The 144,179-nt window shown below is 34.0% G+C and overlaps 1 protein-coding gene across 1 annotated transcript; it reads left to right on the top strand.

Moving 5' to 3' along the window:
- Positions 1-77,153: 77,153 nt before the first annotated feature.
- Positions 77,154-143,618, top strand: RNF32 (ring finger protein 32). The gene is made up of 9 exons (XM_052001159.1): positions 77,154-77,245; positions 89,450-89,555; positions 90,222-90,480; positions 99,537-99,679; positions 105,114-105,146; positions 105,704-105,828; positions 106,204-106,312; positions 140,754-140,921; positions 143,317-143,618. The coding sequence occupies exons 2-9, from the start codon at positions 89,535-89,537 to the stop codon at positions 143,557-143,559; spliced, it is 1,101 nt and encodes a 366-aa protein (XP_051857119.1). The 5' UTR covers positions 77,154-77,245; positions 89,450-89,534; the 3' UTR covers positions 143,560-143,618.
- The last annotated feature ends 561 nt before the right edge of the window (positions 143,619-144,179 follow it).

The following is a 144,179-nucleotide window of genomic DNA, read 5'->3' as shown; positions in this document are numbered from 1 at the left end:
TATAGTATGATCCCTCCAACAAGGATTTGTACTTGAGCAGACAGGAATCAAATCTTTAATTGAAAAGTTAGTCTTTCAGTGTTGGAATTACAGGCTTTTTTTTTTTTTAATTAAACATTAGGGTCTTCCTAGCATTTCTGAAATAAGACTGAATTGTTGTGCTTGGGCTATCTGGCCAGTGGTTAGTCTATCTTAAAACAGAATATGTACAGGTCATTAAGGATTAGGCAATAAGCAAGGGTGTCACTAGTCAGAATGAATTGGCCATTAGTAGGAAAGGAAGGAGGAAATGGTATACTTGTGTGTTTGACTAAAAAAGAGACCAGTTATACCATTTATCTGGTCTCTACCTTCATCTGGGGAGAGCGCAGTTTCCCTTAAGGAGTAAGGAAACTCTCTCTCCTTCTCTGTAGTTGTAATCTTCAACTATGAGTGCAAGGAGAAAACTAAATTTGAATTTGCTGAGTGAAAAAATGGAATTACAGGGATATGAGCAGGCTAAGAGGAAATTTAGAGAAAAATTCTTTACCAAGCCTCTTTCTCTCAACACTAATAAATAATTGTTTTTGCACAACAATATTCAGATTGCTCAGGAGAATCCATGATGGTCCAAATTCACTACAATTTTATCTTTTCTCTACTTTGGATAAGTCATAATAATATTTATAAATAAAATCTATTTGGGTTTTTGAACCCCTTGAAGAAATCTCAGTGATGTAGAGTTTCTTCCCTGTGTAGCTGGCTATACTCAACTAATCTTGATCAAATAAAATACAGACAATAATGCAATTAACCTAATTTTATGCTGACATTTAAAGACTAGATAAACATAAATGTGAAATTTCTAAAAATTTAAATTAAAAAAAATGTTAATGTAAAATTAAAAAAAAAATAGCTTTGGAACAGATATATAGTCTTCTCAAATGAAAAAAGAAGTTTCATCCCTGGCAGTTCATGGCAACCAGGTCCTATATTCTACCCCATTATGTCAGCAGTAATAATCTCTCTTTGGTCATGTTTTAGAGAAGTAGATTACTTCTCAGCCCCTCGAAGTCCCTGGAATTAAAGACAGTTGAGACCAAAGATAGTAGTAGGATAGTCATGAGCAACAGTCTTGTTTTCACACACAATCTCAAGCATAATCTGTTTTTCCCAGTGCTGCTTTTGAGCCCTTGACCATCCCTCAACATACTTGCCCATACTTCTTACTCTTCCAGAGATTTCAGTTCTCCACCTTTTCTAAGATAAAGGGAAATAAAAACTCTTTTTAGATACTCATGATCCTGTAGTTCCAAAAGGCTTGAGTGAACAAGTATTTAGGACTTTATATCTTCTACAGACATATATTCTTAGCCTAGGAATCCAAGGTTATAATCAAGAACTCTACAGGTTAGCACAATAGACTGTCAAAATAGAAAACAGAGAAAGAGTGCTCAGCCTAGAGTCAGGAAGACCTGAGCTCAAATCTAATCTCAGATGCTTAACCTCTATTTCAGTTTTCTTATCTGTAAAATGGGAATCATAATAGCACTTCTTTGTCTTGCCATGGTTGTTGTAAGGATCAAATGAGATGACATTTGTAAAGCACTTAGCACAGTTTCTGGAATTGCATTGTTAGTATTTTATTATTATATATATATAATTATTATATATTATATATATGTAAGTACTGCATAGATGTTAGTTATTATTATTATCATTACCCTATAACCAGAAGAAGTCCATAGTAGAAGATTCCCTGACATCTTGCCGAAGGTTCTGATAACTTTTGAACTGGAACAGCTCAGGCCAACCTGCTTAGCCTAGCCCTACTTTGCCAACAATTTGAATTTAAGGAGCTCATGCTTGTTTCTGATGAGGTTTCTTCTTGATCAATATCTTCAAGCTATCACTATTCAACTGATAAGAGTCCTAAAGTACATCCTAATGCCTTAAAAACTTGGGACCTTGTCCGATCACCATTTTCTTGTTTCTGTCATCCTCCAAATACTAGTCAGGGGCCCTGGTCACAGGGATATTGGTACATGGTCACCTATATCTAATTCCCACAGGATTGTGAAATATTAACTACACTATTATATTATTATTACACAATTATTTGCCTAAGATCAGACTGATGCTTATCAACAAATAAAACTGCCTTATTCACCTGACAAAGCCTTGGTGCTAACATAATTCATTTTGTTGCAGATTTATAATCTGCTCCATTACTAGCTGAAATGGTAGAGACTCTCAGCACTTGTTCCTATAAATTTCCATCTTAGTTTCTTTGCTTTCTTATGACACAGACCACGTTGAAAGCATGAACTTTTTTTTAAATAAAAAACATCCAAGTTGACACTCAAATGCACATTATAAGTCCATACCAATTTTTTTTAAGATTTCAACTCTTAAGATGCTGTGATTCCTTTGGATTTGTAGGAATAAGGCCTGGATGGAGGACCTGTTGTTTTCCTTTCAAGACTATTCCCTTCACAAGTCTAAGAGACCCAGATCAAAGTTCCCTGTGAAGGAAAGTATCTTTTTTCTTTTTTAAATGAGTCAAGGCCCAAGTGATTAAAGCAATGTAATCACAGGAAGTGAGTACCTGATTCAGGGACAGCCAGTTTTAAGGGGCGCAGCCCACAAAACAGTACTAGAACATAAATGTTGAACAAGCTCCCTCTGTTTAGCTGTGCTGATAGTGAGATTAATTATCCCTGAGCTGAGACTCTAGAGCTGCCACAGTGATGTGTCATCAGCCACTTACCAAGCAAGGACTTATTCATCACAAGTGGCAAGCTTTGAAAAGAATTCACATTCCTGGGTAATATTTGTTCCTATGTTAATTTGGTTTTGAAAAACCAGGTTCTCACCCACCCCCATCTCTACCCTTACCCCCACCCTACCACTAGCCTCAAGAAAGCCAAAGAAGAGAAAGGGAAGAGAGGGCTTTAGCCCAAGTAAATGGAAGGAAGAATCTAATTTAATTTTTACTCATTTTACAGACCTTTTCAGATTTAATCTGCCTTCCCATTAGGGATTTAAAGAGGATCTGCTGCTTAATTTGTTTGTCCCTTTGACTTAAGACAAATCCAGCTGACAACAACAAAGCACTTTCTTTGTCTTCACCATCACTTAATTTAAAAGGGACATGTTTACTAACAGCTTAATCTATTTAGTACAAATACGTTTTTAACATTCTTTTGCTCTCTCAAAAAAATAAAAATAAAAACCCTTAATCATGGCTGAAACCTTCCAAAGTCCAAGGTGGGCTTTGAATCATCTGGATATATTAATGTATATCTTCAGTGTATAAACAGACCACACTGAGTCCCTTAAATGTTCTGCTTTTGTATAGGCTAAAATGGTAGGGACAGAATCTGGCTTGTCTGAAGGGCTTGTCTTAATTTTTACAACTCTGCATTGCACAAACAATAAAAGCTCACTTTGATCCAAAGAAATTCCTTCCTCTGGGATTCAGCTGAAAGAAAAACAACTTTTACATTTAATCCCTTCCTCCCCAATAGTAAAACCAGTTCATAGAAAATGGACAATGAACCTTAAGTAATTAGACTTGATGAACTTAATAAGCAAGCAATTGCTTATAACACCACTGATGGCATCTGACAAGCTAGTTTCTCTTTAGTTGTTAAGTAGTTCTTATAGCAGGAAACATTTGCCCTTATACCAAAGTAATCAGTTATATGTATGATTAGACATCAGATCTGTAAGAAAAGAGAAGTATAATTCCTGTTAAATATAGTATTTGGAGATAGGTCCACTCTAAATTCAGAGGAATGTTTTAAGTTGAATTTTACTGTGAAACTTGCCTATAAAATCAAAACGCAACTCCAATAAAATCAAGTCAACCCTTAATTGTAATAATAAAAATTACATTAAAGTAATGGTGTATCAGAGTTAATAGCATCATAAAATAGCAGCTAAAAACTCAGTCTCTGTTGGTTGAGTGACTATTTCTTCAATATTACTATAATTAAAAGATGGAGTACTGATAAGGATGCATCTCATTGTTCCTTGATTTGACAGGCCTCTTGTTAAGAATGAATTCTGCTCTATTCCACTAGCCAATAATAACAGGGATATCATAAAGCCAAGAGGGAAGTCCCCTGCATTGTGGCAGAGGAAGATATGTCTCAATATTTTAACTTTAGGCAAGAATAGAATTGCATCCTTACCCCATGGAACTCATAAAATGAAGTATCCTTGTTGTCACTTGGCTTTATCAGCCAAGAAGGAGATCAATGTTTCCCTTTCCATCAATTGTAGTCTCTTCTCTTTATTACAGAACTGTTCACTACTCTGTGGACTAAGGGATTTATAAGCACTGCTCTTAATGGATAATAGAGGAAGCTCCTGATGAGGTGCTACTTTTAAAAAGCATTCTGCCTCTGAAGAAAGCCTCTATCTTAAGTTAAATCTGAAAGGTAATGGCCTTAGGACACTCCAGTAGCTCTTCTAGTCTCTAGTATCTCCATTTGCACCCAATTACATACTAGCTTGTTTTATTCTAGAATTACTTCACGAGTGTTAGTGTTGTTTCTTGACCAAGAAGTGTAAGGTCCTTGAGGACAAAGATCATGTCTCATAATTTTGTATTTACCACAATTCTTCATACAGTGGAAAGCACAGTATTCATGCTTAATAAACACAAGTGGATTGCTGTTTCAACTCAAGTCTACTGAGATAATTGTATATTATAATAGTCTATTAATTTCTTCAATAAATAGAATTATCCTTAAAGCAATGATCTCTAAATTTTTTTGATCACATACTCTAGAAGTAAAAATATTTGAGTATGCAACACCCCCCCTCTCTATATATATATAATATGCATATCTATATATGAATTACATATATAAAAATCTTTGCAATAAATTTCTCTGATAAAAGTTCTGATATCCAAATGTTTAGAGAATTCACTCCAATATGTAAGGGCAAGAGCTATTGCCCAAAAGATAAATGATAAGCGGATACAAACAAGTAGTTCTCAAAGAAAGAAATTCAAGCTATCAATAACCACATGAAAATAATCCTCTAAAAAAAAAAAAAGAAAATAATCCTCTAACTATTAATAATAAAGGAAATGTCAATTTAAAACAATTCTCAAGTTCTAACTCAAACCCATAAAATTGAAAAAGATGACAAAAAAGAAAAAAGACACTTGTTGAAGAGATTGTGGGAGGAAGAGCATGTGAATTTGTTCGATGATTCTGGAAAGCAATTTGAAACTTTACCCCAAAAGCCACCAAACTGTGAATATAGCTCTTGATCCAGCAATATTACTATTTGTCATGTGCCAAAAAAGAAAGAAGTTAAAGAGAGAAGGAAATCACTTATATATTTTAAAAAATATTTATACTAACACTTATTGCTTATTGATTGGGGAATGAATAAATTATGGCATATGAATGTAACAGAATGCTATTGTGCTTTACAAAATGCTTTACAAGAAAGATGGATTCAGAAAAACCTGAAAAGATTTACATGCACTTATGCAGAATGAAGTGAGCAGGATCAGAACTATTTATACAATGATTTACAACATTATTTAAAAAAAAAAAAACAATTTTTAAAGACTTAAGAACTCTGATCTATGGCCAATCACCACTGAAAAAGAATATTGATAAAGTATGTTTTTTACCTCTTGATGGAAAGATGAAGGACTGCAGATACAGAATGATACAAGTCTTTTCAGACATTATAAATAGGACAAATTTGGTTTTGTTTGACTATATTACTCATTACAAAGGAGGGATTTTATTTGAGATGGGAGAATTGTGGGAGGAAAGAAGGAAGGTAAAGGTAGTAATGCAAAAGTCAAAACGATAGAAAAGAATGTCAATGAAATATTTTACATAGAAGAAAAGAGAAAGAAATTCAGAGAACTTAGCAAACAGGACAAAATTGGTACTTCCATCTTAAATTGAATGCATATACACATATATGTGTACTTAATAAGTTATATTAATTGATTCAAGATTTAACATACAATTCTATTTTACTGGACTTATTTGCATAAGAAAATGATAGTTTTGTGGTAGATATGTCAGGAAACTGAAAATTGAATGCTTGCCCATCAGTTGGGGAATGGCTGAATGGGTTATGGTATATGAATGTGATGCGATATTATTGTTCTATAAGAATTGATGAGCATGCTTACTTCATAAGAGCCTGGAAAGACTTACATGACCTGATGGTGAATGAAGTAAGCAGAACCAAAAGAACATTGTGCATAGTAACAATAACCTTATGTTATAATCAACTGTGATGGACTTGGCTCTTGTCAATGATGCAGTGATACAAGGCAATTCTAATGAACTTGGAATGGAAAGTGCCATCCACATTCCAAGAGATAACTATAGAGACTGAATGAAGATCACAGCATTGTATTTTCTTTTTTGTTATTGTTTGTTTTTTTTATTTCTTGTGTTTTTTTACCTTTTGATCTAATTTTTCTTATACAATATGACAAATACAGAAATATGTTTAAAAGAATTCATACATTTAACCTATATAGAATTTTTTGCTGTCTTGGGAGGCACAGACATGGAGGAGGGAAAGAAAAAAATTTGGAAGATAAAGTTTTACAAAGGTGAATATTGAAAACTATCTTACATGTATTTGGGGAAAAATACTACTGAAAATGATAAATTTGTTCATTTTTTAGTTCATAATAAAAATTTTTAATAAAAATGTCATATGTGTGTATTCCTATACTATTATATACATTATAAAATAGACATTAATAATAGACACTTAAAATTAGATAAAATGAAAAAGCTGGATTTCAAAAAAAGATCTATTTTATTAAGAATACAAAAACATTCTTGCTCTTCTAAAAATATTATTAATAATAAGTTGGGTGATGGCAATATTATTGAATATGTTTTAATCATAATTTGAATGTCTTCATTAAATTTAATCATACTGTGATACAATGATTTGACAATCTGATTCTAAATTCAGTTTATTTCAATACTTGATTTTAATGACTGCCTTAGATGAAAAAATTATCTCCCCAAAATATGTACTATTTATCATGGTATTTATTTTTCAATTCTATTCACCAATTTTACAAAGGTTTTTGTTGAAAATTATCAATCAGTTGTTCTTATAAACTGATAAGGAAGTGTTATATTTTACCATTTTTAATAGATAGATGCAAAAACTAATGAAACTCCTTTTAGAAAAAACGTTAATACTTTAAAAAAATCTTTTTCCAAGTTTTTTTTAATTGCTTTAAGAGGTTTTATATATAGCAAGGTTATATTAGTTTTTGCAACAAAACCTTAATTTTTCAGTATTCATGATGGTTTCATATTCTCATTAGCACAACAGATACAAAAGTTTAGTTTCATCATTAAGGATCATTGACATAAATCCATTCTTATATCCAATAAACTTGATAATTTCCAAATGTTTTGTCCAAATTTTTGCCTAATGATTAGATCATCATTTTTTTTTACCTCATGATGTAGTTGATGATGAACTTATGCTAGCAGTAGGATAAATTAGTAGTTCTGACAAGACTTCATGGAGGACATGTTATCAGAGATAAGCTGAAAAGGAAGAGAAAGCTTCCAACTGAGATATGTAATGGGAGTCCTTTCTAAATATATGAAAAGACAGAAGATGGTGAGACAAGATCAAGAAATGGATAGAGATAGATAGAAGTTTGGGAATCATATGTACATATGTGATCATTTAACCATGGAAATGAATGAAATCAGCTAGGGAGAGAGTATAGAAGGAGAAGTGGACTACAAAGAAGCCATGAGGGATGGCCCTACTTTGAGGGACCAAAAGGAGAAACCAGTAAAGAAGACCAAAAGTGAATTATTCAAGAAAGAGAAGCTTCACAGAAGTCAATACAAGAGTAACTATCAAAATATAGCTAATAGCTAATAGTCTCAAAAACTACAAAGAGGTCAAAATATATGAACACTTATAAAAGGCCACAGCATTCATTGGTAATAGAAGTATAAAATTTCCAAGGCAAGGGTCACCGAAAAATTTAGAAATTAGACCTTGTCCAAGGTCACCTGTAATTACATTGCACTGAAAGAGTGGAGAGGAAAGGAGAAGAGAGAAAGAGGGAGGGGGAGAGAGAGGGAGAGGAGGAGCGACGGGAGGGAGGAAGAAAAGGAAGGAGGGGGAGAGGGAGAGTGGGAGGGAATGAATGAAGCTTGATATCTCTTAAGCACGTTTATACCCTTGAGGGTTTTCCCCCTACTTTGCTACAGTAGCAACTGCTGATAAAAGTAATTGCATTTACATCCTTTCTTTGGTCCCTAAAACAAAACCTCTTCACACCACTCATACCCAGTTAAATGAATATTTCAAGTTGTATTTTTTATGGCCAAAAATAGAAATGACATCACACTTGGACTATTTTATTTCACATTTCTGAGAGATTAAAAACTAAGTTCAGTAACATCATTATTTTTAATCAGCAAGTCACTTCGGATTCCCTGTTTACATCCAAATGCCCCAAAGGTAGAAATTTTCGTAGAGAGGGGGAGGAGATTGCTAGAGTCAACAACCTCTCCTCTATCCTCCACCTCAAGCAAAAGTTCATAAATTTGATTGCAGTTGGCAAATTCTGAAAAGCAACAATGAGTCATGAATGCAGGAGCATTTCCCACCTCACTTTATCTAGTGCCAGATGTTTGATTTTGTATTTGCCGACAAGCCAGGGGCTTGGTATTGGATTGATGTTTTGTTATGTTGGTCTTGAGGTTTGTTTTGTTTGTTTTGTTTTTAAATTAGGCACAAGTGAGGAAAAAGCCAAGCGTTAAGCAAAGGTGCAGATGGCTTTAAAGAAACTTCAGTACAACATATAAGTTATTTTAACTAGCTTCAATAAAATGTACTCCTCTGAAATTGCTTTAAACATCTTTTAAGTCATAAGAAAAGATAGTTATATGAAATTATGCAGATATCTGCAATTCTGGAAATTTAATTTTGCAAAGTATAAAAAAATTGACTTCTCCAAGAAAATAGGGAAGGAGATGGAAGCCACTCTAAAACATTAATATATTCCCCCAAAGGGCCTAATTTTACTTTAACAGAATAATTTAGGCCCTAAGAAGAGAGCCTCTCAAAATTGTTTATAACCAATTCATAAATAAAACAATCAGAAGAAAATTAAGTATTTTGTAGATGTTCATCCTAATACAAATATTCCAATTTCCTCAGCATCGAAATGTAATGTCATGAAAGCCAATGGCTTCCTTAATTGTGCTCTGCGTGTGTGTATATGCATATACATACATACATACATACATATATATATATATATACATACACATATATATCTTCTTTGAGAAAACTCAATAGCTACTTTGGGCAAAAGACTTGAAGTTACTGCCATATGTTTATGTCTAAAAGTACTTCACAAAACTTCCATCTAAAGCAGAATATTAGTTCTTGGCAAGAACAGTAGGATTGTCGAGTGTATGTTTAATAGTGAATATACACAGCTTTAACAAGTTTAGGGCTTTTTTAGATTTTTAAAATTTTTTTTTTTTTTAGCACTCACTGCATTTGATGAACTGGCCCATTTCCCTACTGCTATGATCCAAAGACATTCATTTAATGGAATGAAAAAGTTTTTATGGTAGTCCTCATTCAATAATGATCATATAAACCAAGGCTGAGCATGCGGGCTAAATTTTGCTATTGATGTTAAATCAAGATTCATTGTGCTAAATTTTGCTATTGATGTTAAATCAAGATTCATTGTCCCAAGGTTAAAAAAAAAAAAAAAAAAAAAAAAAACAAACCTGAAACCTAGCCCTTGACTTGCAAGTACACTTAAAGATCAGCCTTATGAAGACCAGAACAGGCAGCTATCTATGTGGTACAATTAGAGAAGCAATAAACAAAATGATCCTGTCCACTTTGAATATATGAGGGAATAATAATATATCAATATTTAAATATGTCCTTGAATTCTTGTTTATAATTTTGGTAGAATTATAGACCGAGGTTTCAAATCTCAGAAAAGAGAGGATTTAATTTCAAACTATAATAGGATTGCCACTCTCCAGACCCTGACCTTGACACAGCTTCTTCCCCTGAAGCAACTTGATTAGTCCTATCATCACTGATGCAATTTCCTAGTCTGGCAGGAGAAAAAGTCCAGCTTTCTGTAGACTTGGTGGGTATCTGAGACCGTGGGCATCTTCTTATTCTGAGGACTGGCTGACCAAGGGCTCTGTTTTTATCACTTAGTTCTGAGGAGTTAAGTGCCATTTTATCCTTATTGCACAGCCTTGCTATTAGGACAAAATGAACTTTATTTGTTCAATATTCAGTGATCTGTAAGTACCTTGTTCCAATATCAAAACTGAACTTAGAGGGTGCTGGGTTTAGAGTCCTGCCTGCCCCAGTATAGCCATTTATCAATGATCCTAAGAGTCAGCATCTTGTAAGCTACAAGGATGCTTGGGAAATGATTTTCACTGAGCTAATACTAGAACCCAGATATCTTGATTCTGGGCCCTTGACTCTGTCTTCTTCTCATATCCTGTTTTTTTTTTTTTTTTCAGTCATCTCATCAACAAGTCTATAAATTTTAAAGTACTTTTGTAAGCATCACAGTAGTTTATAGAATCACAGGCACATAGGGCTTTAATAAATTCTCATTAATTTTATTTAACTGAGTTAGTCATTAGTTAAATAACTGTCAAATGCAAATATTCTTACTTAGCAACTTCCAAAGGCACAAAAGCTAGAAACACATACAAGCAAGAAGATATTAAGATGTATAGAGTTTCTGCCTAATGAATTATTTTTTAATTCATGCTTTTATTTCCATGTAAGGAAGAATACTCTGTCTAGTACAAATCTTCCCAGAGTTAGGCTTTCAGAATCTCCATCATAAAGTCCTTTACTCACAGGATCTCTCCAACTGTTAAATATGTAATAGTACATATTTACAAATATGCAAAATGCCTTTGCCCTAGGGCCACCTTTATTTATAAGTAGGATACAAGTAGAGAGAGAATGATACAGTGGAAAGAGAGGTGAATTTGGAAGTAAGAGGATGACCTGTGTTCAAATCCTGTTTCTATAATTTATTACCTAGGTGACCCTAAACAAGTCATTTAATCTCTAGCATTCATTTGTACTATTTTATAGTCCAACCATGAGATATTCATTTATATGTGTGTGTGTGTATATATATACCCAATATAATATACCTGAGAAATTAATCTGTACTACATATACTATGTTATTTGTAGTATATTGTGATTAAGCATTGGACAATATGATTTTTAAGATCTCTTTTATCCTCTCCTACACAATTGCCTATAAGCTGTGATTTGAAAATCAAATTTCCCCCACTCATCAGTAATGCCTGAAATTCTATCACAAATATTACATACTTTTGGATTATACAATGTTCCCTGTTTAAAGAGAAACAAACCTGGAAATTTCATTATTCATTAATACTTTGGTGTGAATTAGCTCTCTTGCAATTGACAGCTAATTCCAAGCTTGGTTTGATTGCAATAGAAATAAGAGTTTCAGAGTAAAAGGCAGTTAGTGTGAGGGAGAGGGAGAAGGAAGAATGGTACAAGAGTGAGGGAAAAGCCTTGGGCATTTTGAGATGCCTGGAGGTGGAGAAAGTTCCATGAGTAAGGACAGGAGACACTGAAACTGAAGGTAGAATAGTACTCAAGACAAACTTCACCTACTTCACAATTTTGCCTAGAGTCGGATATGCCTTCCTTTATTGAATCTTTTATGCCCTGGATAAATAAAAAGAAAGCTATAGACACACAGATACCCACTTAATAGAACAAATTGCTAATGCAATAAGCCCACTCCTAGGGTTGACCTCCTGAAGTTGGAGAAATCTTTTCATGTTAAATAATGCAAGATTAGATAAAATAAAAGGGTTCCATCCATTTTCTCTTCTGCTTTTGATTACTGAAGTCTGGTGTTACTGTTTTTACAAACAGCACCAAAGACATACTATAACTGTAGTCTACTCAGATAAAATGAAATAAACCAAAGCTTTGCTATAACATGACCCACTATAGCACAGAATTCATCATAAGGTGGATCTGTTTTGGACCTTGAACAAAGGGGGTTTATTGCTAAAAATACCAAGATACTGATTCTCTAATAACACAATCCGGCAGCACGGACCCCCTGAGGGTAGTGCTATAGTAAGAGTCTAGTGTAATTGACTTAATAGATTATAAGCTCCTATAACCAAGGATTGTGTCTGTCTTGCTTTGTACAGAATCCATCACAAGATTGTGCACCTGTGGATACTTAACAAATGATTTGTGATCTTAGTGATGACATGTTAATGAAAAATGGCTCTATCATTGCTCAGTTTGATCATGGAAGTCCGAAGTGGGTCCAGGCTTGTTTGGAGAATTGTTCTTCATTAGATTTAAAAATGACTTGCTCATTTTAAAAACAACTTTATAAAAAATTCCAAGATTTGCTTTTCCCCGTCTTTCTTCCCCTTCACCATACTTTCTCTCCTTCCTCTCTCCCTCCTTCCCTTCCTCCCTCCTTCTTTCTCTTCCTCTCCCTTTCCTCCTCTCCCCTTCTCCTCCTCTCCTCTTCTCCCCCTTTCTCCTTCTCCCCTTTCTCCCAAAGAAGACAAGACAAATAGTCCTATTTTAATTTTTAGGTAGACAGCAAAGTTTATCTCTAGCCATGAAGTACAACTATTAATGAAATACAATGTAATGCAATGTAATATACAATAAATGCAGGAAAGCAAAATAGGGAAGAGTAAGAAAAAGGAAGTATGTATGTAGTACCAAGTACTATTCTAAGTACCTTAAATATTAAAATATTAAGTACTTTAAAACAATAAAAAATATTACATTTGATCCTCACAACAACCTTAGGAGGTAAATGCTGTTATTATCCCCATTTTACAAATGAGGAAACTGAGACGGAAGTTAAGTAATTTGCCCAGGATCACACAACTAATAAGAAACTAAAGATAGATTTTCATTTCAGTCTTCTGGATTCCAGGTCTAGCACTCTATCCACTGTACCACCTAGCTGCCCCTAAATGAATACAAGAGTAGAAGGGCAATGCCTTTACTTGTTTCCTTTACTTAGATTTTATTCTGGTCTATACTGATTTGCATGCCAAGATAGAAAGGATCCTAGGACTTTCTTACTCTAAAGTTAGAAAGTTGTCTGGGATAATAAACTCTCTCACTCTCTAATAGAAAGAGTGATAAGAAAAGACTTTATGTCCTGGGAGCACTCTGCTGGCTTTTGTTTGGTAGCGTTTTTCTAAGTACCTAAGCTCATAGGCTCTACACATGATTAGACTGCCCTTTATCAAAAAGAGATTATCATGTATTAGACTACTTACCATCTAGGAAAGGGGATGAGGAAGGGGGGAGAAATTGGAACACAAGGTTTTGCAAGGGTTAATGTTGAAGAATTGTCCGAGCATATGTTTTGAAAAATAATAAAGAAAATTTCAAGAATTAATAAGAAAAAAAGTTTTTTAAAGAAGAGGTTATTTAGTCACTGTACTCTAGCAGCGAGGGATCTGAGATGGCCAACAGGAAACTTGAAAGCAATAAAGCCCAGAAGCAACACCCTATAATAACTGAAAGAGCAGTGAAGGAAACATACAACAGAAAGCAGAGGTACAATAGTAAACAATAGAAAATTGCAATATGATGCTATTAATCAGAGCACAGTAGCAGCCCAATAGCACTGAAGGCATGAGTTGCCATAGCTATATGTGCTTCTTGACCAAACATGGATCCAATGTAAGTATCCTAAATAAATGTGCCATAACCACATGTATTCCCCAAGTTGTGCAATCTCTTGGTACACATAATCCCTATCAATGTGGCTTCCAATCATGTTGACTGGTAGCAATTAAACTCTATGTAACTGGCCTTCCCAATGATGGTGTCAATGACCTCCAGGATAGAGTATCCTATTATGCACTTTATTTTCTGTATTTTTTAATTAAATGTCTTTTGTTTGAACTAAAGTGTTTTTCAACTGCTTGTAGAAGTAAAAGCATCAACAACAGATTATGAGCCATAGTTTTGAGTGGCTATTGAATCACAAAGCACCTCAAATCTTAGGTGGCTATTTTAGAATTCCATACACTAAAAATGGTGTCTCAATAACTACATTTTTATTATTCTTTCTTTTTCCACATCCTCATTTAAATTCCTTTTTGGATTTTACATCATGGCTTAGAGTGACCAGGGTTCTCTATGGCCATATCTGCCATATTGGAAAGTTTTCAAAGTGTAAACTAGTTGATGAACAACATGGATGCTTGTCTAAAGATAAGCCTAGCACCAAGTTCAGAAAGACTCACTAGGCTGATCAAAGGAAGACAAAAGTTTTTAGCCACCATAATTCTCTAAGATTTCTAGTTTAATAAAATGTTTTTCTCTGGGAACAGAGACTGGAGAAATGGAAGTTAAAATGTGACTAAGATAATTTTGGAGCATGAAATATTGGCCAGGGAAGACAAGACTGAGATGGATTACCAACCTTAAGACCTTTAAACTGTCACCATGAGGACAGTGAACAGAGGGTATTAGGTAAAAAGAGGAGGATCAGTGTAGTACAATGGGGGAAAAACAATGGGGAAGGTACCAGAAAACCCAGGTTCTCATATTTCAGTTGTTACTAACTTGCTGTGTGACCTCCAGTAAGTAGATGAAGCTTTGGGCCCCTTTTAATTTATATGTGAAATAACTGGGTTGGAGAATCTCTTAGGATCCTTTTTTACATATAGTTCTTTTGACTAAGAAGGGAAGTGAGATTACATGAAAAATAAACTTTATATACTTAATGGTTATGCTTAAGTCCAGGAAATAGAAGAGGAAAGGAAAGAGAAAGGACAAACAGAGACTTATTTTAATTGGTTCTTCATCATTCCTAACTCTTTATCATGACAATGTTTATCAGAATGCATTCAAAGGACCTGACTCTATGTTTCAAGATTAAGAAAAAAAAAAAAGCAGCAGCAAGATACAACTATGAGCTATTGATGCTACCTTCAGATAATTGTGTCTAGGGACTCCTCATCATCATTATATGAACCCCCAAGTCATTTCCTCATTTGTATCTGCTTAAGACTTCCTTTGATTAAATATAGAATTTGACATATATGGCTCCCAAGTCATCACTGATAACTATAATGTTTGATTTAGAAACTGCAGTGGAGGAAGTGTTCATTGGTTAATTTCAAATTATCTTATTTGCTTCTGACCCAATCAAAGGTGATTTTCATGTTGAACCATTTTCTTTATCAATAGCAATGATATCACTAGATTTGGATTCTCATGGCTCGCAAATAAGAAAATGGACTGATAGTTTTAGGATTGGATGGAACCTTAGAGACAATCCAACCCAATGCTTTCTTTTTACAGATGCAGAAACTGAAGTCCATAGAGATTATGTGACTTGGCCAAGGTTCAACAAATAGCTATTGATGGAGGTGGGATTTGAACCCAACTCTTATCCAAAAATAATAGTTTTCCCATTGTAACACAGAAATGGTACTAAAGAAAATAAATATAGAAATAACTGCTAGATCAGCCTTAATATTACACAGAGCAGAACTGTAATGGAGATAACACAATATTGAGAACATTGAGGAATTAATACTCAAGATATCTGAAAGGAGGAAAGATCAAAAAGCTTTGAAATTTTTTTTTACCCTATTGTTACCTTACCCTCTAAAGAAAACAGATGAAGAGAATGTCAATTAATAACTATGAATCTGCTTTCCTATCTCTACAAAAATATTTATAAGAATAATCCATATACATATTGAGAGCATCTTTAATGAAGTTATTAGAAAAGAACAGGCTAGGGTTTTTTTTACAATAATCATTGCATAGCAGATAATTTATTGAAAAATGTAGAGTATAACATTTTATAATGCTTATTGTCTACTGACCATAAAAAGCATTAGACCAAATAATAAAAATACCATCTCAAAAACCCTCTCCTGACAAGGTAACTCCACAAATATGTCAAGATTGTATGTTTTTCACGAAAGATGTAATAAAAACAGAAACAACTTTGATAATTTTTTAATTGTTGATTTAATTGTTGATAAGGTACTAAAGAGGAAGGCATACATTTATCAAAAATATTTGACATTGGCATATAAAATCTCCAGCACAAAGAAGAAAGAGTAAAGGAATTCCCTACACTTGGTAAAGTCCTCCAGATGTTCATTTTTGTGGATGACATTGTGTTGTCTATATAAAGCCCCAGATTATTGTAGAGTCTCCTACATGAAATCCATCATTCAAAAGATGTTAGAATAGCAAAATAGATAAAAGCAAACCGAGTAGATGAAGGAAGTATATTGTCCAGACAATGACATACAGTTTTAGGATAGACCATAAAGTTGATCCATTAGACATTAGATGAAAACAAAGAGTTGGGTCCAGAATTAAAAAGAAGATAAGCAAGTTGGATTACTGTGATTTGGAAAATTGCATTATCCTTCGAATTTTCCACAAATTCATCCTGAAACAAAAATCCATCTATTTCCATCAGTATTTTTACAAGGATGCTTGTGACCATCATTCATAGTATTTCATATTCAAATATTCATTATCCAAAGAATTAAAGTTGAAGGTTATCAAAAGGACAATACAGAGGAATGAGGTAGGCATAAGAAGGCTACAACAGATTACTGATAAAGAATTGTGCAAAAGAAGCTACATAGATGATATTATTAGAAAGAGGGATATAATCAGAAAAAAAAAAAAGGCTAAAGGTCATATGATAAGGAACAAGACATGCTAATGGACTACCTGCGGTTGTGTCCACAGACAAGAGATCTAGAGAAAGATCCCTATTATACTGGATGGACCTTTTGGAGAATTTATGGGAAGATATATATGAGGATCATATGGGATGAGAAGACATGCATAGCTTACAGTTTAAACTGTCAGAAGAAGTGCCAACACTGATGAGATGACAGATTTGTAAAAAATCATATTTTTTCATCTATAAATATATATCCTTCTGGTAAAATGCAAGCTCTATGAGGACAAGGGAAAGGTTCATTTTTATCACGATATCCCCAGAATCAACACAATGCTTTGCATATAGTAGTCACTTTTTTAAAAAGGTTTTGTTGAATTACTCAAACAGTATATTGAAAAAGCTGTGAATTGAAGAGCCTGTGAATTTATCTTGGCTATAGAAATCTGCATTTAAAAAGCCAAGGGATATGGGATGCTGCCAAAGCAGTACTTAAGAGAAAATTTGTATTTCTAAAAGCTTACATCAATAAAATAGAGAAAGAGCAGATTAATGAATTGGACTTGTAACTAAAATAACTAGAAAAAAGAACAAATTTAAATTTCCAATTAAATACCAAATTAGAAATCCTGAAAATCAAAGCAGGGGCTAATAAAATTGAAATTAAGAAAAACAGTGAATTAATGAATAAAACTAGGGGCTAGTTTTATTAAAAAACAATAATAACAATAACAGCAATAAAATAAACCATAGGTTAATTTCATTTTTAAATGGAAAGATGACCAAATTACCAATACCAAAAAAATGAACAGTGTGAATTTACCACCATTGAAGAGGAAATTAAAGCAATTATTGGGAACTATTTTGCCCAATTATGTGCCAACAAATCTGACAATCTAAGCAAAATGGATGAATGTTTACAAAATTATAAATTGCCCAGATTAACAAAAGAGAAAATAGAATACTTAAATAACTCCATCTTAGAAAAAGAAATTGAAAAAGCCATCAATGAACTCCCTAAGAAAAAATCCCCAGGATCAGATAGATTCACAAGCTAATTCTACCAAATATTTTAAGAACAATTTATCCCTATATAAACTTTTTGAGGAAATAGGCCAAGAAGGAGTTTTAGTAAATTCTTCATAACACACAAATACAGTGCTGATACCTAAATCTGGAAGAACAAAAACAGAGAAATAAAATTATGTACTAATTTAATTAATAAATATTGGTATAAAATTTTAAAACAAAATCTAGAAAAGAGATTATGGCAACAATGAAAGAATTATACATTATAGACAGCTGGAGTTTATACCAGGAATTCAGGGCTTGTTCAATATTAGGAAAACTATCAATATTATTGATCATATCCATATCAAAACTAACAGAAATCATATAATTATCTCAACAGATACAAAAAAGGCCTTTGACAAAATACAACACCCATTCCTATTAAAAACACTATAGACCATTGGAATAAATGGTGCTTTCCTTAAAATGTTTCCCATTATCTGTATAAAACCATCAGCAAGAATTATCTGTAATGGGAATAAGCTAGAAGCATTCCCAATAAGATCTGGGGTGAAGCAAGGATACCCATTATCACCATTATTATTCTACTTATATTAGAAAAGTTAACTATAGCAATAAGAGAAGAAATAGAAATTGAAAGAATTAGAATAGACAATGAAGAAACACAACTATCACTCTTTGCAGATAACAAGATGGTAAACTCAGACAATCTTAGAAAAAAAAACTTCTTGAAACAATTAACAACTTAGCAAAGTTGCAGTCTATAAAATAAATCCACTTAAATCATCAGAATATCTGTATATATTACCAGAAAAATCCAGCAACAAAAAATAGAAAGAGAAGTTCCACCCAAAATAAAGACTTCACTTTTTTTTTAAATATTTTTTTTTCCTTCTGTGTCATGGTTTTCCCATTTTGATTTTTCTCTCCCAACATGATTCATAAAGAAATATTTTAGGGACTTCTGGCCAAGATGGCGGAGAGGACACAAACATCTATTTAAGCTCTGTCTTACTCTCAGAATACTTTATTTCATGACAAGGCCTCAGAATTAGTGCTTGACTGAAAAAACCCAGAAATAATTACCAACAGAAGATATCCTCGAAATTCACTAGAAAAGGTCTGTTTTTGCTCATAGGGGGGGATGGTTAGATCAGGCGCAGACTGAAGGCAGGCAGAGAGAGCAGGGCAGGTAGTGAGAGTACGGAAGACAGCTCATACTGAGCAGACCTGAGAGGGGTGGGGTGTGATCACAGACATTTCTGCAAGGAGAACTTTACCACAGTGTGGCTACTTTTGCCCTGACAGCAAGCCAGTAGTAGATCAGCAGAGAAGCTATAAATACAAGAGATAAAAACGATAACCCCGAAAAGCCAGAGCCTCTCAGGACCTGGCCATACCCACCCAGAGTGACTCAGCACGCTCTCAGAGTCAGACACAGCACAGCCATTGCTGTCTTGCTAATGCCTCACTGATGCCCTCTGCAGTCTGTAGAGGAAGCTCAGTAATACCATCCAGCGCCCCCCCCCCCCAAAAAAAAAAAACCAGACTGCCTTTGGTTTTTTGGTAAGTTTATTTTCTTTGATTCTTTTTGGACAAAATGAGCAAAAATTTAAAATAGAGCAAAAAAGCTCTAACTATTGATAGCTTCTATATGGATAGAGAGCAGCCTTTAAACCCTGAGGAGATTAAAAACATAGTGTCTCCAGATGAATCCCCAAAGTGGGATATGATCTGGTCCTCAATACACAAGATCTCATAGAAGAAATTAAAAAGGCTCTCACAAGAGAGCTAGAAGAAAAATGGGAAAAGGAAAAGGAAGCTTGACAAGAGAGTCTGGATAAGTCATCCCACTCATTTAAAGAAATCAAATCCTTGAAAAACAGAATTAGTGAAGTGGAAAAGGGAACTCCAAGGAAAACAGAATTAGAAAATTGGAAAAAGAAAATAACTCTCTAAAAAATAAAATTGGTGAAATAGAAAAAAATTCCATAGAACAAAACAACTCACTTAAAAACTCAATTGGACAATTAGAAAAGGATATTTAAAAGTGAGTGAAGAAAATAATTCATTAAAAATCAGAATTGAACAAATGGAATTGAATGACTCGAGGAGACACCAAGAATCAGTCAAGCAAAACCAAAAAAATGAAACAATAGAAAAAAGTGTCAAATACCTTCTTGGGAAAACAACAGACCTGGAAAATAGATGTAAGAGAGATAATCTGAGAATTATTGGACTTCCTGAAAATTATGATGAAAAAAAGAGCCTGGATACAATTTTCCAGGAAATTATCAAAGAGAACTGCCCAGATGTTATAGAAACAGAAGGTAAAATAGATATTGAAAGAATTCATTGATCACCTACTAAAAGGGACCCTAAAATCAAAACTCCAAGAAATACTATGGCTTGCAACTAAAAACTCTTAGTTTGGGGCTTGCAACTAAAAATGCTAGAAAAGGAACAAATTAAAAATCCCCAAACACTAAACTTGAAATTCTAAAAATAAAAGGAGAGATTAATAAAATTGAACATAAAAAATCTATTGAATTAATTAATAAAACTAAGAGTTGATTCTATGAAAAAAAACAATAAAATAGATAAACCTTTAGTAAATCTGATCAAAAAAGGAAAAGAGGAAAATCAAATTGTTAGTCTTAAAAATGAAAAGGGAGAACTAGCCACTAATGAAGAGAAAATTACAGCAATAATTAGGAGATACTTTGCCCAACTTTATGCCAATAAATACAATAACTTAAATGAAATGGAAGAATACCTTTAAAAATATAGTTTGCCCAGATTAACAGAGGAAGAAATAAATTGGTTAAACAGTCCCATCTTAGAAAAAGAAATAGAACAATCTATTAATCAACTCCCTAAGAAAAAATTCCCAGGACCAGATGGATTTACATGCGAATTCTACCAAACATTTAAAGAACAATTAACTCCAATGGTATAATATAATATAACATAAACTATTTGAAAAAATAGGGATTGAAGGAGTCCTACCAAATTTCTTTTATGACACAGACATGGTACTGACCCCTAAACCAAGTAGGTTGAAAACAGACAAAGAAAATTATAGATCAAACTCCCTAATGAATATTGATGCTAAAATCTTAAATAAAATATTAGCAAAAAGACTACAGAAAATCATTCCCAGGATAATACACTATGACCAAGTAGGATTTATACCAGGAATGCAGGGGTGGTTCAATGTTAGAAAAAAATAGAAAAGGTTCTATTAGCATAACTGACTATATCAATAATCAAACTAACAAAAATCATATGATCATCTCAATAGATGCAGAAAAAGCATTTGATAAAATCCAACATCCATTCCTAATAAAAACACTTGAGAGTATAGGAATAAATGGACTTTTCCTTAAAATAGTCAGGAGCATATATTTAAAACCATCAGTATCATATGTAATGGGGATAAACTGGAACCATTCCCAGTAAGATCAGGAGTGAAACAAAGTTGCCCACTATCACCATTATTATTCCATATTGTATTAGAAATGCTAGCCTCAGCAATAAGAGACAAGAAAGAAATTAAAGGAATTAGAGTAGGTAATGAGGAAACCAAATTATCACTCTTTGCAGATGATATGATGGTATACTTAAGAAAACCCCATAGATTCTACTAAAAAGCTGTTAGAAATAATTCACAACTTTAGCAAAGTTGCAGGATACAAAATAAATTCACACAAATCCTCAGCATTTTATACATCACCAACAAAATCCAACAGCAAGAGATACAAAGAGAAATTCCATTCAAAGTAATTGTTGATAGAATAAAATATTTGGGAATCTACCAAAGGAATGCCAGGAATTATATGAGAAAATTACGTACACTTTCCACACAAATAAAGTCAGATTTAAATAATTTGAAAAATATTAAGTGCTCTTGGATAGGCTGAGTGAATATAATAAAGATGACAATACTCTCTAATCTATTTAGTGCTATACCAATCAAACTCCCAAGAAACTGTTTTAATGATCTAAAATAAAAATTTCATATGAAATAGCAAAAGATCAAGAATTTCAAAGGAATTAATGGAAAAAAAAATCAAATAAATGTGGCCTAGCTGTACCTGATCTAAAACTATATTATAAAGCAGTGGTCACCAAAACCATTTGGTATTGGCTAAGAAATAGATTAGTTGATCAGTGGAATAGGTTAGGTTCACAAGACAAAAATAGTCTATAATTATAGCAATTTAGTGTTTGACAAACTCAAAGATCCCAACTTTGGGGATAAGAATTCACTATTTAACCAAAACTGCTGGGAAAACTGGAAATTAGTATGACAGAAATTAGGCATGGACCCCCACGCCATACACCAAGAGAAGGTCAAAATGGGTCCATGATTTAGGCATAAAGAACGAGATTATAAATAAATTAGAGGAACATAGGATAGTTTATCTCTCAGACTTGTGGAGGAGGAAGCAATTTGTGACCAAAGATGAATTAAGATAATTATTGATCACAAAATAGAAAATTTTGATTATATCAAATTTAAAAGCTTTTGTACAAACAAAACTAATGCGAACAAGATTAGAAGGGAAGCAATAAACTGGGAAAACATTTTTACAGTTAAAGGTTCTGATAAAGGCCTCATTTCCAAAATATATAGAGAATTGACTCTAATTTATAAGAAATCAAGCCATTCTTCAATTGATAAATGGTCAAAGGATATGAATAGACAATTTTCAGATGATGAAATTGAAACTATTTCCACTCATATGAAAGAATGTTCCACATCACTATTGATCAGAGAAATGCAAATTAAGACAACTCTGAGATATTATTACAACTCTATCAGATTGGCTAAGATGACAGGAAAAAATAATGATGAATGTTGGAGGAGATGCCGGAAAACTGGGATGCATTTGTTGGTGGAGTTGTGAACGAATCCAACAATTCTGGAGAGCAATCTGGAATTATGTCCAAAAAGTTATCAAACTGTGCATACCCTTTGATCCAGCAGTGTTTCTACTGGGCTTATATCCCAAAGAGATACTAAAGAAGGGATGTATGCCAAAATGTTTGTGGCAGCCCTGTTTGTAAGTGGCTAGAAACTGGAAAATGAATGGATGCCCATCAATTGGAGAATGGTTGGGTAAATTGTGGTATATGAATGTTATGGAATATTATTGTTCTGTAAGAAATGACCAGCAGGATGAAGACAAAGAGGCTTGGAAAGACTTACATGAACTGATGCTGAGTGAAATGAGCAGAACTAGGAGATCATTATATACCTTAACAATAATACTGTATGAGGATGTATTCTGATGGAAGTGGATATCTTCAACAAAGAGAAGATCTAATCCAGTTCCAATTGATCAATGGTGGACAGAATCAGCTACACCCAGAGGAACACTGGGAAATGAGTGTGAACTGTTTGCATTTTTGTTTTTCTTCCCAGCTTATTTTTACCTTCTGAATCCAATTCTTCTTGTGTGACAAGAGACCTGTACGGTTCTGCACACATATATTATATCTAGGATATACAATAACATATTTAACATGTAGAAGCCTGCCTGCCATCTAGGGGAGGAGATGGAGGGAGGGAAGGGAAAAGTCAGAACAGAAATAAGTGCAAGGGATAATGTTGTAAAAAAAAAAATTACCCATGCTATGTTCTGTCAATAAAAAGTTATAATAAAAAAGAAATATTTTAAAAGTTAATATACATAGAAAAGAAAACACCAAAATAAAGACAATATAAAATATTTGGCAGTTTACTTGCCAAGAAAACCCAGGAACTACATGAACACAATTACAAAACACTTCTAACACAAATAAAGTCAGATATAAGCAACTGGAAAAACACTAATTGCTCATGGGTAGACTGAGCCAATATACTAAAAATGACAAATTTTACCTAAATCAATCTATTTATTAATGCTATACCAATAAAATTTCCAAAAATTATTTTATGCAGGATATAAAAAGAATTTTTAAAATTCACCTGAAAAAAACAAAAAATCAAGAATATCAAGGGAATTATTTTTTTTTTTTACAATACGTGAAGGAAGGTAGCTTAGCTGTACCAAATTTCAAAATGTATTATAATGTGGTAATCAATAAAACAATCTGGTGCTGGCTAAAAAATAGAGCTGAGGATCAATAGAATAGATTAGATAACACAATACATATTAGTAAATGATCAGAGTAATTTAGTGTTTGATAAACCCAAAGAACCAGGATTTTGGAACAAAAACTCATTATTTGACAAAACCTGCTGAAAAAATTGGATAAGAGTATGACAGAAACTGGATACAGACCAACATTTCACATATTCCAAGGGAAGATTAAAATGATTATATGATTTAGACATACTAAGTGATATGATAAACAAGTTAGAGAAATTAGAAATTAGAGGAACATGAAAGAATTTACCTGGCAGACCTATGAATAAGGGAAGAATTTAGGACTAAATAAAATATCTAAAATATTACAAAATATAAAATGGATAATTTTGTTTATCTTAACTTTAAAGTCTTTCTACTAACAAAAACAATACAGCCAAAATTAGAAAGAAAGCAGAAAACTAGAGGAAAGTTTTTACAAGAAAGATCTCTCATTAAAGGCCTCATTTCTCAAATATATAGAGAACCAAATCAAAATTAAAGCAATACAAGTCATTCTCCAATTGATACAAACAAGCAGTTTTCAGACAAAGAAATCAAAGTTATGTCTAATCATATAAAAATGCCTTAAATTACTATTGATTAGAGAAAATAAAATAAAACAACTCTAGGATACCACCTCACACCTATAAGATTGCCTAATAGGAAAGGGGGGAAATGGTAAATATTGGAATAAATATGAAAAAATTATGATATTGGTGAAGTTGTGAACTGACCTAATCATTATGGGAAGCATTTTGGAACTATGTCCAATGAACTGTACAACTGAATACCCTTTGATTCAGCAATACAAATACTAAGTCTGTATTTCAAAGAGATCCAAAAACAGGGGGAAAGAAAGGACTTATTTGTACAAAAATATTTATAGCAGTTCTTTTTGTGATAACTAATAATTAGAAACTGAGGGAATGCCCATCCAATAGGGAATGGCTCAATAAATTGAGGTAAATGATTGTAATGGAATATTATTGTGCTATAAGAAATAACAAGCAGGATGATTTCAGAAAAATCTGGAAAAACTTAAATGAACTGATGCAGAGTAGAATAAGCAGAATCAGGAGAAATTGTACACAGTAACAACAATTTTGTACAATAAAGATTGTGAATAGCTTAAGTTTCTACAATGATCCAAGATGACCCCAAAGAACTCATGATGAAAAATATTGTCTCCAAAGATTGAACTTATAGAGTCTGAATTTTGACTGAAGCATACTATTTCTTCTTCTTCTTCTTCTTCTTCTTCTTCTTCTTCTTCTTCTTCTTCTTCTTCTTCTTCTTCTTCTTTCTTCTTCTTTTTCTTCTTTCTTTTTCTCCTTTCTTCTTTTTCTCCTTCTTTCTTCTTTTTTTTCTTTTTCTTCTTTCTTCTTCCATGGTTTTTTTTTATATATTTGTGAATATTACATAAGTATTTCATTGCAACCAAATCAATATTAGACCAGTTCTGCACTGCCCATATTTGAAAAAGAATGATAGAAAAATTGGAAGACAGATGGAATGAGAAGCAATTGTTGAAAAGCCATCTATCACTATCTCTCATTTCTCCTAAATTAACAATTTCTTCCACTAGACTCCTTTTCTAATATAATACAATGATCTTTTCATCTTAATGAGTAAAATGATTGTTTAGTAATTGGACCAGCAAAATGAAACATCAGATCTTATATCAACATACCAACATTAGTAATTCTATAGAATTCTATAGAAAGCACAATTTCATTAATAAAAAGTTATTAATGGAAAATTAATGGGCTAGTTTAATAGAATGAAAGTCAGGACTAATAAATCCTATTCTCAGTTCTACAACTGATACTCATATTATCTACTGCAAAAAGGGAATATTGAAGCATAAACTTAAATAGAATTTCTAAAGTGCTTGGAGGTTTAAATGAAAGCTACATTTGCTACAAATGCAAAGTTACATTATCAATAGCAGTTGTAAAATGTATTTTAATTAAAATGAGGTTAGAATTGTATGGAGCTACTTTTACTCAATTAATCTGATCTTACTGCCTTGCAACATGTTTACAAATGTTGCAACATGCAACAAATCCTATTCAAAATTACCTGAGCAAAATTCCTGAATCTAAAAAGCTTACATCTGAAACACAAAATATGGCATACATATAATACACATATCAATATCTAATTGATTGAGTAGTTATAAAAATGAGTGTTAAAAGTCTTAAATCAGAACAATCAGATTCAAACTGAAAACATGCTTTAATAAATTCCTTCCTTTCTTAAGACTATCCTGATTGAGTTTCATGAGAATCCGTGTTTGTAGAGGAACCAAAACAATTAGACAATATTTTTAAGTACTGTCATGTGCAAGACACACATTAGAAGACACATAAAAGATAAGATGGTTGCCCTTTCCTCAGAGAACTCACCATCTAATTGGAAAAAGAGTTTGCCTACATTTAAAAGGTGGTTCACAATTCAAGGCCATTTGTGAACATTTTATCATGTGTGCAATATGTTCAAGGTATTCTATAGTGAGTAATAAAGATAGCTCATGTTTCTACTATATTTTATGTTTTATAAATTGCTTTCCTTCCCAAAATCTTTAAGTTAAGTAGTGCAAATAGTATTATCCATACTTTATAGGTAAGGAAACAGGTCTCAAAGAAGAAAAGTGATTTACCCTCATTCACATATCTGAACCCTGTCATGGCCAAGACTTAAATCAACCCTGATTGTCTGATTACAAGGCTAGCTTTGTTTCCATTACAACACACTAATTCTCTGAGATAGAACAAACAATAAAAACTATGAGAATTCTAAGGAGGAAAATCTTCCTGTGTGCTGGTAAAGAAAAGCTCCACAAATTAGGTGGGAGTTCCAAAGATTTAGATAAGTTTAGAGAAGGTAGTTTGGTGAAGGTATTCCAGGAGGCATAAAGCAGGGAGACAGTCTATGTTTGGAAGACAATGGCTGGAATGTTGGAAAGCAGGACAAGATAAGGTTAGAAAGATAGGTCAGGACCAAATGGTAAAGAACCTTGAATATTCAAGAGGTCTAAGGAATTTGTAGGGTAGCCTACAGATAATTAAGAGTCATTTAAATTTTTTAATCAGAGATTACAAGATAAAAATGGTGTCTTGGGAAGTTTCATCTGGCTGTGAGGTGCACAATGGCCATTAGGGGAAAAGACTGAAGACAAAGTTACTTGATGACCATAATAATCCCGTTGTGGGGTAGTAAGGGCTGAACTAGGAAAGAAAAGAAAAGAAACATCTGAGAAAGACTTTCAAATGTATTTGTTGCTGTCTGATATTTGTCTAAGTGAGAGATAGAAACTAGAACCAATAAGAGATGAGAGAAGGGGGAAAGAGCATCAATAGTAAAATGAGAATAAATTCTATGGGTCAGTTCTTAGAAATCTGATGATTTTTGAAAACTATCCTTGAGAGTGAATCCATTCTGATTTATTTGCTATCTTTGAGACTTTTCATTCAGTGATCTAGCAGTTTTTCCTTAGCTCTCCTTTATTCCACTCTCCCTGACATTTCTTCACCTGTTTCAACTCAGATACCAATGTAAAAGTTTGAACACAGTTAGTTCATCCCCCCAGAATCATTCCAAATCTATCAACCAATTCATAGATTTTACATCTCACTTGATTGGTACATGGCATCTTTAATATTATAAAATCTATGCCCTTTTTAATTATTATGAAAATCCAAAAAAAAAGTAGACATCAACATTAAAGACAGACCACAAAAATCTATTTAATCCATAAAATCCATACATATTGCAAGAGACAGATTATACTACCTGAAATTGTTTGTTATATTATCTTTCACTATACTATTATTTAACTCCTAAGTGACTGAAATTGTTGAAAAGTTAAACACAATAGACTTAGCATATAGTACAGAAGATTCATATAGTTGGTAAAGGATTGACCTTAGATAACTTGTAAACTTTATTCCAACTCTGGAATTTTGTGAATCTGTGATTCTATGTATGTCTTATTTCCCCAACTAGATTATAAATTCTGAAGGCAATGACTCTGTACTATATTTCTTAGTATTCTCAGCAGCGCCTAGGACAGTATAAAATGCATATAAGACATTTAATAAAAATTAACTGAATCAATGAATCCACACATGTTGATTGCCCTAATGGATTCAGAGTAATAATCTCATTCCTTGGAAAGTATGGATTTAAGTCATTTTTTTCAGTCATATCTAACTCTTCATGACCCCATTTGGGGTTTTTTCTGTGGCAGAAATACTAGAATGGTTTGTCATTTTCTTACCCAGTTCATTTTACAAATGAAAAACTAAGGCAAACAGGTCTAAGTGACTTGCCCAGGTTCACAAAATGAGTACGTGCCAGGCCAAATTAGAATTCAGGAAGTTGAATCTTTCTTATTCCAGGTTTAACACTCTATCTACTGTGCCACTTAGCTGCCAAAGTTTGGGAGAGAATCAAATCAACCCAACATATGAACATCAACAGGTGGAAACAAGTTAGGATAAATGTAAAAACAACCATAAAGAACGGGGGAGAGAGGAAAACAATGGTTAGCTAGACAAGAAGCTAGTAAAGGTTTAACTATGTGCTAAGTACTATTCCTAAGCAGTATATATATAAAAGCAAAAATAATCCCTGACTTCAAGAAGTTTACATTCTAATGGAGAAGGGATTCCTAAGGGGGTACAGTGGAGAGAGTGGGTAAAATGCTGAGCCTGAAGTCAAAAAGGCTCCTCTTCCTGAGTTCAGATCAGACACTTACTAGTCCTGTGATTACAACAATTCATTTAACCTAAATTACCTAGGTTTTCTCTTCTGTAAAATGAGGTAGAGAGAGAAATGGCAAACCACTCCAGTATCTTTGCCAAGAAAATCCCAAATGGGGTCATGAAGAGTTGAACACAAGTGAAAAAAAATGACTGAACAGCATGTAAATAATTTGGTACATACAAGATGGATACATAGAGAGATAAACAGAAAGAGATAGATGTCGGGGCCCTGGACCTGAACCTCCTGAAGTGAGTTGAGGACTCCTTTGTGCCAGGACTCACCCTAACCCAGGATTCCTTGATTACCGTGCTGAAGTGGTGGAACCTGGCCCGTGGCAGGGGAGGCACAGAAAGGATGGGCTCCTCCTTCGGGAAGGGATTGGGGAGGAGTCCCTGCCCCTCTAGATGAATTACAGGTGGAGGGAAAAGGACTATAAAAGAAATGGACTCGGGATGGCTTGCGGGAGACACCGCTGACTTGTAACACCAATAAACATCACTGCGTCTATCCACCTCGGCTCCTCTGTCTGGTATTTCCCTCCTCCCGTCTCCGCGAGGAGGGCCGGAGACGTCCGAAGCCCTGTCCGGCTCGGGGAAGCTGGAAGAGGCAGTCTCTGTTAAGGTTCCCAGTGACTAGGTCTCGGCCCCTGACAGATAGAGATATGTACAATAGAAGGAAGATAATCTCAGAGGGAAGGCACAAGAGCTAGGGGATGGTAGAGTACAGGAAGTAGAGGGACCAGGAAAGGCCTCCTGCATAAGATAGTTTTTGATGATTCTTAAAAGAAGCCAGAGAAACAAAGAGGTAAAGATAGTAAGGAAACTATTTCAGGTATAGGGAACAATCAATATAAAGACACAGAGACCAAAGATAGAATGTCATAAAGTACGCAGAAGAATAATGTGCTAGAAGACAGGATAGAGAAAGGTGATAATTGCTTTAAATGCAAACCAGCAGATTTTATACTTGATCCTGGAATGATAAGATGCTTCTAGAGCTTATTAAAGGGAGAGATTTGCAGATATTCTCTTCAGGAAAATCACTTTGGTAGTTGAGTAGAGGATGGATTGGAATTCAGACTCCAGTCAAAGAAGAATTAGGAAATTATTTCAATTGAGTCTGAACAAGGATTGTGGCATTACAAATGGAGGGAAGGGTATATAGTCACACATACAAATATATGCACACATATACACACAAGAGATGTGAAAGTAGAAACAAAAATTGGTAATGAATTAGATACATAAAGTGAGTCATAGTGGGGAGTGGAAGATAACCCTATGGTTGCAAAATGGTGTGTCTGGGAAATGGTGGTATCCTTAAAAGGAATAAGAAAGTGTTGTTATTTTTTAAAGAGGAGAGAATTTTAAGGAAAAGAACAAATTCTCTTTTTTCATTGGAGTCTTTCTATTTTTTCAACTAAACTCCTTGAGAAAGGAAGGGATTAAGCATTTAGGTAGCACCTACTATGTTCTACACACTGTGCTAAGCATTTTTTAAAAACATTTTATTATGGGAAACATAAAGGTGCTTTTTGTTTATTTGTTTTGATTTTGCACTCTTTGTAAAGGCATTTAAACAATAAAATGAAAAGGCATTTTAAACAATTTTCAGAATTGCAGATAGAATTTGCAGAGTTTCAGACAAGCCACTGTAAACTGTCACTGAAAGATAGATGCTTGAATAAAGAAAGACACAAGACAAATATTTGTGTAAAAAATTAAAGAAAACACAAGCAAAAGATTTACATAATTCTTAATTCATATATTTAGGTAAATTCTGATGTACCTTACTAAGGTAAAACATGGAATTATTTGTTAAACTATTTGTGCTAAATGCTTTTTACAAATATTATTTTATGTAATCTTTACAACAACACTGAAAAGTAGATGCTTATTAATATCTCCATTTTGCAGTTGAGAAAACTAAGGCAAACAGAGATTAAGTGATTTGCCCAAGGATCATATAGAGAGTCAATGCCTGAGGCTATATTTAAACTCCAATAGATATGCTCTCTTCATAGCTCTGTCCAGTGTTCTATCCCTTGCACCATCAACTGCCTTCTGTTTGAAAGCTATTTCTAATCAGTTCTTCCACTCCTTTTCTCTTATTTTGCTTATCTCTCTGCTATCTGACTTCCAATTTCATCATGAAACTGAAATTGTTCTCTCAAAAGTTGCCAATGATCTCTTAATTGACAAATGTAAGGGCCTTATTTTTTTCTCCAGCTTCTGACTCTGTCAATCAACTTCTTGATTGTCTCTACTTTCTAGTTTATCCTGGTTCTTCTTCTGCTTGTCTAGACCCTTGTTCTCTGTCTCCTTTACTGAGCTTCATCCAGGTCATTCTTGCTAATGCCAGATATCCCTCAGGAATCTGTCCTGGGTTCTCTTCTCTTCTCCATCTATCTTTTGGATATCTCATCAGCTACCATAGATTCAATTATCTCAATGCCAGTGATTTTCAGATATATTTATCCAACCATAATCTCTTGCTTGACTTTCGGTCTCAAATCTCCAAGTGCCTTTTGGACATCTCAAAATGGATATGCAATAAATAGATCTCTTTGTCAAAGAAATCCACTTCCATCAAAATATGTCCTCATACAATATCGTTGTTGAAGTGTATAATGATCTCCTGGTTCTGCTCATTTCACTTAGCATCAATTCATGTAAGTCTCTCCAAGCCTCTCTGTGTTCATCCTGCTGGTCATTTCTTACAGAACAATAATATTCCATAACATTCATATACCACAATTTATTCAACCATTCTCCAATTGATGGACATCCTTTCATTTTCCAGCTTCTAGCCACTACAAACAGGGCTGCCACAAACATTTTGGCACATACAGGTCCCTTTCCTTTCTTTAGTATCTCTTTGGGGTATAAGCCCAGTAGAAACACTGCTGGATCAAAGGGTATGCACAGTTTGATAACTTTTTGAGCATAGTTCCAAATTGCTCTCCAGAATGGCTGGATGTGTTCACAATTCCACCAACAATGTATCAGTGTCCCTGTTTTCCCACATCCCCTCCAACATTCCCCATTATCTTTCCCTGTCATTCTAGCCAATCTGACAGGTGTGTAAGTCACTATATTTTTCTAGTCACCCAAATATCATCACAATCTAGGTGCCATCCTAGACTTCTCACTTCTTCACAAACCCCTTATTCAATCTGTATGTGACCTATATGTCACTTTTTTGATTAATTGAAAATCTTAATAAAGCCATGGATTCTCTGAGGAACAGAATGCCCTTGATTAATAACCAAGATACAATAAAACAAGTATCAAAAAAAGAAAAAGAAAAAACTGGAAAAAAGGCTTAAGACCTTTAAAAATCAAAGCAATATATCTGGAAATCAGAATTTAGCAAACTAGTCTGAGAATTATTGGTCTCCTAGATAAATAAGGAAAAACAAGTCTGACCACTGTATTTCAGAAAGAAAGAAAAGATAATTACCCAGAAGTATTTAAAATGAAGGGCAAATTGCCAAGAGATAGAATCCATAGGACAATAACAATAATAAACTTTGAAATTTGATAAGACTCTCACTAGACAACAGGAAGAAGTAAAATGTATATCCAAAAGCAAACCTTTGATTCATGCAGGATTACTCAAAGAAGTTGAGAAATGAAGAATCTAAAATGCAAAATACTGCAAAGCAAGGGAACATCTCTTTATTCTCATATTTGCTGTTGTGGGAAAAAAAATGATTATATGCCTTTACAAGAAACTTCTTCAAAAAAAAATCAGAGACTTCTATTCCTTCCTTTAGGAAAAGCCAAAACTGGCAAGGCTTTTAATATACAAATCAAACACTGAGCAGAACTTTCAAAAGGAAATAACAAAGAAACAAAGACATGATGTTATAAGAAGAAAAGACATTATATTTTCAAGAACCCACATTATAGAAACAAAGGCTAGGAACTGAAAGTTCCATCAAAGAGTAAGATATGGAAGGAGGCACTATGAAAGAGGGATAGGGTGATATGGTAGTAAAAGTGAATTATTATATCTTAAATTTGGTCAACATAGTTAAGGATAATTTTAATGAAGGAAGGTATTTTAGGGAATAGAAAGTAAGGAATTTTTAAAGTACATATATATATATATATATGTACTTTAAAAATTCCTTATAAATATATATATATTTTAAGATTAGGCCTATAATTTTACTGATAAAAGGAACTCCTAGTGAGAAAACTTTCTTGGAATCAAGAAGTCAAAGAAGACTACTATTTACTCCATATCATATAATATCATTATAGTTGCTTTGGACACTGAGGAATTAAGTAACTGGTGAATAGTCACACAACTAGTATATGACAGAGGTAGGACTTCTTGACTCTAACACTAGTTCTCTATGCACTACTCCATACTATCTTTCTTTTTAAAAATTATATTAGTAAGAGTAGAATCCTGAGATCAATATAAAGTATAGACAGAGAAAGGTTGTATATATACATATATATATATATATATATAATGCGTGTATGTGTGTATATAAAAAGACAAACTGATACAAATGAAAGAAGCTATCCACAACTTTGTGCTGACAAAAAAAAAGTGATATATAAAATTGTCATAATTGTATTTCAGTTGTGTTTGACTCTTTGTGAATTTTGAATTTTCTTAGAAAAAATACTGGAATGGTTTGCCATTTGTCTCCAGATCATTTTACAGTCAAGGAAATTGAAACTGACAGGGTTAAGTAATTTGCACAGGGTCATATAGTTAGTATTTTAGTTTGAATTTAAACTCAGATCATTCTGACTCCACCTAACATATAGAAAATATGATGGACTTAAAAAATAAACATGATTATAACCTTAAATGAATTGAACTCAACTACAAAAAAATTGCAAAATTGATTAGGAAACACAATCCAACACTGTATCAGCAAATACACTAAATACATAGCAACCTAGGAGCACATGTATATTTAAAGTAAGGGGTTAGAGAAAAATTATCATTCTTTAGTCCTACCCAAAAAGCATCAACTGCAATCATGTTTCAGGTATCAACAAAAAAATATACACTGTCAAAATACAAGTGGTAAAACTATAGTATCCTTAAAAGCAACATAGGCAATGAAACAACACCAATACTAAATATGTGTACCTGTAGAAGACTGCTCTGCTTTAAATAATCTTCTTTTAAAACTTATTTGCATGAAATCTGAAACAGGAAAGTACAAATGGTCCAAGTCCACCACAGATAACCTCTCTTCTATAATTTCCAGCTCAGATTTCACCACTCCACACACCTTTACTCCCACTCCTTGTCCAGGAAGATATTGTACAGCTACTGAAGCTAGTCTAATCAAAATGACCCTTAGATAATAAACCTTTAAGTTCATGCCTTGTGTCACTAACTTTCTGTGTTTTACGACTAGATGCCTCAATCTAAAGGTCCACATTGTGGAAGACAATCCAAAGTCCCCTTGAAGAACAACTGAACACTCTTCCACATAATATTGTTTTGGGTAGAGGTTTGGTCTCATTTTTTTGTTTGTTTGTTTGTTTGTTTTGTTGGGGGGAGGGGAGGTAAGAGTGTTTTTTATTATTTTCTAATGTATATAATGCTCTTTGGTTTTTCAAGGGATGGAAGCAGGCATATGCTGGAACTAGCTCAATTTTGGAAATTAGCAAATGCTACAGATCAAAGCTTGATTTGTTGTCACTGATTGCCTAGACTTATGAAAGTAATAGAGAAGTTAATAAAGTAGATTAAACTTAAAAATGTGTCATGTATATTTTTTTTGGAGAGCCAATTGTTAAAACATTTACTAGGACCTTACTGACTCTGCACCTATAATATCAATAATAACTACTGATACAAAAATATGAATGTTAGTGAAGAAAATATGAAAATTTATCAAAAATAACAAAGTTAAATATCTGGAGTTTAAATATAAATAATAAAATAAATTAATAACAAAAAGTACAAAAACTATGATAATTTCAACAGATTCCAGAAAAGTATTTAATAACATATAGCATTCATTTATTTTTTTAAATATACTAAAAAGTATAGAAATGAAAGGACCATTCCTTAATGTGATCTATAACATTTATTCTTTTAAAAAAATGAAAAAAAAAAACCACTGTGATTTTTCTCAGTTAAGATCAGGGGTGAACCATAGGTTTTTACTGTTATTTGACTACTATTATTTGACATAGTAATAAGAGTGTTAATTGTATCAACATGACAAAGAAAATTAAGAGAATAAGTATTTGCAAAGAAACAAAAATTTTCTTACAATATGATGACTTAATTTGAAAATTTGGGAAATTATAAAAAGTTCAGATGGTGGTAAATGGATTCGGCAAAGAAATAGGATGAAGATGTAAAATAAATTCACAAAAATAATCACCATATATAAATACTAAAAATGAAAGCAAGAAAGAAAAAGAAAGAGTATTTGGAGAACAACAAAATTTTTAAGTATCTGGAAATTAATTGCCAAGATACACATTGTAATATAACTATAAAACAATTTTAATGGAAATAAAATATAAACAGGGTATGGGATATGGTCTCTACCTCTCTCTCTAAACCAGCATGCTCACTCCAATTTATCTTCACATTGACAAGTTTGGGGTTCTCATAAATGGACTACCACCATAGAGTTATAGCTCAAATGTTTTTAGGGTCCTGGGACTATTCTTTTGTGGAGGAAAACATTACAACTACTTGCCATTTTAGTTCCTGAACTTTCACTGATGTACTTCCAATCACCATGACACAACCAACTTTTAAACATAAAGATATTTACTTAATGATAAGACAAAAAAGAAAAAATAATCATATTTTGTGTTATCATTATTATAAATAATATCACAGTTACTCAATAATCACATTGGTGCTATAAAATATTACATCATTTCTCTATATAGTCATTTATGATTATATGTAACTAATGGTAAAAAAATTATAATATAAAATATTACATTATTATTATGATCAGTAATAATCACAATATCACAGTATACACAGAAATCTGAGTATCATTGTTCCACAAATTTGCATAGTATGTGGGAGAATAGTGGGTATACATTTAAAGAAACCTAGCAGAGAAACACAATTGAGAAAATAAGCTTGAGTCATTTTTTAATTATAGATTGTAATGATTTTGGTCTCTTCACCATACAAAACTACTTGTCTCCTAGCTGATCCCTTTTTGTTCTTTGACATTTTCCTATTAATTCCACATCCAGTTCAGTTCTGCTCTGGAACTCATGAAGCAATGGCAAGTTTTCTTATATACCTTATAAAGGGAGGATAAGGTGAGTATTATATTTTAGGGGGGCAATTTCCCTTGTGATTATAGATCATAGGAACCATAGATTTATAAATAGATAGGACCTTGAGTTCAACATTTCCACACTTTTACAAAAGAGGTTTATTACAGTAAGGAGAGGCTGAGTTGTCCAGTCACCTAGGGTCTGGAAGGCAAGAATGGAACGCATATCTCTCTGCTTCCAAGTCCAGTACTCAATCCACTATGCTACCTGATTTCTCTAAAAGTCAGAGTATTGCAAAGCTCCTTCCTCCAATTGACTTTCTGGGCAATATGCAAGATGGATCAGACCAGCCAGCTCTTCACTCCATGGAAGGCTACGTTGTCTACTCTGTTTTCAGCTAGCCAAGCCTATTGTCACAGCAAAACAGATGTAAAAATATCTTTTTTCTCTTTTTTTCCCCCTCTCAAACAAAAAGCAGCAATAGAAAATAACGAGGTACCTCTGAAAGATTTTTTTTCTCTGAAACTACAAATGGTGCTAAGAGACAATAGCTCAAACAGCAGCAGTGTTCAAATCTCTTCCAATCAACTTCCAGGGTAATCAGCAAAAGCTCCCTTCTGGTTTATTAACTGCCTTAATGATACAGATCAGAGCCTCCTAGTGGTCACTAACTAATCTTTCCCTTCTAAAGTAAAACACACCAACTTTCTGAGAGTTTTGAAACCAGTGTCCTTATTAAATATTCTCTTTGTCTCCAAACAATAGATTTATCATCTTGTGAATTTTAGTTTCTCAAATTTTAAAAAAATATCACATAGTAATGACCTAAGGAAACATCCAATGCCCTGCGGCCGGAATCATCTCTTTGCTCTCAAAAGGATTCTCTTAATCTATTCATCTGAAATAATTCTTTATCTAATCCTCCTAACAATCTGGTCTCTCTTCATATTTGAAGAGGTAAATTGTTTCATCATATATGGATTATCAATTTTTCCTGCATAGTTTCTTTTTTTGGCCTGAAATGGGCAAAAAATCCCAAAAGAAAGGGGAAGTCCATTGCATCCTTCACTAATTAATTTTATTCTTTTTCCTTAGACAAAAGTTCTTTTAATGGCCTTCCAGAAATGAGCCAAACTGCTCATTAAAAAAAGGGCAGTACCTTACAAAACTGTGATCTTCCCCAATCAGAGGAGTATTCAGTGTTCAAAAATAAGCTACGCAAATATATAAATAACACTATTACTCAAGTTAGTCTACAGATTTAATACTATACCCATCAAAATATTAAAAGAATACTTTTTGGAATAATATGAAAATTCCTCTTATTTTGTCATAGACTTTGATTTCACCAGTGAGTGTAGCAGATTTTAATGTGTAATCTCCTTCCATTAATGCAAATTAGCAGCTTGTATGGAAATCATAGTCTTAGTCACCTAAAGGATACAAATAGCAATTTATGTCTTGGCTGTTCAGTCATTCACTCTTGTCCAACTCTTCATGACTCCATGAAGTAGTCTTGGAAAAGATACTGAAGCAGTATGCCATTTCTTTCTCTAGTAGATTAAGGTATACAGTAGATGTTAAATGACTTCCCCAAAGTCACACAGACAGAAAGAGTCTGAGGTCAGATTTGAACTCAGGTGTTCTGGACTCCAGGCCTAGCATTCTATTCATTAAACCACTTAGTTTCCTCATTATACAGCTAATATATGTCAAAGGCAGGTCCAGAACTCAGGTCTTCTTGACTACCACACTGCCCAAAGTTTTACTCTTCTTGTAGAACTTGATTTCCAGACTTCTCTTTTACTCTTTTCACATTCTACTTTGTGACACACTTGTATAATTCTTAGCCATCTGAAACTCTCAAAATCATTATTTCTAAAATATTTGTCAAAAATATTTATTAAAATAATTAAGATGAATTAATATTTTGTCTTTAAAAATACAGGGTTATCCCCTCACAATAAATTTTCTCTCCCCTAAGGTATTTCTCCCATATAGAGCTTTCTGTTTTTGAGAGACAGATTATCAGGCAAAATAAATAAATAAAAATAGATATCTAATGAGATCAAATAAAATCATATTTAGTAAAAACCCTTTATCCTAGCATATATCCATAGCAAGGCAGTTTTTATGCTATCAAATATCCTAAATGACATCCATCAAATATATAGTCAGAAGGTAGGAAGAAATGTAGAAAACTGCATATCAAAAAAAAAAAAAAAGGAAGTTTAATAAAATATTTATTACTGACAATAATTTAATGTTTTGTTGTGGTCACCATTCTCATCATTACAAGTAGATATATTAGGATTATTTATTTAGACCTTGAAGTTGTCCTGAAGATTATCTAGTCCAATCTTTTCATTTTCAGTAAAAGAAACCCAGATCCTAGAAAGATGAAGTACCTTAGTCAAAACTATATAAGTAATAAGTAGGAGAGACAGGAAGCCAGCATAAGGCAAAACCAGTGCAGGGCCTCTGGATCCAAAGCCACTGTTCTTTCCTACCATTACTAACTTACAGTCTTCAGAGATACCATTATTTAAAAATATGATGGTTTCTCTAAAGGAACAAAAGAAATAAAAGTATCTCTAGAGACATTTCCAAACCGATAATAGTCAACCTTTTGGAAAGATAGAAAATACCACTTACAATTAGCCCAGAAACTGTCAAGAAAATGAATGAATATCTGTGAATCATATGAAACTTCATATAACTAAAAATTCTTGCTGTTTGTCAATGCTATAAATAAATTGACCAATCGGCACTAAACAGCCAATATCCTTGCTACCAAAAAGATCTACACACACACACACACACACACACACACACACACAGTAATTTTAAATGTCAGAATAAAGCTAAATTACTGACTTTTATGAATCAGTGGGTATACCAACAAATGTAATTGACAAATCAAGGCTACTACATCAGACAAATGTTCATTACTGTATAATGAAAACCACACTTGCAGAATGACTAGAGTATAATTTTGTAGCATAAAATGCTTTTATACTAGTTTCAGCTTTGGGGAAGTGTCTTTTTTAAAAATTTGAAAACTTCCATATTTTGTGACTGAACAAAACACATAAATCATGAAGCATAGCAGTTTATGTGTAACAATGTACTAAAGGAAAATCACAAAGAGTTTAATAGAAGGAAAAAATTCCTGACAATTATGATCCAAAATGGGAAGACTTACCATGTAAGGTAGCAAATTTCCTATCGCTGGAAGTCTTCAAGTAGAAACTTGACAATTGCTAACCAGGAAGGAATTACTGCTTCAGATAGAGTTGGACTAGGTGAGCTATGAGGTCTTTTCTTTTTTCTTTTTTTAATAACTTTTTATTGATAGAACCCATGCCAGGGTAATTTTTTACAGCATTATCCCTTGCATTCACTTCTGTTCTGATTTTTCCCCTCCCTCCCTTCACCCCCTCCCCCAGATGGCAAGCAGTCCTTTACATGTTGAATAGGTTACAGTATATCCTAAATAAAATATATGTGTGCAGAACTGAACAGTTTTCTTGTTGCACAGGGAGAATTGAATTCAGAAGGTATAAATAACCTGGGAAGAAAAACAAAAATGCAAGCAGTTTATATTCATTTCCCAGTGTTCTTTCTTTGGGTGTAGCTGCTTCTGTCCATCTTTGATCAATTGAAACTGAGTTAGATCTTCTCTTTATCGAAGAGATCCACTTCCATCAGAATACATCCTCAAACAGTATCATTGTTGAGGTATATAATGATCTCCTGGTTCTGCTCATTTCACTTAGCATCAGTTCATGTAAGTCTCGCCAGTCCTCTCTGTATTCATCCTGCTGGTCATTCCTTACAGAACAATAATATTCCATAACGTTCATATACCACAATTTACCCAGCCATTCTCCAATTGATGGGCATCCATTCATTTTCAGCTTCTAGCCACTACAAACAGGGCTGCCACAAACATTTTGGCACATACAGGTCCCTTCCCTTCTTTAGTATCTCCTTGGGGTATAAGCCCAGTAGAAACACTGCTGGATCAAAGAGTATGCACAGTTTGATAACTTTTTGAGCATAGTTCCAAATTGCTCTCCAGAATGGCTGGATGTGTTCACAATTCCACCAACAATGTATCAGTGTCCCTATTTTCCTACATCCCCTCCAACATTCCACATTATCTTTCCCTGTCACTCTAGCCAATCTGACAGGTGTGTAGTGGTATCTCAGAGTTGTCTTAATTTGCATTTCTCTGATTAATAATGATTTGGAGCATATTTTCATATGTCTATAAATAGTTTCAATTTCTTCATCTGAGAATTGTCTGTTCATGTCCTATGACCATTTATCAATTGGAGGATGGTTTGATTTCTTATAAATTAGAGTCAATTCTCTATATATTTTGGAAATGAGGCCTTTATCAGAACCTTTGATTGTAAAAATGTTTTCCCACTTTATTGTTTCCCTTCTAATCTTGTCTGCATTTGTTTTGTTTGTACAAAAACTTTTCAATTTGATATAATCAAAATTTTCTATTTTGTGGTCAATAGTGATCTCTAGTTCTTCTTTGGTCATAAATTCCTCCCTATGAGGTCTTTTCTAATCCTTTGATCCTAAAATCAATATTCTGAGTATTCCAGGTCCATGCCTATTAAATTTATAGTTAGCAGCATTTGAGTATCATCTAATTTTCCCATAATCAAGTGTCCTCCACTTAAAATTGCCCTGCCCAATACCATTTTGCATAAAGTTCTTAAACATTATCCAAGTTCCAAGACAGTTCCAATAGATTTGGATAGAAAATACCATCCACATCTAGAGAGAAAACTATGGAGAGTGAATGTGGATTGAAGTATAGTATTTTTACCTGTTTTTGTTTGTTTTTCTTGTGATTTTTTCCCCATTTGGTATGATTTTTCTTGCCCAACATGACAAATTGGAAATATATTTAAATAAATTGTGTGTGTGTGTGTGTGTGTGTGTGTGTGTGTGTGTGTGTAAAACACCTATATCAGATTGTTTGCTATCCTGAGGATAGAGGAAAGGAGAGCAAATCCCACCAAACCCCACTGTATAGTAATAAAACCCTGATATATAACATCATTACATTTTTACTATTTTTAACATTGCCTCAAAGATCAAATACAAACTCTTCCTACTGGCTTTTAAAGCTATTCAAAACCTGGCTCTAACCTATTTTTCCAGGCTTATTATAAATTAACTTACCCAATTGGTCCCTTAGCCAAGATTCTAATTCCTCCTTCCAGGCTTTTGCACTGGTTTTCCCCATGCCTGGAATGCTCTCTCTTCACCTATGCCTCTTTAAAGTCCTTTTTGGTGTTGTTCAGTCACTTTTCAGCGATTTCCAACTTAGTGACCATGTTTGGGATTTTCTTGAAAAAGACACTAGAGTGGTTTGCCATTTCCTTTTCCAGATCATTTTACAGGTGAGGAAACTGAAGAAACATGGTTAAGTGACTTGCCCAGGGTCACTTGGCTAGCCAATGTTAGAGGCTGCATTTGAATTCATGAAGATGAATGTTGCCTCGTGCTCCACTCACTGTATTACCCAGCTGCCTCTAGCTTCTTTCAAAGTTCAACTCTAGCCTTTCCTGATCAATTTAGCTGTTATCTATTCTTCCATTCTTAAATTTACTTTACATACATTTTGTATCTTCTCATAGGAATATGTTACACACATATACATACAGCCTCTTCACTGAAAGTAAACTGAGACTGGGATTACTTGGATTTTGATGAATCTCCAGGGACTAGCACAGTGTCCAGTACACAGTAGATACTTACTAATATCTTCTTCATTGATTGAATATTGCTTAGATGAAACTAATTGTACACTATAACCATGACTTGCATAATAAAATTCAGTAGAGAATACTTAAATAATTTTGTCTCCTCTACAGCTAGTCCCTTGAAGATATCCTTGGTATTATTAGCTCAGTTGCTCACACAGAATCCAAGATTATCTAGTCCACCTTATGCTTGGTCAAGAACTCCTCTACAATAACCCTGACAAGTAGTTATCTAGTCTCTACCTAGTCGTACCTCTATCTATCTTCACAAGGATGAAGCATTATCCCACTCTTGTGGCAATTTGATCTACTTTTAGATAACCCTAATTACTAGGAAGCTTTTTCTCATGTCCAAATTATATCACTATACAACTTCCACTTATTATTATTCTTAGTTTTAAACTCAAAAACAAATTTAAAAACAAATTTAATCTCATTTTCATACTAGAGCCTTTTAAAAATACTGGAATGCAACCATGATGATCCTAAATCTTCTCTTTTCCTGACTAAATATTCTCACTTTTTCAAAACATCTCATTTGGTTTTCTTCCATGCTTGTCCTTCTCTGAACATGCTCCAGCTTATCAATGTTCCTCCTAAAATGTGACATCCAGCCTTTTTTGTCTGCCATATTATACTGTTGGCTTGTATCAAACTTGCAGGACATAAAAAGGTATTTTCATATGAACTGTTGTCTAGCTATATCTCCCCAGCTGTGTCCTTGTACATTATTTTTGGATCCAAGAATAGGAATTTATATTTGTCCTTGTAAAGACAATTTTGTCTTACTTGATCTGGCTGATTATTTTAGCCTTTGAGAGTCTTTTTTAATCATAATAGAGTCTAACCTATTAGCTCTTTCTACTAATTTTGTGCTATCTGCAAATTTGATGAATACATTGTAATGTATACCTTCACATCATTAGTATAAATGTTAAACAAAAACAAAGGCAATGTAATAATTTCTTTTAGGTGAGGTTATTCAGGCAATTCCAAATCTACCCATCTATGCTACTATCTAGCTAATATCAAGGGGTAGTTCAGTGACACAAGGGATAGAGTTCTGCGCCTGGAAGCTGCAAGATCTCAGTTCAATTCTGGCCTCAAATAGTAGCTGGGTGATGCTGACAAGTCACTTGACCTTCGTTTGCATTAAGAATAATAGCACCTATCTCTCAGTGTTATTGTGAAATGAAATGAGATAATTATTGAAAAGTAATTAGCACAGTGTCTAGCACATAGTGTTATATAAATGTTAGCTATTGTTTAATTTTATCAATGTTTCTATTACCCCGACCTTCCATACACTTGAGTAGAATTCCAAGTGAGCATATTCCAAATGGGGAGAGGGAAATGGAAGAGGGACAGGGGTGAAGGTCAATGAAATTGGAAAGTAGCAAACTTATCGACCTGTCCCCTCCCAAGATGTACACATACAATTTCATTTAGAAATTCATTTAAGAGAGGGAAAGACATCAGGATTCTTTATCACTCATCTGACAAAAGCATTATTCACTCTAGTTTGGTAATTGAGTCCCTAATTTGTAAGGCTTTTCTAACATTCTCAATAGGACCATTGCCACTATTTAAGGCCAAATTCTGCACCAAAAGAACTTAAACACTAATCCTGTGTTGCTATGTCAGCATGACTCAAAATATGTGTGTCTCTGTGCATGTGTGTGTGTTTCTTTTTTAGCTACTAATACTAGAAAAACAAATAGATTATGTTTGGCAAATGTTGCTTTTGGTTAAGTCCTAAGTAAACAGAGATTTATGAAATAAACTTTCCTTGGCATAGATACTACATTTAGAATCCAAAGATTTTTACTATTAGATATGACATAAAAGTGGACCCAAATCAACCCATTTGTATCACATTACAATATTAAGAAATGTACAAAAAGAAATTTTAAAGCTTCAATTTTCCCAATGGTATCATTGCTCAAAAATAAAGTGATTTGGGCTAATTTTGAAGATATCTTTAATTTTTAAATAGGCATCTTGTTTATTTTTTAGAATTTATAAAGTACTTTACATATAACAGCATCAAAATGAAAGGAAGCAATGTGGTTAATAACATTAAAGGCATATATCTATGACATGCATCAAAAAGATATTGAACATAATCTCCAATTAAAAGAGAAAATAATGTTTTATAAATTTTCTCATTACCTCAAATGATAAAATATAGGTAGCTAAATTATATTACTCAACCCCTAATGTGGTATTTGAATTGAAGGACAAAAAAGAAACAAACCTACTACCAGATCTTTTGGTAATTTACAAATCATAACTAAATCCTTAAGATTCTACATCAATCTTTTCAAGTCTAAAAGCTCCACTATTCAGTTGTAGGAAGTATTTTGCATCTGTTTTATCCAGTATTCTATTGTAGGAAGAGCACCATGCATACAACAGATTGAACCTAAGGTCTTTTGAAGTTTCTAAGGACTATATTGTTTGTTCTTTTTCTGAAAGGTCTTCAGGTATCCTTCAGTTTTCAAATTCAGAAAGATGTGTGTGCATCACAAAAGTATAATTCTTGATTCCAGTAATGAATAGGAAATAAGATAAGGATAGGACTTTTCCCCCCCTTTTCCTTTTCTTTGATTGGCTAACAAGTGAAAGGCCTGGAAAAAAAATCATTTAAGTTAATGTAGCGAGGAAACAAATTGGGTACTATTCCTTCATCGAGAAAGCTGTTTTTATTTTAAACTTATCTGAGTAGGGCAAGCTAGAGAATGGATTTTAATCTTCCTCATTTTAACCCTGTTTCATTTCTTTTGTTCTTTTCTTTCTACTTACTCTCATACTTCCGTTTCCCTCTTGACAACCTCTAAGTATGTCATGCTAAAACATCAAATCTGGGCCTTCACCACCAGGAGAGTCATTTGCTTTATCCAGATAATAAGTTAATGGAACAAAATCTTGGATCAAACACTGCTTTCTGATGAATTGATAAAGTGAATTCCGTGGCACTTCTGAATTAAAGAGGTCTAATCTAGAGGCTCAGAGACTGTGCTCCTGGCAATTTGCCAGGTACACAAGCATAGACAACTTCCCGACTTTTTCTGTAGGGAAATAAGGCTAATGCCAGAACAGGTGAGTAAGAAATTAGAACACCTGACAACTAAACAGACCGCAGGGCCTGAGGTACTCACTCTTACACAGTCTCCACTGACAACCCAGGGCATGGGAAGCCAAAATTGAACAATAAAGGAGTCTCCAAATAGTAAGGGGTATCATCATCTGGCATCTATCTCCCTGAAGAGTCTGGAATCTATGATCATCCCTCCAGATGGGAATTTGGAATATTAACTAGGAAGAGAAATAGGAGTGTAGACTTCTGTATTCCCAGAGGTTTCAGGATATCTAGATCTATAGGCCATGATGCCATGACCTCAACTATTAGTTCAAAGATGAAGATGACCCTCCTTAAAGAATAAATGTTTGGGGCTATCTACACATTACAAAGGAAAAATATAAAGACATATTTTTGACATTATTTTTCATATTATTTGATGAGCATTCTTCAAGACTTTATAGTAGTTCCCAAAAAGAAAGGATGACAAACTTGAAAGTAGTCACACCAGGTAACTACTGCCTGTTTCCATTTCAACTACTGTGCTCTGAATAAGTCAGAAATCTTACTCATATATTCGTTCATTTAGCAATAAGACATTTTATGTGTACATGACAAGATCTTTCAAGGTCAGCCAAGTTGAAAGTTCTCCAAAAAGTTCCCCAAATTATCTTCAATGAGCACTCATAGATCTCCAAAAGCCTGTGAATTGTAACTATGAGTAAACAGTCCATCTATCATAATTAAGTCAGTGAAAATTCCCTCAACTTAACTTACTACTGGGAAATTAGACAACCAGACTTTCCTTTCTCATTGTGTAACCTTTCCTTCCTCATCATGCAAGTAGAGCTAAAGCTTCAAAGAATAGAATGCTGTGTTAGTTACTATAGAAAGAAACATTTGAGAATTATGTATGTGTAACCTATTTAACATGTATAGGACTACTTGCCATCTGGGGGAGGAGGTGGAGGGAGGAAGGAGAAAAATTGGAACAGAAGTGAGTGCAAGGGATAATGTTGTAAAAAATTACCCTGGCATGGGTTCTGTCAATAAAAAGTTATTTATTTCTAGAATTTTCTAGAAGTTTAATTATTAGAAAAATCCATTAGAAATAGAGGTATAAAGTTAGGAAAAAAACTGACTGAAGAAGGTAGTACTTTCTGAAAAACTAGTAAAAAATGTTCATAAGTGCCTTAAACATAATTTACCTAGGTATGGGGAAAGAGGAATTTGAGATATTTTCTCAAAGGTAAATACCAATAGTTCATGGGACCCACTTCTTTATTGAATATCTTTAGTATCAAAGACTTGAAAAGTCCTTATAGACATGAGTGAAGAGGTGGTGAGTAGTGGAGTGCTACAAGGTCAAATACACAGAACAATTTAGCTGATTTTAAGTGTAACTTAAATTGAGATACAAGAAATGAGGTGGAATGAGAGGCATAGACAGAAACAGAGAGAGCAAAGACAAAAGAGAGAAGGAGAGAGAAATATGACAAGGGGAAAGCATCACTTATTTGAAATATTCATCCTAAAAGGAAAGAGGAATAAGACTCCTGTGATTTTAATTTTTTTCTTCAGTAATTTCAAACTACTTGAAAATATTTTAACTGTCTCCATTTTAGAGATGCTAAATTTGAAAAAAAACTATAGTAGTTTATATCATAAAAGAGCAATACAGGATACTTAGTATCCTGAGACAAAATATTATCAGCTCTCTTAAGCTATGTGGACAAATCACAAAATCCTATATCATTCAACCAAACATTTTATGTATGTACAGTTCTCCTAGAAATCCTAACTACTGCAAGGCTTTTTTCCCCACCTCAATTTCAACATGAATTGCCAATTGAATAAGTATTGCTATAACTCCATATTTTGCAATCGAAATTTACCTACATTCTTAGTTCTTGGATCTGATTGTTTAAATTCTTGAATTAACTTAAGAACATTAATCTCTTCTTTACATCTTATATAACACACTTAGAAGTTGAAAAATCATCCAATAATAGCTAGTGTATAAAATGTCAATGTTTAGTTCTAACAAATTATCATTTGTGGGTATACGGTAGCAAGTATAAAACTAGTTAGGAGAAATTAGAACCAAGAGCCTAACAAGGAAGGACTGGTTTGAGTATTACCACAGGTCAAACAATGTCCAGAAGTGAAAGTGAAAACAGTATTGGTCATGAAGATACTACAGGTGAAAGTCTACAGGCAGAATCCACTTAGGAAGTTAAATAAAATAATGGGCAACAGCTGTTTGCTCTCTCTCCCATTTTATACTACTTGTTGGATGAGACTGACACATGTATTGTAACTTAGAGAAGGCAAGAGAACTACAAATCAAATATGTGCCCAAATGGAATAGAACAGAAATATATATCCCCAGGAGGTCCCTCTCAAACTATAGCAGATATTTGATAAACAGGACATTAATGATAAAAAAAAAATTAAAGAGATCTATAATAAGAACATATAACTTGGACTTCATGCTACTCCTAATATTCTTTTGACTATTATATAAACTTTCACATTCCTAAATCATTTGTTCAAAAGGACATTACTAATCCAGCCTATACTTTTAGTATCTCAACAGCAATGATAAACAGCTATCATCCCCATTGCATTAAGTAGCAATTGTATTTTTTTTTTTGCAGAAGACAGCATTCTACCCCTTCTGTGTTGTTACTGAGTCATTTCAGACATGTCCAATTCTTCATAACCCCATTTGGGGTTTTCTTGGCAAAGATACTGGAGGATTTGCCATTTCCTTCTCCAGCTCATTTTACAGATGAGGAAACTGAGACAAACAGGGTTAAATGACTTACCCAGAGTCACACAGCTAATAATTGTCTGAGACCAAATTTGAATTCAGATCTATCTGGCCTTAGGCCTATTTTTCTATCCACTGTACTACTTAGTGGCACAAACCTTCTATGTATCATCTATAAATATATGACTGGAAATATTCATTAATAAAGAAAAAACAGAAGATTATTTGAGAATGAAAATTATAAATATTTCAAGAAACCCATACCAAGCATTTGCTACATACTAGAAATACAACTATAAAAATTTTTTAAAAGCATCTATAAAATGTTTATACTTCAGCTGACTCCAAAAAGTCAGGAATGGGAATGATGATTTTGCATAAGTTTACAGTGAAAAGTAATACAATCAAGAAAAAGAACTACAATATAATTATGATTAACTTATTCCTTAATTGAGGACAATTCTTCATTAATATGTATATACAAATACATAAAGGATTTGTAATTTCTTCCATGTAAAGTATTCCCCAAGTCAACCTCTCTATAATTTTGATAGGTTCTAGAGAATTCCTTGAGGCATATTGAGTTGTCCACAGTGACTTGTCTAGGAATACCTCAAAGAAATGTGAATTCTATATATATTTCTATAATTATCATGCTGCACAAAAAAAATCAGATCAAAAAGGGAAAAAAAGTGAAGAACAAAATGTAAGCAAATGACAACAAAAAGAGTGAGAATGTTATGTTGTGACCCACACTCAGTTCCCACAGTCCTCTCTCTGGGTGTAGATGGCTTTCTTCATCACAAGAACATTGGAACTGCTCTGAATCATTTCATTGTTGAAAACAGCCAGGTTCATCAGAATTAATCATCATATAATTTTGTTATTGTTGTGTATAATGATCTCCTGGTTCTCTCACTTCAATTAGCATCACCTCATGTAAGTCTTTCCAGGTCTCTCTGAAATCATCTTGCTGATCGCTTCTTACAGAACAATAATATTCCATAACATTCAGATACCATATTTTATTCAGCCATTCTCCAACTGATGGGCATCCACTCAGTTTCCAGTTTCTTGCCACTACAAAACGGGCTGCCACAAACATTTTTGCACATGTGGGTCCCTTTCCCTTCTTTATGATCTCTTTGGGACATAAGCCCAATAGAAACACTGCTGGATCAAAGGATATGTACAGTTTGATAGCCTTTTGAGCAGAGTTCCAAATTTCTCTCCAGAAGGGTTGGATCAGTTCACAACTCCACCAACAGTGTATTATTGGACCAGTTTTTCCATATTCCATGGTTGGAGGTCATATCACTTCCAACAATCATCATTATCTTTTCCTGTCATCTTAGCCAATTTGAGGAGTGTGCAGTGGTATCTCAGAGTTGAAAGATTTAGCTTATAAAGTTACTTTAATATGTATATTTTAGATTTTGACAAATCTAAAATAAACAAGAAGGAAACTACAGTTCTGAAGAGTATGTTAAATAATTATTTACAACCTAGCCCCTATAAATTTTTCTTTCCTTATTATGCATTAATTCCTTTCCTACAATCAATGATCTAGACAAACTGGATTTCTCTCTATTTCTCAAATAACAAAACTCCATCTCCCATTTTTGTATCTTTGCATTAACCTTCTCCCATTACTGAAATAAATTTTCTCCTCATTTCTAACACATTAACTTTTCTTCTTTCAAGATGAATCTAAAGCTGTACCACCTCTGGCTAATCCTTTCCCATTTCAATGTTTTTGCCTTCTCAAAGAATTTCCAAAGCTCAACTCCACACTGCTTCTCTGATATATAAGCCATAAAGTCTGTCCAATTCTTTCTCTTTTTTTAAATTTTATTAAAGCTTTTTATTTACAAAACATGTGCATGGGTAATTTTTAAGCATTGACCCTTGCAATTTATCCCCTCTCCCCTAGATGGCAGTTAGTCCAATACATGTTAAATCCAATATATGTATACATATTTATACAGTTATCTTGCTGCACAAGAAAAATCAGATCAAGAAGGAAAAAAAAAACCTGAGAAAGAAAACAAAATGCAAGCAAACAACACAACAGAAAGAGTGATAACACTATGTTGTGATCCACACTCAGTTCCCACAGTCCTTTCTCTGGATGTAGATGGCTCTCTTCATCACTGAACAAATGGAACTGGTTTGAATCATCTCAATGTTGAGGAGAGCCACATCCATCAGACTTGATCATCATATAGTCTTGTTGCCCTGTATAATGATCTCCTGGTTCTGCTTATTTCACTTAGCACCAGTTCATGTAAGTCTCTTCAGGCCTCTCTGAAATCATCCTGCTGGTCATTTCTTACAGAACAATAATATTCCATATCATTCATATACCTTAATTTATTCAGCCATTCTCCAATTGATGGGCATCCATTCAGTTTCCAATTTCTTGCCAGAAGAAAGGGCTGCCACAAACATTTTTTGCATATGTGAATTCCTTTCCCTCCTTTAAGATCTTTTTGGGATATAAGCCCAGTAGAAACACTCCTGGGTCAAAAGGTATGCACAGTTTCATAACTTTTTGAGAATAGTTCCAAATTGTTCTCCAGAATGGCTGGATCATTTCACAATTCCACCAACAATGTATCAGTGTCCCAGTTTTCCCACATTCCCTCCAACATTCATCATTGTCTTTTCCTATCATCTTAGCTACTCTCAAAGGTGTGTAGTGGCCTCTCAGAGTTGTCTTAATTTAGTATTTCTCTGATCAATAGTGATTTAGAACACCTTTTCATGTGGCTAGAAATAGTTTTAATTTCTTCATCTGAAAATTGTCTGTTCCTATCTTTTGGCCATTCATCAATTGGAGAATGGCTTGAATTCTTATAAATTTGAGTTAATTCTCTATAGATTTTATTATTATTTTTGCTTATTTTTTAAATAACTTTTTATTGACAGAACCCATGCCAGGGTAATTTTTTTACAACATTATCCCTTGCACTCACTTCTGTTCCGATTTTTCCCCTCCCTCCCTCCACCCCCTCCCCCAGATGGCAAGCAGTCCTATACATGTTAAATAGGCTACAGTATATCCCAGATACAATATAGTGTGCAGAACCGAACAGTTCTCTTGTTGCACAGGGAGAATTGGATTCAGAAGGTATAAATAACCCAGGAAGGAAAACAAAAATGCAAGCAATTTATATTCATTTCCCAGTGGTCTTTCTTTGGGTGTAGCTGCTTCTGTCCATCCTTGATCAATTGAAACTGAGTTAGATCTCTTTGTCGAAGAAATCCACTTCCATCAGAACACATCCTCATACAGTATCATTGTTAAGGTATATAATGATCTCCTGGTTCTGCTCATTCCACTTAGTATCAGTTCATGTAAGTCTCGCCAGTCCTCTCTGTATTCATCCTGCTAGTCATTTCTTACAGAATAATAATATTCTATAACGTTCATATATCACAATTTACTCAACCATTCTCCAATTGATGGGCATCCATTCATTTTCCAGCTTCTAACCATTACAAACAGGACTGCCACAAACATTTTGGCACATACAGGTCCCTTTCCCTTCTTTAGTATCTCTTTGGGGTATAAGCCCAATAGAAACACTGGTGGATAAAAGGGTATGCACAGTTTGATAACGTTTTAAGCATAGTTCCAAATTGCTCTCCAGAATGGCTGGATGTGTTCACAATTCCACCAACAATGTATCAGTGTCCCAGTTTTCCCGCATCCCCCCCAACATTCATCATTATCTTTCCCTGTCATTCTAGCCAATCTGACAGGTGTGTAGTGGCATCTCAGAGTTGTCTTAATTTGCATTTCTCTGATTGATAATGATTTGAGCATATTTTCATATGACTATAAATAGTTTTAATTTCTTCGTCTGAGAATTGTCTGTTCATATCCTTTGACCATTTATCAATTGGAGAATGGCTTGATTTCTAATAAATTAGAGTCAATTCTCTATATATTTTGGAAATGAGGCCTTTATCAGAACCTTTGATAGTAAAAATGTTTTGCCAGCTTATTGTTTCCCTTCTAATCTTGTCTGCATTAGTTTTGTTTGTACAAAAACTTTTCAATTTGATATAATCAAAATTTTCTATTTTGTGGTCAATAGTGATCTCTAGTTCTTCTTTGGTCATAAATTCCTTCCTCTTCCACAGGTCTGAGAGGTAAACTATCCTATGCTCTTCCAATTTATTCATAATCTCATTCTTTATGCCTAGGTCATGAACCCATTTTGACCTTATCTTGGTGTACGGTGTTAAGTGTGGGTCAATGCCTAGTTTCTGCCATACTAATTTCCAATTTTCCCAGCAATTTTTGTCAAATAATGCATTCTTATCCCCAAAATTGAGGTCTTTGGGTTTGTCAAACACTAGATTATTATTGGCTGTTTTGTCCTTTGAACCTACCCTATTCCATTGATCAATTAGTCTATTTCTTAGCCAAAATACCAGATAGTTTTAGTAACCACTGCTTTATAATATAATTTTAGATCTGGTACAGCTAGGCCACCTTCATTTGATTTTTTTTTCATTAATTCCCTTGAAATTCTTGACCTTTTGTTTTTCCATATGAACTTTGTTGTTGTTTTTTCTAGGTCATCAAAATAGTTTTTTGGGAGTCTGATTGGTATAGCACTAAATAAATAGATTAGTTTAGGTGGTATTGTCATCTTTATTATATTTGTTCACCCAATCCAAGAGCATTTAATATTTTTCCAGTTGGTTAGATCAGACTTAATTTGTATGGAAAGTGTTTTGTAGTTTTGCTCATAAAGTTTCTGATTTTCCCTTGGCAGATAGATTCCTAAATATTTTATACAATCAGTAGTTATTTTAAATGGAATTTCTCTTTGTAACTCTAACTGTTGGGTTTTGTTAGTGATATATAAGAATGCTGATGACTTATGTGGGTTTATTTTGTATCCAGCAACCTTGCTAAAGGTGTGGATTGTTTCTAATAACTTTTTAGTAGAATCTCTGGGGTTCTCTAAGTATACCATCATATCATCAGCAAAGAGTGATAATTTGGTTTTCTCATTGCCTATTCTTATTCCTTTAATGTTTTTCTCAACTCATTGCTAAAGCTAGCTTTTCTAATACAATATTAAATAGTAATGGTGATAGTGTGCAACCTTGTTTCACTCCTGATCTTATTGGGAATGGTTGCAGTTTGTCCCCGTTACATATGATACTTACTGCTGGTTTTAAATAGATGCTACTGTCTCTATAGATTTTAGAAATTGTCCAACTATTTTCACAATTCCCAACATGTTATCTAAGTAGCATCATCTGATTTTATTGAATCATTCAAAGAATTTCATTTCTCCAATTTTTAAGGTTCAAGCCAAACTTACACTTTTAATTGCCTAGTTGTATAACCCAATCAAAGAGTGATTCTGACATCATAAAGGCATCTGAGGATAAGAGCATATATTACATTTGGGGGCACTATAGGAAATGGGATACGACATACTTCTTGTACAAAAAAAAAAAATCAAGAGAATAAACAATGCAAAGAGGAGCCAAAATTATTTCTATTTACAAACAAAATTATGATCTATTTAAAGCCATGTAGAGAATCAACAACAAAAATAATTGAAATAATAAGTAGCTTATTATCTTGCCACTTCTGGTAAACAATTTTGAATTATGCAAGGAAAGTTACTAACTGGTTTAACATTTTTACCCAAAGGTCTCACTACTGGAATTACACCCTGAATAGGATAATGACATGGAAAAAGAGCCATATTCACCTGGGTCATTGAATTATCTATCACCTGCCTCCATTCTCTTTCTTTTCATTCCATTCATAATAATACCAAATTAACTAGTTTTCCTAATACAGAGATCTTATCCCATATTGTTCTGCTCAAAAACTTCTCATGGAAGTTTTTCAAATCAGTTCCATCCCTAACTCTTCTGCTTATCTCATACTTATCCCCTCACCTCTTACAGTCAAATTAGGCTACTATACTACCATTTCTCAAACACATCCTACATTTTCCAGTCACTACATCCTGGCCCTTACTGTTTCCAAATGTCTAAATTTTTTTATTGCAAAATATTGGTTTGAGTATAGGTCATATTCCCAACCCCTCTACTCCTACCCCACCAAATCTGACTTACAGTTTACAATCAGTATTATTTTTCAGTATATTCTAATATACAGATATCTTTTTTCTAAACAGGAATGTAGAAGAGGGACTGTCTATATTTGAACAAATGGGCAGTTGATTTTGTTTTGTTTTAATATTCCCTGCTAAATTTTAAATACTCTAAAAGCAGAGCTCATGTTTTTTATTCATTATATCTTCTTCCTTTTTAGTGTTTTGTTTTGTGTAAATCATGTGTTTTTAAAACTTAATGAATTTAAATCTGAAATAAAGTCCATTAAGAAAAAACACTTTGAGCAATACAATTCCATTGTTGTGATTACATACTGGACCTTTGGCTTAAATGATATAACTAGCAAGATTTCTAGATAACTTCTAAAGTCAAGCTGAATTTAAGTGATTATAAAGAACATAGAAAATTATACAATGAATGTCACTTTTAGCAATGTGGCATAATTGCAAAATAATAATAAACATAAATAGATCTCCTTATACCACAATCTAAAAAATTTTTATCACTGTTTTCCTCCTAAAACCCCATACAAAGAGCCATAAATGTGAGTTCAAATCTACCCTTACACAATTGTTAATTATAAATGGTAAGCAAGTCATTTCACTTCTCTGAGATTTGGGTTTTTTTATTTTGTGCAATAGGGATAATAATAGCACCTGACTTATAGGGTTGTGAGGATAAAATGAAGTAACATATGGTAAGTGTTTTCTAAACCCTAAAATGGTACGTAAATCTTAATTATCATTATATGCATTTTGAAAACACTCCTGGTTACAGGCCTGTATATTAGACATATTAGGCAGTTAGGTAATATTAGACTTAAAGTCAAGAATATACTAGCTATGAGAATATGGGCAAGTCATTTAATTTTTCTGCCTCAGTTTCCTCATGTATAAAAGGGGTTAATAACAGTAGCTCCCTCCCACCTATTGTTGGGATAATTAAATGAAATTAGATAAGACCCTTTACAAATCTTAAAGTATTATATAAAAACTGGCTATCATTATACACTTGCTTTTCATTTTATCAGCATTCATAAACAAAAATAGTTGGCATCATTTCAAAATAAGTTTTTCACATTGTTTCCATTTACAAATTTTGTTTTTCTAAATTTAATATTTCCTATAGGAGAAATGATAATATCCCTTCCATTGATACATCACAGAAAATAAAGGGGAAAATAGCAATTGGTAACGAGTGGTTCGTGTGCTTTTGTTGTTGAGTCACTGGAGTTGAGTTCCACTCTTTATGACCCCTTTTAGGGTTTTCTTGGCAAAAACACTGGAGTAATTTGCCTTTTCCTCCTCCAGATCATTTTACAGATAAGGAAACTGAGACAGAAAACATACAGTGACTTACCCAGGCTACAAGCACTGAAAGCCAGATTTGAATTCAGGAAGATGTTTGACTTTCTGACTCCAGATCCAGCCTTACTTGTCCCACGAGGGTCCTAAAGAAGCACAAATATTTGTTAGCCCTTTCCAAAATAGGAAAGCATTCTCTCTCTAATTGAATTAGAAGGGGAGTCTAGCCATTGTGAAAGATTGCCTATGCTTTGGGGGCCCCTAAAAATGACCCCTACTATCAAATAGAAAGTTTGAGGCCTTTGTTCAACTCTTGGAACTGCTCCCTGCTGGATATAGTGTTTCCAACTGAGAGAAAAATTCTGTTTCATATTTATTATATTATGAAATATAATTACTTTTAGAATAAATTCACTTCATACCAAAGTCTCAGATCTCAAAATTCAATACAATAGTAAAATTGCAATTTTTAATAGAGTAGATTTATATGGATATAAATATATGGATATATTCATCACCCATTAAGAAAGTGATTAGTAATTTCTAAGTATCTACTACCAGTGTTTCCCTACCTCTTTTTTTAAAGATGCTAATCAACTTAAAAAAAAAAATTTACTGTTACATATAACTCTTTACACATTTTTAAAATATACAATTGATTTTTATTGAAAAGATTTCTTTTAATGAAAATCATTTGAACTGTACTAAGGAAAAGAAATCTCCTCTCAGAGATACAATAAAAAGGATTCCTGTCTCTAGATAGATTTTTGACTAAATGATACTAATAATATTCTTTCCCCAACCTGAGTTCTTGATTCTGAGAAAAACATGAAATTCTAACAACACATAAAAAAGAGAATGGAATTGACAATTAATTCTATTTGTCTTACCTCCACAGTCTATAAAGAATCAACCTCCAATCCTATCATACAGACCAATAAGACAAGGATTTAAAAGCAAGAGATTTTCCATCACATCTCATAAAAAGTTGTACTACTATGTCAAGATTAGCCTCTATATTTTTAACATATGTGGACATAGAACATTAAAATCAGTGAAAATCTTATAAATATTTTACTATATGTCCTTCAGAAAGCATGGCTGCTGGGCTTCAAGCAAACCCTACAACACTTTCAAAGATATATATATATAGATATATAGATATATAGATATATACTTGTGAATATGCTTTTTTTAAATTTTAGCTTATGTTGTACTAGCAGTAGTAGCATACTCCCTTAATAGTTACTGAGTGCACACAATAAGTATTGCACTGTATTATGCACAATGGTTAGAGAATAGTGCTAATAAGGCCAAGGGTATGAGTTCAATTAGGCTTTGCTCTAATCTATAGCCACATATCCAGTACTTAACCATAGCTAACCATATCACAAATATGCACCATGCTCAAAAAAAGAGAACCAGGAAAGAAACTTTGAACAAAATCAGAACAAATCCATCATCTTCACCTATTTTATTTTAAATTTCAAAACAGGCTGACTCATGATGAGATAATGAATCTACCTTTATCTAAATACTTTGGGAGCAAACACGCAGATCACAACTTTTGAAAGGTACAAATAACTGGAAAGAAGAGAAACAATCATTAAAAATTTCATTTTCTGGATAGGAAAACTAGATCATAACATAATCAGGAGTACATAATAGATATGCTAGAACTTAAAAAAAACAACTCACATTTCCCAGTAATGCCTCTTATATACATAGTACACTGAACATTCCTTTCTTAATCAGTCTAAAAAAGTGAGTTCACATATTTTATAGAACAGATCCTAATCCATTGTAAGACAACACATATTTATTAAGTATTTATTATGTTTCAAATACTGGGCCAATCCCTGGGAATAACAAAGAAAGGCAAAAATAAGAATTTGTTTTCAAGGAGCTCCCATTCTATTGAGAGAAGGCAAAATGTATATGTACCTACAAGATATAGTTAACTGAACATGACCTCTGAGTTGAAGGCACCAGCAGCTGGTGGACTAAAAAAGGCACTCAGAATATTCAATTTGATCTGAATCTTGAACAAAGTCAGGGAAACTAAAAGGCAAGGGTAAGGAGGAGCCTTACAGGCGCTGGGAGCAGCTAGTACAAAGGCAAGAATGGGAAATGGGAGTGTTGGTTGCAAAGAATACATTGACCATGGCAAGTAGGCCAGTCTAACTAAATTAGAGTGCTTAAAAGGGAACATAAGGAAAGACTATAAAATGGAAGAAATAAAATGGAAGGGGGTCAGGTGAAGAAGAGCTTTAAATTCCTTTCAAGGCCCAACTTAACATTTCCCCTTTGAAGCTTTCTCTGAACTTCTTCTGATAAAAGAGATAGCTATCTTCCTTGTCAGAGTTCTCATAGCACTTTGCTTGAATATTTCCTTTATATTTACTTTATTCTTTTAATTGTGAACATCTTTTTGTATTACATTGAAACTTCCTTGGGAATAGGCTCTGTCAAATCTATTCTATTTTTATTATAGGAGGTACAGAAGAGTCTAACAGGGACTTACAGTGGATAGAGTACTAAGCCTAAAGATTCCTGGATTCAAATTTGGTCTCAGATACTTATTGGCTATGTGATCCCTGGCAAATTGCTCCATCCTTTATGGCAAACCAGTCCAATATTTCTGCCAAAGAGTTGCACATGACTGAAAAAATAACTCAACAACAAAATAATAGAAACACTTCAGTTCTCAGGAAAGAATCACCATGTCCTTCCTTGGTGTGTGCCCCTATAAACAGTTATGGCACTCTCCTAAGCACCAAACATGTTATGGGTAATTTTAAATCACCTTCTACATCCCAAAAAGACCATAAAAGAGGGAAAAGGACCCACGCGTCCAAAAATGATAAAGGCAGCTCTTTTTGTAGTGACAAGGAAATGGAAATTGAGTTGATACCCATCAGTTGGGGAATGGCTGAATAAGTTATATGAATGTAATCGGGCAGCTAGTTGGTGCAGTGGATAAGCTGCCCGATTATCAGCCCTTAATTAGCACTTACAGTGCTCTTACTTACATGAACTGATTCTAAGAGGAGTAAGCAGAACCAGAAGAACATTGTACACAATAATAGCAAAATTATATCGTAATCTGTAATGGCCCTTGGTTCTTTTCAACAATGAGGTGATCCAAGATAATTCCAATAAACTTGGGATGGAAAGAACCACTCTCATCCAGAGAGAGAACTATAGAGACTGAATGTGGATCGAAGCATAGTATTTTCACCTTTGTTTGCTTTTTCTTTCTCATGATTTATTTCCCCTTTTGGTCTGATTTTTCTTGATCAAAACGACAAACATGGAAATATGTTTAAAAGGATTGCACATGTTTAACTCATATCAGATTGTTTGTTATCTTGGGGAGGAGGGAGAAGTAAAGAAGGAAGGGAGAAAAATATTGGAACATAGTCTTACAAAAACGAATATTGAAAACTATCCTGACATGTATTTGGAAAAATAAAATCCTATTGACAAAAAAAAATTTTAGATTATCTCAAATGGATGGAAAGAAATATAGTTAGCTGTAAGACTGATTTAACAATTAGTTGCATATCCATAGGAATTACTGCCATTTCTCTGGTGATGCTTGCCTTTCCCCAACCCACCCCCACCAAGTTGTTAATACATTTGAGCAGCAGCAAGATTTAACAATGGTGACTTCTTGAATACACTCTTCTCAGTATAGTGTTGTTTATATATTTTCATTTTGTTTTCTTCAGTCTTATTTACAGAGTGTATTCAATCCATGACAGGACAGAACTTTATCTCTTACCCAGTTTCTTTAATAATTACAACTGGGAGTAATTTATTGAGGACTTTTTTTTAAAGGGCAAATAAATTATAAACACCAGTAATTCATTAAGGTAAGCCAGAATTTTGTTTAAAGTTTCTATTAGAGAAAGGTTTATCCTTAGTCATACTACACAGAATCATAAGCTAAAAAGAAATTCCGTAGTCCATCCCCCTTAACTCTAGGCAAGCCCACATTTGAATTATCACAAACAGATGAGAATTTATCCTATTTTTAATAGTTCTCAGGAAAAGAATTGCCATGTCCTTCATTAGTGTGTGCCTCTATAAACAGTTATGGCAGCATGTTATAATATGCATTCCTAAGGCCCCAATTATCCTAATGCTATACAGCTTTAATTTTACTAGATTCAATTAATTTCTAATCATTTAACTTTAAACTAATAAATATTTACTGAGGGCCTATTATGTGGGTTAACATTGTGCTAAGTAGACCCATAAGAGGTTTCCAAAGTCATATAAGGTAGAGTCTTTGCCCTCTAGGAACTTATAATGTTGTTGAGAAATTTACAATGCATCTGAGGAGTAATTTGTAGAGAGAGCAGAAATTTAGTTGCTGATACAAGGATTGGTAGATCTCACAACTTTTACTCTACTTTTTCCTTAACAATTAAATCACTACAATCACTATATATTTATAAAGGATTTTATTCCTGTCATAGAAAATCAGAGTTACGGCATGTTTTGAATTACCTAGCTTAATCCTACTTAAAACATGACTGGTTTAAACATCCTTAAATTGCTATATTTCCCATGGCTGCCCTTTTGAGGGAGTTCCACTGTGAAATTTCTCCTTTTATTGATCTGAAATCTGTCCTTCTATAATTTCAAATCAATCAGTCAACCAACAAGCATGTATTAAATGCTTACCATGTTCCAAGTAGTATCATAAATGCTGAAGTATAAAGAAAAAAATAAAACAAGAACAGTCTGTGCTTTCAAAGAGCTAATATTCTAATAGGAGAAACAATATATATCGAAGGATACATAAGCCATATATCATTCAATAATCAAATATATATTAAGTACCAAGTGACAGGCCTTGCTAAGTACAAGAGATATAAAAAGAGGGGAAAAAAGCAGTCCTGGCTCTCAAGGAGCTCACAATCTAATTAGATGAAAGATAAACTATGGGGGAAAGCAATAGAAGCTTAGGGGCTGGGATAAGTCTCCTATAGAAGAAAAGATGTAAACTAAGTCTTGAAGGAAGCCAGGAATTCTAAGAGAAAGAGGTGAGGAGCCAGAGAATGCAGGCATAGGGGATAGCTTGTTCAGAGGCACAGAAAGGAGAAGTGGAACCCAGTATTGTAGGATCATCAGTTAAGCCAATACAGCTGAATTGTAGCATACACAGAAGGAAGTAGTGTCTAAGATTCAAAAGATAGGAAAGGGGGTGAAATATGAATAGCTCCAAATGCCAAACTGGAGTTTTTACCTGATCCTAGGAAGATTAAAAAGAATTATAGACGGCTAAACTTAAGAAAGACCTGGAGTTAGATCCCATCTCTGATACTAGGCTAAAGCACCTGGTTTCAAATTCTGATGCTTTCTCTTCTTTAAGAGTCAGTCATAAGAATATTTATAGAACACAGAACATATAGAACATAGAACAGCTTTTTGAGCTTTGTCATATTTTACTAAATTTCAAAGGGCTTAACTTTTGGTGCAATGTTCAATAATCCTTTCAAAATAGCTTTGAATTCTTGGCTAAAAGAATAGCTTTCTGATTTATAGGGATGCTAAAACAAATAAATTAAGGAGTTTATAGCCACTTTGCACATATTGAAGCAACTTTAGAATGCTATAATTTGAGTTAATATTTCCATTAACATTGAAATCTGGAGAATTTTTTTTACCTTAAAACTTCAGGACTCACAGTAGTCAGAACTGAATTTCTAGAGATAAAACTCTTCTATGGATAATCTTAGTTGTGTGACATAGATAACATTTGTTCATATTTGTTACCTAAGCTAATAAAAAATAATCTCAATTTATTGTATAGGGGACATTTACAATTGTCTTTTATTCTGACACTAGATTTGCAAAGCATATAGTGTAGTGAAACAAGTACATGCATGAGACTTGGGTTCAAATTTGCTATACTCTATATTTGTGTGACCTTGAACATGTTCATGCAGTAATATTAAGTTTCCTCATTGGTAAAATGATGGGTCAAAATAGTATTCATCTCAAAATATTCTTTTTAAGCTCTAAGTATATTATCTTATTAATAATGAACAAGAATGATTTCTTTTGAGACAAAGTGATTTTGTGTGGATTTTAAATAATGGCAAAAATTCTCTACAAATTTGATACATAATTTTTTAAGAAGGCATTTCTTCATTTTAGGGAATTTTTTAAAAGTTCTAGTCAACTTAAGAAAAACTTTTAAATGTATCTCTTTAGAAGCATAATTGAGAAAAATTAAACAATCGCTAGACATATAACAGTACTTTATTATTATGCCTGATTTCTGTTAAAGCCCACAGGAAGTAATCAATCAAAAAAGTGATCTTTCCTTCCAAAGGAACACAGAAAGAATAAAGTTCTTATAATCTCCCAAATTTGACTCTTTCAATATTTGGATAATCACACATTTTCTTATAACCTCTTTTGATGTTCTCTGTTTTAATGCAGTTAGCTAGAACATGATATTAAAGCGGCCAAAATTATGTGTTCAATCTTGTATGAACTAGTTAGCTTAACCTAAACTATGATGTTGCAAATGCATGTCATTGTTCACAAGGAAAGCCAAGCAAAAAAAAAAAAGGATGGATAAGTGCAAATTCATTACCATTATGGAGAAAACAGCTATAATTGTACCATGGTTTTCATACATGAAGAATAGAATAATAATTTTAATTTTTAAGTGAGATTTTAATCCACAAAGCATATTATTAATATATTAAATATTTAACTAAGTCATAAGTTTGTTTTCTTTAAAATATATGTGTATATCTGTCTTTAATAGAGCAAGACAATAGATTGGAAAGAAATGCTTTTATGAATGTCACATGTCACTTTTGCTTCTTTTTCAATTATTTTATATTTCTACCTTAATCCAAAATCCTTAGTTTCTAAGATGAAGTAAATAGATTATTCAGCTTTCCTTCAGTGCTCATAATTTCTTAGTTATAAAATTTTTGTAGTAAAGCCTTTTTCTTATGTTATACTTTCTATTAATATTAAATCCTATAATAATTACTATCACTGTCTCGCTGATCTTAAAATGAACCACAAAGAGTTGAAGTAGATTTAAACAATAATTCATGACAAATGTGTGCATTTTGTAAGCTATTATCAGGCTTTGTGTATATTATGGATTGAATGCTGTCAACTGCCCCAAGTAATAGCATCCTATTGTAAATGTCCTCACATGCTTTTTTTAGTCTTTAAAGTGTTTCTTTAAATAAAAGAAAAATATTGCAACAAAACAAATATAGTTAAGTTGATGATCCTATTATAGTTGAAAATGCAGTAGGAGATAGTAGAAATATAATTTGAAAAGTTATATAGTGCTCATTCATTATTTGGAATAGGTCATTATAAACACTCCCCCATTAAATTTTTACTCACCTTTAATTCAATTTCAATTTATTTCAAAAAGCATTTACCAAGTGCCTACTACATATAGAAACTTCTGCTGGGCATTGAAAAACATATAAAATTTAAATCAAACATGATTTTTTGTATGCTTATTATGAATCTATATGTTTAATATACATTTTGTTTCATATATAGTTATATCTGTATCATAATTCCTTAAGGGCAAGGATCATACCTAATACAAACTTTGTATTTCTCTCAATATCTAACACAATACTCTGCACTTAACAAATTTGTCGAATTGATATATAGAATAGTCTATTTGTTTTAAAAATTAAGTAACAACTGATTAAATCAGCATGACAATTTAAGAGAATGAAACCAATATCTTTGCATTTATGGTTGACAAGATTTCAAAGTCAGGATGGAAAATGTCATTCAGAACATAAAACTTGCAGAATTTTCCCATGGAGATATACTCCTTATTTATTGGTCTGATATTCTTCAAGTGAAATAAGGAAGATTTTTTACTTTAAATATGAAACCATCCTAAAGTAAAAAACTGACAATAACTAAATATTACTACCACAGTGATTTGCATATTGAACTAAATTCCCTTATTAAACTAAAAGTGTAAATAAAAAACATACAACCTGGAAGAAATTAATGTTCCTGCTACAAACTTCAGCTATAAAGTAACATGACTTTTTAATTGTCACTGCTTATTAAAAGTGGCACCTTGTAGTAAAAGCTTACACAGGAAATACAATAGGTAGCTACAGCTAGTTTGAACAGATTAGCAAAATTAACATGTACCTTGTTTTAAATGGAAGCTAAGTGGATACCTGATTTTTATTCTGTGGTGTGAGGAGAATTTTCTCTTTAATTTTCAGTGTTAAATTGTAAGTTATAAAATTGCTATATACAAGAATCAATCTAGAATAGAAAAGTTTTAATTTAGTTTTTAGAGTGACTGATCAAAATCATATTATAATTAATCACAAATTAAATACTCAAGGATTATAAATATTGTCATTAATAACTGGTCAAACATTTTACAAGAAGTTGATTAAGAATAGAATTAGCAATGTGAATTTTCTCTTATCTCTTATATGCCATCGGTGTTTAGCAAAAACAATCCCCTTCCTTATAGTAGGTCTTTTTATGAGGTTCTGAAATTGACAGGAAAATTTGAGTTGCTTTTAATTGAAATTAAAATCTCTGCATTTTTCAAAGACAAATTTTAATGATAGTATCTGTTATGGTTTTGTGGTTTTTTTATTAACTTTGTGAAATAATGTATTTTAATCTAAAATAAGTAAATGCTCAGTAAACAAAAGGGCCAAATAAAAATGTGAGTCAGTATAATTAGCCAGACCTATCACTTTTGTTATTTCAAAATTAATACACTTAATTTTCATTGTCTGTTAAGCACAGCAGCAGATGTTTATTTTGGTTGACCCTAGCAACTTTTTTAGATTTAAATTTTATTGTTTCCAGAACCAAGCAAAAAAAATGCATTTCAATTCACATATTTTAAAAATAGCATGCAATAAATATCTCAAGATGGTGTAAAAGTAACTGACTTTGGGTTCTCTAAGGCCATACAAGCAGAGTGCAAGCTTTGGCAGGTTCTTGCCAAGTTGGAAAGGCTTAGAGTATGGGTTCTGTGACAGACTGTATGTCTGTTGTCTGACTAAAATAGCTATTTATGTCTGAGTAGCTTAGCTAAGTTCAGAGAGGTTCATCACCAGAAGGATAGCCACCAGATGATGAATGTTTTCCACTCCCTCTAAATAACAAAGATCATCTACTGATACAAAAAGCAGTTGTAATCTATTGCTAGGTGAAAGAAGCCCCCAAACCAGATGAAATCATGCATCTCTGAAATACTAAAATAAATAAAAATTGTATCACTCATTTTCTATCTGACCATGAATTTGTGAAGTGAACACTGGTTGTTTGGAAAATCACTAGTTCTGTCTCAGTTACAACAATGATTATTTTCAACTGATATATAAAGATAGGTTTTATGATAGGTCATTTTTTTAAAGCTTCCAAATTATTTTAGACAAGGGCAAAAGGAAACAACAGTTCTAGGGCCAATAAAATCCTTAATATCTTTAATGCACCAGTTTTATTTATTCCTTTTCCTTGTAATTGAAAGCAACTCATTCTTTAAGAATGAAGTAAAGTTCTATCAGTTCAGACCTCAGAATTAAGCATTGAAAACATGGGATTCCTTACCTGGGTTGATGAAAGTAATTTTTTGTTTGCTGTGTCAAACAAAGCATGCTATTTGTCACATTGTGGTTTGTGTATCTTTTTAGAAGCTTTCAACTTTGATCTGAGTGAGGGTATACTCAGTAGCATAGATGACAGAAGTAAAAAAAAAAAAAAAAACTAGTGATGCACATTGTCACTCACAGAAACTCTTTAAGTCAACAAATACAGAGACTTAGAGAAGAAAATCATATTACTTTTGAGGAGGCTTGTACATTCTTGTGAGAAAACATAGACCTTTGCCTTTCTTAGTTCAGACAAAGGTGTGGAACAATTTATTAGTTAAAGATTGAGTTCAATGTATGCAATCAAAAGGTGCCTCTTCAAGTCCAGATTCTGGCCCTTGCTTGTATTTTTAGGTACACAATCGCATTTAAAAGACATTGCAGAGCTGGGCTCAATAACACATAAAAGCCGCTTTCTTTAAACTGTCATCAGAGTGGATTTCAGAACGTGCTTTTAATACTTCCAGGGTTGATGTTTGTCTTTAAAAAAAAAAAAAAAAAAGAATGCTATTTGAAATGGCTGGGGTTTTTTTAAATTTAACTTTCACCTTTGCATGCCTTTCACCTGATTTGTGGTAGTTTTAAGAAAACTTACCTTGTTATGAGACCAGACAAAGGTTTAGAAAAATGTTTCACAATATGACCTTTTAAAAGTCAAGGCTTTAATAAAATCCTTGTTTAAACTCAATAAAATCTGAATGTAAAACAAAGACATACAATCTTAACTTGAACATTTGGTTTCAGATTCTTTTTATTGCTTCTTGGTTGATTATGTTGTGAGATAAATTAATTGTTTGCTTGGATTGCTTTTGTTCCTTTATGTCCCGATTTCTGGTTTTAAAAACAATGGCTCAGATCAGTTAAAAAGTTAGAGTTAAGAGGTTTGGAATCTAACATCTTTGTGTGTTAATGGGTAGACTTCTCTAGATTTAGTGGCATAGAGAGACATGACTTTAAAATTCACTGGTATTAGAAATGTCAGGTTAGTCTTTTAGTATCACAGCCTAGACTGGGGAATAAACAATGGGAAAGCAGTCCTTATGTTTATGGAGAAGGAAGCAGTACAGCATTGGAAGAAGAGGAAAAAGCCCCAGATTCCTCTACTTTCCACACCTCTAAAATAAAGTTAATAATCTCTGCCCCTCCCTACTTCACATTTGTTATAGAAAACAGAGAAGTATTAAGAAAATTTTTCGTTTAAAAAAAGTTTCTTTTAAGTGACATGGTGTCTATATGTGAATATCCTATTATTATGTCATACTGAGCATGACTTATGAAGTGATAGGAAGAATGTCACTGATAGGGACCATTCTTATGAAAAAAGTTTAACAGAAATCATATCTCTTTCTTGGATTCTAGAGTTAAAAGGCAGCCTTATGATCTTTTACAAATTTCCAAATACATAAAAATATTTGATTTTCTACAAATTGGTTAAATTAATATGTGTCCAGATTTTTACACTAGATTCTTTTATTTTTGACAGCAATATGTTTATTTTATTGATGTCATTTATCATCAGTTATGTAGGTACATAAATAATTATACTTTAAAGGAAAGGAAGTAACAAATTTGAGCATAATTACAGCAGCTAACAATCCCTGCTATGATGTAAAGACACATCAAACATCTGAGAAAAGAGGTAAATTATAATCTGATTCACTTAGACTTGTCTCTAAAATAGAATTTATGTGACTCTCAAGTGAGGGATTCTTTTATTGCACACTGGGCCACTTTCTCTGCAATTTTTTGTTTTAGGGAATAGTAGGTAGCATCCTATAGTAGATAGAAATAGAGCATTAGAAATAGAAATACAGCATTAAACTATACATAAAGATTTCTGTGGACTCATATTGACTTAGAAAAACCACATACTAACATTACTTATGTTCTATTATATTTTTATTTATTTTCTAAATATTTCTCAATTACATTTTAATCTGGTCCCTGATGAATTAGGAGGTATTACCAGTCCCAAAACAGCCAAGTTTTAATGTCTTTGAACTAGAGTAGGTAGAAGTTAAGTGATTTGCCCAGCATCACAGAGCCATTATGTATAAGGCAGAACTTCAACCCAGGTCCTCCTGGTTTCAAGGCCAAAAGAGAGGAACGACAAAGCACTTCCAACAAACTTGTGATGAAAAGAGCCATCTGTATTCAGAGAGAGAATTATGGAGAGTGAATGTGGATCAAAGTATAGTATTTTTCACTTGTGTTGTTGTTTGCTTGCTTGTTTTTTTTCTTTCTCTTTTTTTTCCCCTTTTGATCTGATTTTTCTTGTATAGCATGATAATATGGAAATATGTTTAGAGTAATTACACATGTTTAACTTATATTGGATTGCTTGATGTCTGGATTGGGGGAGAGGAGAAAAATTTGGAACACAAGGTTTTGCAAAGATGAATGTTGAAAACTATCTTCACATGTATCTGGAAAAATAAAAAAGCTTTTATATTAAAAAATGAAAAAACAAGAAACAAAAAAGGGGAATCAAATTAAAATTAAGGGTTCTTCTAAAAAGTCAAGTATGATTCAAAACTCCCTTTTTGTCTGTGATTTCCCCTGTCACTACTCAACTAATTGCAGGAGAATTGTTATGTTATATTTAAAAAATAAAAAGCAAAATATGATTCATATAGGCACAATTAAATATAAAGATGAACAAATATGGAATTTATTCCCACTAAGAAACTTTTTTAGTCCATAAAATAGGTCCTGGTACTATTACTTGTACAGGTTTGGATTTCACAACTTCAAGGTCTCTTCCAGCTCTAAAATGTTGATCATCTCAGAGATACCATATAATTGGCATCAGAATTGGTTGAGTAGGGAAGTAACATGATTAGATCTATACTTTAGGAAAATCATTTTGGCAGCTAAGTGGAAGATGGATTAGAGTGGAAAAAAGCTTCATTTAGGGAGCTAAATTAGCAGTCTATCACCGATGAAGGCCTGAAACAGAATAGTATTTGTACACTCAGAGAAAAGAGGACACATACAAAAGATACTACAAAAAGAAAAGAAAAAATTTGAAAATGGATTGTACATGTGTGGGGTGTGGTAGGGGAAACTGGGGTGGGAAATGAGGAGTCTTATCTGAGTAAGGAAATTGAGGCTTAGAGTTTAAATGATTTGTCCATGTTCAAAAGTAATACGTGGCATTGGCAAGATTTGAACCCAGGTCCTCCAACTATAAACGAAGCCTATTTTCCACCATTCCTCTGTAATCTTAAAGTCAGAGACCCACCAACTACCAAAATGGAGATCCATAATTGATCTTAAGCTTTTATCTAGTAACTCTCTAAGTTGATTGGCATTGACATAACCCTCACACTTTTTTCTCACCAAATTCTACCCTTATCTATGCCTACATAAATGCAAAATATTGTTATTCCTGCCTCAGATCTATATCTTACCACTGGCCCAGATGACTCTGGAGCGGGGAGTGAGGCAGTGATCCAGCACAGCGCTTCAATCCAGTTCACTTGCATGTCATGGCACAAGAAGATCATTCTGGGGAAATAAAAAGCAGTTCATGTTTACAAAGAGTTTAGGGACCCCTGAAAATGAGGAGTCAAGATGGCCACTGTTCTTAAACAGAATTTTCTGCTAATCAAATTGACTCAGACTGCTCTTTAGACATGCTACCTTTTTTTCAACTCTGCATCTTTAGTTACACTATTCTCCATTCTTCTCTGCCTATCAAATGCTACCTAATCTTCAAATAATAATCCAAATGAATTATATCAAAAATATATCTAAGAATTCACATAAACACATAATTGAGTATTGGAAGGGACCTTAGTGACCATCTGATCAATCAATATACAAAAGGAATCGTCATTATAACATGCCTAAGAACTGATCATCCAGCCTCTGTTTAAAGACCTTCAAAGAGAAGGAAATTTGCACCCAAGGCAGGCTATTCCATATATAGAAAGTGTTCATTGTTAGGAAGTTTTTTCTTACAGGAAGCCAAAATTTTACTCTTTATGACTTATACTCAGTGCTGCTAATTCAGCTCTTTGAGGCAAAACATAAAATCTAATCTCTTCTCTATGTGACAGTCCTTTCAAATACTCCTCTCTCCATTTGTAGAAGCTATGCCCCTTTAATGCAAACCAAGATTGCAGTAGTTTTTCTGGCTAACACATCACACTGCTGATTCACATAGAGGTTGAAGACCACAAAACTCTGAGATCTTTTTTTTTTTTTTTTTTTTGCCTGAGGCAATTGGGGTTAAGTAACTTGCCCAGGGTCACATAGCTAGGAAGTGTTAAGTGTCTAAAGTCACATTTGAACTCAGGTCCTCCTGACTTTAGGGGTGGTGCTCTATTCACTGTACTACCCACCTGCCCTTTTCTCAGATCATTTTCATAATAACTGCTTTATAACTATGTCTCCCCATTTTATACTAGTGAATTAATTTTTGGGGCCCAAGTGCAAGAATTTCCATCTATCTCTGACACATTTGTCAAATGAAAATACATATCTTAATTGCTCATTAAATATGAACAAGGCTTGTATATCTCCCTTTTTGGAATAAGAAATCTGTTTGGATTGACTAAGGGATTTAAACCTGCCATCTAGGGCTTATATAAAATCATCAAGCTAGACAGAATTAGAGACAGACTAATTAAGAACCAGGGGCTACTGGGTGCTATAGAATAATAGGCCTAAAGTCAGGAAGACTCATCTTCCTGACTTCAAAGCTGTCCTCAGCCACTTATCAGCTAGCTGTATGACCCTCAAGTCAATTAAGCCTGTTTGCCTCAGTTCCTCATCTGTCAAATGAGCTGGAGAAGGAAATGGCCATCCAATTCAGTATCTTTGCCAAGAAAATCCTAAATGAGCTCATGAAGAGTTGGACACAACTGAAAAGCAAGTGAACAACAAACAAGCAGCAATGGTCAAATCCCTGAAAAGGAGTTGGTATGTAGAACATCTTGGCCTCAGCCTTAATTCTCGTTTCCTACCCTTTGACTAATGAAGAATCTGACAAGTATTTAAGGACATAAGAATTTAGACTTTCCCATCTATCCCTGAACAATTGATGAATTGTCTGGGGTCATTTCTGAAGACAAGCTGGATACCCACAAGAAAAGCAGCTCCAAAATTCTGTAAATATCCCAGGAGAAACGCTATAAACACCTAAGGGACCCTCTTGAGGAGTCCAGGCAAAGAACTGCTAAGAGCTGCGAGTTTTCCTTTGTTATATATATGTTCTAAGCTTGAAACAAGTTTCCCCTATACTTTGTATACTGACAGAAAGTATGCCATAAACCTTGGGGATGATATTTCATACCAATTATATCACTGGAGTAAACAACCATTTCTAAAAACTAATTAATTCTATTGGCTAAACGACATCAACTCAATCACTGGGGAAGCACTTCAGTGTTAACTTATGAGCTATAGCAGTGTGGGAAAAACATTCAGAAATACCCATAGAGTACAGAGAGGATATGTTAGTAAGCATACTCTTGGGAACTGTCAATGAATGTAAAAGTCAAATAATAACTCCAGAATATTATTAGAGCTATTTCTCTTTCTTTGTATCACTAGCACTTGATGCAGTGACTGGAACATAGGAAATGATTAATAGATGATTTTGGATTGATGGCTCGACTTTAAAAAAAAAAAACTGGGACATTTGTCTTGTATTAACTCTCCTGTTTTCCATGATCTTTCAAATATTGCTGACAACACAATGACCAACCACAATTCAAGAAGAGTCATGTTGAAACATGCTATCCACCTCCAGATAGAAAGGTGAGGACTCAATGCAGATTGAAGGATATTGTTTTTTGGACCAGATGAATGTGGTTTTACTTGACTACACATATTTGTAATGGATTTTGTTTTTCTTGCTTTCTCACTGAGGGAAGGAGGAGGGAGAGAAAAAGAACTAGTAACTGAAAATTAAATTAAATTAAAACAAATATTATCAATAGGGCATCATCAATCAGAGTCCTTTCTAAATTTGAAGAGATAGTCTTCAAGGCCAGATGATTTAAATTCATCAAGGGCAAGTAGGTGCTCCTTTATCTTGAATGTTAAGCTTTTATTATCTTTTTTTATTCTAGGGAATAAGTTGTTCTTCTTTTTGTAAAGAAAACAGAAAAAAAATGAGAATTGAGCAGCTTTGTCTTCTCTTGTTGCCATCTTCTCATCCACCTCAAAGTTGTTCTTTGATCTTCTTCCCCCCATATAGCTTTAAAAAATTTTTCTTTTTGCCCTTAACTTCCCTTGCCAACTTCAGATCATTCTAATTTTGAGAATTCCTGATACTATTTTAACTGCACTATGTCATGCTATTATATTCATCTTCTAAGCCTAGCCTGACTTCCATTGTCTGTACTTTTTTTTTTTTAGTCTAAGTTGGTTGGTGAGTTTTCTTTGCAGCCACATTGTTCTCTTTAGACAAATATAAATTTCCTCCTCAATGGAATTGTTTCTCATTGTGTTTTCAGAATTTCATTCTTGCAAATATAAGCTCCTTTAGGGCTAGAACTATATCTCATTTTTCTTTGTGCTGCCTTTCTTGGTTATTATAGTATCTTGCATATGGTGGGTACTCAATACATATTTATTCATTTACAATAACTTCTAATAATTAACAAAGATTAGGGAGAAGGGAAAAGGGGGGAATCAATTTATGCACTTTTAATCAATTAAATATCTGGCAGCAAATTATATTAGGAGATGAACAGAACCTAGAGGTGTGAAAACTGAAAGAGAAAATTGGAAGTGATCCTGAAGAGAAATTAACCAAAGTCTGATTAGTAGGAAAAAAGGAAAAGGAGGTATTTTGAGTTTGGAAGAGAAAGAAAGGAAAAAAACAACAAAGAAAAAAATTAATCACTATCCTTGAAGCACATAGGGAACTGTTGGAAAATCAAAAGCCAATCTCTGTACCCTTACTAATGGTATCAGAACAACATGAGCCAACTTTCAGAGGAATTCAGCTGCAACTGTATAATAAGTATAGACAGGTCTGAATTTGCCAGGTCATTTGGGGCATGTCATGGTAATCTGGCACTTGTAATTCTTTTACATAGCTGCCAAAACTCTGGATTGCAGCGGTCATAAATATCTCAATAAGGTTCATGTTACCTAAATTAAACTCATTGGATTCAAAGAATATACATATAATCAGTTTTGGCAACATTTTAGAAGTGATAGGAGACTTGGTGATCTGAAATGTGAATGCAGTCAAGTTTAATGTAGAATCGTTCTGGCACACAGAATATAATATATATCATGAACAGTATGCCAAAGTCAATTTTACTACATAGCATCTTGAACTGAAGTAACAAAAGGTGTATTCTTTTTTTTTTTCTTCAGAAAGTACTTTAAAAGTACCTCTTGTCTTCATATTCAAGATTTTAAAACAAGTAACAGAAAGTTTGCTGAGATTGTTCTTCCTCCTCCTACAGGAGCAGCTTCTATGGTGATACTCTACTTCTATTCCATAAGCAAGAGGAAACAATTTACTGATAACTATTTCTATCAGAAAAAAAGTATTATGGCAAAGGGCTAGAAACTATGCCGAGCCATCATTTACCAAGTCATCTCCTTAAAAAACAGCTACAAGAGAACTGTGAGAAAGAAAACAGTTTAAGAAGCTCCCACTGGAGTACCTACCCCAGACTTTTAAAGAAACTGCTGCTGCTAGAGCCCTGGAGAGACTGGCAAGTTTCCAAGCAGCTGCTGGGCCCCACAGCTGTGACCAAATACAGGTAGGGACATTGAACTCTTTGAAATACAAGGACTTTACTAAGAGTAGGATTAGGGGTGGAGATGAGTATGAGTCTGTATATACTAAGATAGAGAAGGTTAGGGTAACAGAAAATTGTGGGGAAAGTTATAGTGAATACTAAAATTGAGAGTTAAGTAACAGGGATAGATTTATCCTCAGCATCCATGTTGGAGATAAGAGGAAGGAAAGGAATGTGCATAGACAAGATTGGGATATTTTATGGATCAGAAAAACATTTGAGAAATACGTTAAATGAGTTGAAGGCAATAACATTTTTGTAATTATGTTCCATTGAATTAGGGCTTTAATCATCTATTTTTAGATTTTTAAATTTTAAAAAATATGAATGATGAATTTTTTTTTCTGTATACACTGTGGATGAGATTCATGTAGGTATATTTTTATTTTCAAAGACCATATAAACAAATGTTAGCCTCAAAAGAAGACCTACATTTAACAAATTCATGTAGCTAACTTACTGCCACTTTAAACTTTATACTATTAAAAAGTGAGGGTGTAGATGTTTTTTGAAACATTATTCCATACAGTTTGATAGTAGAGTTCTTGTATTGTCCATTCAACTTGATTGTATAGTTCTTGTATTGTTTATGCTATTTATTGTAAGAAATTATTTCTGAAAACTTTATAGCTAGAAGTCTCATAAAATCAAAATATCTCAGAACAAATAAGGATCATCACACGAGTTGAATTTAGTCATTCTAGCTAAAGGAACATGTCACAAGGTAGATTTTTTTCTTTTTCTTTTTTTTTTTTTTTAGTTTGGTAGAAAAATGTTTTAAGATTTCAAATATATTTTAAAAATAAATATTTAATATATATTTTAAAATATTTAAATATTATTTTTATAATATTTTTATTTTTCATTGTTTTATAAGATGACTGAATGGCAAACAGTGAGATTCTAGAAGGATTTATAATTTAATTTTCTTACTCTGTAAATTAGACTTTCTTACTCCTTTATGCCGCCATGATTTGCCAAAATCATTTACTACTGTTTGACATTTATTTTTATATGCAAAGTATTAAATTACAGAAAATTTAGGTATAAGAGCTATGTATTTTAAAAGCTGATATTCTAGATGATAATACAACACAATACTAGGGGAATGGGAAGTGGAAATGAATGACAAGAACAGTGATACCATTGGTGTGACAAATTCCCAGTATAGAAACTTCCTTCCCTGTACTGATACTGATCAGCAACTCTTGGGCAATTATAGTCTTAGAAACTTGCCTTGGGGCACTGAGAATCATAAATTCTCAGCCAATCATATTCATAAAATTTATATTTATGAAAACTTGGGTGACAGGTGGTTATCAAATATAAACACATCTACCCCACCTTTTAATAAAGCTAGTCTTTATAAAGTGCTTTTAAGTTTATAAAGCACTTTCAAAATATTATCTCATTTTATCCTCACAATAACCCTGTTAAGTAGCTACTATTATTATCTCCACTTTACAGATGACAAAATTGAGACAAATAGAAGTTAAGTAATGCAAACAGAGTTAACAGAGCAATTAAGTCTGAGGCTTCACTGGAATTATCCTTGACTCTATGCCCAACGCTGTGTATTCATTCTATTCGCTATGTCATCTATGTTTATACATATATTATTAACCAAAGTATAACCACTGTTCAATACCAACCAGATTCTACAATCCTTGTAGGCAGACAGAAAGAAGACCTCTAAAGGGGTATAGCAAGGATATTCTAGGGATAATGGGTTGTAAAGGGAATCTCTCTGTACATAATTTTGCCACAAAATACTGCAATATCAAATACAGATCACTAAGTATAGATCACTTGTATTTTCATTGTAAAACTTTGATTTTGAGACTTTAAATAGGTTATCAAGAAGAAAAGAATCTACTAAACAAAAGCTTAACTGTTTTTAGGGATACTGATTAGAGTTACATTTCATTTCTCCAGCAATAGAATATAAACCATCAATTCTGTTAAAAAAATAATCCTATTATACAATCACTTTATACTTTATAATTTCTCCCTCCTTAACATGCTTGTGGGTAAAATCAGGAAAAACCTATCATCTGCTTAGCTCACAGGGATATAATGATATGAAAGTAGGAAATTGGAGTATTTTGATTAATAAATTGATCCTATCCATAAGGTCTTTGGTCATTCAAAGGGTTTGTAACTCACAAAAACATAGATATGCCATATTCAAGGAAGATTGGATGAGACCTTGTCTATGTATCTAGATATTTACATGTCTATCCCTCATTAGAATATAAATTCTTGAAGACATGGTCTATTTTTTTTTTTTTGGCCTTTCAATAAATACTTGTTGTTGATGAACTTCAAGGTAGCAAGTGTCAATTAACAAATAAGAAAACTCAGGTCCAGAGAGGTCACGTGTCTTGTTAGTGCTCACACAGCTAATACCAAATTTCTTTACAGCTAAGTGCTCTCACCTGCACTAGACCTGTTCTTATCCCTTTAGTCATTTGCCTCCAGTACTTTGTATTTATTTTGTATACAAGTTATATTTACCTTTTTGTGTATATGTTGAGTTTTCTTCCCCCATGGGATGTAAGCGTTGTGAGGCAAGTATTCTCACCAGATTCTTTTCCTTCATGAACGTGAAGTGGGGTTAGCACTATCCATGTCTCTCACAAATGGAATCCAGAAGCTACTCAAAAAGATATGAAGCAGGTTCAAAAACTTGAACCGCCTCTCCTCCCCTAGCCGACTCCTTTCTTGTTCTCATGCAAACATGGCAATAGTGATTTACCAATAAGGAGAGGGTCCCATGCCAATAGTCTTTGCGACTGAAGTTACACATTTAGATACATACAAAATAAATGGAAGGTGATCTGAGAAAGGAAACATTAATAATTGAGAACACCAAAAATGCCCATTGGAGAAGATAGGGTTTGAGCTGAGTCTTGAAGGAAAGTACAAAAATTAAGAGAAAGAAGGAAGGCAGAAGTGCATTCCAGAAATGTAGGAGAACAAAGGTATGAAGATGATAAATAAATCTTATTCAGGTAAATAGAGTAGAGTAACTCAAATATAGAATTTGTGGAAGGCAGAAAGGTTACAAGAGTAGTAAGGGACTGGGTTATGAAGAGCTTTAATTGTTAGAAGAGTTTAATAGTTGATCCTGAAGATAATGGAGCCACAGGACCTCATTGAAGCATTACCGTACAGAAGAGGGAAAGTGACAGATCTGTGCTTTAGAAAAATCACCTTAACAGCAGAGTTGAGAATGGACTGGAGAGGAGAGACTTGAGACAGGTAAGTTTTGTTTGTTCTTTGAAGTTGAGGGTAGACTTTTTAAAAAGCTATTGCAGTAGTCCAGCTAAAGAACCTCTGTGAACCCAGAAAGGAGAAGCAGATGAGAAAAACTCTCAAGGTAGGAATACAAGATTTGGTGATTGGCTGCATGTATGGAATAAGAATAAGGAGAAGAGGATAAAAACTCAAAGTCAGGAAGTTCTCCTTTCTGATGATATGATCCCAGTAAGTAACTTAACTTCTCAATTCTCAAGGAACCATCTAAGATTATAACGTACAAACCACATGCTGACCTTGGGAGGTACAGGGAGTTTCCTTAGTGGCTAGTTCCCTATATCAATAGAATTATGGGAGGGAGGACGGAGGAAGGGAGGGAAAACTGGGAGGAAGGAAGGGAGGAAGAAAGGGAGGGAAGGAGGGGAGGAGGAAAAGAGGGATGGAAAGGAAGGGAGGGAGGGAGAGGAAGGAAGGAAGGGAGGGAGGGGAAGAAAAAGAAGGAGGGAGGGGAAGGAAGGAAGAAAAAGGAGGGGAAAAAGGGAAGGAGGGAAGGAAGGAAGGAAGGAAGGGAAAGAGGAAGGAAGGTGAGGGAAGGAGGGAGGGAATATAAGGGAAGGAAGGGAGGGAAGGTGTGGGAAAGAAGGGAAGAAAGGAAGGGAAGGGAGGAAAAAAAGGAAGGGAAGGGAGAGAGGAAAGATGAGGGAAGGAAGGGAGGGAAGGAAGGTAGAGAAAGGAGGTGAGGGAGGGGAAGGAGGGAAGGGAAGGAAGGGAAGGGAGGAAAAAAAGGAAGGGAAGGGAGAGAGGAAAGGTGAGGGAAGGAAGGGAGGGAAGGAAGGTAGAGAAAGGAGGTGAGGGAGGGGAAGGAGGGAAGGGAAGGAAGGAAGGGAGGAAAAAAAGGAAGGGAAGGAGAGAGGAAAGGTGAGGGAAGGAAGGGAGGGAAGGAAGGTAGAGAAAGGAGGTGAGGGAGGGGAAGGAGGGAAGGGAAGGAAGGGAAGGAGGGAGAGAGAAGCCTGCATTGCGCCCCATAAGGTTGTGGCGCTCTAATGCGCGTAAGCTTCGAAGCGCTTTGAGAACCTTAACAACGCTACATATAAAAGCGTCAATGACTCTCACTTATTGACAAGAGTTCAGCTGTTTCTCCCAGATCCGTCACGCCTTTCCCCAACACTTCCCCTACCCCATTCCTACAAAGCTTCAGTTCAGCGTTACTGGCGGGAGGCTCTTAACTCTGAAAGCAACCGGGAGACTTCATCTCCTCTCCCAAGTCTTGTCAGCCAGAGTTGGGAGGAGATACCACGTGCCCACGCGCATGCGTGCATGAGCGCCCTGCGGCACTTCCCGCCAGCCTGAAGTAGAATCCCGTCTGCGCGCGCACGCCCGTTGCAAAAAGCTGCGAGTGGCAGGAATGCGCGTGCGTGATGGGCGGGGAGCCTTTTGGGAGGGTTGCCACAGCAACGTCGAAGCTGTTCTAAGACGCGTTGCTAGCGGGGATTGGGAGCCGGAGATTGGTATGAAAGCCGAAGTCTGAGGGATCCCTCTGCTTCTGGCCCACATTCTCAGGGTTTCTGAGGAGGGGACTATTGGCTGGGTCTTGGATAAACACAAGGGAAAGGAAAGGCGGCGGAGAGAGGAAGAGGAGGAGATGAGTGTCGGGACGGGGATGTTGGGGGAGGGGGAGAAGAGAGAAGTTTCAATGGGAAGAGGTAAAAGGAGATCCAGGATTTGGTGTAAAGAGGCCTGGAGTGGGGGAGGGGAACATTTGATATCTTGCTGGAGTTGTGCAGGTGTCCCAAGTCTTATAACTATACTAATGCCCTCTCACGGTGTGTTGCTATTATTATCCCCTCTTAACAAATGAAGAAAGCGAGGTTTAGAGAGGGTGAGTGAAATAGCCAGAGTCGGTACTGTAGCTAACAGTGAGTATATGAATCAGGATTTAAATGCAAGTCTTCTGGACCAGAGTTGGAAAAGTCCATCATTTTCTCTGTTTTGCCAAGGTGCCTCTCAGATATCCTTTTCAAATGGTTAAGTTGATGAAAAAGGTCGTGTCCAACAAATTTTAGTAAATAGTTATAGTTATAGAATGATTGAATCAAGTCCCTTTCCTGCTGAGCCTTGATTTCCTTGAATGAGCAATTTGGAATCAAATTTGGATTTTATTATTTTTAAAAGACTTATTTATTCTCTGCTAAGAATTTTTTTTTCTAAAGAAGAATGCAAAATTTCTATCAAATTACAAATTATCAAAAAATATCAAAATTTCTTTTGGAAAGGTCAAATTCCTTTACTACAAACAATCTGTATGACAAAGATTTCCTAGTCTCTGGCTTCTTCTAGCAAGTAATGTTTTGATACAGTAAGAATGATTTATTTAATCTTGGGGGAAAGAGAAAGCCAAGATGTTGTATCCTGCCCACTGTTACCCAACTTGTTCTTCAGTAACTCTTATTTGAGGAAATATAGCATGCCTTTCCAATGATGATATCAATACTTAAATATTAATATTCTTCACCTCATTGATTTCAAGTTTGTTCAACTTGGAGTCTTAACTGTACAGATTAATTTTTAATTTGTTTCATTTCTGAAACATTTGTAGGTCTTGGAGAAACATTTGAATCTTTGTTCTGAATTTTTCACAAAAGTCCCCCACTAATGCATCTCTCTGTATAGTGATAACCCTGAATTTTCAAGTTATGGTTGTAGAGTTTAAATAATGCTAAACTAAAAAGGTTTTGTTTTGTTTGTAAAGTTCTGAGGGTAGTCTCTCTAGAGTCTGAAAATCAATCTTGCTTCTTACAATAAATCTTGTCAATAGCAAGTAAATTCTTCAACCATAGAAATTCACAATCTTATCTTTCTCTGGAAACAGTAATCAAAGCAATACTACCATTGCTACTGGATAGGGCACAATATTCAAATGTGCTATGATTCCATTCATTAATCCCTATGATTCCCCAAATCAAAATTATCTTATCTTACCTACAATGGTAGGTATATATGTTGTAGCCAGGAAATAGGATATAAGCTTCTTGAGGGCAGAGAACTATGTCACTACTCTATTTGTATCCCTAAATACCTAAAATAGGTATTTAAATATTTTTCATTTATTCACTAAATAATAGACATAATAGACATTTCTCAGACCAAGTATAAATGCATTCTTTGTCTAGTGACTAATGAGTTTATGAACTAGAAAATTTAAACCACATTAATATTGACATTTACTATAAATGAAACCAGAAAAACTGAGTTATGCTTTATGCATTGAAATTGATTTAAATGCAAATGGTTGCTATATGGATATTTTTGTTGTACATTTGTTTCAGTCATGTCCAACTCTTCAAAATTCCATTTGAAGTTTTCTTGACAAAGATTTTGGAATGTTTGCCATTTCTTTCTCCATCTCATTTATAGATGAAGAAACTGAGGCAGAGAGAGTAAAGTGATTTGCCAAGGGTCACACATCTAATAAGTGTCTAATAAGTCCTAATAAGTGACTGGATTTGCTCTATCTGTTGTGCCACCTAAACAAATTTAGTCATATATATTAGTTTTTAGTGTTTGTAATAAAACATTAAAATAAAACCCAAAGACATGAAGAAGTAGCAGCTAATTAGAAGGAAGGCTCAAAATTCTCAACAGATTGAAGTTGATCAATAATTATCAAGTCAACTAAATGAGGATTTAAGTATCGACAGTGTAACATAAAGGAAATAAAAATGTAATTTCTTAGTTGAGCATAAGCAAAAAAGATGGATATAGTTATAGCTTATGAACAAAGCATCTGTTTAGAGGGAAAAAGAAAAGAAAAACTATACACAGTACAAGGAAAAAACAGTAGATTAAAAGTCAGAAGACCCGAGTTCAAATCCTACCACCATTTTCTGCATGGCAGGCCATTTAACCTGACATGTTCCATCATTTGTAAAATGAATTTAGTCTAGATGGACAGTTAAGGTCAATTCCAGCTCTAAATATTTGATTTGATGAAGTTGAGTAAAAGACTTATCGATAAAGAAGAAGTTTTTGGAAAATAAGTTCAAATTCAAGAAATGGAAGAAGTCAAGGTTTTGACAATTCCAAAGTCTCCTGAGTATACCTGAGAACTAGAAGGCACTAGATGAACAGTTGCTCTCCTTGCCCATGGAGAGGCTTGACAGTGATGATTAATGTTCATATTGATTTCCTAAACAGTAAAGAAGACAGATTTAGAAGCTGTACATTTCACAAAATGCTGGAAAGTTGTAAAGGGTGAAAGAAAAAGGCTTTCTATCGAAGTTTGCAATGAAACTAAACTTTAGCCTGAGCATGCCAAATAATGTTTATAGATGCGGATCATCCAAGCTCTTGAGTCAGGGAAAGTGATAGAGAATTCCAATCTGTAAATAGAAAAATTGCAGATAATTTGAATTTTAGGTAGGCCCTATGTGGTTTCAAACAGGAGAGTAAGATTTAGATAATAAAAGCAAAATTGCACCCCCCCAAAAAAAATGCTGTTTTTGCTATAACAATCTATTCTCATCATGTGTTATGAGCCAGAACTTGAAACAAGGTGATAACTCAATGGAACTGATGGAAGCAATGCTTGTGTGCTTGGGTTTGCACCTTTGAAAGTTCACAGATTAGCTCACACACATTAATTCACAAGTTTGGAAGATTCACAAGTGTTCACAAGTATGGGAGATACACAAAGTTAGCTTTGTAACTTTGTGAATTCACACCTCCCATAATTCCACTCTCGGAGGAGGAGTCAACCTTTGAGAGAGCACAAAAAGGAGCTGAGTCAGTGAAGTCAGTTCATTTCGGAAGATTGGCAAAAGTTGGAGTTGAGCTAGAAGCAGAAGCTGCTAGAGGCAAAAGATTAGCAACAAGAGCTCTCGGAACCAGAGAAAGCTCACGTGAGTTCAGTTAAGGAGATTGACAAGCTAGAGACTGCAGTCGAAGCTGCAAGAGCTCTTGGAACCAAGGAGGGAGAGAGGCCTCTAAGAAAGCTAAGCGAGCCCTAGAAAAGAGATAAGACTTGGAAGGAGAAAATAAACGTTTGGATTTTATCAGCTGGCTACATTTGAAGTGATTATTACTTGGAACTGAAACTAAAGCTGCCTCCAGAAAACCTCCCCAAGAAACCTGCCCCCAAAGAGAACCATTATATTTTAAAGAAGAGAACATCACAATCATGCTACTTGTCCTTCATACTCTTAAGACCAAAATGACATCACTATGTTAGAGTCAAGTTACAGTATGTCCGACTGTGGCTGATCAGACCATTATGAGCTCATAATGTTCTGCCACAGGTCAGATACAAGTAATCCCTATGAATATTTGGGGTGACTTCTCTATTTTTGTATATCTCATGTTTCCTTTGGTTTTCTGTTTTGCTCATAGAGCACACACAGCTTTTTCTGATGAGGGCATGCCATGCTGGGTAGTCCTGTGCCAGCATCTCCCATGTCATACAACCGATTCTAAAGGGCTATAAGATTTTGAGAGTGTCCCTGTATTGCTTTTTCTGAGCTTATGAGCACTTGCCCTGTGTGAGTGCTCCATAAAATAATTTTGTTGACAATCATATATTTCGTATTCAAACAATGTGGCCAGCTTAATAGAGTTGTGCTGTCTGCAATAAGAATTGCAGAATAAGAATCTTCCTAAGACAAAAATGCCATTGAAATGCTTATAATTCTGGGTGACTTTGATGAGATTTAGATTTGGGGTACCCAAATGAAATTAGGGTTTCTGGTGGTCAGGGAGTTAAATGAGGGTCTAGTGGCAGGTTCAGGGTTCAGGGAGTCAAATGAAGCTCCCTTGCAACCCCTGTGGATTTGGTACAAGGGTAGGGAGTTTTGGGGAACTCCCTTCTGGCAACACAAGAAGTTCCCTGTAAAGGAATTTACAGACCTGAAAACCTAGATTGATAAAAGAGGCTTATTATGGGAATTGGGAGTAAGGTTAAAGTCTGATTAAGGAAATAGATGAGGGTAAAGAGAATATAGCACTGGAAACAGTATCCCATGCACAGAGACCCTTGGCATGCTAAGCATAAGGCTGGAATGTTTGGAACCTCTGAGAAGAGAAGACTTCAGTTTGGCTCTTTTTATAAGGAGAGATTTAGCTAAAGGGGGCCCGTGGGTGGAGTTCCCAGTTGCTTATATCTGATGGGGGTTGTGAGAGCCCAAGTTGGCTCAGCTCAGTGGGGGCTGGTACAAGCCCGGATCTCCTGTTGGAATTCAAAGGGGTGCTTTTGACCAGGATTTGTGAATCAAAGATCCTAGCTTCTTGAATTGATAATGTATCAGCCAGAAGGGGTTGGGAATCAGAAAGGAATAGTTTCTTAAAGGGACCACAACCTGCTTCAACTTTAATGCTAGACTAGGCTTAGATATGGCAGGGAGTCCTTGGGAGGATTGGAGTTGGAAACAGTAACAGCAATTGTCATTTATTACTGAAGACTTGTGTATCTCATGACCTTATCACCAATACTGTATTCTGTTTACCTAAATGCAATAAAACTTCGTGGATGCACCCTTGCAGCAAACATTGACAAAAATAGTCTATGTGATTGTAAGAAGATATAGAAACAGGCAGGATGTGAGAGTGACCAAGGCACTGTGTGGTGCTGGATTGAAGATACTTCCTCTCCAAACTGAATATTCATATTCAACAAAAGTGCCAATCCCAAGGCAAAAAAAAGAGTACTAGAAGAATTAATGTCAACAGATTAGAATGCTTCTCTGAGAGGAAACAGGTTTTTTGCCAACTTGGCAAGTAAATTGAGCCAACACACAGTTGACAACAATGGAGCAAAAAAAGGATTCTCCTCAACAGCAATACTGGAGCCACCAAATTTGAAATTCATGCTTAAATGTTTAAATGTGCTATATGAGGAATTTGGTACCTAAAAGGTAACTAAAAACTTGAAGTTGGAAAATTTAGGTGAACTAAACCTGCAGAAGAAATATGCAACAAGAAATAATTTTGAGCGTCTCATGAATTGATGTTTATTTTTCAATTCAGGAAGATACAAAAAGGGGGTTGGGGATTGTGGACATAAGAATACTACATATATAACACACAAACACATATGTGTGTATAAGCATATATTTACAAGAATTTAATAAATGATTAAAGGATATGAGCAAGTAGGTTTTTTCTGGGAGTTTTTATTTAATATTTTTCCTCAGTTACATTCAAACAAAAATTTTTTTATATTTGTTTTTAAATTTTTTGAATTCTAGATTCTCTCCCTTATCCCCATGCACAATTAAGAAACCACTTGTGAAGTTATCCAAAACATTTCCATAAAAGTCAACTTGTAAAAAAAAAAAAAAAAAAAGGTATCCCACCCTAATAAAAATAAAAACCCTCAAGAAAAATTGAGAGACAAGAGAAGAGAAAGGGAGGAAAGAGAAGAGAAGGAGAGAGAGACAGACAAAGACAGAGATGGGGGTGGAGGGAGAGAAAGAGAATCAATCTGTATACAGATACAATCAATTCTTTATCTGGATATGGATAGGATTTTTCATTCTAAGTCTTTCAGAGTAGTCATGAATGATTATATTACTGATAGCAAAGTAATTCACATCTAGTCCTCCCAGAACATTGTTATTACTTTGTACACTGTACATTTCACTTTGCTTGAGTTTATGGAGGACTTTCCAAGTTTTTTTCCATAAGAGCATCCTGCTGCTCATTTCCCATAGAACAAAAAGTATTCCATTATAAATACACACCACAGTTTATTGAGTCACTTTCCAATTGATGAGCATCCCCTCAATTTCCTTTTTTTTTGTTATTCTGAGAAGAGTTGCCATGAACATTTTTTTCTCTGTATAGGTCATTTTTCCCTTTTTTTCCCCCAAATCTCTTGATATTCATGCCAAGTAGTGGTAGTATTAGGTCAAAGGATATGCACAAATTTATAGCCCTTTGGGCACAGGTCATATCTTTTGATCATTTATCATTTGGGGCATGGCTCTTATTTTTTATAAATTTGACTCAGTTCCCTCTGTTTGAGAAATGAGGCCTTGTCAGAGAAACTTGCTTTGAACTTCTTTATATAATTACTATTGCTATTTCCTACCATTTGTTCTCTCTCTCCTTTTACTCTGTATCTCCTTAAAAAGTGTTTGCTGTCCATTCCCTCCCCCAATATGCTCTCTTATTTTATTACCTCCCCCCCCCACTTCCCATATCTCATTTCCCTCCTATTTCCCTGCCAGGTTAAGATAGATTTCTATACCCTTATTGAGTATGTATGTTATTTTCTATTTGAGCCAGTTCTGATGAGAGTAAGATTCATTCACTCACCCTCTCCTCCCCCCTTTTACCCTCCATTGTAAAAGTTTTTCTTGTCTCTTTTTTTATGGCAGATAATTTTTACCATTCCACTTCTCCCTTTCTCCCAATATATTCCTTTCTCATCCCTTAATTTCATCATTTAAAAAAAAAAGATATCTATGCTTCATATTCAACCCATACATCTATGCTCTCTGTCTATATATATTACTCCTACTATAATAATGAGAAAGTTCTAATGAGTTACAAGTATCATCCTCCCATGTAGGAATGTAAACAGATAAACTTTATTATGATATCACTTTCCAGATTACCTCCTTATGCTTCTTTTATTACTTTCCTGATTACCTCCTTATGCTTTTTCTCCAGAGTCTTGTATTTTAAAAATCAAAATTTCCATTCAGCTCTGGTCTTTTCATCACAAATGTTTGAAAATCCTCTGTTTCATTGAATGATTACCTTCAGAGGATTGAAGGATTAATCTCAGTTTTTATGGGTAGGTGATTCTTGGTTGTAATTTCCATTGCTCATCAAAATATCATATTTCAAGCTCTCTGGTCCTTTAATGTAGAAGCTGCTAAATTTTGTGTTACCCTGACTGTGACTCCTATTTATATACTTGATTTTTTTTCTTTTTTATACTTGAATTTTTTTCTTTTTGGATGCTTGTAATATTTTCTCCTTGAATATAATATTCCTGGGAGTTTTCACTTGCAAATCTCTTTCAGGAGGTGATCAGTAGATTCTTTCAATTTCTATTTTTTTCCTTGATAATTTTTTGAAAGATGATGTCCAGGCTCTTTTTTTTATTATTATATTTTTTCAGAATATCCAATAAATTTTAAATTTTCTCTCCTGGATCTATTTTCCAGGTCAATGTGTGTTTTGATCTCTAGCTGAGAGGTTTGGAAGCCACCAGTACTGGAACAGGCAATTTTCAAACAAAGAAACCAAAGCTAAAATCATATGAAAAACCCTCTGGGGCAGCTAAGTTGCACAATGGTTAAAACATTAGCCTGGACTCAGGAGAACCTGAGTTCAAATATGACCTCAGACACATGACACTTTCCTAACTATGTGACTGACCCTGGGCAAGTCACTTCACCCCAATTGCCTCATGGAAGGAAGGAAGGAAAGGAAAAGGAAGGAGGAGAGAAGGAACAGAGGAAAATGCATTAAATCACAATTGATTAGAGAAATGCAAATTAAAACAACTCTGAAATGCCACCTCACATCCATCAAATTACATAGTATGATTTTAAAAAAAAAACTAAATGTTGGAGGAGATATGAGAAAACCAGGACACTAATGCACCCTTGATGAGTTGTGAACTGATTCAACTATTCTGGAGAGCAATTTGGAACTATGCCTAAAGGGCTATAAAACCGTGCATACTCTTTGATCCAGCAGTGCTACTACTGGGCTTATACCCCAAAGAGATACTAAAGAAAGGAAAGGGACCTGTATGTGCAAAAATGTTTGTGGCAGCCCTTTTTGTAATGGCAAGAAACTAGAAATTGAGTAGATGCCCATCAGTTGGAGAATGGCTGAATAAGTTATGGTATATGAATGTTATGGAATATTTTATTCTGTAAGAAATGATAAGCAGGCTGATTTTAGAAAAGCCTGAAAAGACTTATATGAATTGATGCTGAGTGAAGTGAGAAGAACCAAGAGAACAATTATATACATCATCAAGATTATATGATGTTCAACTATGATGGATATGGCTTTTTTCAACAATGTGGTGATTCAAGCCAATTCCAATAGACTTGTGATGGAAAAAACTCTCCACATCCAAAAAAGAATACCATGGAAACTGATTGTGGATCAAAGCATAAGATTTTCTCTTTTTGTTGTTTGTTTGTTATTTGCTTGCTTGCTTTTTTTTTTCTTTCTCATGGTTTTTTCCCCTTTTGTTCTGCTTTTTCTTGCATAGCATGACAAATCTGGAAATATGTTTAGAAGAATTGCCCATGTTTAACCTAATATTGGATTGCTTGCGGTCTAGGAGAGGAGAGAGAGAGGGTGAGGGAGTAAAATTTGGAACCCAAGATCTTGCAAAGTGAATGTTGAAAACTGTCTAAGCATGTAGATGGAAAAATAATAAACTATTGTTAAAAAAAGAAATCAAAACACAATGGCAACTATTACCTACAGTGATTATTGGGAATAACTAGCTGGGTATAGAAATGGATAATTGTATTTTCACATTCAGATTTGGTATATTTAAGTAAAATTTGTCCTAGTAAGGCGAAACAATGAATATTTATTAAATACTCACTATATACCAGGTACTGGGCTAAGCACTGAAGATACAAAAACAAATACAAACAAAAGCAGAAAGAAAGCAAGCCCCTGCTTTGTTTTTGAGGTTATCTGGAAAAATAGCACCCAGAAAGAAGATGAAAAAGGGGTGGGGAGGGAATGGAAAGGTAGCCATGTAAGGCATGGTGTTAAAGTTCAGAAAGCTAGACTGGGCCCCTCCCCCAAAAGAAAGAATTCACTAATTGGAGAAATGGGTCAGCATAGCAAAGAGATGTTCCAGGGTGAGAAGGCCCCAAGCATGGAAAAGGATAAAAAAACAGCTGAGCCCCAGTAGAAAAGCAGGGCCAAGAAGGGAATAAAGGTTGACAAATTAAATTTGTCTGAAAAAGGATCATAAAATTGACATGGATTTTAGTGTGGGTTTCTTCATGTGATACATATACTTTGTGTGAATTTAACTTTTGGGAATTTATAGTAATAGAGAGTGCAAACCTAACTATAGTCATTGTCAAGATATTTCCTTTTTCTAATACTTCAGTTCTTGAATGAAAATGTGACTTCACTTATGTGGGTACCTTCCATCACTTCCATTTCACAATCTTTCTACACTTTATAGTTAGTGATTCATGACTGTGTTCCCCAAAAGTAATCAAACCTTTCTCTAGTCTGATACAAATTTTAGCATTATCTCCTTGTTACTCCTCCTCTTGCTCCTTTATGTACCAGTACACCTTTTTTTAACCAATTACACATTGCCTTGATAGTCTTTTATGGTCAATTTCATTTTTTATTATTATTTGATCCTTATTATTTTTAGTGTCTTTTGACACTTGTTGAAGTATTGATGATGTTCAGTAGGGCTTCTGAATAATCTAGAAAGCTTCAACCTCTTTCATTTATTTATGCAAAAACATATTACAATGTATTTTTCTTTTTCTTCCCTTTACTCATCAACATATTGAAATTACTTAGCTATATAAAGTTCTTAATTTGTTCTGCCTCTTCATCTTCTGCAACACGTTTTCATCCATAATAATAAATCAAATTATACTAATAGTAATCTATTTGCTTATATTCATTGTGTGAATTTCCAGGTGAAATAATCAAATGCCTTGTGAAAAAAGACAATGTAAAATAGTGGACAAAGAGATGGCCTTGGAGTCAGAAAGACCTAGTTCATATCCCATCTCTAATATGTATTGGTGTTGTGGCTCTGGTCAAATCATTTAATTTCTCTGGGCCTCAATTTCCTCATCTGTAAAATTAAGGCAATTAGAATTGATGGTCTCCAAGATCCTTTCCAATTCCAGATTAATGTTCTTATAATATTTCAGATTACATTTAGGTCCATGATATAACCAACTACACTAACGCCTTAATTTTCTGTCTGAGAAAAAATGTCTTCACATTTAGTAGCAACTACTTTATGTCTTCTTATTTGATATATGGTGAAAATGTTAATATAAATGAACTACAATTCTTTTAGCAGCTTATCAATCCATTGATTGTTGGATAAAACTCAAAATAGAAGTACCAATCATTAAATTTATGTAGATGGTCTAAGAATTATGTGATTCTCAGTAGTCCCCTGCCATCTGAAAGTAGACTCATTCTTATTCCTAGAATTGTACTTGAACCTTTCTGGTACTGTAGAATGTATTCTCCTTTGGTATCATTTTAAAGAACCATGGGAAACCTTTGTGCCATAATGAAACACTGAAGTAGTAATTTTGTGGAAGTTACTATACTCTGTGCTAATTTTGACCTAACAATTAACAATAAGAAAATAAAAGTTCTTTACCAGCCAACACCTCATTATCCAGACATGGAACCATTGGTTTCAGCAGGTGGAGAAATTTTGAATGCTGTGCATAAGTTCCTTTTCCTTGGTAATCTACTTTCCAGTGATATACACATAGATGATGCATGAATTTCCAGAGCTAGCCCCATGTGTGGGAAGCTCCAGAGAAAAGTATGAGAGGAGATATTAGGCTGCCTATCAAACTGAAGGTCTACAGAGCCATTGTGCTGACCTCTGAAACCTAGACATTATACAGGGTCATGCTAAGAACCTGCATACTTCTTTTTGAACTGTCTTAGGAAAATTCTAAGGTTAACTGGCAAGTCCTTTTTTGAGCTGAACTGCCTGGCATTCAAACTCTACAGCAGAGAGCAGCTCCAATGGACTGGGCATGTTGTTCAAAGGCCAAAAGTGTATTTGCCCAAAAGACTTCTCAGAGAACTCACACAAGGCCAGCTTCATGTGAAAGTCAGAAGAAGCAATGCAAGGATGTTTTCAAGGTCTCTCTGAAGAACTTTAGAATCAATGATGAGAAATGGGAGCCACAGGGCAGGACAATCCAGCATGGTGTGCCCACATCAAAGCAGTTCCTGTGCTCTATAAGCAAAGGAGAGCTGCAGTGGCTCAAAAGAAACAGGAGATGCACAAATTTAGAGACATTTCCACTATAAATGTTCATATGGACTATTTGTGCCCAACCTATTAGAGCCTTTGGAACGATTAGCCAGAGTCAAGATAGAGTACCTTGACCCCAACATAGTGATGTCATTTTGATTCACTTCAACAGCAAAGCACCATTCTTCAGTTTCCCATACCCTAAGAGACCTAGTATTGAACTTTGATTCTAATATTTCTATTACCTCCATATCTATCCTTTCCCTAAGCCCTATGAAGTTATTTATTTATTTGACAGTAAATCACTGTGTGTGTGTATGCGTGAGGAAGCTCCTGCCCTCAGTGCAAGCTGGCACCTTCGCAATAGCTTAGGATCTTAGAGAGTTACTTAGAGCTCTGAATGGTTGTTTCAGTTTTAAGCCCATGTCCTCCATGAAGTTTTCTTTGAACTCTTCAGTTTTGGAACTCTCTGATTTCTTCCTTTTATGTAACCTTCTATACCTAAAGTCAGATTGTAAGCTACTTAAGAGCAAAATCCATAATTTTTTTTTTATATTTTAAGAGTATTTAGTAAAGCATTCAACAAGTTATTTGTTGATTCATTTGAAACATCTATTTAAAACTAAATGCAGCTATCTTTAGAAATGCAAACTTAGAATCAAATTTCTGTTCTCTATAAGACTTTATTTTGATCAGTTTGATGTAAATAATATAATTATGTTTTTCTATATAGGAATTTAAGGAATATAAAGTGATGACTATTGTTATAAAAAAGCAACATTGTATTTTAGAAATGAGAAGATAACTTCTGATTCAACATGATAAGAAATTATTCTAAGGTACAGCCTTTATTTTAAAAAAGCCTATAGTAAGATTGCTTGTAATTTTGTGTTTTAATTTATATAGGCAGGAAAAAAAGGAAAAATTTGGTCCACCAGATACCAGCTAGGAGATGTTAGCAGGATGGAAAGTAGTTAAGCAGTCCATGGGTGTGGCATGGGTGCTGGGGGCAACCACTACTCCAGCATTTGCTTCAGGTGCCTCTTAGCTAGATGGTAGTTTTAATCTTTGTAGGAAACCTATTTAATTTACCAAAAATTAATAGTACATATTTAACATGTACATTTCTTTTTGGTGTACTAGAAGGCAAGATTGGCCCAAGGGTTAATTTAATTATAGTGCAGCAACATATGTTTAGGCATGTAAAAGTTTTATAATTCATAATGAGTTTATTGCATATTATAATTATGGCTTTAGCAATTAAGTGAAAAATTACTACTATTGAGTTGATATAAATTCTGAAGCCAAGTAATGACTTTAAAAGTTAAGGTAACAACAGGTCAAACATTCTTCAATTTAGTACATTTATTTTTAATTTTAACTAATGACATAAAACTTACCAAGTACTGTCAAAAGTGACAGGCAAAATCTTAATTTTCTGTTAACTGATCATTTATGTATAGTATGTATATGAATTTTTCTTCATGTTTTTCCAATTTCTTTAGGACCGTCCTAAAAATTTAGCTATTACTGCAGTTGCTTTACAAGATCACATTTTACATAATCTTCAAATCCAACCTCTTTCAGTGATAGATCTTTATAACATAAAGAAACAGAATAAGGATAGTGGATACAAATATCCAAACAAAAATAAAAAAGCAATAGTGGATACTGGACTGAAAAAGAGAACTATACAAATCCCTAGAGGAGAAGAGCCAGAGAAAGAATATGTTCTTGATCCACATCCTCCCCCACTCACTCTAGGTAAGATGGGCTGATGTGGGCTTCTTTGTGCCAATTAATCTAATTCTTTGTATAATATAACATGCAATTAGAAATATGTATACATCAAAGTTAATAAATTATTTCAACAGAATTCCCTACCATCCATGGATCCATTAGTATAAGTTGTCTTTGCTCACACCTCAGTTAGAAGCCTAGAATACTTTTATATGACGCTTGCTCTATACTGTTATTGATCATATTCTATTTATAAATTGTAGGAAGCATTTAGGTTAGAAGGAAAAAATCAAATTTTAAGAATTACATAAGTAATAAGAAGAAAGGGTTCAGCTGATACAATTCACCATATGGAAGAAACTTTGGAGCCTGCTTCCAGGAGAGTCTTGGTGACATATATCCCAACAGTTCTGAGAAAGCATATTTGGGAATTCAAGTTATGTCTCTCCCTCAGAGTTCTGCCAGCTCAAGCTCCTACTCGTTGTATTCCCCATTGTTGGATTCCAGTGACTAGCTCCATTTATAGTTTTATTTATTTACATAGTTCCATTTATAAAGGGACTTCTACTTTAAAGATAGAACAAGAACAAAAGTACTAAGATCTCAGGAGCATTATAAATAAATATACCACTACAATCTCTGGGAAGAATAGGTTGAAACTGAACACAGTTTCTACAAAGCATTAGTCCCTACAGCTTCATATTCCAAATGGAAAGATCCCAAGGTCATTCCTTATTCTTAAGGCATTGATGCTGGACTGGATACAAAACTTAACTTGTATTCCTGGATTCCCAGAGTTCCAGAAGCCTGGTTGTTTGTACGTCAAGTGGCTCTCTCTCTTCTGACCTTTTGAAATTCAGAAAGTCATAACTTCCTACTATTTTCACCTAAAATTTTAACAAGCAAACCCACTAAGGCAGGCAAAGAACTGAGATTCATAATCATGGGCCAGATGCTAGTCTCAACTTATAGTATTGTCCCTCAATAAGCACCATTAGCAAAGGAGTCAAACCAAAAACAAAGTACTAACTTGTTTCCCCGATAAGAAGACACTGTCTTATTATTTTTTTGGACAGAAAAACACCAGAGGGCTTATTTTCAGGGAAGGGCTTATTTTAATGAACATTGACAGCAATTTTAATAAACAGGTAAATGTGAACAAAAAAAAGCACCTTTTTTCAATAATGTTTTAACCCCATCATGCTCCCTGAGTGCTCCTTCTATCCTCCATGATGCCCCCTGAGTTCTTCTTTTATCCTCCATCATGCCCCCTGAGTTCTTTTATCCTCCATCATGCCCCTTTTATCCTCCATCATGCCCCCTCACTCCCGCTTACATTCCGGGTTTTTATGTTGTCCTGCCTCAGCTCTCCTCCACGGCACTGCTCTCAATGGCGCCAGCAAGCAAATCACTGGGGAAGAACAGGATGACGCGCTCACTGCTGCAGCTCTGATTGGATGTAGCTCGGAGCGCAGCATGTGTTTCACCCGGGAGAGGGGGGAGGGGAGAGGACAGTGCATACAGAGGGTACTGTAATGCAGTGTGTAGCGCAGGGGATCACCTTCACTACAGTAGCAATCTCAATAGGGCGTATTTTCGAGGGAGGGCTTATTTTAGAGGAATCTTACACAGTAAGGGGAGGGCTTATTTTTGGGATAGGTCTTATTATTGGGGAAACATGGTACCAAGAAAATAGCCAGAGACTGATAATAAAGGCCTTTGGAAGGTGCCTCCAGGTCTTCTACAGATTCAATCAGAGGCTGCCCTGTGTTGGTCACACATCTAACAGACTGGGACCAGCTACAAAACATCTCTGTGTGCTCCCGAACCTCTTCACTACACTGTAGTTATGGACCACCCCAATTCTCCTGATAGTCAGCTCCCCAGTCCTTCCACACAGGGAATTGCAGCAGTGGAGCATATCAGCATACTCTGCCCATGTGCTAATCCTTTGTGATACAAAGTGTGGGAACAGGCTACAAAGTAAGAGACATTTTTCTGGGATGTCTTAAACTTGATAGCTGCCATTATAAGGCTAATATGTATAATTCTACAGGGAAGGCACTAGAGATGGCTTCTGCAGATCCCAACCAATCTTGATAATTCTTTTTAAAAAATGTTTAGTTTTTAGCAGAAAATACATTTCAAAGTCACTTAAATACAACAGTGTAATATTTGGCATATATGAAAAATAAAGAAGTCTGGCTGTGAGTTGTGTGATAATGATGTTAAATAGCCCTGAAAGATTATAAAGAAAATTCAGTTTAGTACAGTGAAAATAACAATGGATTATGTAATTTTTCTTTAGTTTTTTTTATCAAAAGATAGCTCATACCTTAGGCATAAAAAGATCTGTACTTCAATAACATTTATACATACTTAGACTTAAAAGGTTTGTTCTCAAGTTGATCCTGGGGCAAAAGCCATAAAAAATTAACACCTGTACTTGGACAACTAATTGAACAGAAGAAAGAAACATACAACAATAACATAAAAGAAAGAGATGTGGAAACATAGAAAGATATTTCTTGCAAGAACATTCTGAGAAAATGTACTCTTATTAAAAATAATAGTATTTGTAGTAGTAACATTGAACTTGCGATTACAGTGGCTTTTCTTGAATTTTCTTTGGGGAAAGAAGAAAATCTCCTGATCCGCAGACCAGAGATAAATTTATAGGTAAATTTTAAGTTAAATCCTTTTAAAAGTTTTTTACTTATCTGCAAGAAAGATCCATCTTTGTTTTTACTAATAATATAAAACATATCCTTATTTCAATTCAACTCCAAAGTCTTTGACACCGACTACAGGTGACTCTGCATATCCAGGGAAATACTAGCTTGAATTCAGACCTATTGATCAGTGACTTATGTGTCTTTCAAGATATGAACCATACAGGCTACAGAGAGTTCAGAAAGGCTCATGATCAAAAGGTTGGCAAAGAAGTGATAAATTTTGTTGATTGTATTATAAGTCATTGAGGCATGGAAATGTGGTCTGTGAACAGGAAGGAAAATATATTCTGAAAAAGTCACTGATTTTTTTCAAATTTTGCTATACTCAGCTGAATTATATAAAAGTAGTCTTTTGTAATGCATCAAATCACAGTGGCAGGGTTAGCATGGTATAGCATAAAAAAAATTTAACTTTGGAATCAGAGGATCTAAGTTAAAATCCTATGACCATCACTTGTTCATTTACCAGTATGACCTTGGAGAAGGCACTTAACCTCTCTCAGGTTCAATTTTCTTGGCTATAAATTTAGAAGGTTGATCTGTTCTCTAAATCTATGATCCAATTTATGGTCATATTTTTATTAGAGTCTTTTTTAGAAGAAACTAGTTCTACTTAAAACTACCCCACAATAAAATTATAGTTAAAATGAATTCAGAGATACTTGGCACTCCAGTATCTTTGCCAAAAAAAACTCCAAATAGAGTCACAAAAAAAATAAATAAATAAATAAACAAAAGTTACTTTAAGTAATTAGGAAAGGCCTCATAGAAGATTTTGAAAGTAAACTGGGCCTTGAAGGCAAAATGAACTTTGGAGAAAAGTACAAGGTAGAGGAAAAATCCAAGGGAAAAAAAGATACAGGTTGCCTAGATGTTATATTATTTACGAAATGATTTCAAAAGACATCTGATAGATAAGTCTTTCAATGAAAGATTCTTGTTACAAAGTAGTAAGAATGAGGTTATAAGAGTCAATTCAACAGGCCCAAATTAAGCAGTTTTTCTAAGCCAACTAGTGTTAGATAATTGAAATACAAAGACAGAATTGAAAAACAGTTCTTCAGGAAATTTTTATTTTATCCAGAGCCACAATATGTAAACAAGTAAATACAATATGTAAGAAAGGGAGAACATTAACAACTAGGAAGATTGGACAATATTTCCCACAGGAGATTATGGCCCGTGAGGTCTTGAAAGGAATTAGAGGAATTTAAGAGGCAAAGATGAGGAAAGAGAATATTATAGGCATGTGAAATAACCTATTATTCAACCAAGTTAGAAGAGCAATGAGGAAGTCAGATACCTGGGATGCAGGATGTATTTACTTAGGTTGTAATATGAAATAAGGCTAGAGCCATGAACAATGATGAAAACACTGAGAACAGCTCAACATCCAGAGATTACAATGTCATCAGTTGATTCACTAGATTGAAGGAAAAGAACAATCTCATTGGCTGGCAATAGCTGTAAAAACTCAATTGCACAAAGGCGAAAATGTAGAAGTGAAAAGCAAAGATTGTAAAAGAAAAGGGGAAGTAGAAAGCCTCACACAAAATGTAGATAAGAACCAGGCAATAATTAGATGATGATATAATGACAATAAACTTTAGATTGCAATCTTAGGGAATAAATAGACATTTTAACCAGGGGTCTTTTTGTGCAGAAATGTATAGAATATTTGATAACTATCATGCCATTGAAACCTATTTTATTTTATGAATATTTGCATGATAAAACTTTGGAATCTATTTCCTTTAATATTGAATAGAGTATTCAGTAGTTCATTCATGTCCAACTTTTATATGACCCCATAAGGGGAAAAAATAGCAAGTACAGTGACCAAAAAAAAAAAAAAAAGTTTAGAAGCCTTCATTGGAATTAAAAATCCTTTGTTATGTTAGTGCCACATTACAGGCATAGGATAGCTCCCCAGTTATGTAGGAACCATTCAGATTTCAGAAGCCCATCCAATGCTCATTGTACCCAGCTAAAGATACATAAGCTATAAAAGAGTTTTCCAGGATATTGTGTGTGTGTGTTTAGAAGATGGAAGAAGGCAGTAGTACACATTGTACTAGAATGGAGAGTCAAGCTGAGTTCTTGATCTCAATCTGCAGGTCAATGGGCCTTTTAACAGAGATTTGATAACAAATTATAAATAAATGAGACTTGCATTCAGGTCTCAAAATATTCAAGTTCAAAAGTGCCCTAGAGATGACATAGAAAAGTCAGTATTTGGAATCAAGAAACAAAATTTGAATTTGAATCTGAATTTGGTTCTTCTAATTATACCAATATTATGAAAGGAAAAGTTACATTCTACTCCTTTCAGTAAAGGCTGAGCCCATCACTTTATACTAGCAAGTTAAACCATAGCACTCTAGTCTAGATGGTACTGTATGCACAAGCAACAGGATGGAAGCTGGGCAAAAGTCAAACTGTATTTTAATTTTTTAACTAACATTAATTGAAAAGGCAAAAGATTCCAATAAGCAAATATAGTTGAATGAGCCCTGTTTATTTCTGATGCAGGTGACTGTTAACATTTCAAAATGAGATAAAATTGATTAAAAAAATTAAAAGAAAACAAGACTAGCGAGCATCATGCTATAAAACATTTTTGTAGAGATATTATGTAGTACTAAATCAACTTTATGAGTTTAAAGATGCAATTGTTAATGTTATTTATATAGAGACTGTAATTAAAAGTCAGACAGAAAAAAATGTAGCCTAAGGTGTCATCATCTTAGTCTGGTGATGAAAAATGCATGATCCACCCAAAATACTATAGCACAATTCTCAAAATGGTAAGGACTATTCCATCATATCCTTAAAACAAACATAAGTAAAGAATGCCTCCCCTATAAAAGTAGTTGAATAAATATTCACTTATTGAATAAAAAGATTAATTAAAGGTTGACTCATGGTCTGCTATATTATTTAGAATGAGATATTTTAAATGTTGTTGATAAGTCAAAGGAAACTGATGTCAATCATGAAGATTTTCTCAGAGATAAAAAAAAATTATGTACAAGATGGAACTATTGGTCTTTGATTCAATAGGATTCAAGAAACTAGTCTTATCATAGAGTATGTCCCAAAAGTCTTGGTTCCGTTCTAACCCATTAAATCTTAGAGTTGCACTAGGGTTTTGGGGACAACCTTTATATTAACCTAGAGGTCATACAACTATTTATCATTCACTCCCACCTTTATGAGAAAAATTCAAACCAGTGACTTTTTCAAGAAATCAAGTTTCTAGGATCATTCCCTATTTAGTCCTATGTACCTGAATATACAGCATAAAATAATAATTAATTTTCATAATGATGATCAAGACTCATCAAGAAAGTAGGAAAAGTAGCAAATTGATTTGAATATGACTTTTCCTCCCACCTCTTCCTGCCCCAAATCTGTTTTTATAAAACTCAAATGCAGCCTATAATTATGCTTAGTATAGATCTCTTCCGCTTGTAAAGTCTGAGCACAAGCGTCTATGTATTTTCAAGATAGAGATCTCACTATAAAGCTTCATCAACTTTCTCCTCCTTCCTCAAACATCCTCAAGCTGGAGGAGATGCTAGGAGAGGCTGGTAGGAAGTGAGCCATGGAAAAGAAGCTCTCCAAGGAGTTTGTATTTTATCCCTTCGGCCCTTTTCCTCCACACCCAAGCTGATTGTAGATGCAAAGGTCAGTGGAGCTCAAAGGCACCGTAGAAAAATATGGGGGAGCCAGGAACAGTGGTGTTCCATTCTTTGCAATTTAGGGAAGAGTGAAGTGAGAGGGATGAGGAATGGGGGAGGAACAACCATGTAAGAAGTAATCCATTAGTCTTCTCAAAAACTTCAATATTTATCTGGTTTTCTAAATTTTCCTTTTAAGTTACCAACTTGCCTAACATTTTTGTGTGGCAAAAACTTAGTTTATTTCTATTTTGAAATACATCAGTGTTGTTTTTGGTAGAATATTTTGTTATTATTTTTCAGTGCATATGAATTCATTGTTTCCTTTCATTTTAGGCTAACTAGTCTCCATTTGGATCAGTATGGTAATCTTATTAAAGAGATGTCCATTAAGATATAATGAGTTAAACATAAATCTTAATTTTTGTTGTTGTTGTTAGATTGATTTCATTATGTCATTCAAACTAGAAACACAAGGTCTACTCTAGAACTTTATCATTAATATTGATAAGAATAGGTTGAACTCACTCCCCTTTTTTTACCTGGATTGGTTCACCCCTTCTTTGGAAGTCTTGTGTTTTTCATTCAAGGGGACTCAACAATATTGGTTCCAGACTTAATATGAGCATCCAATCGGCTTTAGCTTTACTGCATTTTAGTTTTTCCCCTACTCAAACGATTCACGAACATCAGTATCTATAGGTATGCATTACTATGCTCAGCTTTAAATCTTCATTTCTAGGACATTTTAAAAGACTGGATAGAACTCTCAGAAAATGTTGTCTTTAAAAGCTACATTTTCCAGACAATCAGGAGTTCATGTATAAGATTTTTTAAATTTTGAATAGAAACTTTATTATACATCGTCTTAACTTCTTAAGCATAATATTCTAAAGATATTAACTTTTTTAGCATATTTACTATAAACATCCATTACTCTGTTATATGAAAGGTACAATTATGTCCTCAAAGGCAGCTGAAGTAATAACCAAGACTAATATGATTTTTAAATTCATGTTTTCTTTTTACAATTTTTCTATCTCCATCTTTGCTGCAATTAGTTACTTCCTATGGCTATCAGACATAAGTATGTGCCACACTGTATGTGTATTGCTAGTCAATCCCTATAGTGATTTTTTTTTAAAAGACCATCCTTCTAGAATTGTATGCCAACTAAGAATAAATAATCTTTGAATAAAGGCCGGAGTCTTTTTTGTGCTTCAAATGCTTAGAATTTATAATTCTATTTTAGTATTGAAGCCTTTTTTTGGCTTCCTTGTCTTTGCTTATATAACTGAAGTGGCTGAATAAAGAGTTCAACTTCAAGTAGATAGTCTTCATAAAACTTTTCCTATGCAAAACTCTTTACCAACGAGCAAATTCATCTATGTCTCTAAATGTTAACCTAGCTAGAAACAGGAACAAGAATTAATAAATTGATAAGATTATTCTTAAATCCAATTCACAAACCAGAGAATTTTAATTTTTGTTAATATTTTAGTGAATATATTTATAGAGGCATAATTCTACTTCAAGCTAACTGGATCTATGAGAATTCAGATTTTTTTATTTTAGAAAGAGACTCTTTAAAAAAAAGGAATCTACAAGGGATTGGATCACTGCAGGAATGCTTTCAGTAGCAAGCTTTTTAAAAATATTAACCATATTTTGATATTTCAAAGACCTATGATTTCATCATTATAATTATTTCCTCAGGAGATGGTCTTCATGAGTTACTAGAGCCAAAACAATTCATAACATAATGACTAATTTTCTGAGTATAAAACTGTGTAGAAATCTATATTACAGTTAAGGAGAGAAAGGAAAAAAAAAAAAAAAAAAACAGCATCTCTCCTCTCACATAGGCTGATCTTTGAAAGACAGATGCAATGTGTTACTGCTCCACTGGGAGTAGTCTTGAGATTTCAGGTTAACCTCTAAGCCATGAGGAAACCTTAGAATATGGCTTTAATAGAGGATATTTATGTATTAATGAATTTGCAAATTTTATTTTGCATAATTTTTAATCATCATGAGAAAAAGAGCCATAATAAAATAATGTAACTGTTTCTTTTTTGGCAAAGGATGTCAAAGTAGTTCTTAATGTGCCATAATTAGGGTACAACGATGGCATAAAAATAATATGTTTACATATCCAAAGATCTAGAGATCAGTTTAGGTTAATTTTATTGGAAATTTCATGCCATGAATGATTTTTTTCACATTGGTACCTATTTTTATTTTTTTTGTTTCCCACTCCTAAGTCTTAACAGTGAAAAGATGAAGTGTTTTCTAATGTTTTCGTCTTTAAATCTTAGCTTTCCAGATAGTCCCCTGATGGTAGCAGCTGTCTTATTTATACTTATTTCCTTTCTTCACTGATGCCTCCTCTAGTACTAGGCAAATAGTATGAACTCATTAAATTAGTTGGTTAATTGACTATCATATAATAAAAATATAAGAATTAATATTCTTCTTTCCATGATATTACTTTCTCATTCCTTAGAGGAAAAGGCAAGTAGTATAAAATGTGAAATAAGAACATAGAAGTAATTATAAGATAAATATGACTGTTTTAGAGAAATAACAATTATTATATGTAAGTTCAATGTTCTAAAACATAATTTAAATTGAGATTTTGTTTGTTTTTTTTTAACTTTAGCACAGAAGCTGGGTTTGATTGAACCTCCTCCATCCCCTCTCTCAGCTGAAGAATGGGCAAAAGTAAAGGAAAGGTCCATAAAACAAGGGGATTCTATGCATCCATGTCCAATATGTAGAGAAGAATTTGAGCTTCAGTCTCAAGTAATATAAAGTGCATTTGAATTTAGATATCTATCAAAATTAACATAGACTGCTTTTCATCTTTAAGTTATTTAATTCATATACTCATGGTTCTTCACTACATTTATATGTCATTGTTAGGAGATAAGGGAGAAGATAGCCAAGAAACATGAAAAAGTTAATGGTTGTCCAAGTCACACGGGTTCTTAGAGTTCACTTCTCTTCCTCATCAATATTCCCTTCTACCTAATTTCCTTTGGCATAGCTTCATAATTATGGACAGGTGTCATGTCTTCTCTTAAACATCCCCAGTCCTTCATAATATTTGATATTAACTTGTTTCTAGTTCCCTGGCCATAGATTTTATCTTTGGGGAATTGTTCCTCAATTCTCTGTAATATGCTTAAGATCATGCAGATCTATTTCAACCTGACTGTTAAATTAGCTAGTTAGTTAAATTAGTTCCTGTTCTTTCCTTCCTACAATTAACTAACAAATAGAATTCTTCCATTTGGGGGCCCCAAAGCTACCTTTCTCTGGATTGTGGCCTTTGGTGTTGATTTGGTCTTTTAAAGTCTCTGGTCCTTGAAGCAGCTTCATCTCTTGTTTGGCCCCATTTCTTTCCTGGCTAGCCCAAAGTAAATTCTACCAAGCCATATCACTTGAGTCTTTCATAGTAGTCACCTCTTCTACAGCAGGTACTGGATCTTTATATCCTTATTCATGATTCTTTCACCTAGAACAATTTTCTGTTGAATTTTGAACTCTGGTTCCCAAATAGGTCTGTCCTTACTTCAGTTATTGGCCAAACTAAGCTGAAAGACATTTTGCAAGGTGAGAGAGATTTGTTGAATGTTCACTTTCCTAACTCAGAAGGATGAGTCCCTGACTTCCCTAGGGTTTATCCCTCTGAAGAGATCTTGAAGTTTCTGTGGGGCTTCAACAATTAAAGTAACCAAATGTATTTACAGACATAGAATGTTAAACAATGTATTGTAGAGCCAGAGCTGAAATGGATTCAACAAACAGTTAATTGACTTCCTACTTCCTCTGTAAGGCACTTTAGGAGATTCATAGATGAATGAGACAGATGCCCCCAAGAAGCCTATAATCTAATGGATTTTACTCATAAGGCATCCTATTTTTTAATATTTTATTTTTCCAAATACATGCAAAGATAGTTTTTAATATTCACCTCTGCAAAACCTTGTGTTCCTGATTTTTCTCCTCTTTCCCTCCCTCTCCCCTCTCCAAGACAGCAAGCAGTATAGGCTAAACATGTACATTCTTGTAAATATTTTTCCTTATCATGCTGCACAAGAAAAATCTAAACCAGAAGTAGAAAAATCACAAAGAAAAAAAACAGGCAAATAACTACAAAAAGATGAATATACTATACTTGGATCCACATTCAGTCTACATAGTTCTCTCTCTGGATGTGGATGGCAGTTTCTATCCCAAATCTAATGGAATTGTCTTGGATCACCTCATTGTTGAAATGAAGCAAGGCCATTACAGTTGATCATTCCATAATCTTGTTACTATGTACATTGTTCTCTTCTGCTCAATTTAATTAACATCAGTACATGTAAATCTTTCTAGCCTTTTCTGAAATCAGATCATCATTTCTTATAGAACAATGATATTCCATAACATTCATATACCATAACTTATTTAGCTATTCCCCAATTGATATTTTCCTCATAATTATGAACAGATGCATGCCTTCTCTTAAATATCCCCAGTCCTTCTTAATATTTGATATTAACTCAGTTCTAGTTCCCTTGCTATAGATTTTATCTCAATTTCCAGTTCCTTGCCACTACAAAAAAGAGCTACTACAAGCATTTTTGCACATTTTTAAATGATCTCTGGGATACAAAGACACTGCTGGATCAAAGAGTATGTGTGCACAGTGGGTATAGTTCCAAATTATTCTCTGGAATAGTTGGGTAGTTCACAACTATACCAACACTGCATTAGTGTCCCAGTTTTAAGGGATTCAATTTTTAAAGAAAATAATAACTTGATGAATCATGGTCATACAAGAAGAAAATATATTTAATGATCTCTCTGAATTTTGAATAGAAACTGTTTCCATCACTGTAGTATAAGATATGTGATAGATACACTAATGTGATTATAGATATTATGTACTTCCTTGTAGCGTACTTTTTACATATTTTATTTCTTACCCAATTAAATTATAAACTCCTGAGAAATAGGGCTCTATTTTAGGCTTCTCTGAATTCTCCCATAAACACTATAACCTTAGGCTCCATGCTTATTTAGTGAATGAATGTTGGTGATACAAGTACAAAGAATGAAACAATCGCTATTTAGAAGGAGTTTTAAGAGGGAGACAAGAACATATAAAAATACATACAGTAAAAACATAAAGTTAATAAATACAAACAAACACAAAAACTAAATACAAATACTTTGGGAAGGAGAGTAATAGTAATAGGGTATCAAGAAAGGCTTCAAGAAGAAGAAAGTATTTGAGCTTCATTTTGAAGGGAGAGAGACTGTGACACAAAACTAAGGAGGAAGAACATTCCCAGCATGTTGGATAGACCAAGACAGGCACTAAGATGAGATTTAGAGGGCGCTGTGTAAGGAACAAAGAAAAGGCCAATTTAGCTGCCTTCAGAATGCAGAAGGGAAAGTCTTTATAATGAAAAGCTAGGTTAGGGACAGCTTGTAAAGGGTTTTAAAAGCTGAATTGAAAAGTTTATATGGTATTCTAGAGTCAATAGGAAGCCACTGGAGTTGGTTGAGAAAGGGATTCACATGATCAGATTTGTGCTTAAGGAAAATAACTCCAGTGGCAGTGTGAGATGGACAAAAGTGGGGAAAGACTTGAGACAGGGAGTCCCAATTAGGAGGATGCTATTGCAGTGATCTAGTTGAGAGGTGATAAAGGCCTGAATTAAAGTAGTAGCTGTGTGAACAGCATAAAGGGATAAGATGAGAGAGGCATTATAAAAGGAGAAACAATAAGACTCACCAACTGATTGGATATGTCTGATGTAGGAGAGTGAAAAAATTCAAGGTGATGCTGAGATCACAAATGTAGGAGACTGGAAAAATATTAGTATCTTCTCCTGAAATGGGTAAGTTTGAAAGGAGAAAGGATTTAGATGAAAGAATAAAAAAGTCAATTTTAGACGTTGAGGCTGAGGTGTCTCCAAGTCATCCAGTTGGAAATCTCCAATGGGCAACTGGTAATATAGGAATGAAACTTGGGAGACACTCCAGCTGGCTCTGAAATTCGGGAGTCATCTGTATAAAGGTGAAAAGGATGGGAGTTTGTGAGATTATTAATAAAAAGTGTGTAAAAGGAGAAAAGAGCGCTTGGGAGAGAATCTTAGGGAAAACCCATAATTAAGGGGCATGATGTGGTTGATGAACAGCAGAAGATACTGAGGAGTGTTTATATAGGTGGGAAAACAGACCACCATCATGAAAATCCTGAGGAGAGGGTGAAGGTATGCGGTGAAGTGTCTGATATACAGTAAGTGAATTGAGAAAGCATATGTGTGTGTGTGTGTATATATGTATATACACACACACATATATATATGTTTATATATATGTTTATATATGTCTATGTGTACATTTATATATAAATATACACATATATATAAGTATATGTATATATATATATCATATATATATACACATGTTTATTTCATTAAATGCTATCATTGTATGTGGTTCATTTATCTAGCATATCTAGTTTCTTTTTCAATTTTGGACACACCCACATGACAAAAGTATTAAATGAACCCCCATACATGTGTATGAGATGGAGAAATGTTAGTCCCATTTTACAGATGAGGAAACAGTTCAAGTAATGCACTTGAGGCCACCCAAGAAGTTATGGCACAGGCAGATTAGAATTTACTTCTCATTAGCATCCGTGTTGCTACAACTTTTTTTTTGTGTGTGTGGCACATTACCTGCCACTTACTGATTTATTGTAGTTATCTGAGAGAACATTTGCCCTGTAGCAGGTATTAATAAAGGTCTCACAATGTTTTATCATGTTCTTAGATATATATATATATATTGAATTCTAAGTGTATTAAAATATTTCTTCAAGCTTCTGTTGATGAAATACTTTAAAAGATTCTTTTAATAAAGGATGAGTGAGTAATTGCCTACATGTACAATGATTATTAGATTAAATGGTAATTATCTAGAAAGGAATGAATTAATTCATTTCAAACTTTTGGCGGGGTGCATAGAGGAAGAAATTATTTCAATGGACCTTACTTAGAACATTCTGAGCTATATTTTTCCCCATCTTTTTCTTTTTTAAGGAAAAGTATAAATTGCACAAAGGCAGGTAGGGTAATTCTTGTGAAAACAGGACAGCTCCTAAATTTAGGCTGTCTGGCTATGCTGAGGTTTAAGCCTTAACCAGGGAGTGTTAAAGAATGTGCTCATTAAAGGTTACTTCAGATTCCACACACACACACACACACACACACACACACACACACACACACAAAAAGGGAAATGCCTTTGGCTTTTTTTTTTTTTTTTTTTTTTTGTCCCACATGTTTCCTTAACTTTCTTCCCTGAAGGGGGTAAAAAAGCCACTGAATCTGAAAGCTTTCCCTTCAGCTGGCTGTTAGCCACTAATCCTTTTGTGTTTGCCAGCTCAATAGTGCATACTCGTTGTTCTAGTTTCACCCCTTTGCCAGTTCTTCCACTAATAACCAACTGCCTTTTTTTTTCTTTTTCTTTTTCTTGTTTTTTTTTTTTTTTTTTTTTGGTCTAATGCTCTATTATTTGTCATGGCACAGATAGCCACCATTTGGTGGGAATTTAGGTCAGAGAAAGGTGAAGTTTTCGTGTAGCTTGTGAGCATACTTTCTCTGCATTTTTTTCTGAAAAAAATAGTCATTCATATGTCTTCATGATATATTGCTTCTTAAATTTGACTGTCATTTGGTGGAACAAAGCATCCCCAAAAAAGTATTTACTTAACATTTCTTTGCTTCCTTTCCTTACCATCCCCCACATCCCTATTCCTATTCCTACCACTACCCTTTACACACAATATAATCACTCTTATTATCTGTCTGGGAAATATACTTACTCCTTAATTGCTTTACTTTCAGATAAAAACATTCTGAATAAGTCAGATTAAAACTAGTGAGTGATAGCAAATTTAGTTTATTCATCCTGATTTCATATGTACACATTCAATTTTGAGGTACTAAATTGTCACAGATTATTTCTTTTCCTTTCTTGTTCTATATATTTTTAGCATTATAGTTCTTACACTTATGAAGCAGAGATTAGCTTTTCCCCAAAAGAAGCAACAACATTGTTAACCTTTGTGCATTCAGAATCTTTCTTTTAATTAATATGTTTGTGGTGCATCTCTTTTAAACTAATTTAAACTTCAAACAATTTTTTGTTTTCCTGTGAACAACAGGTGCTGCTTTCATGTTCCCATGTATTTCACAAAGTAAGTAAATCCTGTTTTAACTCTTACAATAGTATGCAATACATCATTCTTGTAACTCAAAGAATCTAGCCTAGCCTTACTCAATTTAAAGTCTTCCAAAAAAAAAGCCATTTATTTTATCCTTAATCACCATTTATAGTTGGAAACATGACTTAAGGCTACAATACAATTCATCCTGTTTTTAAAATGTTGAATTTTATGTGACAAAAGAACCACAAATGTTTGTATAACAGATTGTTATTAATAACGTACATCAAAGTGAATGATAGCTTAATTCACATGATTTAACTTCATGTTAGTCTTACACACAACAATATACCTTTACAGCAGTTGATTTTCAGAAGTTTTTGATGTCTTCATGTTTATTCCTGTAAAATACGATTTTTGGAACAGGATTTATGAAGAAGGTGTTAATATCTGATGAAACTTTTTCACATCATAATCTAAATTAGACATTCTCATAATTATGGGAGAAAAGAACACTGTAATTACATTAGAAGTAAATGTGTTGTTTATAAGTAATTACTCACAAAATCTTAAATGAACTTTTTCCTCAGGCATGTCTCCAGGCTTTCGAACAGTTCACAGGTAAAAAAACTTGCCCTCTGTGCAGAAAGAAGCAATATCAGACGAGAGTGATACATGATGGAGCTCGGCTTTTTAAAATAAAATGTGCAACAAGGTAGAAACTATTTCGGATTAATCATAACACGAATCATTCCAATAGCCAATTAAAAATAAATCTGTCATAAATCCAAATATGAAACATCGAATCTTTGTAATTAGAAATAATTTTAAAACATGTGCATAGTCTGAACAATCTGGAAAGGCTTTGGAACACGATGAGGTGAAAAAGCGATTATATGTTTCAGAGAAAGCCTCAATCCTGGGCCACAGGGAGATGAATTTTTCTTCTATATCTACTCAGAAAGCCCATATAACATGAGAAGGGTTTCTATTCGGTATTACCCTGCACTGGTTCATGACTTAGGTATATGCTGTAATAGGACCTTTTTGATCATCATAAATTTCTTTAATCAAAGATCTATGTTCTTAGGATACAGGCCTATTGGAGAGGATATATTGTTCGAAAGTGGTACAGAAAATTGAGGCAAACCATACCTCCCAAAGATGCCAAATTAAGAAGGAAATTCTTTGAAGAAAAGGTAGATATGAATTTTCTAAATATAGTTTCTACATGCTCTTAGGGATTTATCCTTAGAATTATTAACTGTACCATACTGGATTGCCATTAGAGTCTTTTAATCTATATAAAACACTCAGACTATTAGTCATATCTCATTCCAGGTTTAATTTTTTTTTTAATTCTGTTCAATTTAGGCAAGTTTTCCAGTTATTTTCTCTTCAGAAAAACAAACTAATGTGGAAGAACCTATTGGGTTTCTTCATTAAGCTTTTATTAGAGTCAAAATTAAAGGTATTTCCTATTGACTTGTTTCCATTTCTGCTACATACCATTGAGTCTTAAAAGCCTACCACATTTTCTGTATAATATTTTCCAATTCATTTCACATTAAAATAATAATTGTTCAAGTTTTTGGATTGAAATACTTGATATTTACTTCACTTTACCTCCTTGCCCCACCAAAAGATGCTGTATGATTATTAAGCAAATGAAGTTGAATTAAAATTAATTTTTTTTACATTTTCATAACAGTCCTTCAGAAGACATTTCATTAAAAAATTTTCTTAACACTTAAAATAAGATTATATCTAGGACAATTTTAATAAATTACAGTTGATTCAGTAAATTGAAATGAGTCATTTGAATTGATTGATCAATTTCATCTAAACTAGTTAAATCAATAATCCTGTATTGAAAGAACCTAAGTTTATTCTATTCTTCCAAAATTCTGCAGCAGTTGATATTATGGGCCATTGTTCCTCTCTTCCCTTGGCTGCTTCTGATCCTCCATTTATATTTCTAACTAACCATGGCTTCTCTCTCTCCTTTACTTATGTCTCTTCTTACTCCAGTGCCTACATCAAGACATTGTACATTTTCTGTACTTCCTTTCTCTCAAGGCAGTCTCAACCCTCAGTGCACACAGCATGGTTATCATGTCCTGTTTTGTGCTGTAGTTACCACTGTGCATTTCTTATCTTCTTTATGAAATCATAGGTTACTTGAGACAAGAACTATGTCTCATTTAGCTTTGTGTATCAACAAATGATTTGAGGGAGACATATAGGTTAGCTTACCTATCCCTAGAACACTATTTTGTATAAATGACTTTTGGATTGAATTTTCCCTTAAAATTTCCAGCTCTATCACAATGATTTCTTTAGGCAACCAATATTCTTTTAGGGAAAAATAAGTGATCTGGATTTTGTATGTCATATGGTAAAAATGGAAATAGAAAGCAGAGAATCATCATCATGAACAGTAAATACTGAGGGCAGAAAATGTATAGGATATAGTATTAGTAGCTCTTGGTCTCATTAATATGCAATTGATTCAACAGTAATACATTAAGAAAAGAAAGAATAATCACTTATTTTTTTCTATTTTAATATTTCATGCTTCCAAATTACATGTAAAAACAATGTTAATGTGCTTTTTAAAAATTTTGAATTCCAAATTCTCTCTCTGCCTTCCCCCTCCCATTGAGAAGCCAAGCAAATTAATATTAAAATTATACATGTATAACAAAACAAAACACATTTCCATGTAAGACATGCTGGGAAAGAAAACACAAAAAAATAAGCCCAATAAAAATGAATTAAAGAAAAATTATCTTCCATCTGATATGCATTAAGTGTCTACTATATGCCAGGCATTATGCTGATTACTTTAGAAGTATCTCATCTGATCCTCACTGTTTAGCCAGTGAGCTGGATATTACTATTATCTCCATTTTACAAATGAGAAAACTGAGGCAAACTTAAGTTGTGTTATAGCCATTGCCCAGATCACACAGTTAATAAATATCTGAGGTCAAATTTGAACTCAAGTCTTCATGACTTTTGGCCAGCTGTCTCTGCACTGTGCCCTCTAGTTTTCTCAAGTAAATAATTTTCATTCTCACCCTTTTAAAAAAATTAGTTCTTGTTCTCTATCTTGAATTATTATTATATTTAGACTAGTTTAATCTAATAATATATTAAATGTCTCCTACTTTTTCTGTAATAATTAATATATTATTTGAGTATATAATGTTCATTCTGCAGTATTTGGTCAGATTCATGATTTACTTAGCCCAATATTAGGTCTCTTACAATAAATAGCGTGAAGGAATTGAATAACTGCCCTCCATGATACCAATTTCAAAAATTTGGGGTGATATCCCTCATTTATTTATCTATCTAAACTTTTTTGAATCTACTCAGTTTTTCAGCTTTTAAAACTTTTTAGAATAAATTGTTCCATAAATTTATTTCCCATTATATAAAATAATTTATTTTATTTGTCTTAAATTTAATCTCTTAGGCATCATAAGATGAAATTAATTCTACAATTTGATGAACAAGTCCATGTTCATCTTAATCATATCCTTAATAATTTTATAGGCTTGACTTTAGCTTTCATTACTTAAATAATCTTTATAGTTTATCCTGATATAATAGTTTTTCTTTAGCCTTGGTAATTGATTCTTTTTTTTGAAATAAATTTTATTGATGTCTTTTGTTTCAATCTGCACCTCTTTCAACACCATCTCAGAAAATTATCCCATATAAAAAAGGATTTTTTTAAAGAGTAAGAAGAGAAAAAAATTCATGAAATCAATAAATATAACGAGAAAATTTGACAATATATTCCACATTCCACACCCCTAGCCCATCCTCTCACCTCTGGATAGGAGTAAGGGAAGGCATCTTTTTATAACTTTTCTTTGGGGCCAAGCTTTTGTAATTTTGCAGCTTTTGTTTTCAACAGTTTTGTGATTGTTAGTTGTTATAGTTAAATGTGCACAGTTTTCTTGGCTCTACCTACTTCATTCTACCTCAGTTAATACAAGTCCATGCTTTTCTCTCTATTCATCTTTTTTTTTTCTTATAGCATAGTAATAATCCTTTATATTCACGTACTACAATCTGTTTAACCATTTATTTGTTTATATTTCTTTGCTGTGGCAAATGGCCCTAAGTATTTTGGTTTTTTATCAATGACCTGCTTGGAACATATTCTCAATAGGAGTATATCAAAATCAAAGAGAATGGATTGTTGTTATTGTTTGTCCTTTGTTTTTCGAGAGGACCATGACATAAGTTGGTGCTGTCATGACTTGCAATTGAGTTGGATTTCAGTGAGGAAAGGCTCTGCAAAGAGTCACTAGTCTCTCTCTCAAAAAGCCATCGGGGTCCAGTGGTAAGATACACATCAGGATGAGTGGAGATGGCCCCATGTTTAGTGGGAGATCTTGGCCTTTTTAAAAACTAAGGTTTTCCCCAGATTTCAGTTTTCCTGAGGCAATGCTCCTTCAGTGATTTTTACATGCTTTATTTCCATAATTCCATTCTAGAATGATTGTATAATAATTTTGTTTTCTGCACTTTCTCTGTTATTTGTTTCCTGAGATATGTCATACACAACCAGACATTTAATTCAAGGTAGGCAAACATGAACTATGATTTGTACAAGATACATGAAATTTTAAATATTAATATTTTACAGAAGAACAATATTACCTGCACAAAGAAAATCCAATGTCAGATTTAAATGATTTTAAGGTGAATTCAGTTCAACACACATTTGTGTAAAACATTGAGCCTACACTGCCTACATTGAGGTGGATATTTAATTACATGTTCTCTGCCCTCAAGAAACTTACCATCTAGAAAACATAAAATGTGTATACAGATAACCAAAATGCATGATAAATTTTCACATTTTCTTTTGCCTCTAATGCTTATCTTGATCATGTAATCAGTAATCTTTCCAAGTATCATAAGTATTTATTAGGTACAGAACATAATCAAAATCCTAGTCTATCTACTATGATCATATTACAGTTCAATTATAATCAAGAATCTACATCCTCAAAATGCTTAATAGTGAAATTAGCATATAGGGAAGTGATAAAAATACTTTGGAATCCCTGAGGCAAATAAATTGGTTTGGGTCTAATTTAGAGCCAAGTGGGCTTTAGAGGCACACTTAACCCAAGTAATGACCGATAGTTTGAATTCTGTACTACTGAGATATAGATATGAGGATGTGAGTAAAAAAGCTAAGAATAATGGGTCAAACCCGCCAAACGGGGAGGTAGGGAAAGGCATGGGGAAGGCAAAGACACAGAATGAGGTCAAGTGATGAGACTTGCAACATCACTGATGAGCCCTTTGCTCTCCCTGTAACAACATCAGACTGTAAGAACCACTGGAAGAGACACATTGAGGTATAATATTCTGATCTTCAGCCCCTTAATTCAGCTGACACAATTTACTTCACTGCAAGCAGCTCTATGGTTCTACAGGTAAAAAAGCTTTACAGGTTGAATGATATAAGGAAATCACTGTCCTGCATGTTGGCCCTAAGGAGCTTTGTCTTGTGTGTTCCCAGAATAATGAAGATCCTTTTATTGGCTTTTTGCCAGTCCATGCGTAGCAGGAACAAAGTGGGAAACTGGTCCCAATTGGTCTTGCCATAAGGAATAGTACCTCTAATAACAATAGTCTCTAGATTATGATAAGAGTTCCTGTCAAAGAGTAAATTCTACGGTTTTAGGCCATAACTAGCTATTAAGATCTCAGGAGCCCCTAAAGGCTTCGCTTTAGGCATCCCAAAAGGCAGGGATAGCTTATCTCCTCACACCAGGAACATAAAACTGGTTTTTAGTAGCCTCTAAAAGTGTCATTGCGACTGCTTAACAGGCAAATCAGTCCCAGGAAAGCTCCATGACTCTGGGAAAGGAGAAGGAAATTAGCAAAAGGGAAGCAATGGTGCAAGAGACCTTAGATTTAGAGCTGGCAGTTCATTGAAGCTTTACAAGGAGGTCCCAAGAAGTCAAATGCCTTGCCTGAGGCCTCCCAGCAGCACAGTAGAATTTGAACCCAGTTCCTTCTCCCAGGATTATCTGTGTTACTGCTAAATGTCTGTGACTCTTTGAACAAGTTTTCTTCCTAAAACAGTTTCCTAGTTTGTGAGATGAGAGAGTTAAACTAAGTCATGAGCTCATAAGCCTTAGAGCCAGAAAGTGTTGGTCATTTAGTCAAAAGCCCATCTTTTCATATTTGAGGAAATGAGACTTACAAGGTTGAATGTCTTTCCCAAGATGATACAAGTAGTGAAGGGATGTGCTGAAAGTCACATATTCAAGCAATAATCAGCTCACCTAATGTTGCTTAATGTATGCCATGCATTATATTAATTGTTGTGGTGCAAAAACAGTTCCTGCCCTCAAAGAGTTCACATTTCTATTAGGGAGACAATATATAAAAAGATGTACCTACAAAATGCATAAAGAGTACATGGAAAGTGAGCCTAAACATTTTTATATATACATTAATTTTTTAATACACATTTCCTTATGAATCATGTTAGGAAAGAAAAATCAGAACAAAAGGGAAAGACCCATAAGAGAAAAAAAAAAAAGAAGAAGAAAAAAAAAAGTGAACACAGCATATGTTGATTTATATTCAGTCTCCATAGTTCTGTCTTTGGATGCAAATGCCATTTTCTATCCAAAGTTTAGTGGGATTGCCTTGGATCACTGAACTGCTAAGAAACACCAAGTCTTTCTTAGTTGATCATTGCACATACTTGGTATTATTGTGTATCATGTTATTACTGGTTCTACTTGTTTCACTCAGCATCAGTTCATGTAGACCTCTCCAAATCTTTCTAAAATCAATCTCTTCATTATTTTTATAGAAAAATAACATTCCATTACCTTCATATATCATAACTTATTTAGCCATTCCCCAACTGATGGGCAGCCACTCCTTTTCCAATTCTGTTACCATAAAAAGAGCAGCTACAAACATTTTTGCACACGTGGGTCCTTTTCCATTCTTTATGATTTCTTTGGAACACAGACCCAGTTATGGCACTGATGGGTCAAAGGGTATGCACAGTTTTATAGTCCTTTATAGCCCTAATTTCAAATTGCTCTCCAGAATTGTAGAATCAGTTCACAACTCCACCAAAATGCAGTTGTGTCCAGTTTTCACACATCTGCTCCAACATTTATCATCTTTTCTTGTCATCTTAGCCAATCTGAAAGTTGTTTTAATTTGCATTTCTCTAATCAATAGTGATTTAGACTATTTTTTCATATGACACTAAATGACTTTAATTTCATCATCTGAAAATTGTACATAGTCTTTGACTATTTCTCAGTTGGGGAATGATTTGTATTCTTATAAATTTAACACAGTTCTTTATACATTTTAGAAATAAGGCCTTTATCAGAAACACTGGCTGTAAAAACTTTTTTTCCCAGCTTTTAATTTTTGTTTTGGTTTTGTTTGTGCAAAAACTTTTTTAATGTAATATAATCAAAGTTATCCATTCTGCATTTTGTAAGGTTCTCTAGAGTTCTTCTTTAGTCATAAATTCCTCTCTTTGGATTCTGATCTGATAGGTAAACTATCCCTTGTTCTCCTAATCTGCTTTATAGTATCACCCTTTACACCTAAATCATGTACCCATTTTGACCTTATTTTGGGGTGTGAGATGTAGATCTCTGCTGAATTTCTGACATTTTCTACGTTTCCCAACAATTTTTGTGAAATAGTGAGTTTTTATCCCAGAAGCTGGAGTTTGAAGGTTTATCAAATATTAGATTATTAGTCATTGATTATTGTATTATGTGTATCTAATTTATTTCACTAATCCACTACTCTACTTCTTAGTACCAAATGGTTTTAATGACTGCTGCTTTATAATATAGTTTTAGGTTTGCTACTGCTAGGCCACCATCTTTGTAATTTTTTTTATTAATTCCCTTCATATAGCTTTTGTTTTTCCAGATGAATTTTGTTATGATTTTTTCTACCTTTATAAAATAATTTTTGGCAATTTGCTTGAATATGGCACTGAAAAAACAGACCAATTTAGGTAAATTGTTATTTTTATTATATTAACTTGGCTTATCCATGAGCAATTGATAGTTTTCCAATTGTTTAGATCTGATTATTTGTGTGATAAGTGTTTTGTAATTGTGTTCATATAATTCCTGGGTTTGTTTTGGCAAGTAGACACCCAAATATTTTAGTTTGTCTACAACTATTTTAAATGGAATTTCTCTTTTTATCTCTTGCTGCTGGGCTTTGTCAGTAATATATAGAAATGATGATTTGTGTCAGTTTATTTTTTATACTGCAACTTTGCTAAAGCTGTTGTTTCAAGTAAGTTTTTGGATGATTTTCTAGGATTCTCTAAGTTTAACATATAATCTGCAAACAGTGATAGTTTTATCTCCTCATTGTCTATTCTAATTCCTTTTAATTTTTTTTCTTTAATTGTTGCTGAAGCCAACATTTCTTAGTACAATATTGAAAAAGAGTGGTAATAATGGGCAAGCAAGCTTGTTCTATCCCTAATCTTATTAGGAATGCATCCAGCTTCTCTCCATTATAAATCATGCTTGCTGATGGTTTTAAATAGATGCTACTTATCATTTTAAGGAAAACTCCCTCTATTCCTATACTTTCTAGTGTTTCCAATAGGAATGGGTGCCATATTTTTGTCAGAAGCTTTTTCTGCATCTATTGAGATTATCATATGGTTTCTGTTAATTTTGTTATTGATATGATTAATTATGAGCCTAAACTTCTTATCTATGTCCATCCCTAGTTCCATATCCAGAATTAGGGATTCATATTTTGAAAATGGCCTATATCTAGAAGTAGTTCATTCCTAATCAGTTTTCAAATATACACATTAATATCCCTAGACAAAAAACAACTGGGTGTTTTTCTCATTTCCTCTAAGATTTGTAAGTCTTCCCTGATTGAAAAGAAAGTAACATACTATATCTCAAATGCTATTTTTAGTTCTCAAATCTTTTCAGTTTATTTTTCTGATAAAAAGAAATTTTTATGGAGCACCTACCAAAGACAACAGCTTCAGCCTGACCCATACTCACTCTATAGCTGTACACTCCCTCCTCCAGACATCCATAATTCTCTTGGCTAATTTGTCACTTTCTTAACAATATCTTTTACTTTTCCCTAGAAGTAGTTAATCTCTATCCATGTTAGTTTATTCTGTTTTCAAGAAATGACTGTCCACTAAAGAGATTAGAGTTTTTCATACTTCTATGTTTAAATTCTCTTGTGTTATTCACTCTTGTCCCTTGAACCACCCTCAGAAAGTTCTAATTATGCTGACTCTCACATTGGAAATATGTTTCCTTCATTATTCTTGCTTTTAAATATATTTATTACTTTTTTCAAAATAGTTTTATTTTCTGCAAATCCACATTATATCTACACTACATTTAGTAATGAGCATTAAGTTATCTAATAGCAATTTCTAAAAATAAGATACTTAGGTTAAAACTTACATATAATGCTATTTGCATATGAAAACTAAGAATCATAGAGTATGACTTCTAGTCTTGGCTCTACTACTAACTCTGTGATTTCAAAGCATAAATTGGCTGAGTGATTTGCTCAGTTTTCTTATTTAAAAATGGAAATAAGAATATGTTATCTCTATTTAATCGGGTTATTTTGAGAATCAAATAATATATATATTTTAAAAACACTATCATTGTATAAAATGTTTACTCTGCAATAGCCATTATGAATTGAAAAGCTTAAGAATTGTGATTAACTCTTTGTAGACTTAATTTTTTTAAATCAGTATAGATTTAATTTTTTATAAAGTTTCAAAACTGTTGCATTCTATATTTTATTTGGAATTTTTAAAATTATTTTTAGATTATCTTTGTTGGAGGAGCCCCTTCCCAACTGCTGTTGGGCTTCTGGCTAATGTTTTTGTAGTTCTAAAATGGAAGATGTAAGTTTCTGTCATTTCTCATTGTATTTTTTTGATCATGATTTGTTCCGATGCAAACTTCATAAAAAGTATGAAGTATTTCTGTGGACGATACAAACTAATTTCTGCTCATGTGGCTATTTTAACAGGATCCTTCGGGCCTTTGTATAAACTTTCCTTCTAACCTGGACTTCAGTGCCTTCTCATCTACATATCTTGTAATCCCTAATTTCCTTCAAGGGGAGAAAAAAGGAGAGTACCTTTTTAAAGCTCCACTAGGAGCCAGTTTGGGTACTAAGTGTGGGAATACAGATATAAGCAAATGAAACATTCCTAGCCCTCACAGGTGCTTACATTCAATAGGAAAAGATACAAAGGAGAAGCTGGAAAGAAGGAGGGGGGAAAGAGGAACATAAGCCCTGTATATGATTGTTCCTGATTTTTACAGCTTTTAGTGCCTTTTCCTCAAAAAATTTCCATTGTATTTATTTATTTTGTAAATATGTACATATTTTCATGAATGTGTTATCTTTCCCAGCTTCTTGGGATCAAAAAAGACAGTATTTTCTTGATGGTAAAATAATATCCCAAATGGAAGTATATTTAATGACTTAAGAGAACACGTTATTTCTGACACCTCTGAATAAATAACTTCTATGTATTTGCTTAAGTACGTTCTTAAATGCCTCTTCTAAGCCAGAGCTTCTTAAACTTTTCCTATTGGTAATTTTTCACCCAAGAAATTTTTACATGAATTCAGGTACTACAGATATGTAAAATAGGAATACAAATCAAACATTTACTGACAATAAATCATAATTTTGCAACTCACATATTCAGTTATGAGACCCCATATAGAGTCACAACCCACAATTTAAGTTTTGTACTAAGCAACACTTTGTGTTAGCCTCATTTGATTTGCTATATTTGAAAATAATCAACTGCATTTTTAAATATTTCCTGTCATTTACATTGGGTTTTCTGCAGTCAATTTAAGTCTATTAAGTTTTATTATATTTATTTACATGTGATATAAATAAAATATTTCTAATTGCCTTGGTTTTCCACATAGGTTCATTAGAATTTCCAAGTTAAAAGAGCCTTTAGAATTTATGTGGTTCCTGTATTTCAGGAACTATCAGCTGTCTTAGTGCCCATGTCCACTGCCTAAAGCTTTTCTGATATGTAGCTTGCTACTCTGCTTCCCCCTTACTTTTCCTATCTACCTCATGCATACATAATTTATAATATTTATAATTATATAGTGTGTATATGCATATATAGACACATATATATTTGTATATACCAGCTTAAAACAAATTCAAATAAGATACATATTTATTATATTTTACAAGTAGGAATAGGGAACAATACTTACACTGATATATCCAGTTGTAATTATACATTTTAATAGGATTTCAAAGCCTTGTACCTGATGGCTTTCTTTTGCAAAGGCTTTTAATGTAATTGTCATTATACCGCTCTATATATATATATATATATGGACCAACATGATGTAGTTGATGCAGGTACCAAAACTTGGGTTTCAGTCATGTGAAGAATTCACAATGGCCATTCTCTTTGGCAAAAAGTAGATTTATTTAGGGGAGAGGTTAAACAAAATGAAAGGGATATATTAGATAGCAGGAATGGTAAATATGAAATAGAGTTGGGAGAGCATAGAAAGGAGTTTTCCTAAAAGCATAGCACCCTAAAAGAGTTAGTTGTAAGGAAGAGAAATGGAGTTGGGAAGCATAGTGGGGTCAGAGGAAATACTAAGTGAAATGGTGGGTGGTAAGGAGAAAGACACATGGGGCATAGTGCCATGATGGACTGACCCAAAGGAGGATAACGGTCATGGGATGGCCCATCAGTAGATTTTCTAGGAAAAATTTAACCTCAGAGACATGGGTTGGATTTCTGATGGGGAATAGCAAGATAAGACTGCTCAAGACCTCTACAAAGTATGGCTTCAGGGGTTTGACATAACTTAGATTTCAGACTGAACACCTTCCCAGAGAGTAGGGTCTTGGACCTAAACTGATCTCTTTCAGTGCCTTCTCCCTGCTTACCTCAGGAATTATTTAGTTTCTCTCTGTCCAAAACACCATTCAGGACCTCATCAGTTTTATGAAATCTTAATTTTTCAATATAATAAAACTCATGTGCCGAATATGATAAGTTCATACATAACAATATGATTTTCAATTGTGGCATTTATATGCATATCCAGTCTTGACTGCAATCCACAGTACAGTCATAGTGTGCTTCTTGAAATGGTCTAAAATTTTACAAATATATCACATTCTATAAATAAATATAAAGAAAAAATTAGTAATTAAAAGAAATCTTCCCTTAGCTAGTTTCAGCTTTTTTACAATTTCATTTTATATCCATATACTTCTTCATATACTGCACATGTCAACTGACTTCTAAGAGACTCCAAGAAACCAGTAAACATTGGTATACCTATAGCAACTGATTGATCAGTTTATATTCAGACATAATTCACCCCAAATCTCTTGGTGGTTATAAAAAAAGCACTAATGTTAAAATAAAGGAATTCAAATACATTAAATGTCACAACCAAGTATTTTTATATTTATTTTATTTTCTCTCTACTTTTCCCCATACCATACCATGGGAAAATATAAAATATATATATATAAATTAGGGGGTTTTTTTCCTCTCTATTTTCCCTCATAACATTTCACAATATCAGTGTCATGAACAATTTGAAGTTGAGTGGCCAACCAGCCCACCCAAACCATTTGTTTTGCAGTGTAAAACAAACTTTAAGTATATTTTAGAATGTTTTTCATTTTACAATTCCTTTTGAGAGAAGAGGCATAATTAGACTTTTTAAGCTGGAGTCACAGAAAGAGGCCTGCCCTGAAGTCTGAACCTCTGTTAAAGAAGAACTTTATGTCAAAACTTCCCAACACCCCAAGAAGAGCAGATATCATCTTGCATCTGGAGAAAGTTTCTGTGGAATCCCAGTTCTAATCTTTGATCAAAAATCTGACTCAATAACAGAAGCTGCAAATGGAAACAGAAATAGAGGGAGATGAGTGACAGAATGTAAAGAAACTCTATTTTACAGATGAAGAAACTGAGGCAGGCAGAGATGAAAACCTTGCCCAAGGTCCCACAGTACTCCTTTCACTGAGCCGCTCAGCTCTAGCTGCCTCTGAGTTAATTAATATCTCCAGCCCTCACATTTTCCTTATCTATAAAGGAAGGGGCTAAGCTACATAACCTCTGAGTTGCAGTATTATGACCCATAGTGAGACTGTATACTTCAGCATGGATTCAAAAAAAAAAAAAAAAGATTAGTTGTGAAAGCACAATTTGAATTTAAGGTAACCCTTGCCTTTTTTTTTTTCCTTCAGTGAAAAGGGGACATACAAATGTTTTTTCTTAATACATTTATTTATATCCAATACAGGCGATATAGTAAAAGTAATCCAAAGCCCTCAGATAGCTATAAACTTATTTTTTTTCTAATGAGATTTACTGTCCTGTGTGATTTTTCAAAGTTAATAAACATTGAATCATAGATTTAGAACTGGAAGGGATCTCATTACAGGTGACAAAACTCAGGTCTGGAGAGGTTAAGTGATCTGCCCAAGATGAAGTCGCCTTAGTGACCATATGTACCATTAAGAAGACATATCATTAGAAAACCTGGTAGGTGGTAGAAAGGTAATGTACATTAATGGGTCTTCCTTAAAACCACATTTCTCTGAAAGGCCATTCTGAAGTTTATATTATTACATAATGACAGAGGATTTAAAGGTTTTTTTTTGACAAATAATATATGCTAAGACATAATTCTTTGAGTCTTATAATTTCTTTAAGACCAAAAATCCCAACTTGCTCCTCTGGCTAAAAATAAAATGCAAGACCCTTGAAGCCCAGTAGGTGTCAATAGAGCCATTATTTAAGCACAGATTGTGCCTGTGTTTATGGAATAAATGGAAGAAACAGATCCTTCCTCATGATAATCATGATACCTGGCACAGCATTTAGAAATTCCTTATCAAACTATCACCTTAAATCCAATATGGCAAAAATGAAACTCAAATGATGGTGGGCATTTCCCATCTCACTGAACTTCCCAGCAAAGAAATTTGAGATGGGAAGGACTTTGAGTTCTGCAATCCAATCTACTCATTTAATAGACTGGCTTAAGGTTGCACAAGTAGGAAGTGTCCCACCTAGGATTCAAACCCGGGTCCCCTCTCCCTCCACAGTCCTGGCACCTTCCACTACTCCCTTGAACCTGTCTTATTGGGAGGCCCTGAACGTCAAGGACAAAGATCCCTCAGAGCTGACATAATTTGTTGTTGCACCCCACACTGGACTCCTAGCGTGTCCTTGGGAGGCAAGGCCAGGCGCCAGCCAGTCTGTGCCAGGCCCGGATAATGCTAGTGCAGCTGGGGTCCTTTGCAGATAAGCAGACCCTCTATCTTCCTAGTCTAGCAATTCTTCAGAGAAAAGAAGAAGATTTTTGCCATCACCATGCTCCTCCCCCGAGATAGGGTCTCCTCTTTTTTCCCAACTTTGTGGCCCCCTTCTCCCTCCCATGTCACAACCTTTCATGATATCCCCTCCCCTTTTTGTCCTGATATTATAAAAATGTAAACTTTTGTAAAAACTGGGAACCCTTTGGGTTCATTTCGTTTTCTGTTCATTTCTCTTGTAATAAACCCAGTTCTCTCAAAAGTCTTGTGACATTATGATTGTATATTGACACCCCCCACAAGTAATAAAACCTGGGGATAAAGTTGAGAAGTTCTAGCTGCTCCATTATGCAAGATGTTGCCCCTTTCATTTTTGTTTTTTCTGTAATCTTATAAATGAACTACTTATCTTCCTAGAGACTTCCCACCTAAATCCCTCCTCAAAACCATTGTGAACGTTGACACCAAAAGAAAATCCCTATGGCCACCTCATTTCCCTGGCTCCTTCAAAACCTATACAAGTTTTTCTAGAAATTGCTTTTACTTTGTGCATACTTTATATTTATTTGTTTGCATGTTATAAGCAACAGGAAAAGTGAACTTCTTAAGCAGAGATGGAATTTTTTTTAAATTTTGTCTTTGTTTCCCCAGTGTCTAGCACAATTCTTTGTACATAGTAGGCTTTAATAAATATGCTTGAGTGGTCAGTTTCCATATCTTGAAGTCTTTGCTGTAACCATATTCATAGAATACGTTCTTTCTCCCATCCATCAAGCCCCCATTTCTTTTGTAATTTAGGACCACTGCCTCCAGAAGTTCTAATCATTAACAATTAACACTATTTTCACATTCAGGATAACATTTCTGACCTACTCTTGATCTATATTTGTGGTAGTTTTCATCCCCCATTAGATAACCTTTTAAGAGCAGAGAGCCATTTTAATCTTTACTTTGTACTCCTTGAGTACTATTCACTTTGAGCCTAATAAATAACTCATGTTTGATACTGTAACAAAATATAGGAAGCAGGTTCAGTTAGATAGAAAGTTGTAAAAGCTACCATTGGCTCAAACTTCATATTAAATAAACCTCGAACATACAAGCAAGTCCTGATTAGTGCAAATGATAAATTTGCTGAAAAATGGTTTCATTATTCCAACTGGCACTGCATATTTCCATGAGGTATTTCCAATTACAATATTTTACATAATTATAACTTCAAATACTTTGAATTCTAATGTGAACAACCATTTCAGAAGATTTTTTTATTCATCATAATCAGAACCTAGCTCTATTGTGTAAGATTGCAGTATAATTAAAAGGGCTAGTTTTTAGGGGGGAAAAATAAATGTTATTTTATATTGTCTTTGTTGATAAGACAAAAGGGTATTCTTAATTCCTGTTCAAAATAACCAGTAACAAATATGTTTGATAATAAACTTTCATGTTGTGAGGATATATTTTCTTGTGTTTTTGATTTAAGGGCAAAGTTACTTCAATTTAGTCTTGAGGGAGTAGAATAAAATGATATTTTAAAACTAGATCAGCCTAATAACAAAAATGAATAAGTTAATGATAATAAGAAAAACCATAACAGCTATAAATAATAATTTACATATAGCACTGTGCCTGCTGCACAGTGCTAAGAACTTTACAATCCATTACCTTATTTGATCCTCACAAGGTCCCTGGGGAAGTAAATGTTATGATTATTTCCATCTTACTGATGAGGAAACTGAAACAAAAAGTAGCTTGGCCAAGTCACAGAATTAGTGTCTGGAGCCAAGTGAGATCTTCTGGACTCCAGGCCCCATGCTGCCACTAGCTGTCTTACAGCAAGGATGATCAGGTATTATGACTAGATCTACAAAGAAAGAAATTAGTCATCACTCACAAATGTGAACTTCTATAAAAGTCTTGAATTTTCTAATTTAGTTTAAAATCATATTTTAGATTATAAGTTTATAAAATACTTAGAAGATAATTATTCTAAGGAAAGCTATAGTATTTTAGCACTGATACCAAACTAAATCTATGTGAGGATCACTATGAATAGCATGTTTAAATTAACTGTTTTCTTTTAGATATCTATAGATATAGATATATATGGATACACATAGGTTTTTTTTTTATTTAAGACTCCAGCAATTTAAAAAAATCTGATAATCAAGATAACCCTGACATGTCAACATGAATGTCTCCTTGGTATTAAAGCTCAATATGCCCAAAATAGGATTTAACGAAACTTATCTTCAAAATCTGCCCTTCTACATTATCCTCCCCACCAAAGTCCATAATTTCAAAATTATTTTGGACTTCTCTAACCCTCATCACATCTATTGAGTAAAAAATTCCTTCAAAATTTCTCTTAATTTCTCCACCTGCTAATAATAATAATAATAAAACATTTCTATTCTGTGCTCACAAACGATTTCAAATACATATATTCCTGTCTACTTGGCTTCCTAACATAGACAGGCAAAATAACACTTGACTCTGTGCCAAGCATTGAGCTAAGAGGACACACAAATATAATACAAGAAAGTAAGCTAATCTCTGCTCTTGAGAGCTTATGTTCTATGGTGGGAAGTGGGAGGAAGATGGGAGGAGAGAGAATTCCTAAAGAGGAGGTGGAAAGGGATAAGCAGAATTAATAATATGGTGATATCATAGAATAGTACATGCAACATCCAATATCCATATCATCTTATATCTCTCTATTAAAGAAATTAACAGAAATCTTTTTTCTCTCTCCCCTACTCTCCAACCAAATTGAAATTTCTTCATTGATTGTATCCAGAAATGTATGTTACCTTCTGCATCCTCAATTTATTAACTCTGTCAGAAAGCAGTATGTTTTATCATCAGTCCTCTATAATTGTGGATGATCATTGTATTCATCATAATTCTTAGAGCTGTCAAAGTTATTTGTCTTTATAATTTTGTTATTGTATAAATTGCTCTGGCCCTTTATTTCATTCTTCATCAATATGTTTTCAAAATTATTCCTTTTTTGAAAAAAATATTGAGATTCTGGTATTAATTTTTCTTGTTTCTGTTTACTTCACTTTGAATTGATTTACACAAGTCCATGTCTTTTTGAAAATCATCTATTCCGCATTTTTATATTATAGTACTAGTCTATGACATTCATATACCACAACTTATTCAGCCATTCTTCAGATGAATGGTCATCCCTTTAGTTTCCAGATTTTGTCACCACAAAAATAATTGCTACAGATATATTATAAATCTAGTACTTTTTTCTATTTCTTTTATCTTTTGGGGAGAAGGAGAGCTATAGGCATGGCAGTGGTATAGTTGAATCAAAGGAACATCTATTATTTAATAGCATTTTGTGTATGATTCCAAGTTGCTTTCCAAAATGGTTGTATCCATTGATTGAATCTACCAACAAATATATAGAGGAGGAAATGAAGGGGAAAGGAAAAGGATATGTTAGGGAAAAATGAGACAAAAGATGGAGAAACTTGTTAACACACGATTGGATTGGACTATAGTTATTGATGGCAAGTAGAACTATATGTAAAATGAAAGGAGTAGGGAGAACTTTTTTTTTCTGAGACAATTGGGGGTAAGTGACTTGCACAGGACCACACAGCTAGGAAGTATTAAGTGTCTGAGGCCAGATTTGAACCCAGGTCCTCCTGACTTCAGGGCTGGTGCAGTATCCACTGTGCCACCTAGCTGCCCGAGAACATTTTTTAAACATTTTAAACATTTTTCAAAGATTTCTTTGAATTTTACTTTCATTTAAATTGACCAGAAAAGGGTACCTCCATACACTTATAGTTTAATTTCATAAAATATTATATCTTAACAAAGAGATAGGAATAAGAAGAGAGAAAAGGGGACAATAAAAGGGAGGATAGTTTCAGGAAATGATTAAACATAAGCAAAATCTTAAACTTGTAGAAAGGATAGTGAAGAAATTAAAAAGGGGGGTTTGGAAGGGAACAGAAAAGCAATGGTAACAACTTGAAATAAATAGGGAGAAAACAGTACAAAAGAAAGAAAATAGAATGGAGGAAAATAAATACTAGTGCATGGGAACTATTAAAATTATGAATGTGAATGAGATTAAGTCACCCACAAACAGAAGAGATTTACAGAAAGAATTGCAAAGAAAGCTCTAATCAAATGTTATTCACAAGAAACACACTTGATGTCTTTATTGAGATCATAAAAAAGGGAAAAAGTCCCACAAGTGCAAAAAATATTTGTAGCAGCCCTTTTTGTAATGGCAAGGAACTGGAAAGTGAGTGGATAGCCATCAATTGTAGAATGACTAAATAAGTTATTGTATATGAATGCTATGGAGTATTAAGTATTAGTATTATTGTTCTATAAGAAATGACCAGCAGGATGATTTCAGAGAGGCCTGGAAAGACTTAAATGAACTGATGCTGAGTTAGCAGAACCAGAATATTCTACATAGCAAAAGCAAGATTATATGATGATCAATTCTGACAGTTGTGGCTCTCTTTATCAGAAAGGTGATTCAGGCCAGTTCCAATGGGCTTGTGATAGAGAGAGGCATCTTACCCAGAAGATGGATACTGGATCACAACATAGTATTTTCAATATTTTTTGTTGTAGTTGTTTGCTTGCACTTTATTTTCTTTCTCATTTTTTTTTTCCTTTTTGATCTGATTTTTCTTGTGCAGCATGATAATTATGGAAATAAATATAGAAGAATTGCTATCTAGGAAAGGTGGTGGGGAAAGGAAAGGAGGAAAAAAATTGGAATACAAGGTTTTGCAAGGGTTAGTGTTGAAAACTATCTGTGCATGTGTTTTGAAAATAAAAAGCTTTATTAAAAAAAAAAGAAAAACATTTGAAACAACTTCTAAAATTCTGCATGAAAAACTATATAAATTATGATAAAAAATAAATAGTAAAACTACAATAGTGGGAGAACTCAATTTACTACCATGAGGCAGTCCTAAAGAAATCTAACCAAAAATAAAGATAGAAGTTAGGAGCCTGAATGGAATTTCAGAAAAATTAGTTATGCTAAACCTCTGGCAATTATTGAATAGAAATGGAAAAAAATCCATACTAGTTGCACATGGTACCTTTATAAAAATTTTAAAACCTCATACACAAATGCAGAAAAAAATTATACACTTCCTTCTATGACCACAATGCAACAAAAACTATATTAAAGAAAGGGCCAGTGAAAAAGTATTAAAATCAACTGTACTAAATAATTTAATCTTAAATAATTTTAAATAACCTATTTGCCTCAGTTTCCTCAACTGTAAAAAGGGTATAATAGCACCTACCTGCCAGCAATGTTATGAAAATCAAGTAAGATTATATTTGTAAAGTACTTTACATAGTACCTGGAATATATTAGGTATTATGTGAATTATGATATTATTGATGATTATTTTACATTATAGTTTTAAGTTTCCCTCCCTCATTTCCTCAGTTACATTGTTAACTCCTAAGGGGAAGAGATCCTACTTTTTCTGGATTCCTTACTCTCTACTCTCACTCTTTAGCACATCTTGCCTATAGTAAACCTTAATAAATTTTTGTTGAATTAAATATACAAAGTCAATTCCAACTCAGAATGCAATTGCTCTTTCATTTTAAAGTATACATTTCAAAAAGGTTTTCTGAAATGAATATTTGCACTAAATATAAGTATAAAATTAGAATATAAAGCATAGAGAACAGCCCCTGAGATTAAAATTAGGCTTAGTAGATAGGAAATTACTTTCCCAATGGCCCATTCATTTTTAAAAACTAGGCTGAAAGCTAAAAGGAAAATAACAACTTGTCGTGGAGTACCTTTAAGTTTCAATTGTGATGGAATGGTTACTAACATTCCAAATATGACAAGTTGTTTTTTTTTTCCTTTATTGGCCAGCCCATTCCAATTTTGCCTTTTGACAGTATGTATTCACCACTACATTCCCCAACTAAAATTACCTAATACTTAGAGAGAGTTTTTAGAGATTTTCAATAGTTGGCTTAATAGTTATCCAAGTAAAACAACATAATAAGAGTTTATATCAAATATGGTCCCTCACATAAGGAAAGCTAAATGAGGTCGAATCTTTCTTTTCATTTTTATTTGGTGAAGCAGCTGGGGTTATGTGACTTGCCTAGACAAGTGGCAAGTGTTAAGTATCTGAGGCCAGAGTTGAAACTCCAGACCTCCTGACTGCAGGGTTGGTGCTCTATCCACTGTGCCATATAAGTGTCTCAAGGCAGAATCTTAAAGTAAAAAGAACATTATAACTGAAATCAAAGAACCTAGATTCAAACACTAACCTGACCACTTTAACATTGGGGTGTTTACCTCTAGAACTTCAGTGAATTGATAGATGAATTGATGCAATTGGATTTAACTCCATTAACAAGCATTTATTAAGAGCCTGATATTTGCCAAGTACTATCCTAAGCACTGGGATCCAATTATTTTTTCTTTGTCATTCATTCTCTTTTTTTCCCCTCTTCCTTTTTGTAATTATTTTATTTTTAAAAACAGAATAAGAAAAAAGGAAAACAGAAAAGAAATGCAAAACATTTGTCATGTGCCCAACAGAACTTCAGGGAGAAATCAAAATATATAACAATTTGTCCTTCATTCTGAAAGAGGCCTATGACATAAGGTTCCCCCTCTCTTCCCCACATGGCCCACATGTGATTTCTTCAACAATGTTATATTGAACTTGAGAGAAGGAAAGGTGTGCAAAGTCATCAACTTTACTCTCCCCTCCAGAGCTATCTGAGTCCAGTGGCAAGATAGAGATCAGGATGACTGACGATGGCCCTCTGGGATAACATGAAAAAAGTAAAATAGTCCCTGCCCTCAAGGAGATTATGACAGACTCATTAAGAATAGAACAGACTCTGAGGGCTATCCAATTGGACCTGCTGAATACCTTTGGTCATATCTCCCAACAAGTGAAATTCTCAAATTTTGTGATTCCAAGAGATAGGCAATGAATGACAGAGAATTAGCCTTTTAAGCACATTAAATCATTTAGGAAATAGTCCTTAACTTTTTAAAGTTTAAAGATTTGATCAAAAGGTTTGTGTGTATTCTGTGAATTAGTTCAAAATGTAGCTTAAGTTTTCATCCCTATCTGTACTTTTTTCCCTCACTTTTAATTTTCATATATGTATCATATTTCCACAAATAGAAATGATCTGAATAGTGAGAGTTGTTTTGTTTTTGTTCTTGCTCTTCTATTTTACTGATGGCTTTTACAACCATAGTGATTTCCTTATATATTCTGCCTTCATTAAAGTTTTTCTTATAACCAGAAAAAACAGTAAAGAAAACCTGTCATTTCTAAAAGATTAAGCAATATTTTGCATCTGTAGTCCCCCTTCATATTAAAGGAAAAGATGTATGTTTTCTATTTTCTGGGACCTAGTCCTTTCAACTAATCTCATTTCAGATGCCTTTTAGTGTTATTTTTCTTTAAACTATTATAATCATTATTTATTGTTCTCCTGGTTCTGCTTGCTTCACTTTGCATCAAGCCACTCAAGTATTACCAATGTTTCTCTGAATTCATCTTTATTTTTCTTTTAACACAATATTCTATTTTGTTAATAAACCATAGTTTTTCAGCCATTTTCTAATTAATGATCACCCACTTTGTTTCCAATCTTCTGATACCAACTAAAGGGACTATTAATATTTTGGTATATATATGGGACCTTTTACCTCCTTGAAGTATAAGAATAATAGTGAAAAAAATCATTTTTCATAATTAGTGGTACAAAATTGGCTGTGCTCTTAAATGTCACTATTATAGTCTTAACAAAACCTACTCATGATACAATTTTAAAAAATAGAGTGCTGATTCCTATAGAATATATTGAAATCTTGTGGCAAAATAACACTAATGATAATAAATTGTGGCAACACAGAGGTCACATGTTGAGATTTAATATGCTTAATAGAATTTCAGTCAGAAATATGCTTGCTAGAGTAGTAAGTTGTCTGATACAGTAGTCTTTCCTACACTAATTCATTCAAGTTCGTACTAATTTAGATCAAAGCAGTTTGGAAAGGTCACTGAAACCATGTTATGCTAATATATATCACCAATGTGTACAGAAAGCTCTAAGTGTTGCCTAGAATGTAGTGTGTTTGGTCCTTGAATTTCTTTGATCCTTATCTAGAAACCTTGCTTGCATTTGTCATTTGATTGAGGTATGGTCTTTTATTGCTGCAATTAAATCTTTTCAAATGCATTACATTATCTCCACCTTAGCTAAAAATCCTGACCATTGTTTAAGAAGTTAGGTGAGTAATTTGTAAGATGCTATGGTTGACTTTAGGTTCCCCGTCTCTCCCCCACAAGGCCCACATGTGATTTCTTCGACAATTTTCATTTAAATCTCACCAAACAGAGTAATGGTCTTGAAGTTTGTTTAGTCCTTTGACTTCCTTTATCACAGGGAGATGGCAAACATTCTGTTGCTAACTTGAAGTGGCTCTAAGCAGCAAGATTAGGAGGATATTAAACCAGTAAAAGCTTATCAACTGATTCATTGATATGCTCTAAATTCCAGCCTTTTCATTTTACGTTTGAGAGTTTCCATAAGTCAACACATTAGTAAGCAATTTGCTGACATTAAGATGGATCACTTTAAAAGGTCTTCTTGGTAGACAAAGTTCACCTGGGTGCTTTTGTTAGGATAATTTTCTTTTTTAATGTGTATCTGGTATGTTACTTGTAAATGATTGATAATTGCTTCATATATTAATAGTCCAATGTCTTAATTACTTAACTAAATTATATATTTCAGATATATACACAAATGTACACAAAGAAAAACACACTTAAAACAGGTACTTTCTTTTTTTAAACTTATTTTCTTTTAAGATGTTTCTGTTGAATCAAATTATTTTAAGCATTACTCTTCACTAAATCAGTTAGAATTTTTTAAGTGATTCTGCTTCTCAAATTACGAGAAATAATCTAAATACAATATTTAGGAAAATAATAAAAGAAAAAAATTAAACAACAGGATTTGACAGACTGATTCCTCTGAGCACTCCTCCCTTCCCCTCCCAGAAACCCCCACCACATACACATTCCACATTCCTCCCCACACCCAATAATGCCTAAAATCATGCACACAATTAGGAAGAAATAAATATATACTGAGACAGAACTTGGAGGGAGAGACAGACTAGGCAAAAACACTGGACCTGGAATCTAGAACACTTCTATTTAAATCCTCAGAGATTTGCTGTGAGATCCTAGGCATATCAGAGTTTCCTCAACTATAAACTGGGTATGATAATAGCCTCTCCAAATGTCCTTGTAAGGACCAGTGAGATAACAGATATATAGTGCTTTGAAAATCTTAAAACACTTTATAAATACTGGCTTAATTATTATTTGATCCTTTACAAGTTAATTCACTTTTCAAGTGGAAATAGTATACATTTTAGGTAATGTGTGGTAAAAATTTGTCAAAAGAGGTAATATACTATAAAATGTTACTTAGCCACTTAATAGATTATGTTATCATTTAATCATAGTTCTGGAAGTGACCTTGAGAATCATGAAAATAAAGCTTTACTCTGTTCTTTAAATACTTCATTCATTGAATTTATGACCTCATCCTTGAGGATTATTTTTCCCAAGTGGTGCAATTTTCAATTTCATTCATGTCATCTTAACCTATGTAATTATTGTCCATTGCTACCTATAAGTTCTCCTTAGAAGATGTGCTTAAATAAGTTTAGTTATATATTTTTTCAATTGGTTCAATAAATATTTGAGAACCCACAAAGATAAAATTAATCACTGCCCTCAGTAAAGGCTTTCTATAGATTTCCTCTTAAGACTTCTAACTTTCCATGGATACCAATAATATTCCAGCTGCTTACTTATTAAATCTTCTTTTTACTAAAATGACTAGCCCACATTATTTTTCTGATCAGATGGGATATTTTTATGCCCTTTGTTACAGACAAGTCATCATCAATAATATGCTACATTGACTTAGATCCACTATGTGTCTTTGAATATCCTTTAGATTACTTGAAATCTTGATTGTTTGGACTTTATCATGTTCTACCCTATTCTTTGTGGTGAGCTTTTTCTTCTCAAAACGCAGCCAGGTGATAAAAGTTCAGATCTCCAATATAGCCCGGTTAGCTTAGAGGCCTATCTCTCTGCTTGGTTCCAAGAGCTCTTGCCGCTTTGTCCTTTGCTTCTGCCTCTGCTTTCTTCAGCCTCCAGAGCCAGCACCAAGATGAATCTGTCTTGCCTTGAAGAGAGGGCTTCTGGCGTAATTCTGCTGAAATCCCGACTTGTAGCTTCTTCCTCTCTCCAGCTCTCTCTGACTGGCCCATTGGCCTATTTATGCTCCTTCCAGAGAGAGGGATTATGGGTAGTTCTACTTAGTACCTTGTTTCAGGTTCTGGCCAAAACAACTTCTTGTAAGATTAGATCAACTCTAATTACTTAGCAGTTAGTAAGGATTCCAACATCTCCCCCTTTCTTTTGTTTTAAAACATAGGGGGTTTCTGAGGGGGTACACATAAATCCATCAATATGGGCCAGAACTTTGTAACAGATATACATGGTATACATAAATCCATCAATATGGGAGGCATTATACATAATTTACATGAGCACATAGCAATATAACACAGGCTAGTAGTAATGTAACAAATAACAAGAATCAATCTGAAAATTTACACATGTCCATAAGTCCTAAAAATAGTCCATAAGGAATCCATTGTCCATTAGTTCATGCGCCAGGAATCTAATAATTCCTGTAAGCTCTGAAGTACTGCAAAAAGTCTTATCAACAATTTTTCATCTCAGGGAATCCAGTGATTCTTGCTGGTTTTTCAGGAACTGAAAGCTGAAGATTTTAAAGTTCTTTTGACAGTCTCATTGTTAGCCATCTGATTCCTTTTCCACCTGTGGAAATATAAGCAGATCCTCTTCCCCAAGCAGTTAACCTATCTAATTCTCTTCTATTTACCACTTTTGGGATTTCTCCTCATCATCTGGTAATTACATTGGAGCTGTTTGCATTGGATATTGTCTTGTTGTCTTAAAAGGCCTGTATTCTTCCCAACTGTAATCCTGATTGCTTTTCTGTTGGTTGATGACATCAGAGTTCTGAATTTCTAAAGTCTCTCTGGGTGTAACCTCAGCTGCTATCATGGCCCACCTGTCCTTTGATTGATACTTTAGAGCTGGGCCCTGCCTCTCATTCCTCTGAGTCAATATACATTTAGAGGCCCAGTGAAAGCCTCGGTTACATTTTGGACATGGGGTTTTGGGTTTTCTCTCACCCTGTCTTCTCACTCTATCTCCATTTCTACATTGAGCTCTCAAATGTCCAATTTTTCTGCACTGAAAACATCGACGAGTTTCTCTAGAATTCCTCTGCCAAGAAGGACCTTGTCTTTCCATGTTCATCATAGTCTGGGCATAATAAACATTTGTGCCCACTGTGGCACAGTGTCTAATGATTTCTTCTAAAGGAGCATTTTTGTCTAGCCCCCATATAATTCTCTTGCAAATCTCATTGGCATTTTCCTTAGCCAAATGTCTAGTCATTATTTCTGTTGCTGCATTGTCTCCAATGGTTCTTATTACAACTGTTTGTAAACGTCCCACAAAATCTGCAAAAGGTTCATTGGGACCTTGCTCTATTTTTGTGAAAGCATTATTTCCATCTTTCTGTCCAGGGAGAGAATTCCAAGCTTTTATTGCAGCCTTAGAAATTTGCTCATACACTGTTATGGGATAATAAATTTGTTCTGAACTCTCTGCATACTGACCTTCACCAGCTAGTTGGTCAAAAGCAACTTGTACAATAGCTCCTGTTTGCCTATTGCATTGGGCTTGAATCCTACATAATTCATGAAACTCTGAAAGCCACAATAAATTTTGTCCCGGTTCAAGACATGTTTTAGTGACGGATTTCCAGTCATTCGGGGTTAAGATTTCATAAGACAAATTATCCAGTAACATCTTCACATAAGATGATGTAGCCCCATAAAGAGTGCAACCCTTTTTCAAATCTTTAATTTTTCCCAAATTAAAAGGAGTGTATTTTCTCTCTTTTTGACCTGAGGAGTTGAGCTCTTCAATCACAGGATATGCATTTATAAAATCAGATATATCTTCTCCTTCATTTTTTGCTTTAATTAATGCTTTTTCTAATCTTGTCAAATTCTGCTTTACAGGAGAAGCTGACTTTGTTTCTGTCTCTCTCCCTCCCCCTTGTTCCACCCATGAAGGGTTAATTGCGGGAGGAGGGTCATGAGATGTGGAATCACCTAATTCCTCCTGCTGTGAAGTATCATACTCAGAATTGTAATTAACTCCATTCTCATCTGATTCGTCCTCCTTTTCACCTAGTAAAGTTGGCACTTCCTCCTGTACTTTCCTTTTCATCATTCTATCACTTAAATAACTTCTTATAGCCAATTGTATTACATTATATGTATTAATTATTGAGTTAGGCCCATTTTTATCATAGAATTGACAAAGATCCTCTCCAACCAATTTCCATTCATTTAGATCTAATTCCTTATCAAGAGAGAAACAAGGACATATGTCCTTTACAGTTTGTAAAAATTCAGTGATTTGCTGTAAACTTATAATTAAACCTTGGCTTTCCATAATTTTGACAATGCTCTCTAAACATTTTCCTTGAACAGAAACAGGCTATTTTCTAAATATCTGTCCCATCTTAGCTGAAATTCTACTTTAACACTTCTAACAAAATTTCTTTGTTGCACTCACCCTAATTTCTGGGTCAAGAAGACTTTTCCACTGGATCAGGATCAGAGGCTTTTCCACTTGAATCAGGATCGTAGCTTTTCCACTGAAATCCACTGAAGGGGTCTGTTAGCCCCACGTTCAGGGCGCCAAAATGTGGTGAGCTTTTTCTTCTCAAAACGCAGCCAGGTGATAAAAGTTCAGATCTCCAATATAGCCCGGTTAGCTTAGAGGCCTATCTCTCTGCTTGGTTCCAAGAGCTCTTGCCGCTTTGTCCTTTGCTTCTGCCTCTGCTTTCTTCAGCCTCCAGAGCCAGCACCAAGATGAATCTGTCTTGCCTTGAAGAGAGGGCTTCTGGCGTAATTCTGCTGAAATCCCGACTTGTAGCTTCTTCCTCTCTCCAGCTCTCTCTGACTGGCCCATTGGCCTATTTATGCTCCTTCCAGAGAGAGGGATTATGGGTAGTTCTACTTAGTACCTTGTTTCAGGTTCTGGCCAAAACAACTTCTTGTAAGATTAGATCAACTCTAATTACTTAGCAGTTAGTAAGGATTCCAACAATTCTTTAAAACATTAAAAGAGAAAATTCAGACCTCATCTTGATATCTTCCAAAATCTTACAACCCATATATCTAGGAACTATTCTGCAATTTAAATCAGTTCCCTCTTCAAATCAAATCAATAATTATTGAGCACCTACTATGTGTGAAGCTTAATGCTAATTCTGAAATGGGTAGAGTGGTGCAGAAAACCTGACTAGCTCTTTAGTTGCTTATTTACTGTCTGCTTGGGGAGATGAGCCAAAGATGGGACATAGTAACTATACCAGACACAGGATGCCACGAGAGTTCTGTGGTCCTTTCTACATACTCCTCCTAAGCTCTTTGCTCTTCTTCCTCCTGGAGGTACTTTAGACACTGCTCTTGCTGGTTCTTTCTCCTCCTACTTCTCTGACTTCTCTGTCTCAGCTTCTTTGCTAGTTCTTCCTACAACTCATTCATAATCAACTAACTGTGGGATATACTCTGGAGTCCTATACTAAGCCACCTACTTTCCTCCCTCCTATCTTCTTTGGGTTTAATTACTCTTCATATTAGATGATTCCCAGATTTATATGTCCAGTCACCATCTCTCTCTCAATCATGTCTTTTAAATAAATATCTGGTTCTGGATACTCTATAAACATCTCAAACTCCACATATCCCTAACAGAGCTTGTTGTCTTTCTACCAAAATTGTCTTGCTTTCTGAATTTCCTCCTTACAGTTGAATTTTACACCATACTCCTCATCATTCTTAATCTCTCATTTATAATCATCCCACATAACCAATTGGTTGCCAAATCTTGTCTTTTTTTGCCATCAGAACATGCTTATTTACATCCACTTCTCTCTATTCATGCAGCCATCACCTTAATTCAGCCTCTCGAGCCTATTTCAGTGCAGTAGTCTTCTCATTGGGGTTTCTGCCTCAAATCTCCCCCCATTTCAGTCTTATCTTTCAGCTCTTTCCCAATGAGTTCTGGTAGTTCCTCCTTGATCCCCAAAACCAAATATAAAGTTAATGCTCTTCATAACCTGACCCCTTCTTAACTTTTCAGCAACACTTTCTTTAAATATGACATATTTCTTTTCTGTCTTTGCATTGGTTTCCTCCCACACTTAGAATACTCTACTCTTTACCTCTATTTCTTAGCTTCCCTTCTGCTTAAATCTTGTTTTCTGAGAGATCTTTCCCAAAAAACAACAAAAACTAGCCCATTGGTACTTTCCCCTTACATCATTTTCCATCAACTCTGATAGATCTTGTAAGTAATCTTGTAATATATCTAGTTATTTACCTGTTGTCTCTCCCATGTAATTGCTTTAAGGGCAAGGATTATTTTGGCTTTTTATCCACCAAACACTTAGCACTTAGCCCTGTGAAAAAAAGACCAAGGTTTTCCATTGCATCCAGGGCCATCTCCAGTCATCCTGATCTTGCCACTGGACCCAGATGACTCTGGAGAGGAAAGTGAGTCAGGTGGCCCTACACAGCCTTCCCTCACTTAAATTAACTCACTTGCATGTCATGGCATCACCTCCCTGAGGTCATGGTCCTCTTTGAGAATGAAGGACAAGCAACTATAACTTAGGACCTGGTGCATAATAAATAATAAATGCTTGTTAACTCGGGTATGAGTGCTTCCTGCCTTGAGAATCTTCATAAAAGAGGTAGTATTTGAACAGAGCTCTGAAGGATGTTAGGTACTTGGCTGGCAGTAAGGAGAAATAAGAGCAGGAACCTAAGAGTTAGAAGAAATTTTAATGATCTCCTAGTTCAGATCACTTCAAAGAGTTGAAGTGGTTTGTCTGAAGTCATGCATAGAATTCAGGCAAAATTAGCCTAGAATAATATCTGAAGCAGAGTGATCCAGCAAATTGGCCTTAGCCTTTTTCTTTTCAACATTTTATCAATAACAGAAAAAGGCACATCTGTGCTTATTACATTTGCAGAGGACACAAAACTGAGAAAAGTATCCAATACATTATATGGCATAATTGTAATCCCAAAAGAAATTTCTAAGCTAAAACAATGGAATAAATTTAATGAGACAAAACTGAGTAAGGTAGAGTGCCTTCTGAGGAAGGGACCCACAGTTTTAAGGGAACTTGGCACATGCCACACGATCATCGGGTAGAGGAAGTTAGAAAAAGGAGGAGATGGTTCAAGATGGACCTCTTTTGTCAAATCCATGCTGATATCTCCTTTTCTAAAATTTTCATAATAATTTATGACAATATTGTTACTTCATAAACCTAGTTCTTAAAATTTTATTTCTTAGATGGCTATATTGACTTCTCTTAAAAAGCTGTCCCCACAAGTTTAGGTATGCTGCCACCAAGCTAAAGTAGTGTGTTCTTCTAAATACTCCTTATATTCCAAAGAATAAGTCTTCAAACAATACTTAAGAGATTGACATGCTTTTCCAAGTCTTTTTTGAATCAAAAATGTCTCCTAAAACATACATGGGAAAGATGCCTTTTTAGCATGTTTAGTAGATCCCATTGCTAAGAACATATCTCAAGCAGTGTAGTGATAAAGAGAAAGATCCCGTATACACCATACTTCTATATGGTATAAAACAAAGAATCAGAAAGCAAAGTGGATAACCTTAGACTGGGGAATGGCTAATAAATTGTGGTACATGAATACAATGTCATATTCTTGATAAGAAATGATGAATACAGAGAAGTACAGGAAGACTTTGCAAAATGAAGAACTAGGAAAACAATATACACAATGACAACAACAATGTAAATGAAAAAAACAATAACAAAATAATTAAAACTGAATGTTAGGAAGTTATAATGATGACACTTGACCACAAAGTAAGAGATATAGGAATGGACCCCTTCTCCCTTCTTTATAGAAGGAAGGGAATTGTGGGGGATTGAACACGTCTATAATGTCAGTCTTGTAAATTGCTTTTGCTAATAAACGTGTTTGTGGGTTTTTCCCTTCCTTGAAATAAAGGATGGAATTCTGGGACATACATAAAATAAGATGGTTAAATTAGATAGCCTCTAGGAAAGAATAAGAATATAATGGGAAATATGAGTCATAAAAATATAAACAAAAAATTTACCATAAAAAATTAAATACTGTATTTAATAATTTCTGAGCAAACAAGACATCACAGAGAGCTACTGGTTTATTTTTTTCTCACTATCCATGTAACTGTTACCATTGCTATTCCTTTCTATTTAAGAATTCTAAGAAAAATTCTAGTCCTTTTTCTTGCTTTTTAAGCTTTGATTAAAAAAAAAAGAAGACATGTATAAGATTCCCCTCCTCCAAAGACATCATTTGGCACCAAAACCCAAGAAGTTTATTTCACATTGGTTCCTAATAAAATCCTAAACTTTAGAGTTACAAAGTTCTTTACATTGTAATCTGAATGGAGATTCACAGTCACAGATATCTGCCATTTAGCAATTAAGGAAATTGAAATTTAGTGATGTTAAATCTGGTAAATAGCAAAGACCAACTGGAACCTCAATTTTCTGGTTGCAACACACTGCCTCTCAAAATTCCTCTTTCTTAGTTAATTCTCTCCAACATTATGCCTACTAGAATGATGAGATTTTAAAAGCCCCTTGGAGAACTGCCTTATTGGAATTCAAGATCCAAGGACACAACACATCATTATAATGGATAACTGGATTGGAAAAAAATTTATTTTACTTATCTGTATTTTTCCTCCATCTCAGGGAACTTTAAAAAAAAAATTTACTATGCACTTATTTTTAAAGAACAAAACTAATTACAACTTTTTAAACTTAAAAATTAATTTTACAGGGGTAAATCCAAAACATTTTATTAGTTATTCCCTCTTTATTCCTTTATTATTTTTTGTCTACCCAGATGAGTTTCATTTTTTCCTTTTATATAGTCAGTCAGTACATGTACAATTCTGCACATTTATTTTCTTTGTCTAACACAATTTCATATATATCTTTCTAAAAATCTTTATATTCCTGTTATTTTCAATTTGCCTATGTCAGCTCCTGAAACAGATAAAAATTCTAAATGATCCTCAGTCCTGGGCAATAACCCAAAAAAGTGGTAGAGAAGAAGCAGCACACAATTTTTACATCGTCTATAAGCATTAAGTTAACTGTGGATACATGACATCTGTCCACCAATCACTCAATTGGTACATTATGAGAGAAACAGAACTACATGTCAATGTTATCTATGAAATATTGAAACACCCAGAGGAAGGTCTTCAGCAAGTTGGGTGGATGTTTGGACAAAGACGGGAAATTATGTAGCTGTACTTGTGGAAGGGAGGAACACTCAAACTGATGAGATCATAAAGAAGTGGTGGTGATCACTTAGCTTGTCCTGTAGTATCTCATTACATCGAGATATATATCACTGTATAGTGATTCACCAGTAAACATTTAGAAAGTTTAATTTTGCAACTAAAATTACTAGACAGATCTTAAAACAGGTATCTGCTAAGAAGCAATGTGCAGTAGTAAATAGCACGATGTAGATTCAAGTTCTATCTAGTTATGTGACGATGAACAATTCACTTAACTTCTCTGATCCTCCATTTCCTCATTTGTAAAACTGCCATTCCTTAGCAAACCCTCTTCTCTGTACACTTGTGCCATCCAAACATATCCCCCAAGCCAGATTCCAGTGACAGTTACTGATCAACTGCCAGAGCCAGAGCATTCTTCCTCCCTTCCTCAGTGAGTCCAGTAACTTGTTCAGTTTCCCCCTCCTCTCCACGTTCTGTCCTTACAGTAGGAGACTTCCACCCCTTTGCTGATGTTCAGTCAAACATCCTAACTTCATGCTGCTCAATGTCCATGACCAGCTCAACTTCACATAGGAACAGTGATACCCTTTGAGCTTGCCATCGCCTCAAATTCTATGTTTGACATCTCCAAGATTTCTTTATATGACTAAAATGATTTAGGATTCCATCGTTTTGTTTTGTGCCATCATCATCATCTTCCCCCCACACTCACACACATTCTTTTCCCCTCCGATCCCAGTTCCCTTCTTCATCCCTCAGGACTTTCCCAACTCCCTGTGCAAACTCTGGCTATCCTCTCAGCACATCAGTGCAATCTAGATCGTTTTGATCTCCTTTGTCACATTGTTAATCAAGCTTGGCCAAACCCCAACCCTCTACTCCCACCATCTCCTTCCTTCACTATTTAAGGAATTTATGGAAAATTCAATAGATTTGGAAGTCATAAAACTATCAACTAATTCACTACAAATGTGTAATCTCAACTAGACCCTCTCTGAATTCAGCAAGACAAGTGATTTCATCACTTAGCTCTCCCATTCATCACAGTGTTTGTTCCAAATCTTTTCTTCTCTCTAGATTCTCATGGTACCCTTTCTCCTAATGCTCCTGATGACACTGCCTCTCAAAATTCCTCTTTCTTAGTTAATTCTCTCCAACATTATGCCTACTAGAATGATGAGATCTCCTATTTGGAGGCTGCTGGTAGCACAGTGTCTAGAGTGTTATGTGTTCAAGAATTGCTGAGTTCAAATCCAGTCTCAGACACTTATTGTGTGACCCTGGAAGAAAGGAAGAAGGAAGGAACAAAAAGGGAATATAGGAAGGAAGAGAAAGGGAGAGAGAGAAGAAAGGCGAAAGGGAAGAAAAAAAGAGAAAAGGAAGGAAAGGAAGAAAGAATACTTTGATTTCATTTCCTTTTTAAATAACAAGTATTTATTCCATTCATCTGTCGCTCTCACTATCCTTCCCCCATTAAGCAAATAAAAAACAAATCCTTAAATATATAGTTGCATAGTCCTGAAAAATAAATTCCCACATTAGCCATGTCTGAAAATGTATTTTCCTTTCTGCATTTTATTTTCTCTCTGGCAGGAAGTGAATGGAATATTTCATTATCATTCTTTTGGACACATGATTTATGATTGTATTCATACCAATTCTAAAGTCTCTCAAAATTGATTTTTCTCTATAATGTTACCATTAATTCTGGTTTTTGCTTCACACTGCATCATAGAAGTTTTCTCAGTTTGCTCTTATTTCATTATTTCTTAATGGCACAATAATATTGTATTGCATTCATATACTACAGTTTGTATTTTATGTTTCCCAATAGGAAGACACTCCCTTAGTTTCCACATTTGGTCTACCAAGCAGAGTTGCTATAAATATTTTTGTACATTATAGATCTTTTTCCTTTTTCTTTGATTTCTTTGGGGATATAGGCTGAAAAATGTTATACAGGTAGATCCCAATTAGGGCAAATAATGAATCCCATAGTGTTTGTATTGTTCATATTTGCAATGCATATTAGCATTGAGCTAGAATTAGTTGCTATATTTTACATATATTCAATTCAATATTACATATTGATTGGATATATTACATATTGTATGTAATATAAGCAGTCACTTCACAGGATTCATTGTATACACCAATGAATGCAGTATTTTCAATTTTAGGTAATTCTCTATGGTTCTCATAGTAATAATTTTGTTTCCTCTTTGCTTATGCCTGTCTTTTCAATGTATTTTCTTTTAGTTATCACTGGCTTTCTAGCATTATGTTAAAATAGAAATAGTGATAACAGGCATCTTTGCTTTATCCCTGATCTTATTGGAAGATTCATTTCTCCAAAGTCCAAATACTCCATGGAGCATTTTTCCATTACATCTCTTGGATTTAAATAAAATGCTATGTACTACATTAAAGAAAGGTTTATTTGTGACTTTCCTCTAGAGGTTATAATAGAAATGTACAATAATTTGGATTTTGCCAAAAGCTTTTTCAGCATCTATTGATATCATATTAGTTTTATGATTTATTAACATAATTAATTATACTGTTAGTCTTCTTTATATTGAACCAGCCCTGAAATATTGGTATAAACACAAGCCAATATTATCTTTGTAATATATTGCCTTAACCTAGTTGCTCATATTTTATTTAAAATGTTTGTATCCATATTCCTGGGAGATCTATAATCTTCTTGCTCTGCTTTCTCTCCCTAGTTTATATATGAAAACCATATTTATATCAAGCAAGAGAATTAATAAGTGCTTTCTCTTATTAGTATAGTTTACTATCAGTAGAATTAATTACTCATCAAATATTTGATATATTTCACTGTGAATCCATCTGATCCTAGAGTTTTTTTCTTTTAGAATTCAATCATGACTTGTTCATTTTCTTTTTATGATACTGGAGTATTTAAATAGTATATTTTTTCCTTTGTTAATCTAGTTATTTCATATTTTTGTCTCTTTCAAGTTCAGTTCAATTCAGTTTTGTTAATATATAAATGACCAAAACAATTTCTAATAATTTCCTTTGTTTCCTCTTCAATTGTACTCCTTTTTAATTTTTTATATGAACAATTTGATTTTCCTCTCACTTTCTAAAAACAGATTTTCTAACTCAATCTATTATATATTTCATCATTTTCCCCTTCAAAAAAAAGAGAAGCTTTTATGTTTACTGATCAATTCAATGGTCTTTTTTGCTTTGTTTTATTAATGCTCTTCTTTGACTTTAAGCATTTCTACTACTTTATTATATTGTTAGGAAATTTTTTGTTGAAGTTTCTTTTTTAATTGCATACAATTCATTGATGTATTTTTCTCTATTGTTGAGGAAAGCATTTAGAAGTATAAATTTACCCCTAGAACCATTTTAGTTTTGTCTTATAAATTGTCATTTTCTTTGATGAAATTTTTATTGTTGTTATTGTATTTGTATCCCCAGTGCTTATTGGCACAATGCCTGGTACATAATATAAACACTTAATAAATGACTTATCTAAAAAGTCCCACAGCCATTAGAACAACCAAGTTTACAAAATTGTTTGATTCTTGACCTAAACCAAATTCAACATTGTGTTTGCTTTAAACTAATCAGAAATTTCAAAATTAATAAAGATTTCCTCCTTTTCTAGTTCACAGAAATCAGCAATAGAATATTGTCTTCATATGATATAAACATAGAAGGGCTCTTTTCAGAAATTGATTACTGCATAGCTACAAACAGAAGCATTCTTCAGCAGTTTGAAAAAAGGTGTTATCAGGAAATTACAGAATATGACTGGGAGAAAATACAAATGCAGGTTGGTCTGGAAAATTACTGGTCTTTTGTTCTATTGAAATAAATGCCTAACTATACAAATACCAGTTAGAAAGTAATATGGTTTTGTAGGGGAGAAGAAGGTATGCTTTCTCTAATAGTTGTGAGGCAGGGTGGTAAGCCATTCATATTTGTTCTCACCTTCTACTAATTTCCCAAATGGGCTTCCTGTTATAAAAATTCTGTAGGAAGCTATAGGTTGGCTAAGTGACTCTGTAGATAGAGTACAGGGTCTGAAGTTGGGAAAATTTGTCTCTTTTGAGTTCGAATCTGGCCTCAGACACTTATTAGCTTTTATTATTTATTATTATGACTTCCGGCAAATCCCTTAACCTTATTGTAAAATCTCTTTTTTCCTTCTTTTAACTTCAGTTACATTCTCGCCTAAAATCTAAATTAAATAGGCATAATTGCCTATGGACAATTTAAGACAATATAAACTTACACAAAGAAATGTAAGTGAGCTTTTCCCAGATTTAAGGGAAATGGTTTCAGGCTGCCATTAAAAAGTTCAAGGAGAAAATGGAGCTATCTATCATATTACATTTCCAAGCCAGCCCCACTACTTTAGGTAGCTTTCTCTAACTTTCACACTCCAGGTTCCACCCACTTTCTTGATCCCTCACCTTAGGTGCCTCTAGAATAACCTCCATTTCTCAGCTGAGATTCTGCTGTTATTGTTCAGAAAGATCAGGAACCTTAAGCTCTAAGGAACGATTAGAAATCTTCCCTGTGGGACCTCATGCCTTTTTGGCTTGGATATTTTTTTTTTTCTTTAATAGTTCTTCCTGGTGAGAGACTCCATATTAACTCACGGTGATTATTTAGTATATTTTCCAAATCTTTATCTCTGTAGGCTATGCTACCACAAGGCAATAGTCATTTACCCAATATCTAGACAACTCTAGGATTTTTGGGTTTTGTTTTTAACTGTTTCTTCTGTTGATCTATGTAAAGAAGAGAAAAAGTACAGAAACAATCTGTGCTCCTAAGATAAATCTATTGTCCCTCCCTCAAGCTGCTTTCCTAACTTTGATTACTCACATCCAAACAAGTCATCAAATCTCCCATCCTCAGAAAGGTTGGGAATGATCCATCCAACCCCATAGGAGTCCTACCATCTTAGAAGCAGAATACCCAGCCAACATATCCAAAGGACAAATGTCCTTGGACCAGCAGGTCCTTCCTACTTGTGCCAGCCCCATCCCCAATCGTTGCACTTTTCTCATGTCTCCTGCCCCACAGATCATCTTCATTCACCCCATGGTGCTGGTCTCCTTACTTTTCCTGGAACAAGAAATTCCACCTTCTAATTCCCAGCACTTTGACCTATCCCCATTGCTTATGGAATACTCTCCTCCTTCAGCTCTTATCTCTGGATTTCCATCTTCTGAATGTATGAACCAATCAGCTTTTTCATAGCAATTTATCACAACTCTGTGGTAGATTATTTATGCCTCCCATTAAAAAAAAAAAACAGATAGCATGATTAAGTCTATTTTTCGTCATTATTATTTTTGTAGATACAATAGTTTGCATTTATAGCATTTGAAAAATATCTCATTTGATTCTCAACAATTCTGGGAGATAGTTACTATTTATCTTCATGTTATAAATGGGGAAATTGAGGCAAAGCGAGGTTAAATGTTTATCATACAGATAAGTGTTTGGATCAGGATTTGATCCCAAGTCCTTGAGATCAATCAACAACATTTGATCTACTGTCCCACCTAGCAATAGAGTATTAACAATAGGCTTGGAATCACCATGACGTTAACATTCTGATCCTCAATTTTCCTCATCTGTAAAATGATGGAGGTTGGACTAGATGGACTCTTAAGATTTCTTCCATGAGCCTATGATCAGTTTTACATGCTTAAAACCACATTTTGACCATTATCATACTCACACACTCAAAATTATATACATCATTTTGAAAAAAAAAAAAAAAACAACTTTATTTTGATTTTAAAAGAATGGCCAGAGATTTTGCTTAAGTGTGTATCATACAATCATCCATCACTGTTAGGTAGTGTTCATCTTTTTAGAAATTCAAACCATATTACAAAAATGATGGAATGTGACCACAAATATTAGTCTCAATTCTCTTAAAAGTTGTATTCAAATTTAAGCATGGGTCACATACTTCAAAAAAGGAGTAGCTAGCCAATGGAAATTTCCAGTTGTAATCATCACTATATGTTAACTTCAGAGTTTTGTTGTGAGAATAGTATTTGTAAACTGTTAAAGATGTAATAATGTGTATTGGAGAAGTATGCTTTATGGATCTTATCAGGTAGGATATTTCTTGATATATTTCATTACTATTTAAATCTTTGCCCAAATAACAATCCTTTAAAAACTTTTTTGTGTTGCAGGCATTTCATCAAGAGATATTTGACTGTTCCATTTGCCTTACACCCCTCTCTTTGAGCAATCATCTTCAATATCCACCCTTAGAAAAAAATTATACTCAACATTCCCGGGAGACTGTTCTCTTGTCTTGTTCACACATGTTTCATCATACTTGTCTTCTGGCTTTGGAGGATTTTGCCTTGGGAGAAGTATATACTTGTCCCCTCTGCCGCTCCTATTATCAAAAGAGAATTCTTCAATGTTAAATTTACATAAAATTCCAGGGTTCTACTCAAGAATAAAGTTACATGATTTTGAGAAAAAATTGTCTTGATTTTAAAAGAATGACCAAAGATTTTAAGATTGAACTGTAGTCACTGTTCATCATCAGAGAAATAAAGGCAACATTCATTTTTTTTAGAAATTCGAATCAATTTTAGTCTCAGTTCAGTAGTTAGACAATGTAAATTTCCAGTCATTAAACTGTCAGAAACCTTTCACATCCTTTCAGAAATTAGATTTCAGATAGCTGTTACAGGGGCAACAAGATGGCTTGCAATCAAGATAATCTCAGATCAAATCCTGCCTCAGATACTTATTAGATGTGTGATCCTGAGCAAGTCACTTTATCAAGTTTGTCTTAGTTTCCTCATCAGTAAAATGAACTAAAGGAGAAAATGGCAAACCACTCCAGCATCTTTGCCAAGAAAACCCCAAGTGGGGTCATTTGGAATCCAATGTAATTGAAACAACATTGAAACAAATTCAATTTTTTTCCTTTTCCTCTTTCTGATTGATTGGTTCTAAAGAAATAGAGAAAGGATAATACGTTTTGGATCAAACAGGGCTCCAGCAGGCTATTTTACTTTTTAGCAGGCCAAAACCT

Source organism: Antechinus flavipes, chromosome 5 (genome assembly GCF_016432865.1).
Source record: "Antechinus flavipes isolate AdamAnt ecotype Samford, QLD, Australia chromosome 5, AdamAnt_v2, whole genome shotgun sequence".
NCBI classification, from domain to species: Eukaryota; Metazoa; Chordata; class Mammalia; order Dasyuromorphia; family Dasyuridae; genus Antechinus; species Antechinus flavipes.
Note: the sequence above shows the minus strand (reverse complement) of the source record. Positions and strands in the feature narration are given on the sequence as shown.

Excerpts from the sequence above, each read along its gene's own strand:
- RNF32 (XM_052001159.1), top strand. The coding sequence starts at position 89,535 with ATGATAAGAAATTATTCTAAG. Across the intron at positions 99,680-105,113 it reads AATTTGAGCTTCAGTCTCAA|GTGCTGCTTTCATGTTCCCA; the intron begins GTAATATAAAGT and ends TGTGAACAACAG. Across the intron at positions 106,313-140,753 it reads GGAAATTCTTTGAAGAAAAG|TTCACAGAAATCAGCAATAG; the intron begins GTAGATATGAAT and ends CTCCTTTTCTAG.